Raw genomic sequence first — 142,258 nt, forward strand, 5'->3', positions numbered from 1 at the left:
CCCAAAGACCAAAGATAGAAAGAAGGAGAGGTTCCAGCAAAGGAAGATTGGCTTTTGAAAACAATGGAGTATGCAGAACTGGCAAGATTAACAGCAAATTCCTTGAGGACTGGAGACCTTTTATTGAGCATTTAAAGAACTATTATAGCAAGATGAAAACGCGAGCAGGACTTGAAATATGAGCGTCAGCGTTAATTATTGAGATAAATAGGTTAAAATGTATGCATTGAATAGTATATGCGAAATATGCCACATCTAAAGGTAAATATTGAAACCACGGAAGAGGAGGATGGGAAATCAATGGATATTTTATGGTCTTTTTTGTTTTGCTTTTTTCTTGCTTTTAGTGTGTGCAAAATCAATAAATAAGATTTACCAAAAAAAGAAAGTGAGTCAAGACCATTAAACTAAGCCACCAAGGATCTCAGTTCCCAATCTGTCCAATTAAAAGAAGAAGAAAAGCTATGAAGAAATAGAAAGGAAAGATCATAAGGTACTGTATTTTTCGCCCTATAGGGCGCACTGGCCCATAGGGCGCACCTCGTTGTTGTTGTTTTTTTGGGGGGGAATAAATAAATAAAAATTTATTTCCGACCCCAGCCCCCAGAACAGGCTGCTATCTGCAAGCCTTGCGAGCCTGGCGGCAACTCCCGCTGGACTCGCAAGGCTTGCGGACATCTGCGCGAAGCACGGGGTGCCCTCTGGAGCGCGCCCCGTGCTTCGGGTTGCAGGCTGCTGCCCGCAAGCCTTGCGAGCCCGCGGGAACTCTCGCAAGGCTTGCGGATAGCTTCCTGAAGCCTGGAGAGCGAGAGGGGTCCGTGCGCACCGACGCCTCTCGCTCTCCAGGCTTCAGCGAAAGCCTGCATTCGCCCCATAGGACGCACAAACATTTCCCCTTCATTTTTGGAGGGGGAAAAGTGTGTCCTATAGGGCGAAAAATACGGTACTTACAGGCTGGTGGCTCTCAACACTGACCAAGCACTTCTGCTTTAAGCTGCATGCAGAACTGCCATGGGCTTCCCGTGCTTTGGAGGGGGAGGAAATTGCAATTTCTGCGCATGTTCTGTTTACACCTAACACAACCATACAAAAAAGGGAGCAACAATTCACCCGAGAATAGCATCTTACAGCAATTGCCTCCAATTGATTCTTGAATCATTTTTGTAAAAGGTACGGGCTAAAGTGCTTTGTAAAAATTCAGCATCGTTGCACGATCACTTCAGTGTTATAAAGTAAGAAAAAAACTAAATTAAAAACAACACCAAAGAAATCAAACGGCACTGAATACGAAAAGGAGAATGGCAGTGTGTGGCATCTGGTTTTGTTTTTGTTTTTAAAAAACCAACAACACTAAAGTACCTTTTTCATTTAAGTGCTTTTGCGTAACTATTTTAATTTTTTAAAAAGAGCATAGGCAGAAGGAGCAAATTAGAAGATTGACAGCTGGCTAAAATGTCACAGACCAGAAAGGCCACAATGGCATCTTTATAGCAGGTGGAAAAATATTGCTTAAGGTGATCCGCAAGTGTAAAGACTGCCCTACAATCCTGTTTTAAATTTTTTTAAAAAAACTGTAGTCTGAAAGAAGACAGAAGGAAGTTGCATAGGTAAAAATTGCAGAAGGAAGACAATTTGATGATGCCATCATGTAGATTTGCCATGAAAAGCTCGTAAACAAAGGTCCATACTAAGGTCCTAATACGGAAGTACCCGTAGCGTAAACATTTATCCTTGGTTTGCTTGAATTGTCCATCAGCTTGACCTTTTCATGCTCGCTGTACATTAGTGTCAATTACAATGCATTGTGCTGCGGAAAAGCTGCCTCAGCCTATCTCAGGAGCTCTGAAAAGGGCAAACGAGAGAAGCCCCAACCTAATGTAAGGATAGTCAATAGTGTAGCCCAGGGAGTTTTCCAAAGGGAATCAACCTGGCAGCATTTCAGTATTAAGAAGAATTAATACTGGGTGGCCTTAGGAGAAATCCAACATTGCTCTGCAACAGGACAGCACAAGGACCTTCTCCTAAGCAACGAGATGAGGGGACTCCACCAAGCCAATTCCTTCCTGCGACCTTCAACACCTTGTTTCCAAACCTCCTGCTGTAACACCACATCCACCTAAGAGCTGGGAAGAGGGTGCCCAGGAGTCCAGTCTGCCCACCCTCCCTCGTTTCAACACCCCAGACCTCGGCCCTATCAGGAAAAAAACAGAAACCCTGACACAAAGTATGACGACACCAGGGTGGTTATCTTTGTAATCTTTGGTCTGGTAGCCAGGTCCAAATTAGGTCCAAATTAGGTCCAAGTTAGGTCCAGGGACCCCTGACCATTAGGTCCAGTCGTGGCCGACTCTGGGATTGCGGCGCTCATCTCGCTTTATTGGCCGAGGGAGCCAGCGTACAGCTTCCGGGTCATGTGGCCAGCATGACTAAGCCGCTTCTGGCGAACCAGAGCAGCGCACGGAAACGCCGTTTACCTTCCCGCCGGAGCGGTACCTATTTATCTACTTGCACTTGACGTGCTTTCGAACTGCTAGGATGGCAGGAGCAGGGACCGAACAACGGGAGCTCACCCCGTCGCGGGGATTCGAACCGCCAACCTTCTGATCGGCAAGTCCTAGGCTCTGTGGTTTAACCCACAGCGCCACCCGCATCCCTAGGTCCAAATTAAATATGAGCAAATAAATTAGATTGTCCACTAGGGGCACCGTTGGCTTTTGGCACTCCAACGTGGGGCCACAACCCCCAGGCACAGCGGGCATAGTTGGTACCAGGCAGAGGAACAGAGAAGTGAGGTGGAGGCTCTGCCCCCATGGCAGCAAAAAGAGCAGGAGCCCGTTTGCATGCTTGGCAACAAAACAGAGGAGACAGCCGGGCACCACTGCTGCAACGACAAAAGAGGGACGCCCAGAGTATCCTCCCGTAATGGCAACGATGACGAAATGCTGAGACAGACAGAGAGCGTGCGAGACAGCGCTATTATCCTGGACCCACCCCCGTCCCCCACAAAAAAGTGTAAACCCAAAACTCCACGCAGTTTTGTTGTGTCAAGCAATGGCTGGCCACGGCCTGACTGCCAAAGAGGAAAAGAAGGCCAGGAGCTCTGTGCTCCTACCATAGGAGCTGAAAGCTTGTAACGGTCACTTGTGTTGTCATAGCACCAAAACCAACCAACGAGGAGAGCTTATGCTAGCTCCGTGGCAACGGGCAGCCTCTTTCTGATCACCTGTTTCGTGGCCCCAGAGCCCAGAAGGGCCAAAGAGAAGCTCCCCGCCCATGCCGTTCCAGGTTACTTTGTCATGACCACGAAGGGTTCTTTCTGTCACTTCCCCACAGCGATGGACAGGTGGTGTCGTTCCAGGATGAGCGAGGGTGAACAGGAGGGGGCGATGGCACGTCTCTGTCAGTAAATGGTCCTCCCTGGTAAGAACCACTGTGTCTTTGGGGGGACGGAGGGGGTTAGTGCCCCACTCCGCTGCTCTTCCCTGTCGTTACCCAGTCGACAATGATGAAACTCAGGCTCATCACCATGAAAACGAAGCCAAGGGCAGCAAAGCAGGCAGCCTGTGAAGGACAAAGAGGAAGGCATGATACCCACCGTCCAGTTCCAATTACTGTATTTTGACCATAAGACGCACCTAGTTTTTGGAGGAGGAAAACAAGAAAAAAAAATATTCTGAATCCCAGAAGCCAGAACAGCAAGAGGGACCGCTGCGCAGCGATCCCTCTTGCTGTTCTGGCTTCTGGGATAGCTGCGCAGCCTGCATTCGCTCCATAAGACGCACACACATTTCCCCTTACTGTTTAGGAGGGGGAAAGTGTGTCTTATAGAGCAAAAAATACAGTACCTTGCAAGCTTCAGTGGGGAGAGATGGAGGGGTTGCATGGTCTAATGGGGAGGGAAAGAGGGGGCTGTCCCCCTACTTGGAAATGAGTATCCCACTTGCCATGTTAGTTCTTGGATTCAGCCTCATTCTACCTTTTATATGGTACATTCTACCTTTTATATATACCTTTTACATGCCTTACTACGGTGTCTAAGGAGTCTCAGAGAGACCTGAAAATCAGCTGTGATTTTGTTGACAAGTGCTGAAATGATTTTTTATGGGCAGCTAGAAGGTGTGACGGACCAATTGCATGTCTTCAACAAACTAGGCTTGGAAGTTTCATGGGTGAACAGGTGTCTCCCACAGCCTAGAACACCCAAACCCTTCTCTTGCCACCTCAGCTCAATCTTAGCTTGAATCCCCTCCCTCTCTACCTATCATAGCTATCAACGTTTCCCTTTTTTAAAGGGAAATTCCCTTATTCCGAATAGGATTCCTCGCAAGAAAAGGGGAAAGTTGACAGCTATGCTACCTATTCCCTTCCCTTGTATATCTTTGCAAACTCATCGACAGGGCTTCTCTCTCTCTCTCTTTTAATGGAGGTGAACTGTCTGAAAAGCAGGATACAAATAAATGCATTTTCAGCCAAGAAAAGCTTGGAACAGCTACACTTTCACCTGGCCTCCCATGGGCTCATCTCATCCTTGACTGAGCTCCCGCCCCCATTTCCTTTGGCCGACTGTGTTGAACCACTTTCCCTTCCCTCTCACATTCCCACCCACCGGCCAGCATCTGGTACCTGTATTTTGGATCTGGATCTCAGGGGCTCTTTCTCGTTGGGGATAATGCGGATGTAGAAGATGCTTGGGAGGATGAAGATGAGGCTGGGGGCCGACGTGGCTCCTGAGGGGGGAAGAATCAGAAAAGGGAACATATTCTTGGGTATGTTAGGTTAACACCTATGCCATACATTCAAAGCAGCATCACATCCGGACTCTGAGTCTGATGCTGGTGATCAAAGGACCCCTGAATCAGAGTCTGGCAGACAGCAGCCCCTGAAACCAGGTTCTGCAGCACCAGGGCTTTCAAAGGCACATTCCCCCCCATACCAAGGAACCAAAGGCTTCCCATGTCACCTTGCCAGTCCAACAGCTCAGGGAGCAGACCACACCAAGGAGCAAAGAATGAGTTCCAGTCTCTAGGTCAGAGGGTCGATCCTTTAAGAGACTCTCCAGAACAGGACACTTCCCTCCCTGGCACGATCTCACGAAAATCGCCCACCCCACCTGCTCCAACAATCCACACACACTTATTGGCACAAAAATGGAAGCAAGAAGAATTACCGACGAAAGAAGAACGGCGGGTGAAATTAATGGACTATGCAGAATTAGATAAATTAACAGGAAGGATTTGATAAACCTGCAGGACCAGAGATTCTTAGAAGACTGGAGTAAATATATGAACTACTTTAAAAGCAATTGTAATGAACTGATTCTGCTAGTAGGACTGCAAGAAGTTCTGTAAGGAGGACTATTTGAAATATTGCAAGAAAGATTATGAGGAGAATTATTAGTTAATGATAATTAAGAGTAACAGAGAAATTAAGAAATGCAGAATAAGTGATAAAGAACGGAAAATCATCAGAGGTTGTTGACAAAAGTCTAAAATGTTGTATAAGAAGTTATGCTAAATGATTGTTGGAAATGATATGTTTATACACACACACACACACACACACACACACAATCCACACACACCACAGCGGTTATCATTAGACACAAATGCGAGGTTCCCCATCCACAAACTCTAAAACTCACTGCCGCATGCTAAACCCTGCTCACCTCCAGGCACCCAATATCCAGTTTTAAAAAAACTGCTTGTGAGGTTGCTGATCATGTCATGAATGTTAAGGTCAAGCCCAGCCCTGAGCCCCTCTGCTACGCCTTCCTAACACAGGTCATACATACCAATGACTCCAAAAATGTCCTTGATGTTTGGCACAAAGATGACAAGAAGGTTGACAATAACGAGGAGGCAGCAGGCAATGATGACATGGCGGACCCAACTGAAATCCTTTTTGTGAAACAGCAACTGCTGGATGGCCCTGCGGATCTGTGGTGGGTGGTGGGAATGAGAGTGTGAGCTATACTGGGCAAAGAGGCACTAAGGGATACGCAAGAGATCTCTGTCACTCGCTGTTCAAATGCAAGTCTCCAGGTTTTTAGCTTTATCTCTCTGCCGTGGCAAAAACAACCAATAGCCTGTTACGGCGCCTTATCCCAGGATCAATGTTAGCCTTTACAGGGCACTGGGTTGTCTTTGCTCAAAGGCAGGGGCTTTAATAGCTGCTCACATTTATTTTTATGTATTTGCAAAGAAATCCCTATACTTTCAATGCCTAGATACACATCATGGTAGCAAACAACAACAATTAAATTACATTGATAAAACAAATACAGAATGCATCAATCAAGCAACAGATCAGATCAGCAGATCGACATAGCTGGATCACCTCTCAGGGAAAGCCAGTGACTAAATCAGATGTTTGAAATCCTCTGGCTCCCCGGATGTTGCTGAACGACAAGTCCCATCAGTGCTGACCAGCTGGAGTTGGTGGGACTTGTAGTTCAGCAACATCTGGAGCGCCAAAAGTTGCCTCATTCCTGACCTCAGAATGTGGGTCCTGATTCTGACGCTGAATTAGGATGGCAGAGAGAGAGGAAGGGAGGCAGATTGGAGAAACTAACTGCAGGTGCTTTGGGGAGGAAAGTCATTTGACGCTGCAACAGGGGATGAAAAAGGCAATCTCTTACCGGGAACAGAACCACAGGCACCGTGAGTGTCACAGCCATCAGCACAGCCAACCGCACAGAGAGAATGAGCTTGTCCATGGCGTCAACTTTGATATAAGTGTGCAGCATCTCTGCTTCAACACTCTCTGCCAGAAAGGAGAAGACATATACTCATCAGTCCGAGAGGTGGAGGACGTGAAACGACAGGGTCTGGGGCCAGATGGGAGGGCTTTTGACTGGGACTTCAGAAAGGTCCTTAAAAGGGTATTTTAGGACGCCACAACGACATTAGTTCTTAAGCTGGCAAAAGATCTTGAGCTGGAGGCAGGAGTGACATCGGGATGTGGATTCAGGCTTTGTGTCAGCATCACTCTTTGGCCAGGAAAGGAAGAGATGTAGTGCGAGAGAGAGGGCATGTGCTTTTTATGCACAAAGTCCCAGGTTCAATCCACGTCAACTTTAGGTAGGGCTGGGAAAGACTTGTCTGAAACCCTGTCAAACTGTTGCCAATAAGGGGAGACCAGAGATTTCCAACATGGTGCCCACAGTTGCCAATGTCCCACCAGCATCTCCCATGGAACCCACAACAGGTCTCCATAAATATCCCCTCAAAAATCCGCTGTGAATGATAGTTCACTATTCCTGCTCAGCCTCTCCAACTCTGAAGCCTTTATGTCACACCTGTGGCAGCCATTTTGTGTCATGCACACCCCACAACAGCCATTTTGTGATATATATACTATGTCCTCATTGCAGCCATTTTGTGACTGATGCTCATGACACTTTCTTGAAATTCCAAGTCTGTTCCCTGGCATAAAACGGTTGGCTGCCCTTGATGTAAACGATGCTGAACCAGATAGACCAATGGTCAGACTCAGTATGAGCCAGTCCAGCCAGGAAGCATCTTGTTCTGAGACAATAAAAGACTCTACTTTTTGTGCTACCTAAAGATCGCTTCCCATCTGCCTTGCACCCAGCATGACAGGAGCTGAACCAAACAGGATATGCACACATTCCCTTAGGATTTTTTTTTTTAAGACAGTTGCCTGCATGCTCAAAAAAAGAACGTGTACACCTTTTCTTTCAACTTGGTTTGCACACAAAAACATGCAAATGCAGGAAGACCAACCAATTCTGCAACTCATTTTTTATTTTGTATCCAATATAACATTCTAGAACTGCATCCTATCATGACTGTACCATTGAGTGGGGAAGTTATTCTGTATAAACTATACAGCAATAGTAAATTACATACAGGCCCCACCCCCATTCCATACCCTTTCAGGTCCAAAAGGACCCATGCATCAGCGACTGCACATCAATTGAACATGCCTGAAATGATCGCCACATGCAACTAACAAAGTGTTGCTGTTTCATGACACTTGAGGTCTGATGCTACTGCATCATTCTACCTCATAGGAGGGACGGCTCTGTTCGCCTCTCTGTTCCTGTGCATGAAAGATAATTAAATGGTTTGTCCCCCATTATTACCTACTGAGGGAGGTTGTTCCTTACCGTAGAAAGTGAGGTAGCCAAAAATGGCGGTCAGCAGGTACATGACAAACATGGCGAGGATGGAGACATTTGCTACATTCTGCATCCGACGTTTGGAGGCCCTAGGCAAGGCACAGAAAGTTCACGTCTACTGTTTATAACCTATACTTAGCCCCAATCCCTTTTCAGAGCAGTGTGGGGTAACAGAACCTAGGATTTCTGGCTCCCAAGCCCTTGCCAGACCATGGAGGTTTGAGGTCTATCCCATTCAAGATGGAAACCCTCAGTCAGTTCTGGTCCCCAAGCACCAATCAAAACGCAGCACGCAAACACGGCAGGTTCCCCCTCCAAGGCCTGAGAGGGTATCCCAGAAGCCTCTGGGGCAACCCCTCATTTCCCAAAGAGAAGGGTGCATACCACTCATGTGACCTGGGGACGATGACTGGCTGGATTCCAAATGGGTGTGGTGATGTTTTATGATGGCTGGGTGGTCAAGAAGGCTGTCTTTGCTCCCCTGTGATGTGCTCCTCCTATTCTAGCCCCCCGCTTTCCCCCAGTTAGAAAAGACCCCTGTAGTTTGGGGAAACTTATTGCAGGAAACAAGGGGGGAGAGTGCTGTTGAGCTCATGCCCTGTTTGTGGGCTTGTCCACAGTATTTGGCTGGCCACAGGATACGGCAGCCAGATTCTTCTTACATTTGGAGAGTTTCTGTCCAATGTTCCCTTTTCCTTGGGGGGAAAAAGGAATCTTTTGCACTTTCTCCTACCCTCCCTCCTTCCTCACCCCCTTTTAAAGCGCTGAAAAAGAACAGGCTTCCCCTCTTTTAACCGTCTATCATGCCTGCAGTTTACGTACCTGCGCAGCTCAGTGTAAATGGGCAAAACCTCTGGATGGCAGACAAAGGCAAATGCCAGGATGGGGATGGCGTAGGCCGTCTGTGAAAGGAGAGGGAGTATAAATCAATTCTCTGCTCCACTTGCCACATCTGAAACCCAGGACTTCCAGCATAACCTTTCTGCTTTTTTTTTTAAAGGAAGGGCAGAATGCGTCTTGCTCCAATAGCAGTTTCAATGCACAATGCTTGGTGCTACCAGAGCTGCAAAGACTCTTGCACTGCAGTTTCCAAGCACCCAACAACTAGCTGGCTCTCAAGCACTTTGGTTAAGCTCTGTGCATTGGACTTTGGCTCACGAATTCACACTCACCCATTTATCTTCATACAGTGCAGTGCAAATGGGGCTCACTTTCTCACATGCAGCGTGGAAATGGCAGCTGATTGGGCTGATGGAACAGCAACACAAACCTCTACTTTGCCTGCCCAACTGGCTGTCAGGTAAGCAACACAAACCCTATCCTTGCTTTGCCATTCTGACTGACTTCTATACAGCGGTACCTTGGGTTACAAACACCTCGGGTTACAAACACTTCGGGTTACAGACTCCGCTAACCCAGAAGTAGTACCTCAGGTTAAGAATTTACCTCAGGATGAGAACAGAAATTGTGTGGCAGTAGCAGGAGGCCCCATTAGCTAAAGTGGTATCTCAGGTTAAGAACGGACCTCTGGAACGAATTAAGTTCGTAACCAGAGGTACCACTGTACTGGCAAGGATGTGACATGTGTAAGCCAATTGGACTGGAATCAGAGGCCTGATGAGCCGTATTTGGTCTGGGGAGGGGAGGTTTCTACGCCTGCTATTAAACAACGCTAAAATGAATTGAATTATTTTTGGGATCTATTACTTCTTACTATTATTATTATTATTAAACATACTGGGGCAATGAAAACGAGAGCTACAAATTCAGAAGTCAGCTACTGGCAAAACTGAAAAGGAATGGCAAACATTGATGTCAATGCCATGTTTAAATTTCCAAAATGGAAGGTGTATATTTACACATTTTTCTGTCCTCTTTCCCTTCCTGTGCCTTACCATTATAGTAAGGTTTTGACACTGGGGCATCATACTAGAGTCTGGCCATCCTTTGCTTCACAACTGGTATATGAGAATTCATGGCAATCTCTGCAGATTGAATCTTTCTAAAAGTGAGTAGATAAATTACCATTCTAGCGCATCAAATGCATTCATCTGCATCCATGAACTTCACAGTGGCTTCTTCACTATTATAGCATTACGGGAATTAATTATAGCAAAGGCTGTTCTGATACTACCTGAGAAGTTCGTCCCTAAATATGAAACCTGTTCCTGAAGTTTATATTTACAGAGTGACTTTTTTTAAACTGCTCAGTCAATTATGCAGGGAAAATTCAGCAGGTCCCAGTTCAGTAGGTCCATACCAGGAATTGGCAGCCTGTGACCTTAGGGTCACATAACGAAGAGTGGGCAAAATGAGTGCCAGAGGAGTGGCAGAAAAGGAGGCTCTCCACCCATTTTTTGCACCAATCCTGCCCACCACTAGTATGCCACCCCTGAGGAGAAGTGGCCCTTCATGGAAAAGGTTGCTCATTCCTGGTTTAAAGTACCTTGATATGTTTTATGAGTAAAAGTAATCCTAGCTTCATTCCAGAATTACAGTATCTGATGTTTACATAAACATTTTGGAAATAGAATTGTCAGGGGTTGGCTTCGCAATTTCTCAAACTTTTTGGAGTCCTCTGTCCATAGGAAGCCCAAGTCAGCCAGTAGTTTTTACTCAAGTTTGCTTGGCATTCTTCTTCCTCACTTACTGGAAAGTTAAATGTTTTCCTTGTATTTCTGAAGTAAAAGGTAAAAGGGTAAAGGACCCCTGGACAGTTAAATCCAGTCAATGGCGACTATGGGGTTGCGGCGCTCAACTCGCTTTCAGGCTGAGGGAGCCGGCGTTTGCCCACAGACAGCTTTTCCAGGTCATGAAGCCAGCATGACTAAACCGCTTCTGGCGCAATGGGACACCGTAACAGAAACCAGAGCACACAGAAACACTGTTTACCTTCCTGGCGCAGTGGTACCCATTCATCTGCTTGCACTGGCATGCTTTCGAACTGCTAGGTTGGCAGGAGCCAAGACAGGGCAACGGGAGCTCACCCCGTCGCAGGGATTCGAACTGCCACATTCTGATCAGCAAGCCCAAGAGCAGAGGTAGGCAATCTAAGGGCTGCGGGCCAGTTCCGGCCCCAATGGGTTCTGGATCTGGCCCGCAGATGGTCCAGAAATCATCACATGGTTCTGATTCATATCGTTCGGAAATCGCTTCTGCACATCCCAGACACCGAAAATTACTTCTGCGCAGGCGCGGTTTTCGGCATCTGGGCATGCGCAGAAGCAATTTCCAGCGCCGTGGACATGTGCAGATGTGATTTCTGGCTTCATGCTGCGCCAGCCCGGCCCACGGACGATCTCCATGGGAGTGATCCGGCCCATGCCCGGTATGCCTTGCCGACCTCTGCCCAAGAGGCTCAGTTGTTTAGACCACAGCACCATCCGCGTCCCTGCTTGACCCACGTCTGAAGTATGTGCACACACACACGGGTTATCAGATCTCCCATAAAAACCTACAAGTTCACTTCTAAGCTCCTCATTTGATGCAGTTTCTCTATGCCTTGCAGCCACGTTTTTAAAATAACTTTTTTACTCAAAATTAAAACAAATCATATTATCCAGAAACGTATCATCCTTATTCACCCCCATTTTTACACCCTCCCCCCACAGAACTCACCCACCCCCACCTCCCGACTTCCCTCAGTTCCAGTCTTTGATTTCTCTAAAAATGCTGTTTTCTGCATGTTACACAGTTGTACAGATCCTCAAACTATTTAGCTGATTATTATCAAAAAAAAGTTTGTGAATCTTTATTCAAAACCAGCCAAGGAGTCCAGTTCGCTTTGTTGCGTCTTCAAATACTTTGTAAAGGGTTCCCATTCATCTTTAAAGTCACAGTTATCCTTGTCCCGTAGCTTGTATGTCAACCTTGCAGCCACTTTTTAAGCCCTTACATGTCCCCCAGAATCCTTTTCAGGATCCTTCTGACTAACCTGGGAGTTGACAGTGAAGACTTCAGGAGCACAGACATCATCATCAGACCCCAAAGTGCCATTGTTCCCATTATAGTAGACGGGGGGCTTTTCAGAGTGCGTCCCATTGAGGGGGCAGGGAATCTCAAATTTCTTGTAGATCACCTTTAAGGCGGGAATGAAAACGGATGTTGAATACCAAGCTTGGAAAAGGAGCAGGGAGTGGGGGGAGAAGCTGCCCCAAAATTCATTTCCCCGTTAAGTACTAGGAGCCCTGGACACCTGGCAGCTTATAAAGGAAACACAATTCTCCAGGTGGGAGAAGCCGGCGCTTCTGAAAATTCCCATCAACTCACCGAGATGAGGAAGAAACACATACAGGTGAGGGAGAGCCCACTGGTGTAACCAAGATAACCTGTGAGGAGAAGGAGGGAGAGAGAGAGAGAAAGAGAGAGAGAGAGAGCACATCAAGCTTCCACATAGAGTAAATGATAACAAGGATTAGAACAGGTCCCCTGTTCAGTTCTCTTCAACCGGCTTGTAAACAACGCCATTTCTTGCTCACCATGTTATCTCCATACCTAAGGCCCGGGGGCTGGATGCGGCCCATTCTCCTTCTCAATCCGGCTCACGGACAGTCCGGGAATCAGCGTGTTTTTACATGAGTAGAATGTGTCCTTTGATTTAAAATGCATCTCTGGATTATTTGTGGGGCCTGCCTGGTGTTTTTACATGAGCAGAATGTGTGCTTTTATTTAAAATGCATCTCTGGGTTATTTGTGGGGCATAGGAATTCATTCATATTTTTTTTCAAAATACAGTCTGGCCCACCACATGGTCTGAGGGACGGTGGACCGGCTCACAGCTGAAAAAGGTTGCTGACTCCTGCTCCATGCCAACAAAAACAGCACCTGTTGGACCTCTCTGCCTATTATTCTGCTAAAAGGCACAAGAGCCCTGATCACAAACAAACAAACAAACAAACAAACAAACAAACAGGGTTAGGGCTGGGGGGAATACTTGAAATTAAAATTTCTGCAGTTTTGCTGGACTAGGAAGCACATTTAGGCCGCCCTATAGAGGGGAAGTTGGGGGGATAGGGTGAACATATTGACTGGGTGCTTCCAAAACACCACTATTTTGTGACGGGGTTCAATTGTGTACCAACAAATTCAGGTTGCACAACTGAAGGTCAATAGGCACTGTTACAAAGCAAACCCGCTTCCCCTAAAAGAATCAATACTTTTTTGCAATAAGGAAAAGTGACAGGAAAATGCACTGGATAGCGTGAGATAACGCTTGCCCGACTTCCACGTAAACAAATCAGAACCAAGTGTTACATGAAAAGCTATTGCTGTCTAACCTCTCTGCAAACTTTGCGCCAACAAACCAGAATGAATACTCCATAAATAGACTGACTGGAGGGGACTGCTGTGATTCACATGGGCAGAAGGCTGCTTGCAGTGGAGACAGTGGCTTCCTTAAAAAATATTTATTACTTGATCAAGAAAGGGTGTGTGTGTTGTTTTACTGCTGTCTGTGAAAGGACCCTCTTAATGGTGGCCACGGACCACCCTATCTTCATTCCAGGAACATTCTGGGAGCACAGAGGTAAGTGGCAACCTACTCTAGAAGTAAACTTTGACACCTATTTATTTACTTCAAATAAATTTCTTAAGACTGGCCCAACCCCCTGCAACAGGACATACAGATTCTTCTTCACCCGCAACATTTCCCATGGGCATGCAAGAATACAGGGAGAAGTCATTCCCCAGAGGAAGTAGCAGGTTTGACCGTACAGTGTGAGAACAGGATGCTACTCATATGACGCCAAAGCTGATTCCCTCCAGCAGAGGGCGGGAGAGACACAAACAACACACAACATTGCCTTCAACTCTCAGGGAAGAAGGAAGGAAATGTTCACTGCAGTGACACACACAGGGCCGTCTTTAGCATACGCGCCGCTGGGGTGCAAAGATCTGCCCAGCACCCCCAAATTTAGTTTAGCCCCCAAATTAAACATTATTTTGACTCACCCGCCGGAGCGCCACTTGCAATCATGCACGCTGCCATTGCCGCCTATCGTCTGCCCAATCAGCGGAAGCAGCCACCTGTCACTCACAATTGCCGCAGCGGCAGCCAATACACAGCAGACATTGCCGCAGTCACCAATCGCCCACCAGGTAGATAGTTAAGAGCTTAGGCGGCTTCAGTGGCAGGTGCCTGGCGCCCCCCAGAATTCGGCGCCCAGGTGCCCCGCACCCCTGGGTAAAGACGGCTCTGCACACACACACACACACACACACACACACACACACACACACCGTGGCTGGGCCATTGCTTATCCAAGTGTACCCAAGCAAACAGCACGGACAGATGCTCTTCATCACTTACCCAAATGTTTCATCATAGCCAGGGGCAGGATGACACCAACGCTGACAACGATGATCAAGACATTCCCGTTCATGTACCACTCGCTGAAAACAAACAATATCAAGGTCACAACAGCCAATGGATGCTATGTTTCCCCCCTCAGGTGAACAGAGCCAGAAGTAAACAGGACTCCTGTCCTTCAATTCCAAGAGGGAATTCAGGCAGCTTTTCTCGCCTTTGTGCAATGAGCTTGAATTCCCCCTTCTGCACAGTGGCTGGAAAGCACAGGGTCTGGGTTCTCCTTGGCATTTGCTCACTCAATCCTGTCCCCTCCATTAAGTCTATATGGATATTAATGAGCAAGAACAACCAGCAGAATACTTCCGAGACAGGAAGCCATGTTATGTGTGCTGTAACAAAAAGCAACAAACACACCTGGAACCCTCAAGGTCTAGCAGCTTTTAAAAACTGTTGGAAAGCTGGTGTCCATGTCATCAGAAAGCTTGTGCCCATGGCAAATGCCTTTTAAAGTTACTTCTGCTGAAACAGACTCAGGTTTGCCATTCCCTGCTACTGCAATGTGCTCTGCGTGGGGCTTCCCTTGGGATGGATCTAGTAGCCGCAGATAATGCAGAATTTTGCAGCTGGGCGGCTGAGAGGAGCCACTGGGCATGCACACCTTACACCAGCACTGAGGATGTGCACTGGTTGTCAGTCAGCTACCGGGTCACGTTGAAGGTCTTGTTGACACACAAAGCTCTGAACAACTCAGGTCCCTGAAAGATCACCTGTCTAGTAAGCCTTTGCGGCATCACACCCTACAAAATATCATAGGGCGATGGCCCAAAACAGGCACTTTGTTATTGCCCCTGCACTGTGGAATGTGCTTCCCTCTGCCATACAGGGGGCTTCATATGTCTTGGGAATAATTATCTTCTGCCCAGGCTTTCTCTGACCCATGAGATCAGACCCTGTTTTCCATCCTCTGGATTTCTGTTTCATTGATTTTTTTGCATGTTTTTATGTGTATCTATATTGTGGTTTTAACCGTTTTAAGATGTATTTCTATTTTATTTTTTAATGGTATATAGATTGTTTTTAGACTGCACTTCTTAACTAGGCAGTTTATAAGTTATCTTGGGTACCAAATGCTAGGAAAGGCCCTCTGCCAGAAACTGGGAGATCCAGCAGCTCTCAAGACGAGATGGAACAGCGCTGGATGAACCAGGCTGTATAAGGGAGCCTCAACAGAATATTGATAGCTTTAATTTTTAGTTTTCAAAAACAAACTTTCCTAACCCCAGTGACTCTAAGTGGAGGCATGAGAATAAAAAACCACAAAACGTCTTCTAGACCAGGGGACTACCCTGAGACAGCATTTTGCGGGAAGTGAATTTAACTGTACACAGTGACCACCCCCATCCCCTTTTAGTCACTCCACATAATCAGCCAAAATACAGTCATACCTCGGGTTGAAGTAGCTTCAAGTTAAGTATTTTCGGATTGCACTCCACGGCGACCCGGAAGTAATGGAGCTTGTTATTTCCGGGTTTCACCGCTCGCGCATGCGCAGATGCTCAAAATGACATCACGCGCATGCACAGAAGTAGCGAAATATGACCCATGCACGCACAGACACGCAGATGCGTCTTACGTTTACTTCAGGATGCGAACGGGGCTCCGGAACAGATCCCATTCGTATCCGGAGGTACCACTATACAGTGGTACCTCGGGTTACAGACGCTTCAGTTTACAGACGCTTCAGGTTACAGACTCCGCTAACCCAGAAATAGTACCTTTGGTTAAGAACTTTGCTTCAGGATGAGAACAGAAATTGTGCTCTGGCGGCGCAGTGGCAGCAGGAGGCCCCATTAGCAAAACTGGTGCTTCAGGTTAAGAATAGTTTCAGGTTAAGAACGGACCTCCGGAACGAATTAAGTTCTTAACCCGAGATACCACTGTATAGGTGTAGCTTTTCTTTTCCTTATGAGTGAAATGGAAGGCAAGTTTTCTTCTGCCATGCTCCGTGAAGCCCACCAAGGACCCTCCTAGCTTCCAGGGCTACATTCAGCCGGCACAATGGACACCAGAACTCTGTAACTTGGCACCATCTTTTCTATATCTATCTTTTCAATAGCCAGTGTGGCAAAATGGTTAAAGTGTTGGACTAGGAGCTGGGGGAGACCAGGGTTCGAATCCCCACTCAGCCATGAAGTTCAATGGGTCACAATCTCGCAGCCTAACCTACCTCACAGGGTTTTTGTTAGGATAAAATTGGGGGTGGGGGGGAGAAGAACCATGTACACCACCTTGAGACTGTTAGAAGAAAAGGGTGGTCTATAAAATATAGTAAGTAAATAATATTTATTCAACTAATGGGCCCACTTTCTCCAACAGTAGCAGCCCTGGGCCTCAAGACTGACTGAGCAAGATTCTCCCTCACAGAAACATAGCATTTTGATTTACTGTTTTTAACAGCTGGGAGTGAGAGGTTCAAACAACATGTTACACAACACAGCTATGTGAAACATTAGCCAGAGGTTCCTTTGCTACGAGGCAGCCTTGGGGACGGGACGGGGGGCTGATTTTTGGTGCAGTAGCGGCAGGGAACGGAGGGGCGCTTAACCTTCTTTCTGGTCACTTTCGTCCGCAAACACTCCTTTTCCAGCCACTTTTTCTCCTTCCCTTTATCTAACTCTGGACTGGATAATGTTACAAGGCAGCTGTGTTTCGATGTGGCAGTTTGGCCCCAGGTTCAAAGCGAACATCAAGTGCAGGTGTCAGGGGGCAGGTTGTAATTCACTGGGGGGGGATGTGCCCTATGCATTTCTGCTTGAGGGGGGTTGGGTCCTCCAATTCAGGACACTGCTGAGGAACGGCTGGGGGCAGCAAGGCCCCAGAAACTGCTCAGGGAAGGCATGTGAAGAGGGCAGCAAGCCCCACGCTGGGAGCCATTTATAGAAGGAAAATGGAGCCAATAAAGGCCAGCTGCTTCCCTCCATAAAACAGCTCCGAAGGCCTCACAGCAGAACTAGCTTGAAGGGAAGGGCCAAGATTGGGGGGGGGGAGAGAGAGAGAGAAGGGGAAGAATCCTGATCCACTTTCATCGAGGGTCACAGTGGTCCTACGATGGCTCCAGAGGGAAGGTCAATGCGGGTTCACATCCTTAAAATAACCATGGATGTGATTGGGTGCTGCCCCCAAGTTGACTCTGAGGTGAAACTACTGGGTGTTCTCACTGGCTCAAAAACGGATTTTAATTTAAAAATCTGTTGGCCATCGTTAAATAAAATAAAAACAACTGTTAGTAAGTTGAAATCACACAAAAAACCTCCTGTAGAATAAGTCGAGGAATGCGTCCAGGCAGGGCCAGGGAACCCTGGGGTGACCTTCCAGGACTCCAACTCCCAACAGCCCCCACCAGCAGAGCCAGTGGCTAGGGATGCTGGGAATTCTAGTCCAACTATATCTATAGGGCTGCATGTTCCCTATGTCCACACTAGGGGTTGTGGAAAAGGGTGCTAATTGCTATAGTAGTACTTAGGGGTCAAGTCTGGTTGTCCTCAACATGGTGCCTATAGCAGTAATGATGCCCAGGAAGGGAGGGAGGGAGGAAGAGAAGGAAAGAAGGAAGGAACTGAAGACCGTGTGTGTGTGTGTGTGTGTGTGTGTGTGTGTGTGTGTGTGTTTCCTCTTCCTCTGGGAGTTTGAGCTATTGTTGTTGTTTATTCCCCTCTCTTCCTTGACAACAGCGGGGTGGGGGGAGTGTTGGTGTTTGGTCCCCCTCCTAGCAAGGGTTCTTCTGTATATACCTGAAGAAGTGAGAAGTGAAGTTACAGGGAACCAGGCAGAGGGCCTTCTCAGTGGTGGCACCCGCCCTGTGGAATGCCCTCCCATCAGATGTCAAAGAAATAAACAACTATCTGACTTTTAGAAGACATCTGAAGGCAGCCCTGCTGAGGGAAGTTTTTAATGTTTGAAGTTTTATTCTGTTTTTAATGCTCTGTTGAAAGCAGCCCGGATGGGTGGGGTATAATAAATCATCACCATCATTTGTTGTTGTTTTCCCCTCCACTCTGGAAGTTTGTGCAGGGGTGGACTTTGGCAACATTTTGCAAAATGGCGCCCTGAGCAAGACCAAAATTTGGCACCCTCAAATGGATCTAGCCTCAATTTGGTGTCCCTCAGCTTGGCACCCCATGTGGGGCAACCACCCACACCACCCTAAACCCGGAACTGGTTTGTGTTTGTTGTTGCCCTTCCTCAGCCCTGGGGCTCTGATCCTTCCCACCCAAACACCCACGTTCTGTTTCTTGGTTTGCCATCCCATTTCCCCCTGCCAGCCATACTTCGTTCTGGGGTCTGTTTGCTTGCTTTCCAACCTCCTTCTCTCTGGGTGACAGATGTTTTTGTCGCATTCACACCCCTCTCCACACACACACACCCTGCCTTGGAAAGATATGGACTCTGTGCATTTTCCCTTTTTCCTGCTCCCAGCCAGGCTGCCTCCCTCTCAGCATCTACAAAACAACCCCCCACACATTGTGAGCAAGCAGGGGAGGGGGCAGCAAATCGTAGCAGAACACACTTCCACAGCCCACCACAGGCATTTTGTGGCCTGCCGTGGCAACCATTTTGTTGCCGTGCTCACAGTTCTTTTTGAAAATGCCAAAAGCGCTCAGAAAGGTTGCAGATGATCTGGGTTAAGCAAGATCAAGTGAGGCCCTACTAAGTCACCTTCTATTTCTTTTTGGATTAAATTTGTACACTGAGTGTGGTCAGTGACCCTTCCTAATTTTTATTTAAAAAGAAAACAGAAACAACAGAGGGGGAAAGGTCAGTACAGGACTGAGAATTGAAGTGGAGGTTGTTTTGCTTACCCGTTGTCCCCTGACAGCCCTAAGAAAGTTTGGATCACGAGTGGCAGCTCAGATTTAACGATAAACAGGTAGCTCGACATTGCTGTGAAAAGAAAAAGCTGTCAGGAGGATTTCCCTTCTTGAGCAATCAGCCGGGACGCAGGACAGAATTTTCCCACCATTTCGCATACGAGCCAAATCAGGTAGCAGGCATGATGCGGAATTCATGAGAAAACCGCCAGAGTTTCGGCACCCTATACTGTTCTTTGCACACACATCCTCTCCTGCTAGCAGTAATACAGGATAAATTTGGCACAGACAAATGGACTAAACGTTCAGGGCAGTATCCAGGTAACATGCCCTGTAAGCGCAAGGATTTCCACTTGCGCAAGGAGACCTTCTCCTCCTCTAATCACCCTGTGCAAGCCCCACACCCTCCCAAATCTTCTCCGAAGGGTTGGGGGAACCCCTGGAGCAGTTTGGGGGGCTGCATGGAGGGGGAGAGCAGGAGGAAGTTCTACTGCACTAACAGAAATGAATGGATGGGATGCTTCTTGCCATTATGTTGGGAGACAATCAATAATGCCTACAGGTTGTGGAGCACCAGACTTGGGGGGGGTGTCGGGTGGGCTTTGTGTTACCGTGACAGATTGTTTCTTAGCCTCACAGAACATCTATGGGTCAGAGCAAGCCCTTACCTCCTATGTTGTGTATTGAGATTATCACAGCTGCAACCACTTTGCCCCCGTGGCCAAAAGCCCGGAGTCCCAGCTGTTCGTAGGCTCTAATTCCTAGATGAAAAAGAGAGATGCAGATTGTTGTTGTTATTGGTTTTTTTTACAAATGGCTAGGAAATCACCTTACTTGTAACCCATGGCTCCCGGTTTGTGTCACCGCTCCTCCAGTTCAGCCACCTCCCCTCTATTTACCAGTGAAGCTTCTCCCATCATGAACATCGCCACTCCCCACTCGAGCTCTCACGGGACATTCCCTATCCTGCCTAGTCAGGAAAGTGTGCGATTCTACGTTAAGGCAGTGAAAGGAGGCCCAAACATGCTCTTCAGGCATAGCTTGCCTGGTCACAGCTGACACAAAACACTACAGAGATCCAACTCAATTGCAAATGCCAACTCACCTCATGCCTCAATCATTTTAAAAACCAGGAATCTGGGCACTTTGGAAGCTGCAGGTGGCAGAAGTTGTGCAAGAGAGGCTGAGGAGAACGTTTCAAGCATGGGTTTATCTGCCATGGCTTGTCAGATTTGGCAAGTGTTGGTCCTGTTCCAAAAGCCTTCAAAGCCTCTTCAGCCAGAGGCAGAACTGAGCCTTGGTGAAGACTTGACGTTTTTATCCCCAAAAAAGTTTTTGATTGAGTTTTCACTGAAATGAGGTTGCATTTTAATGTTTTAATGTTGTATTTTAATCTTGTTTTTATGCTCTATTTCAATCAATTGTTTTTATTTGGTGTTAGCAGCCCTGAGCCCGGTCTTGGCTGGGGAGGGCGGGGTATAAATAAAAATTAGTAGTAGTAGTAGTATTAAAAATAAAGATCTGTGCACTCACACATACAGCGTGTCATTGAAACCCTTCTTGAACCAATTCCAATTCTCTAAAGGCACTGTCTGACTCCAGACAGAGGAATGAAGTTTCCTGCTCCCCACGGCCAGAACACCTTTGATTTGTGCCTCTTGGGACAAGTACAGACGGCATCCGAGGAGCAGCGAAGGGCGTCTACCGCTGCCCACAACTTACCCACAACGCCAGCGCATTTCAGCAGCAGGTGGATGGAGTAGGAGGACAGCAAAGCAATGCAGATCAGAAGCACCCTAGTGAAGAGATGGACAAAAGCAAGCATCAGCCACACCACTCTTGTCCCAGGGGCAGGGCCTGCCAACCCCCAAGCTTCAAATCCAAACCTAACTCCCTCCCTTCCCACAGCCAGGCACAGAATCCCAGAGGCCACAGAGTCCTATCAAACCTCAGACAAGGGCAGTCCAACTTTTCATACCAAGTGGGCTACAAGTGTAGTTTGATGTGGAACTTGTGAGCTGCACACTTGTCTGGTTGGGAAGACAGGGAGCAAGGCCGACATTTGTCCTAGAGCCCCCCACCTTTTCCCCAAAGCTGTGAGAGCGCTAAGTAGGCTAGAGGTTCTAGGACCCTGGCAAAGCTTCATGTCTCCTTCCCAACGCCTCACTGACCCAGATGTGGGAAGCCAGGGCAAGGACTGGGGAAGCGGGGAAATCAAATGTTGGCGAGGGCAGCCAAAAAAGACATTGAGGGCCGGATGCGGACCGAGGGCCATGTGGTGGACCGCCCTGCTCTAGGCAGGACATCTCCTTCGCATGCCGAAGGTCCTGGGTTCCATCGCTGGCATCTCAGGTGCCTGAAAGCGTGGACAGCCGCTGCCAGTTCCTGCAAATGCTACCAAGCTAGATGATCTGGCTCTGTGTTGGGTAGTTTCCTCTGCTCCTACGAGCCCCCGTTTGGGAATTTGCTGCTCTGCTGCTGCTCAGCTATGCTCCCCAGCTCTGTGCGTGCTGCCCTGCCAATGGCCTCTGCCCTTGGGTCGGATGAGTGGGGCGCGTTCCCACCCGCTTCCTTCTCCCCAGGGCTTTGAAACCTCCCTGGCCGGTGTGCCAGGCAGGGGCACTCACACAAAAAGGACAATCCCTGTGTTCCTCATGGCGTAGGCCAGGCCCAGGATGCCGCTGCCCATGATGGCGTTGCTCAGGTTGAAGACCGACATCCCAAAGGACGTCTTTCCCTCAAACTGCAAGTCAGAGGGGGAAGGAAGAGTCAAAAATCAGGTCAGGGAAAAATGGTGGGGCACACGCAACACAAGCAAAGGGTTTCGCTTCTGTGGAGGGGGAGAGACCGTGTTGTGGATAATGCATTGTTAACAACAACAACAAAGCACAGCAGGGAAAGGTAGCCATACAACTTGCTGGACTACAGCTCCCATCATCCTTGACTGTTGGTTATGGTGGCTGGGGCTGATGGGAGTTGGGAGTCTAGCAATATCTGCAGGGCCACAGGTTCCCCACTCCTGACGTAAAGGGACTGGCGCCTATGACAGAGTCTAGGAGCCAGGAAGAAAAAGGAACTTGGAGAACATGATGTTCTTGCTGGTGGTTGGGTCAGGGGTGGGAGTCTTGGCTAGTAGGAGCAATGTGGGAGGCAAGAAGAAGAAAAAGAAGAGTTTGGATTTGATATCCCGCTTTATCACTACCCGAAGGAGTCTCAAAGCGGCTAACATTCTCCTTTCCCTTCCTCCCCCACAACAAACAAACAGTGGGGTGAATGGGGCTGAGAGACTTCAGAGAAGTGTGACTAGCCCAAGGTCACCCAGAAGCTGCATGTGGAGGAGCGGAGACGCGAACCCGGTTCACCAAATTACGAGTCTACCGCTCTTAACTACTATACCGCACAGGTGTAGTGCAAACATTTAGACCAGCCTTCCTCAACCTGATGCCTTTCCGCTGTTGAAGGACTACAGAGCCCATCATCCATAATCGCTGGCCAGAATAACGGGCAGTTGGGGGTTGGAGACTAGGGGAAAACCTGGAGGGTTGCTGACTGGGAAGCTCCTCAATTCAGACTATGGAGCTGGGAGATGCAGGGGCTCCTCTGCTCAGGCCTCGGAGCATCTGGAGCAGATTGGGCTAGTAAAAGTTTCTTGAAAGGCAGAATAAGGAAGGGGGGCAGGAGGGGGCTTTAAACTGGCAGGACGGTTTTGAAGCGCAAAGTATGAGAAGGAGAGACAACAGTAGGACTGGCAGTCAGCTTCTAGGAGAAGAATGGCCAGAGTTCAGAAAAGACAGGTCTAACTCTTTGACATGGAAACTCAACTTTAGCATCCAACAGATACTGAACCAACCACTGTAGTCAGATTCAGTGGGACTGGCATCCTCCAGTGAAAAATTATGGCTGTAGGGTCTGGTTATCTGCTGGGTGCGTAGTTTGGCCCTCTGGGTTTGATGCCTCTTTTCTTAAAGATATTATAATTATAATAATACTCTAAAGAGACTTTTTAAAAGGGGACAAAATGGCACAGACATCACCGGGGCCTGCCCACCCATGAGGCAAGCTGAGGGGACTGCCTCAGGCAGCAGCATCCATAGGAGCAGCATTTCCGACCTCCAAGAAAGGCATGGTGGCATCAATGGCTGAAGTAAACATGTTGGAGAGCGGATCCGCTGCCTCCTTGGCAGCCCTCCCCCCAATGTGGGCTCTTGGCAAATAGGAGGCACCGATGGTCTCCTCCCATTCCTAGGGAGGAATGGGGGGGCTGCCCTCTGGAGTCTCCTGGGTTCTGTACCCACCCAGTGTGATTCAGAGCAGTGTGATTCAGAGCCCTTGCCACACACACCACTGCCTTTGATTCCCACTTCAACCACCAGGGAAGGTTGGTTTGACCCCCCCCCTTTTGTGTCCAATGTAAATCTTCACTCCCCCTTTGCTCCCAGGTTGGGGGTGCACCATTTTGTGGCCTCAGGTGTCAAACCGTCTTGGGCCGGCCCTGCGCATTACAGCAGGGACCAGTGTGCTGCCATTTACACCACAGATGAAATTCAACAGGAGCCCCCCAACACTGCTGCCTGCCCCCACCTACTATGCCTACAATAGATGCACTGTGCTACTGGAGGGGGGGGCACAGAGGCAGAATGCCATTTCCCCATGTGCAAAATAAAGTAGACTCTGCATGGGAAATTGCACAATCCTGCTCCAGATGCACAAGCTGCATGGTATTTGTCTGCTGCTTGAAAGTTTATTTTTTGGGGTGGAAAAAAAATTATGATATTGAGATGTACAGGACTTGATGAACTGTTTGAGGGAAAAGCTCTGTTCCGATAAGCGAGACTGGATGCCAAGCTAAGACCAAGCAGCCCCTATGGAAGGAAAAGCTTTGGCCAAAGAAGATCAAGAAGAAGATTGGCAAAATAAATTACTGAACTATGCAGGGCTATTTATTACAAAAAATGGCAATTGTTCAATGCATATTTTTTAAGCTTTGTGTACAGATTTTTACATTAGTATAACTTTTAAAAGTCACTTGTAATAAGATGAAGAAGGTTTTAAAATTGGATTGTTAAGTATATAAGCTTCTATGGACGTGCATAAACAAGTACCGTACATTATAATGGAACCAAGAGGGGGAGTGGAGGGAAGTCGACTAAAGATTTATGGTTTAATTTGGTTATGAATTTTTTCTTTTCTGTTTTTTTGTTTTGCTACTTTTGGAAAACCAATAAATTGTTATAAAAAAATAAAAATAAATTATTTTTGAATAGGTTCCTGTTGGTCGTGAGCCTGGAGCCTGGAATCCAATGTAATGGATATAAATATGCTTATGTGCCCACAGTAAGCATCATTAATAGGAAATGGGCCACACAGAATCAGCAGAAATTAAAAAGGAAGCAAGAGAATGAAGGGAGAAACTGTGGACAATGATAAAGACGGAATCTCAAAGGAGGAACTGGCTGCCTTGTCTGGGTGCAGCTCTTCCTACTGGGATGTGCCACTGGAGACTGACTGGAGGGGTGCAATCACAATGCTTGAATGCTTCCCTAATATAATAAAATCCTTCCACATATAACGCTAGCATGTTGGGGAGAACAGCTCTTGTGGCTAGCCTCCTCTAGGCCATGCTGGTTTTCTGTTGGCATGAACTGGTTCAAATGGGAGATCCTTCAATGCAGCCTCCCCACCTGCCGTCTGAACGGAATGGCACCATCCAGGAAAAGCGATGGCATGCGATTCTCCTGGTGGCTGCTTCAGCTCTGAAGTGGCCAAAAGGTGCATCTGGCAGAAATGAGGGCAGGAGGAAAGATGAGGAAAGCAAAGGTTGCAACATCGGTTGGCCATGCACAGAGCCCCTTGCCAACCCCATAAATTCTGAGTACGGAGGATCGTCCTATATATGGTTAGGGAGAGGGCATGTGGACTGTTAGACACTGGAGTTCAAAGAAAGCAGATATCCTGTACATTGGGACCTCTTAAGAATGGATGTCAATAGTCTCAGTTTCTACCCAGGGTGAGATGAGAATATCTGGGCTCTACGGCCACCTACGTCAGTGAATTGGTTCAGTTTCTTGCTGGCAATATGGGGCAGGAACTCCTCTTCCTCAGTCAAAGCACGCTCTTCTTCCTCATAGCTGGAAGGGAAAGAAACACAGAATCAGGGCAATGGACGCAGCCCCAGAATTGGGCATCAGCAAGAACCCCAGGTGCTAAGCCTGCAAAATGGCTCTGTCCAAAACAAATGCACTCACATTTTGTGTGTATGCGCCCCACCCCCGGGTGCTCTGTTCTGACAGCTCAGCAAGCCAGTCAATTCCCCCCATCAAATACTGTCACCAGTTGATTTCCTGATGTTTGGCTGCAGTGAAGGAGAATCTAACATCCCAGCGAGGAAGGGTCATAGCTCAGAAGGGCCCGGGTTCAATCCCAGGCACCGCCAGGTAGGGCTGAGAAAGAGACCCCTTCCTCAACCTCTGCCAGTCAGTGTAGACCATACTGGGCTATATCAGGCAATCTCACTCGCTGGATCATCACCTTGCTGTGGTGAGTGGGCTTGCATGTTCCTAAAACCCTTGTGAGCGAAGCCATCGGGAGTCTCGTACTCCCAGCAGGGTCACCCAAGGCGGTAAGGTCAAAAGGAAGGAGCTAGACAAAGAATGATCCAAGAAGTCCTCAATGGCAGAACAGGCGGATGATAACAAGCGGTATGTTACAATGGCTGTGAAGGCGGTTGAAGGCTGCAGCAGATAAGAATCTACCGGTCATCGTGATACTCATGCCATCGGAATAGAGCATGGGTAGGCAAACTAAGGCCCAGGGGCTGGATCCGGCCCAATCACCTTCTCAATCTGGCCTGCGGACGGTCCAGGAATCAGCGCGTTTTTACATGAGTAGAATGTTGTCTTTTTTATTTCAAATGCATCTCTGGGTTATTTGTGGAGCCTGCTTGGTGTTTCTACATGAACAGAATGTGTGCTTTTATTTAAAATGCAACTCTGGGTTATTTGTGGGGCATAGGAATTTGTTCATTCCGCCCCCCCAAAAAAATATAGTCCGTCCCCCCACAATGTCTGAGGGACAGTGGACCGGCCCCCTGCTGAAAAAGTTTGCTGACCGTTGGAATAGAGCCTTACTGCAAAGACTTTGTATTGGTCAGCATGCACTGATCTACACACATAAAACAAATTCACACACAGGTGTCTTCCTAAAACCCATTTTATGGAAGACAATCTTACTCAGCTACGAGTGGTTACCAAAGAAGAAGATATGAGGCAATGGTCTGGCTCAGAGTAAGATTGCTTCCTGTGTTCCTATTCTGCTTGAAGAACCAATCTGCTGCCTACGGAGCACACCTTGCCTTTAAAAACTGGCCTTTGTTTCTTAATAGTCTCCGTTTCTTTGCTTCGTTTTGTTTCTTTTCTTTAATTGTGTAACTGCAGACCAGCCCTGGTGCTCCAGGATAAAAGCTGAAGAGAAAAATTGTTGAGTGAATCATCCACGTTCACACAAACCTCACCTGGCGTAATTAAAATGTGTCCGTTTTTCTTTTATGTGATTAATTACTACAAAAGCTATTTTCATTCTTTCACAACAACAGTTAATTAACTGCACAGTGTCAACTCAGAAGCAAGAACCAACAATTTCAGTGGTGCTTACTCTCAGGTTAAGCAAAGGATGGCAGCTTAATTTATTGCTGTCATCAGCCTAATTATCAAACCTGTTAATGATTAGGCTATCTTGCTTGTTATTGTTGCTCCAGCAGTGAAGGCTTTAAAAATGTGTGACCATCATTTGACAGCCTTGACACACCTGCAGAATTTTGACACATCAGTATGGAGGCTCTGAAAGAACGCATTAAAGGTAAAGGTAAAGGTACCCCTGCCCGTTCGGGCCAGTCTTGCCAGACTCTAGGGTTGTGCGCTCATCTCACTCTATAGGCCGGGAGCCAGCGCTGTCCGCAGACACTTTCGGGTCACGTGGCCAGCGTGACAAAGCTGCATCTGGCGAGCCAGCGCAGCACACGGAACGCCGTTTACCTTCCCGCTAGTAAGCGGTCCCTATTTATCTACTTGCACCCGGGGGTGCTTTCGAACTGCTAGGTTGGCAGGTGCTGGGACCGAACGACGGGAGCGCACCCCGCCGCAGGGATTCGAACCGCCGACCATGCGATCGGCAAGTCCTAGGCGCTGAGGTTTTACCCACAGCGCCACCCGCGTCCCTTAAAGAACGCATTAGTGACTAATAAATTATTTGCACAGCCCAAGTTTACATGAAGGGCAAATAATAGCTGGGATCTGAAGCTGCTCATGAAAGAGGGGGAAATCTGTCACTTCCCAATCGGCAGTGCCCCCCTCTTGGTGTTTTGTTGCTTAAATTAAAGGATAAGATGTGTTTCCACCCTCATTCCATGCAGAGAAGTCCAGGAGTTATATCTTACTTCAGAGGTGGTGATGGGACAGCATTTTCCACCACACCAGAGGGCTAGCTGAGCTCAGGGGACACAGGCCTTAAGGGACTCTCCAGAATCTGCTGCCTGAGGCAGACCCCTTCACTCGGTCTAGTGTAGGGCTGGCCTTGCCCCCTGCCCCATCACCCACACAAAGGGCACTCCAACCCCCAGAACCACTTTTTTCAGGAAGCAGGAGGAACAAAAGCCCCATTCTGTGCAACACTGTTCCATCCACAGAGGGAAGCCAAGAGCCAAGTCTTGGAAACTGCCACAATCCACACAAAATCAGGATATGATCCCAGTGCATTGATGGGACTTCAAACCTAATGCTTCCCATTATCCAACCTAAGAGTGTAAGAACAGCAATCACATGAAAGGTATGGACAATCCAGTCCCCTACCAGTGCTCTCCAGGTATTTTGGACAGTATTGGGTGGGGCTGCTGGGACTTGTAGTCCAAAACATCTGGAGGGCACCAGATTAGGGATGGCTGTGGTGCTCTTTCTCCAACCAGCCAGATGCTTTTGGAAAGCTTAAGCAGGACAAGAAAGCAACCGCCCTCCCTTATCATTCATCCCCAACATCTTGTCTTGAGACGCATAACACCTCTCGATACAGCTGCTCTCCCTACCCACTCAAATCCCCCCCTCTGATTTACTCTGATGTATTACAGTACAGAGGACTGCATCCAGCACTGCTGTCCTGCTCACCCAACACATTTCTTCTTGTGCAACAGGTTTTCCCCCTCCACTCCTTGGCGCTGCAGCCAGAGTTCAAAATTTGCCCCGGACATCTCCACCACCTGGAGGTGCATGCCTGGGCATCCTTGGATCTGGACTGTTTTCATGCACAATACCCCATCCAGTAGAATTTCATCCGTTCTATTTTATCTGCACAATCGGAACGAACTTCAGGAACCAAAAAGTTGTCTTGAAAAATGTGACGTTCCAGCTGCCCGGCCCCAAAATGGCAAATAGACATTCTGTTTTGGCAATTGTAACCCTGGTTTAAGGAGGCATTTGGCTCCTAGCTTATATATCTGAGTTAGAAACACTGCCTGAAGCCCCTTCACAGGCACCCGCCCCCAAATCTGTTCTCCAAACAGTTGGAGGACCCTCTGGAGCCAATCTGAGGAGGGGAAGTGCATAACACCCCCCTCAAGACTCACCCATCTTCCAGGACAGCAGCCTTGTCACTATCAGGCAAGGTCCCATTGAGCTTTTCGGTGCTTGCATCCTCTCCCATATTCTGTAGCTCCATCCTGGTGATCCTCTGTCAGGTGTGTGTGTGTGTGTGAAACTATCTGGGGTAAATCGCCAAGTAGGGCAGCAGCAGTAGCACCACCAGCAGCAGAGCACACCTTGATCAGCAGCACACCTGGGGACATGGAGAAGTAAAGAATTCAGCAAGCAATGCACTGTAAGGTTTACAAAGGGCCGCAGGGGTTGGAAGAGGGTGGCTCCTGGAATCAAGATACCTAAATTCTCTTCTTCCCAGCTGCAAAGTAGGTGTGGAGGGAAGAGTTGTGAGGCGCTGCCAGGAAAGGCATTGCCACTGCCTTTTCATGGGGTTTACTGAATGCCAGAGAACAGGCAGTGATTCCAACCCCTTGCCTAGAGGGGAGTCTGTCCCGACAGGAGGTGGGTGAGGAGGAAGGATGTTACCCAGTTCCCTCCCTCCCTCCCCTTCAGGCGCAAGCTGGCAGGCTGCCCTGTCTGGCATTTCCACACATCCTCTTGCCACCCTGGGAAGGACAGCATTCCCCAGGCATAAACCCCACAGAAGCTCCCCTCTTCTAATACCACGCCAAGGGGAGGCAAGTACTGCACTCAGAAGACACTGTGCAAAAATAAATCACGCTCGCTTTTCATACTCCATTCTGTTTCCGAAAAGCTATGGCCTTTTTTTCAGCCGGAACTCATGGAAACCCTGTTCTGGCACCTCTCAGGTGGGCGCCATTGCTATTATAAGAGGACAAGGAAGGCATTCAGGGTGAGTTAAAGCACCTCTAAACTGACACGGGGACAAACAGAAGAAGACGCCTTCACCCCGGTATGGCTCCCCTTTATCACATACACAACCCAACAGGACAATGACAATAATCCACCAACAGCATACAAATTAATATGGCTAACCTGATCCAAAACACACACATACCTCACTCACACACGAAAACAAAGATCACCACAGCCAATCACAAGCAAACAATCACACCCTAGGCCAACCCCAACCTCTCTCACCACCAAAGGAACACAAGTGAACAACACAAGCAACGCTGACACCAAACTCTACATACATTAAACATAATAGAAACACCGCCACCCGACCCCACCCCCATCCATCTTCCCTCCCTCCACCCCCCCTTTCTTTTTTCTTTCTTTTTTCTTCTCCCCCTAATGCCTCAACAAATGAAACGGATTTGTAAAAATGTTACATGGAAGAAGAAGAAGAAAAAATACGAGGCACTACACTTCTGTAAAACAAGAAAATCCTTAATAAAAAATATTTTAAAAAAAACCAGCACGGGCTGTCACAAAATTTTTTGTTCTCATTTACTCTTATTATTTCAATGCATCAGATATTAAATGTGTAACAACATTCTAGCTGCCTGTGAAATACATACAATAAATCTGTATTCCACTGGCTTTAAGAGGATAGGTTTTATAGCTGCTGCTTTGTGCAAGGCCCTGGATGACACAAGGGGCAAAAAGGGATGGGATGGAAAAGAAGGGCAGAGATTTCCCTAATAGTGCAACGCCAGATGTGTGCCTGTGTTGTGAACAAGCCAGATGTCATGCCTGGGAAAAGCAAGGGGCCTTTTTTATGGCACGGAAAGTGATGAGTCCTAGGATTTGAGGGAGCCGCCGCCATCCTGCAGGCGCTTCCATCCTGAGTGCTGCTATTTTGGGGTGGGATTCGGTTCCATATTGGCAAATTCAGACGCCATGGTTAAAATTTATTGGGAGGTCTTGTGCAACAAACCCACACGCCCCACACACAAAAAAGAGATGGGCCTTTTTGTGATAAGGAAAGTAAGGGGGAAACTGCAGTGTGCTCATTAAATAGCTAATGCCCTTTAATCTTCTTTCATGAAGGGTGGCAAACAAATTTAGTTAACAACAACCATCAGGATGAACGCTGAATATTAACAGGTCATTTGGAAGCGCCCTCAGTCAGAAGTAATGCAGGAAACAAAACAAAGACCCCCGACCCCGGTAAGACCCATTTAGTTTCAGTGAAGTAATACAGTTTCCCATTTAAGGAGCCCCCACCCATTAAGTCCAGACTCTAAAGTTACAATACTGCACCACTGAGTCTCATGTCCAGCTTTGGGGGAAAAGTTAACCCACAGCACAACGTGGACCGTCATGTCTACTCAGAAGTCTTAGTGAATTTGGTGTGGTCAGGACTTCAGCCACAATCTGTTAGGGCAAAAAAAGAGGAAAAGGGAACTAGGAATCCTGTCCAGGGATGGCAGCATTAGTTAGCTGGGAGAAGGGAGCTGCCTGGATCTCTTTAAGCCTGGATCTCCTTGGCCTCTTCTGATTTATGGCGTTGCTTGCTTCTCTGATACGCTTCGGACCCAAGTGCAAAAAAGGCCTGGACTTGGCAGCGTCAGCGGCAAGGAGTGGCATGCTGTTTCACTCCTGGAATGAGATCTGCAGGCCCTGTCCAGGCTAGCAAACTTTCTAGACTCGGTATGACCTCATTCCTGGGGAGCTCAAAACATTTAACTCTGGTGGTGGGGATTGTGAACTGACATGGGGTAAGAGAGGACAGGCTGCGTATGTACATCAGATTTTGCTGAAGGGCCCTGCCAGACTAGGGTTTTTGTTTGTTTGTTTGTTTGTTTGTTTTGATCTGCAACAGGCATTGATGCAGCAATAGTGCATAAATGGTGAATTTATCCTGGGCTGTCCACACACCATTCTGCTTATTTATTTCCCAACCTTCATCCCCAAAGCAGCCTAGGACTTCTGTGATGCTCGAAGCAATGATTCTTCAACATCAACTTCGTTGGACTGGTCATGTTGTGCGGATGCCTGATGATCGTCTTCCAAAGCAACTACGGTACAGTGGTACCTCGGGTTACATACGCTTCAGGTTACAGACTCCGCTAACCCAGAAATATTACCTCGGGTTAAAAACTTTGCTTCAGGATGAGAACAGAAATCGTGCTCTGGCGGCGCGGCGGCAGCAGGAGGCCCCATTAGCTAAAGTGATGCTTCAGGTTAAGAACGGACCTCCGGAACAAATTAAGTACTTAACCCAAGGTACCACTGTACTCTATTCCGAACTTAAAAATGGAAAGCATAATGCTGGTGGTCAACAAGAGAGGTTTAAAGACTGTCTCAAGGCAAATCTAAAAAAATGTAGTATAAACACTGACAACTGTAGTGCAGTTCCCAAACAAACAAACAAACACACACTGCACACAAGAATAAATGTATTAGGGAAAAGTGCATGCAAAAATGCATATGGTAGTGGAAATAACATACAAAAATGTGTTATATTAGGGGATACAGCTTTCCAATAAGTACATGTACGGTGGGCAAAACTGCACACAAAACCTTTTAAGGAAAATGTGAATTAATTAATGTGAAGGCTTAAAAAAATAAATCACCGACATACTGCGGAAACAGGGCCAAACTAAACTTAACAGTAGAAAAATGTGAAACTGAGGGAAGTAGAAAAGGACAGGTTCATCCATCCCCAGCTGCCGGCCTGAAGCTGTGTCTTTGACAGCCTTTCCCAGGAAACAACCATCACGGCCACACAATAACGGCTGCCATCCTAAACACTCTGCACCTGGGAGTAAGGCCCACTGGACTTGGCAGGACTTGCTTTTGAGTAGACACAGTGGAAAATGTTTTCCATTCGTTAATTCCTTTCAGCGGTTCTCAACCTGTGGGTCCTCAGATGTTGTTGGGCTACAACTCCCATCATCCCTGAGCTCTGGCCTTGCTAGCTAGGGGTGATGGGAGTTGTAGTCCAACAACATCTGGGGACCCACAGGTTGAGAAAGGCTGATTTAGATCAAGCCGCTATGAAAGGCACCATAGCAGGTGGGGGTGGGTTGGTCTTTACCCTGGTCAGCTGGCAAAGCCGTATCTGAGGCCCTCTGTAACTGAGGCCACTGTCTCAGGCAGCGCAAAAGGGCAGGCGAGGCCAGACTTGCTTCCCCCCATTTCCTCCAAACCAACCACACCCTACAGAATATTGCATTAATGCTGACAAGTCACACCACTCCCTCATATTGGCACCGGTTCCCCGATGCTGGTGGTACGGGGGCGAGACACAAAATGGATGCATGTTTTGGCAGAACAGATGGGGATCAAAGGCAGTGTCATCCCAAAGCGAAGCCGTTAGGGCCTTGGCGCCACCTCCCACCTTCGCAATTTCACCTTGAGGCCACCCTCACCCCGCTGGTGGGAATGTTGCCCTGGTGGGAATGTGGCACCCCAGGCTGGAAAAAGCTCCTTGCCCCTGCGAGAAAATACAATCACCTTTCTGCACAGCCAGAGTCTCCGGAACCAAGAAACGGAAGGGTTAACGCTGTTGCCCGCACCTGGGAAAGTGCTCTGGAGGCTGGGTGGGGCAGAAGCGGCAATGGAGATGTCTGGCTGCTGCCTTGATCTCCAACCGCATCCTTAGCTCAATGCTACGTTCCCACAGAAAGATGCAGAACACCTGGATTTTTACCCTGGCTCAGGTAAGGGAATGGGGCTCACTAGGATAGAGGAAGGTAGCCGGAAGCCAAGTTAGGTGCTGAGTACCCACAGGCCTTTAAATGCAGGGAAATTAGAAAGCCATAATTTCTAGAGTCCTGGGGGAGAAAATTGATTCAGTCCACATTAAAAGGTGAATCTTATCAAATCTGCACTTTCTGAAACCGTTCGAGGACCGGAACACAGCTATCTACGGAAACGACCTGAATTTTGCAATGCAGCTCTCTGGCCAAGTAATGCGCACAGAAATATATTGGTTTAAAACAGCTCATAAAAATAAATGTATTAGTGGAAATAACACACAAAAGGCATTGCATGAGGAGAAATTGCTTGTAAAAATGTGCTTATTAGTCAAACTGTGCACAAACATGTTTAGTAGGAAAAATCTGCACTCAAATACTGAAGGATTTAGAAATGTGGAGAACTGGATTTATGACTGGAAATAGTGTATGAGAAGCTGGGAGAACCCTAAGGCACAGATCCTTCCATCCCCAGTCCTGGGTTATTTCCCCTCCAAAAGGGGCTGCTGCCCCTTTTTCCTGGCATGTCAATTATTATTATTATTATTATTATTATTATTATTATTATTATTATTGTGGTACCTCGGGTTAAGAACTTAATTTGTTCCGGAGGTCCTTTCTTAACGTGAAACTGTTCCTAACCTGAAGCACCACTTTAGCTACTGGGGCCTCCCGCTGCTGCTGCGCCACTGGAGCACAATTTCTGTTCTCATCCTGAAGCAAAGTTCTTAACCCAAGGTACTATTTCTGGGTTAGCGGAGTCTGTAACCTGAAGCGTCAATAACCTGAAGTGTCTGTAACCCGAGGTACCACTGTATTATTATTATTACCATTAGCATGCTCTTCCATTTTGGCTGCTCTTCCAGAAACACACCTGGATGGGCGTTATCCTCCCCAGGGTGTGTAACCAGAAGCCACAGTCTGGGGAAAAGGTGAGCTGGCCTGCTGCTGAGCTTGGCCTGGGAAGCAGCACCCAGCCCACAGGAAGCCTGTTCCCAGGGCACTCCTCAAGTACGATGGCTGGGAAGAAGGTTAAATTGCTAGCTCCCCTCACTTCCCCAGCAGTTATGCAGTCATGGCCCTGCAATAGCACCTCCTTCCCCAAAGAGAGGGTGTCGCAGGATCACACAGGCCTGGGAACATTTGCAGTTGTCACATTCCCAATGCCATAACCCCACGGCATGGGATCCCCATGCAAAGTCCTGAAGGTCTGTGCTGGAACGCACGGCCACGTCACACTGCCGTGCCTGAATATTTGCTTTGCGTGTTTGCACAACCTTGCCGGGCAGGTCTACTAACTTCACGCCTCTCCAGTCCAAGCAACCTGCACAGGAGATGGCGATCAAAGCCAGGAAGGGGTGGGAAAGGAACATTTCCTGCGTTTGAGGCCCTTAGCCAGGCGCCACCGGTGTCCCCCGGAACCAGAAGTCACAAGGGCACAGCCAACAGGCTCAGTGACGTGGCCAAGTTGTCTTGGTTTTCTCCACCTCCTCCTCCCTTGCAATGATGCTGTGGACATTGCAGTTATACAAAGGCTTTAAAAAAAAGGTAAAAGACACCTGACAGTTAAGTCCAGTCGCAAATGACTCTGGGGTTGCAGCGCTCATCTCGTTTTACTGGCTGAGGGAGCCGACATTTGTCCACAGACAGTTTTTCCAGGTCATGCAGCCAGCATGACTAAGCCGCTTCTGGCAAAACCGGAGCAGTGCACAGAAACGCCGTTTAGCTTCCCGCCAGAGCAGTACCTATTTATCTACTTGCACTTTTTGGCGTGCTTTCAAAATGCTAGGTTGGCAGGAGCAGGGACCGAGCAATGGGAGCTCACCCCGTCGCGGGGATTCGAACCGCCGACCTTCCAATTGGCAAGCCCTAGGCTCTGTGGTTTAGACCACAGCACCACCCCCGTCCCTACAAAGGCTTAGCACCTCACTAAACTCAAAAGTGCCTCACCTTTGCTCACCTGGGGTTTTGCTGTCACAACTGCTTCTCTACCTGTCCCAGGTCTCTCCCTATGCTCCTTCCTTTGCAAAGAAACAGTGGATACCAAAACCCTGAAACTTTATTAATACGGTACTCAGCACTTAAGTGTCTTGTCTTAGTTCAGTAGGGGGTCTCTGCTGTCACCATTTCTAGTGTGGCTTCACGTCACAGCATGGAATAAAATGAAGAAATATAAAGTAGACTAAGGCCTGGGAGACCAGGGTTAAAATCACTACTCAGCCATGAAGCTCACCGCGTGACTGTGGGCCTGTTACTATCCCTCAACCCAGGGCTCATGAATGCCGCCTTGAGTTCCTTGGAGGCAAAAGGGCAGGAGTGGAAGCATCATCCTGAAAAAATAAATACACTGGTACTTAATTCGTTCTTGAGGTCCGTTCTTAACCTGAAACTGTTCTTAACCTGAAGTACCACTTTAGCTAATGGGGCCTCCCACTGCCGCCGCTGCGCGATTTCTGTTCTCATCCTGAAGCAAAGTTCTTAACCTGAGGTACTATTTCTGGGTTAGCGGAATTTGTAAGCTGAAGCGTCTGTAACCTGAAGCGTATGTAACCCGAGGTACCACTGTAATAGCAAAATAAAAAAGTCTCTCTCCAGTATGCCTGTCCCATATTTTGAATTAGGGAAAAGGGGCAGATTTTTAAAAAAAACCTACCTAAAAATGAAAGGGGAAAAAAGAATCTTGAACACAACCAGGATATTTAGGCATACCAAGACTGGACTTTTGCATGAGGGTCCTGGTCAAATCCAGTGTGGGCTGTCTGCTGAGACAAGCTTGCCTGGGTGGGGCTGTGGAGGCAGTGTGCAATCCATGCTCCCAGAGTACATATAGTCTACACACACCGAGTTTTGCGTGCGTGCGTGCGTGCACACACACACACACAATCCTACACCTCAGCTGATTTGTGCAGTTCAGCTCAGGAGGGGAGGTTATTCCCCCCCCCAACTCAATAAATGATTGATTTGATAACTGGAATAGGGGGGATCTGCACCCCCTTCAAGGCACCCCACCCCATCATGTATCTACTTTTAAAGAAATGGTTTTTATCACCGCTGCCAAAATCGGCAGTGAGGTGGGGAGTGAGAAAAAGTCTGCCAACTGTGGGGTTAGCCACCTCGAGGCAAGATGTAGTTTGTTGCTGCTGATAGCATTGCAAGACACCGCTGCACTCCTATAAACTATCTCCTACGTGTTTTGAATTGTCTCCTTCCCCACCAAAAAGCAAACATGAGAACTAGAAACTTGCATTGTTTTAAAGTGGAAGACAACACTCAAAATCCAGCTCCCTGTTTCAAAAGCCAGATTTGAATTGACATGCTGCATTCTTGTGAATTGCGAAGCCATTCTGCATCCAGGCATAGTACTGTATAGGTGAACTGTCAGGTGTGCTGGATGTGAGTCCACAGCATCAGGAGGAGAAACAGAGCAGCTGTGCAGAAATGCATCCCGATTCCCAGGAACAGAGACTGAATTGCGTTGAACGTGCAGTCAATGGAAGAATCAAGGCACTTAAGCTTTTGGCATATAGATGGAAAAATAACACACTTCATTTTTTAAGCATGTTAGGTAAAGGTACCCCTGCCCGACAGGGCCAGTCGTGACCGACTCTAGGGTTGTGCGCTCATCTCGCTCAAGAGGCCGGGAGCCGGCGCTGTCCGAAGACACTTCCGGGTCACGTGGCCAGCGTGACGAAGCTGCATCTGGCGAGCCAGCACCAGCGCCGCACACGGAAACACCGTCTACCTTCCCACTATAAAGCGGTCCCTATTTATCTACTTGCACTTAGGGGTGCTTTCGAACTGCCAGGTTGGCAGGAGCTGGGACCAAACGACAGGAGCTCACCCCACCGTGGGGATTCGAACCGCCGACCTTACGATCAGAAAGTCCTAGGCACTGAGGTTTTACCCACAGCGGCACCCGCGTCCCTTTTAAGCATGTTACAGAACACTTAATTGATGCCTGGTTTATCTAAGGTAAACAAAACCAGAAAAGTCCTACTCTTTCCAATGCCAAAAATAGGGTAATTTGGTGTGTGTGCTGCACAAAAACTAATGCACAAAAACAAAAAAGGTGAGCCCTGTGTTTAAGCTACTCAACCTGACCCCCCCCCTTTCACTACGAGGAATGGTCCAGGCCTTTCAAAACAGGACAGGAAAGTGCTTCCTAATATCTTTCCATTTGGAGTCACTAACCAACATTTGCATTTTGCTAGAGACTACATACGGTAGGTTCTTTTGGGGTGACATTTAGAGAAGCATTTAAATCACTTGCAGCTTAATGAGGAAAAGTTATTGACAGTCTTTGTCAGAAGGCGCCGAGGGACCACCTTTGAAATAAAAAAGTATTGCTCAACTCACACCAGAAGCTAAAGGGGGGAAAAAGAAAAAAGGAACACACAGCTTAAGTTATGCAATCTTATGAACACTTGCTTCCTAGTAAGCCCCACTGTGTTTGAGGGGGCTTACTTCCAGGAAAAGCGTGCACAGATTTGCAGTCTTAAAACTTTCATTTAGTAGGTTAATCTACCTAGGAATGTGTGCAGCCCAACTCCAAAACTGTGCCATATTGAAATCAACAACACAAACCAAAAACCCCGGCTAGAGAGGCAGGTGAGCATCAGCTGCTCCTTTGCTGGAGCAAGGTGCCCTCCCATCCCCCGTCCAATAGCATGAAGTGATTTTCATTTAAATTGCTGCTAAAAAGGAAGGAATTATGGTGAATTTGAATTATGGTGCTGGAGGAGACTCTTGAGAGTCCCATGGACTGCAAGAAGATCAAGCCTCTCCATTCTGAAGGAAATCAGCCCTGAGTGCTCACTGGAAGGACAGATCCTGAAGCTGAGGCTCCAATACTTTGGCCACCTCATGAGAAGAGAAGACTCCCTGGAAAAGACCCTGATGTTGGGAAAGATGGAGGGCAAAAGGAGAAGGGGACGACAGAGGACGAGATGGTTGGACAGTGTTCTTGAAGCTACCAGCATGAGTCTGAACAAACTGTGGGAGGCAGTGGAGGACAGGAGTGTCTGGCGTGCTCTGGTCCATGGGGTCACAAAGAGTCGGACACGACTAAACGACTAAACAACAACAACAACAACAAAAAGGAAGGAAGGAAGCTCTGTTTCAAGAGCAGTTTCAATTAAAGTTCTGGCAGGTGGCTGGGACAACCCACCTGTCAATCACCTGACATCATGATGGCATCAGTTACCTTAATTGATATGAGGCTGTCCTGTCCTCCCTTATCAAAGTTGGCCCAGATAACGATCCAGCCCCTGGGCCAAAAAGTTCCCTCACCCCTGGAGTAACAAAACAAAACAGATTCCCAGAAACCTGCAGTCTGCCTGCCAGCAGATACAATGACCGTCACTAGAATTAAGTTGTTCGCTCCTCAGATATGGTTGTTTTACTGGGTTTGCGTACTGTTATTTGATTGTATTCAATGCTTTTTTAAAAAAAAATTTAAAAATCCCAGTACTCACCATGAAGTTGATACTGTAAGTGCCAGACTTTTAACATTGGGGGTGCCGGTACAGTGGTACCTCGGGTTAAGAACTTAATTTGTTCTGGAGGTCTGTTCTTAACCTGAAACTGTTCTTAACCTGAAGCACCACTTTAGCTAATGGGGCCTCCCACTGCCGCTGCGCAATTTCTGTTCTCATCCTGAAGCAAAGTTCTTAACCCGAGGTAATATTTCTGGGTTAGAGGAGTCTGTAACCTGAAGCGTATGTAACCTGAAGCGTATGTAAACTGAGGTACCATTGTACTGCGAACCCTTGAGTACCCCCAGGAAAAAACCTGATGGTCTTGTATTGTTTTGAAACTGTATTAACTGTTGGTTACCTCGGTAACTTAGACCAGCCTGCCCCCAACCTGCTGCCCTTGAAGGGCTGATGGGCAGTGCAGTCAAAACACCTAGAGGCAACTAATGAATATAATGAGCGAACAGGCAAGCAAAAAAAAATTTTGATTTTTTTTTTTTTAAATGCAGGTTTGCACAACACAGTTCTGCATCCGGAACATGGATTTCCTTGGTGTGGAACTTAGGGTATGTTATTAGCATTATTATTGGTTAAAGTTGTATACAGCCCTTAATCCAAAGATCACAAGGGGGTTCACAACACAAAAATACAAAAGTACATAATAGTAACTAGAACAAGAGCAAAAACAAACCCCCAACCACCACCCCCAACACATTTAAAAGGCCATAGAATGTTTCATCAGCCAAAGGCCTGGCTGAAGAGGAACTTTTTTTGCAGGGCATAAAGATATGTGAGGAAGGTGCCAGGCAAGCCTCCCTGGGGAGGGCATGCCATAAGTGGGGAGCCACCACAGAAAAGACCCGTTCTCGTGTTGCCGCCCTATGGACATCTCATAGAGCAGGCAAGTTTTGTGTACAGTCATACAGTGGGTTACAGATGCTTCAGGTGCCGTTTTTTCAGGTTACGGACCCGCCGAAACCCAGAAGTACCAGAACGGGTTACTTCCGGGTTTCGGGAGACGTGCATGCGCAGAAGTGCTAAATCGCACTTTGCGCATGCGCAGAAGCGCCAAATCACAACCCGCACGTGCACAGATGCGCCGCTATGGGTTGTGAACGTGCATCCCGCACGGATCATATTTGCAACCCGAGCATCCACTGTATTAATGTGCATAGTCCAATTAATAGAGACACACACCGACATGACACATACAGCCATCCTCTCCCCTCCTCACCCCAGATCAACACATGGCAAAGCACCATGGGGTGGGAGCGAGGGGTAATGGAGGAGGAAGAGGAAGCCAAGAGCTGTCTGTGGCAGCAGCAAAGTGAAGTTCAAGAGGGGAGGACATGTTTAAAAAGCACCACTGCCAAACCAAGCACAAGCCCTGAAACATGTGCAAATTTCACACCCTCCCACATCCATATGCTATCTTATGCACAGAGCACTCAACAATGGGCAGCAGCTGTCTGGGGCCCAATACCAGCATCTATGCCAGCCCTGCTGCTGCCTGAACCAGTTCCCACATGCCTTGTTTCCCAGCCAAGCCCTTCACAAAGGAAGCCACAGCTATTCTGGTCGCCATCCGGGTGGGGGTGTTGGGAAACGACGAAATTGCTTCCAGCTGCCTCTGGCCCCCTTCTTCCTTCCGTTTCCCCCATGCAATTGTGGGCACATGCGCTCGGCCAGAAGGACTTGCGCCACTCAGGGCCGAACCCGGGATAAGACGACATGCGCTCTCCTTCTCTGAAGCAGCGGGAAACAGGAGACATTAAGACCAGCTGTGTGGAAAAGCTCCCCTTCCATTGCCACTCTCCCTAGCAGTGACTCCGTCCCAGGAGAAGACACGCAAAGCCTTCGTGCCTAGAGATAAAAACAGGGTGATCTGCGTGGGCTCCAAGCCTGGGGAAAGTTTGCAAATTCAAAAAGGGCACGGACACGTGGGCACTGATATATGAGCAATCCTGCAAGGATTCAGGGTTGGGAGAGATGGGACTGACTGAGACACACAGAGTTTGGTCCCTTTCCAGGTGGTTCCAAAATGATCCTGGCTGGCTTAGGAGGCAGGGAATGGTATCCATGGCCTCTAGGGACCAATGGCCCTAATCCACAGGCAGACTGACAACCTCGCAACCACTGAGCCCAGGCTGTAACTTGCAGGAATCGGGAAAGAATGCTACTCTGAGGCACGTCACAGCTGTTCTACCCATTGCGTGCTTCTCGTTTGACAACAACACCAGCGCTGTGTAGGCGAAAAAGGGCTGCCAAAGATCTGACACCAGAGTTACAATGCCCACATCACCTCACGCCCAACACTTTTCAGTGGAGTCTGCTCTGTCAAAGCACTCAGGTGCCAGCCAAGGGGTGGTTCACACATGCACACTCAGGGCTGCAGGATCCAGGGTTGTCTTTCACCGAGCGCCATCACACTGGAAAGCACAGGCAGAACTCTTAGCTTCCCCACACATCCTTTCAGACACAAGGACGTCTCCGATGGGAGTCAGTTCACACGTTCAGTAGCCAGTCACCAAGGGTGGAGATGTGTGCAGATATATTACAGGTGCATGTGTGAACCAGCAGTTCCTCCGGGCAGTACTGGTTGATAAGCATCCAGGTTTAAAAATAAATATCATCCTAAATCAGGATGATCACATGGAAGCAGGGAAAGAGAAGGAAGTCTGCGGCAGCCCAAAATATTTGGTACTTGCTGCAGAAAATATGAAATATAATTAATTTAAAAAACCGACATTTTGCTGCCTTTTCATCCTACCCAGAAGTCTGCCATTTTAGCCTGCCTAAGAGACTGGGTAAATGTCACCCTCTACCCATAATTATGCTCTGAAAAGCTGCAGAAACAACCCCTTTTACTGATCATATGACAAAATGCTTGAAGGATATTAAGGGTTAATTAATCCATGCCAAGTACAGCAATCCTAATGTTTAAGAGGCCGAACACCTGCCCTCTCAATCTTCACTCAACTTGGTAGCTTAGAGCTAGCAAAAAAAGGAGGAGTGGACTGGGTGGATCCAAGGAATGTTTCATTGGAGTAATGGGAGCCGTCACCCACTGGCAAATATCCTCTTTTGGGGGCAAGGTATTCAAAGCGGTAAGGGACGCGGGTGGCGCTGTGGGTTAAACCACAGAGCCTAAGGCTTGCCAATCAGAAGGTAGGCGGTTCGAATCCCCACGATGGGCTGGGCTCCCGTTGCTCTGTCCCTGTTCCTGCCAACCTAGCAGTTCAAAAGCACATCAAAGTGCAAGTAGATAAATAGGTACCGCTCCAGCAGGAAGGTAAACAGTGTTTCCGTGCGCTGCTCTGTTTTCACCAGAAGTGGCTTAGTCATGCTGGCCACATGACCCGGAAGCTGTACGCCGGCTCCCCCGGCCAATAAAGCGACATGAGCCCCGGAACCCCAGAGTCATCTGCAACTGGACCTAATGGTCAGGGGTCCCTTTACCATTACCTTATTCAAAGCAGTGGTTGCAGCCCAGCTTCAGGTAGGCTCAGACCCATTTCAGGCTGGTTTCGCTGAAAATACCTTGTTCATTCTGCTTGATGGCATTTGCAGAGAGAGATGGGGAAGTGTGACCACAAGATCCTTCTAGAAAGTGGGTGTTGTGGGTGCTACACTGCGGTTCCACTCCTACCTTCAAAGCCCTTTTCAGAAAACAATTATGGGGGCGGAGAGGAGGCAAGGTGTTCTGCACCTTGGAAATCGCCCTATGGCACCCCAAAGGCTCCATCTCGTCCCCCATGCTATTTAACATCTGCCCGAAGCCACTGGGACCTGACATCAGATTTGGGATGAGGTGCCATCAGGAGGCAGTTGGCACCCAGCTCCATCCCTCTGTTCCATCTGAATGGGAAGTGGTTCAGTGCTTGGAGGAGGTGACCAGATGGATTTGGGCCATGTGCTGCAAGTTCCTGTGTCCAAGAATTAAGGAGATGGCACCCCCACCTGGAAATAGCAGGTCTAGACTACAGAGCCTAGGGCTTGCCAATCGGAAGGTCGGCGGTTTGAATCCCCGCGACGGGGTGAGCTCCCGTTGTTCGGTCCCAGCTCCTGCCCACCTAGCAGTTCGAAAGCACGTCAAAGTGCAAGTAGATAAATAGGTACCACTCCGGCGGGAAGGTAAACGGCGTTTCCGTGAGCTGCTCTGGTTTGCCAGAAGCGGCTTAGTCATGCTGGCCACATGACCCGGAAGCTGTACGCCGGCTCCCTCGGCCAGTAAAGCGAGATGAGTGCCGCAACCCCAGAGTCGTCCGCGACTGGACCTAAGGGTCAGAGGTACCTTTACCTTTACCTAGCTTGGAGGTACTCCTGGATCCAATGTTGTCCCTGGAGACATGGGTGCCCTCAGGTGTGCATATTACTAGCTCCAGTGCGTTTACCTGATGCAACCCCTTTTGGACAGAGATGACTTGGCCACGGTGCTCCATGCTTTGCTACCTTCCAGGTTGGATTACTGCAATGCGCTCTACGTGGGACTGCCCTTGGAGATGCCTTGAAAGTGTCAAGAGGTCTAGAATGCAGCAGCCTGATGAGAGCCTGGGGTCCGGTTTACTCGCATAACCTGTTGTGAAACAGCTGCATGCAGCTTGCCAGTACATTCCCAAGCCCAACTCAAAGTGCTGGACATTAGTGTCTTAAGCCCTGAACAACACAGACCCCAAAACCCCTCTCATCCACCACCCTCCGCTTTGGATAGGTAAAGGTAAAGGGACCCCTGACCATTAGGTCCAGTCGTGGCCGACTCTGGGGTTGCGGCGATCATCTCACTTTATTGGCCGAGGGAGCCGGCGTACAGCTTCCGGGTCATGTGGCCAGCATGACTAAGCCGCTTCTGGCGAACCAGGGCAGCGCACGGAAACGCTGTTTACCTTCCCGCCGGAGTGGTACCTATTTATCTACTTGCACTTTGACGTGCTTTTGAACTGCTAGGTTGGCAGGAGCTGGGACCGAGTAGCGCCCCCTAAACTGTGAGATTCACTTCTCACAGAGATGCATGTGTCACCTTCATGGTATAGCAGGCATGTTCAAAGTCTGTTTTGGAGGCCTAATCCGGCCCGCTGGTCGATTTAATCCAGCCCCTGTGGCAGTATATGTCCTGGGGTAAAATTGTAAAAAAAAAAAAGCTCAACATGCATGTTCACTTCATCAAACATGGCCCTCTTTGAAAAAAGTTTGGGCACCCCTGTGGTATGGTATTCGACATTTATTGAAGATGCATTTCTTTGCCTTGGCCTTTCACAGATGAGTTTTATTTTTTAGGCCCCACCCTATTCTTCAGATGCAAATTGTTTCAACTGTTTACTAATCTGTTGCAAATTGATTTTAATATTGTATTATTATACAGTGGTACCTCAGGTTAAGTATTTAATTCGTTCCGGAGGTCTGTTCTTAACCTGAAACTGTTCTTAACCTGAAGCACCACTTTAGCTAATGGGGCCTCCTGCTGCTGCCTCGCTGCCAGAGCACGATTTCTGTTCTTATCCTGAAGCAAAGTTCTTAACCTGAAGCACTATATCTGGATTAGCAGAGTGTATAACCTGAAGCATATGTAACCTGAGGTACCACTGCATTGTCGCAACTCATTTCTGAGACCTCATAGTGGAGGGTGGATAAGAAATCTGATCTGTAAATAAATAAGACACCCCTTGAACAGGTGAAAGGCTTCCCCAGATCCTTTGGAATTGCTCTTCTCAGCTTCCACAACAAGATCCCCCCCTCCACTGAGGGAGATCCCAAACAGCTCAGGGCCACTTCATGAGGACTAGCTACCCTTACAGCAAAATCCTAACAAAGAAGGCTACTCAGAAGCAAAAACAGCTCAAACGCCCTAAAAAGAGGGTTGGATTGCAGTTTAGGATCTTTAAACATGGGGCCACACTGTAAGAAAGTAATGATTTCGGGGCATGATCCAGCAAAAAAATTAGCCACTTTTGCATTGCAACGGGACTTTATTAATGTTGGTTGATTGCACCCCAATTTTTTAGCCTTTCAGATCCATACATAAAGCGGGAATTCTAATCCATTTTGCAGGAGGATGTACAACCAGGAGTTTGCAACTGAGGACAATAAGCACGATGCTGTGGTTTTAAAACCGCATTGACGTTTGGTTTTTTTACACTCAAGAGAAGTGAATAATAAACAGATATATGTGCTGCTGCCCAGGAACAGTCGTTCTTGCCCGCTGACCCACACTCTACTCCTAGTCCCCTCGATGCCCCTTTCCTCAAACTGAGCAGGATTTGAATCCAGGACACCTGGCTTTTTAACACACACAAATGGGTACTCCGCGTTGCTTTTTTCTGCTGCTGCCGTCGCCTCGTTTCTGCATGGATTATTATTATTTCCACCACCACCCCTTTTAAACTCTGATGAGATCCGATCGCAGGCCCGGAGACACCTCCCGGGGCCCCGTCCGCCTGCATCGCCTTTGGGAGCCCACGTGGCAACGGCAGCGCCTCTGGGCACCACAACAAGCCCCTTTCACACGGGTCTGGAGCGACACGCGAGCAGAGCCTGACGAGCTGGTCTCCCCTCCTCCTTGCAAGCCGCCGCTTCCCAGCAGAGGCCTCCAAAGGGGGGGGGGGTCCTCTCGGTTTAACCCCTGCGCTGCCAGCCAAGCCCACCGACGAGGACCCGGCCTGCCCACGATGCGCGCCGCCACCCACCACGATCCGCCTCCTCTCAACTAACCCCCTTCTGGCCACATCTTGATCCTCGCCCGCCGACCCACCCCAAACTTGGGAGTTTTGTTCCGAGGACGATTTCCTTCCCTCCCGTCGCAACTCCGGCAATGCCCGACGGCTCGGGCTCTTGCGCCCATCGGGGCCTCTCCAAGGAGGCGCCACGGGATCGGGGGATCGGAGGGAGGGAACGGGGCGAGGGTCTCGGCCTGGCCCGCTTTCCTCGCAGCATGCTGGCGTCCCGCTCGGCGCGTCTGATGCAACAGTCTGCTGGAGTTGCAGGAGGGCGAGACGCGCGCCGGGCTCCCCGGCGGCCCTTTCCCGCTCTCCAGGCCCACGACTTCCCCGCCAAGGCGCTGTTTCCGCACTCACCGCCGGTGGATCTCGAACACGAGCCTAAGTTGCGCGGGTTCCGCAGCCCCAGCGGCGCAACGTCGGCAGCAGAAGCGCGCAGTTCGGCAGCGGGGCTCTTCTCGCGGCGCGCTGGACGCCCAGGGAGGCGCACTCGCGCGCACTCGCACACAAGCGCACACCCGGGGGCGCGCCGCTCAGCCAATCACACCGCGCGCAAGTTCAGGCTCGCGGGGTGGGGGGAAAGTTTGCAAAAGTTTGCAGAGAAGACGGGTCAACCTTCCCAAGCCCGCGCGCACCGGGCTGGGAGCAGGTGGATCCCAGAACCAGGTTGCTGGGGTTTTCCCCTTCTTCTCCTTCCAGTCCGCAGTGGCTTTGCGTTGCTCGCTCCCCAGCGACGCCAGCTCGGAAAATCCACGTGTGCGGTTCAGTCCCTTGTTTTCTTTTTGCAAAGCGTCGTTCACACGTGGGCTCTGCAGCTGGACCGGGTTGGCACCCGAATGGGGAAGCAGAAGGATGGCGCTTGAGAACGGCTCAGACGCGCGTGGCTGGTGGTGATGTGGAGGACTTAGCTGCGAAGTTTGAGATGGGCAAGTCGCCACCTGACGTTGCACAGGTGGTGGGCATGCACGTGTGAACCAGCATGTGGTGGTTTCTCTTTCATCGCGTGCGAAGTTCATGGGAGAAAGCTGCGCTCGGTGTGGTTTCAAATGGAAGGGAATCCACGTGTTAAGATTCCTGCATTGCTAGATGATCCTCAGAGATCCCTTCCAGCACTCTGGTTCTGTGGTTTTATGAGTCTGTTTGCTGCATACATGCAACATGCGTTCGGAAGAGGTCGTTGGCAAAAGGTTTCACAGGCACATGGAGTAGCAGGCATGGTCAAATAATGTGTGCACACAACAGCATACTGACAAGTGATTAAAAAGACAAAATAGGAAGTTGTTGCTCAAAGGACTGAAACCACATAAGACAAAAAATAAAAACCTACAAAGGGGCTGGTGGGATTTAAGTATTCAAATAAGATACAAAAATATCTAAAATATGTATAAAACAGTATACAAGGACCTAATGCGCAGGCTTGTTATGAATAGCAAGTGGGAACTGCAACAAAATGCTGCAGTTCAGAACTCAAGGCAACCACTCCATTCTGTTCACTCTTCCTAATTTTCCTCTTGTGCAACACTCCGCCAGCACTCCATGGCCACTAAGCATGCTCAGTGTTCATGTGGCTGTTTCAAGGATCTCCTACCAGTTAGGGCCCATCTCACAGCATTTGCCTCCTCTTAATTTCTGCAATAAGGGACATGGGTGGCGCTGTGGGTTAAACCACAGAGCCTAGGACTTGCTGATCAGAAGGTCGGCGGTTCAAATCCCTGCGACGGGGTGAGTTCCCGTTGCTCGGTCCCTGCTCCTGCCAACCTAGCAGTTCGAAAGCTTGTCAAAGTGCAAGTAGATAAATAGGTACCGCTCCAGCGGGAAGGTAAACGGCATTTCCGTGCCCTGCTCTGGTTTTGCCAGAAGCGGCTTAGTCATGCTGGCCATATGACCCGGAAGCTGTACGCCGGCTCCCTCAGCCAATAAAGTGAGATGAGTGCCACAACCCCAGAGTTGGCCGCGACTGGACCTAATGGTCAAGGGTCCCTTTACCTTTACCCTAATTTCTGCAAGCTTTGAGTTTTCCCCAGCCTGCTGTTGGTTCTTTCTTCTGACACATAGGTGGCGGCATTTTGGCGGCATCAACAGCACTTGCCGCCTGAACATCAGATATAGAGGAAATGATTGTATCACAAAGTCACAAGATGTCTATATGGGGGGGGGGGGAACCTTGTTACTTTGATCCCTGCCAAATAACTGATCTGGAATTTATCTGCTGAATTCAGTGAAGCTGAATGATGGCTGGTGGGTAGCCCGTCGCCGAACCCATTTCCAGCTTTCCACAAAATCTCAGCCAAGTTATGAGTGAACCTCCACATTTTATGTTAGTCCACCATATATTGCTTCATGATTTTCAATAAAAGCTCAAATTCATTAACAGTTGTGCTAACAAGCCTCGTTTCTCAGTGCAGATAATGGTATTGAGCTTCCATTTCAAGGTAGCCAATATATAACATTCAACTCCTATAAACAGCAGCCCAAAATGTAAGGCTTCTGCGTGAAGTGTTTGTTGTGGGAAAGTTTCTCACACAGCTGTGAATGCCAACAGACAAAGTTCTTCGAGATAGTGAGGTTTTTTGTGTGTTACTGAAGGGACGGTACGGTGATCTTCAGTTTGTGAGAAGTTTTTATACTATGGACTGTGGGTTCTTCTGAACTATTTGTGTCTTCTGATTTTATTTATTGAAATGGTTTTTCAATCCTACTCCTCAGCAAAACAGCAACAACTCGCTACAGAGCAGCTTACAAATCAGTAAAGAGAGAGAAAACAGACCCTGCCCTCAGATTTACAATCACAACGACATTACACAAAAGGAAAATGGATTGGCAAGGAGGAGGAAATAAGCAAACTCGGGTTCAAACTTTTAGTTATGTGTTGTTCTAATGGCCAGCTGGGTGGAGATAAAGTTGCTGGTCTCCTTGTTGCGTCTGTTAAGTTGCCCTTCTCTTCCCTCCTCCTCTGATGGAGCCTGATATGGTGGCTGTTGCCGGGTGACAGCTGATGGAGGGGGCATCCTATATATTTGCATATCTTAGTCAATAAAACCTATAAATGGAACACAACAGGAATCTTATCTAGGAACATGCTTATGTTCCACCTCCCCCATACAACCCTGCCTAGCAACTGTACTCCTCAAATGGGACACGGCTGAGCATACCGTGCTCCAGAGGTACACGGTTTGTACCAGAAAAACTGGGCTTTTAGTGTTGCAGCTGCAGCCCTTTGGAATAGAGCATCAGAAGGTATCCACTGCCATGATGCCTCCTGATGACATTTTTGTTTAATAAGGCTTCCCGTGAGGCATCACCTAGGTAAGGTAAAGGTACCCCTGCCCGACAGGGCCAGTCGTGACCGACTCTAGGGTTGCGCGCTCATCTCGCTCAAGAGGCCGGGAGCCGGCGCTGTCCAAAGACACTTCCGGGTCACGTGGCCAGCGTGACGAAGCTGCATCTGGCGAGCCAGCACCAGCGCCGCACACGGAAACGCCGTTTACCTTCCGGCTATAAAGCGGTCCCTATTTATTGACTTGCACTTAGGGGTGCTTTCGAACTGCTAGGTTGGCAGGAGCTGGGACCGAACAATGGGAGCTCACCCTGCCATGGGGATTCGAACTGCCGACCTTATGATCAGCAAGTCCTAGGCACAGGTTTTACCCACAGCGCCACCCGCGTCCCTGAGGCATCACCTAGTCATTTGTTAAATATTAATCGTACATTTGTTGGAACAGTTTTAGTGCTTTTAGAGATTGTAGAAATGGTTTCGGTTTCTTTCAGAATTTGCATTCTTTGCATTTTATTTTTATTGTGTTGTACACCACTTGGGAGGCCCCAGGCTACGGAGCAGTTTATAAATTTGTAAAATAAATACAAGTAAAAATGGCTCTGTCTCAGGAGAGGACCAGCTTCCCCATATATTCTCTCACTGGGCCCTAATATAAGCAAACGTTGCAAATGACCCAGTCCAAAAATATTGCATCAAACTTGGATGAGTTCCCAAAGGCATTCTCAATAGATAACTTTTCTGGAGCTAAATCTGGAAACAGGACCTCTCTCTCTCCCTATAAACATTTCTGGAGAATCTCCACAGTCGTCCGGATTTGTGGGAGGCACAGATATAGAGAACAGCTGTGTGATTGGAAGCATTCATATCAACTGCCACGGTGCATTAATCACTCCTTACATATTAGGCATAGTGTGTCCATGTTGGTGACTCCAGCCTGCTAGAACAAAAGCCCTCTAAGCAGTATACATGTCTAAAATGTCCATTCAAAATACTGATTAAAAACAAATGTTAAAAACAAGTTACATAAAAATGTGTTTGGATACACGTACAGTGGTACCTCGGGTTACATATGCTTCAGGTTACATACGCTTCAGGTTACAGACTCCGCTAACCCAGAAATAGTACCTTGGGTTAAGAACTTTGCTTCAGGATGAGAACAGAAATTGCGCGACGGCAGCAGTAGGCCCCATTAGCTAAAGTGGTGCTTCAGGTTAAGAACAGTTTCAGGTTAAGAACGGACCTCCGGAACGAATTAAGTACTTAACCCGAGGTACCACTGTACACACCAGTCATATTTATGTGATCTCTATCTAGCTAACTAAATTGGCAGCAGTGACACTTTTTGGAAAAACAGGGTTGCTGTTTTTGCCCTATGGATTTCAGTGCCAACTAAACTCTTCTTTGTTCCAGCAAGGCTATCCAGCCATGAAATTTTGTTAAGCGAGTTCAGCAGGCATAAGTGTTTTACCTACTAAAATCATGTGTCAAAATAAAATGCCTGGGTAGGCTTGTTGGAACAAAAAAAGGGGGTTAAATGGGCACTGAAAATAATATGGCAAAGGAGTCTGCTTGATATCAATGGGCAGGGAGTTCCAGTGTGTAAATGCTGCCAGTTTAGAGAGAGAGAGTAAATGCATGGCAATTTACAGAGCATAAGGAAAGGATCGGGCCCTGTCCTGAGTTTACAGTCTAACTTTAGACTGAAGTAGCAATGTGAGGCAAGAGTGGGGGGGGAGGAAGACCCAGTAGGAAGGAAAACGACAGTCAAAACTAGGATAATAAACATGAGCAAAGACAGTTACATATCTGATTTTGTTTCATCAAGACACTAAGGGGTTAAACTAAATGGAGGAGGATATTTTTGCGCTGAGCTTTTAGGGGAGGGAGGAGCAGGGAGAGAGAAAGAGAGGTAGCTCCTTATGGGGATTCTGGGAGCGGTTTATTTACTTACTATATTTATATAAAGCTGTCCAATGGCATTGTTCTCCAGAGTTATAGCATAAAGTGATCAATTGCAATTAAAAACACAACAAACTGAAATAACAAACAGATGAATAAAAACAGGTAGAAAAGATATAGCCCATGAACAACAATTACTAAATGAAAAGGTATATTTACGTCATAGGTTTGAAGTTTTATTTATTGCTGTTCAGTTCCAAAAATCACCGACAAGGCTATATCAGTTCAGAATTCGGGGTGTGTTTGTGCACACACGTGCGCCTGTACACAGACAAAACGGCCCTGCCTGCTTGCTCCTGGCCAGTGTGCCCTCAGCCTCATCATCCATATAAGGAGGCAGTGTTGTGGAGTGGTTAGACAGTGTTGGAGTAATAATAATAATAATAATAATTTATTTATACCCCGCCCACCTGGCTGGGATTCTCCAGCCACTCTGGGCAGCTTCCAACAAAATATTAAAATACCGTAATGCATCAAACATTAAAAGCTTCCCTAAACAGGGCTGCCTTCAGATGTCTTCTAAAAGTCTGGTAGTTCTTCTCTTTGACATCTGGTGGGAGGGCGTTCCACAGGGCGGGTGCCACCACCAAGAAGTCCTTCTGCCTGGTTCCCTGTAACTTGGCTTCTTACAGAGAGGGAACTGCCAGAAGGCCCTCGGAGCTGGGCCCCAGTGTCCGGGCAGAAAGATGGGGGTGGAGACGCTCCTTCAGGACCTGGGAGACCACGGTTCAAGTCCTCACTCAGGCATGAAGTTCATTGGTCAATCCTGAGCCGGTCTCTCAGCCCAGACAACCTCGTAGGGCTGTTGTGAGGATGAAATGGAGAGGGGGAGAACCTAGCGTGCCACCTTGAGCTCCTTGGACAGAAGAGGGGACGACAACGACAATGAAAGCAACACATGGAGGAAACCCATACCATGGAGCCTCACAGAAGCAGTGGCTGGTTTTCTAAGTTCTTTTCTAAGTTCCTGAACGGTCCAGATTTGAAAAAGAGGCAGGGCTGGACTTAGGTTTGACGAGGCCCTAAACTACAGTAGGGAATGGGGCCCTTTATATAATAATAATAATAATAATAATAATAATAATAATAATAATTTTTTATTTATACCCCACCCTTCCCGGTTCAGGAAACCGGGCTCAGGGTGGCTAACAACCAATTTAAAACACTTAATTGATGCTACAAAAAAAAAAGCATAAAATATGGTATAAAGCGTAAATAACAATAAAATCAAAAATCAATTTAGGGGGGAAATCCATCCAATAAATATTAGATGATCACCAGGTCTAGCTGGCTAAATTAGTCCCCCTTGGGCATATGTCCAGCTGTCCTTTGTCAACAACAAATTGTGGCTGGTTTTTGTGTTGAATATATGCTATATGGTAATTTATGGACCTAATAGGTATCTAAAGCCATTTGCATATGTTGCCATGCAACCAGTCCATGCAGAATGAAGGCACTCTATATTATAGAAATGAGCAAACCAGTGATATTTTAGGGAGCAGGCTAGCAGGCGGGGCCCATTACTTACATCATAGGAGCCTACACAACACAAAACACTGTTGCTGTATGTAGGTTTTATTTTATTTGTTTTTTATCTTATGTTTTTGAAATGTACATCCAGGTTGTTTTTTTCCTTTAATTTTTTTGGGGGCCCCAAGAGAGTGGGGCCCTAAGCTATAGCTTGTTTAGCTTATACTTAAATACGGCCTCAGTCCTGTATACCTGAAGGAGCGTCTCCACCCCCATCATTCAGCCCAGACACTGAGATTCAGCGCCGAGGGCCTTCTGGCAGTTCCCTCACTGCGAGAAGCCAAGTTACAGGGAACCAGGCAGAGGGCCTTCTCGGTAGTGGCACCCGCCCTGTGGAACACCCTCTCTTCAGATGTGAAGGAAATAAGCAGCTATCCTATCTTTAAAAGACATCTGAAGGCAGCCCTGTTCAGGGAAGTTTTTAATATTTAACGCTGTACTGTTTTTAACACTTGATTGGGAGCCGCCCAGAGTGGCTGGGGAAACTCAGCCAGATGGGCGGGGTATAAATAATAAATTATTATTATTATTATTATTATTATTACTACTACTACTACTACTACTACTACTACTACTACTACTACTACTATTCGGCAATGAAAAGAGGCTAGCTATGAGGGAACACTGCTACCTAAGTGCTCAGGAGGGTTGCTTGCTGGGGAACTTCAGTTCAGCTGTTTTCTGTCCTGTTTACTATATCTGTGTGTGTATCCAGAACTTCTGGGTCTATATAAGGGCCTGTTTCCCAGCTCAGCTGCAGCCAAGTCTCCAAGCAGTCCTTCCCTTCCATTACCATATTCCTCCCAGCACTTGCCTTTAAACAGGCTTGTGCCTGACAATGGCTATAATTATGCCCCCTTGCTAATTAGGTGTAATTATAAACTGTTCCTCTAAAGCAGCTTGGGATTCCAAAGGCCTGGGGATTGTTAGCGTAACGCGTGGAGCAAGCCAACGGTAACTGGGGGATGCCAGGAGCTCCCAGGAAATCCGTGGGGCCAGCTCTGACCATTGGACACTGCTGCCTCTCTGGGCCACAAAGTTTAATGTGAGGCAGCTCTGGCATATTCCTTCAAGTGCTAGGAGCTCGGGGAAGGGGAGGTGTGATAATGGCAGGCTTTTTCAGCTACCATTCCGTCTAGTTATAGCCAAAACTGTGCAAAGAGTGACCTTCCAAAGACAAAATCCTGTTCCGCCTGGCCTTTGGTTTGGACTCAGTCTGACCCTTATGTTTTCCTTTCCCTTCTGGTTTTGATCTATGGGCTACTTTTAAAATGGGGCTGCATTTTAAATTGCATTTTAACCTGTATTTTAAGTTGGTTTTTTCCCCATTATGATTTTACTGTAATTTTACTGGTGTTAGCCACCCTGAGCCTGGCTCTAGCTGGGGAGGGCAGGGTATAAATAAAATATTATTATTATTGTTATTATTATTATTAAGTCACTCAGAGCTGCGTGCAAAATTTCTGCCCTCGGGTGTGATGGAGGATGCTATCCCATTAGTGGCATGGAAATCAGATTAAATTGCCCGTCTAGTTGGAATGGCAGAGCAGGCAAGGGGCATCTTGTCCTTTGCCTCAAGCAGCAAAATTAGGCTTACCATACATCAGGAAAGTTCTACGTCCTGGTTTTTGGGCATAAAAATGGCATCAGGGGGATTTTGCCGGAAAACCCGGATGCATGGCAACGTGATGAAAAAAGCAGCGGGAACAGCATAAAATCACTATTTTGGGGACAGGTTTCCCCAAAAGCTCAACAACTTTACCGGTGTCGGGAATTTTTGAAACATGGTAACCCTAAGCAAAATGTATTTTACTTTTGACTCATGCAAAGAATGGAAATTTCTGCTCAAAGCTGTTAGCAAGGAGTTGTCCCTGCACCTCCCACCTCATCTCTCAAGCTTCTATCATTGCCTGGCAAGGGATGGCTACCTAGGACAGGGTTTTTGCAGGACCAGTTGCTACAGGCTGCTGGCAGTGAAAAGACAGCACCCTGGTCCTCTGCACAATGGAAAAGGGAGCACACAAAAGCCAAAGCCCCATGCAGCCATCACAAGAATATCAAAACATGCTCCAGCTCAACTCCCACTCCAGCTTTGCAGAACCACTTTACAACCAACTGCCCCGGGGGAAAGTTCCTGGTGTTTATTGCATGTATGCATTTTTTAAAACACATACAGTGGTACCTTGGTTCTCAAACGCCTTGGTACTTGAACTACTTGGAACCCAAACACTGCAAACCCGGAAGTAAGTGTTCTGGTTTGCGAACTTTTTTCAGAAGCCAAACATGCTCCGTTTTGAGTGTTACACTTCTGTTTTGAGTGTTACACTGAGGTCTGTCTGTTTTTGCTATTTATTTTGCATTTTTGTGGCTCGATTGTGTTTTGTGTTTGTGACTGTGTGGAACCCAGTTCAGCTACTGATTGATTGACTGTGTGACTGCAGTACATTGTTTATTGCTTTCATTTTATGGATCAATGGTCCCGTTAGATAGTAAAATTCATGTTAAATTTAACCATTCATGTTAAATTGTTTTAGGGGTTGTTTTTAAAAGTCTGGAATGGATTAATCCATTTTGCATTACTTTCTATGGGAAAGCCCACCTTGGTTTTGGAACGCTTTGGTTTTGGAATGGACTTCTGGAATGGATTAAGTTTGAGAACCAAGGTACCACCGTACTGTAGTTTAATGTTTCTTGTGAGCTGCCTTGCAAGGATCTGTATCCTGAAATCATTGTAAGAAACAAGCAACAGCAATACCATGCAATTCATTTGGGTGAGGTCCTTTCCCAAATTCTATCTGTAGGAAAGTTGTATCGTGCACTGAGAAAGACAGGACCTTCTCGATGCTGGTGGCCCATCTTTGGAAGGCTTTCCCAATGGAGGTAAGACTGGTGCTGCTATTGTACACCTTTTTGGAGGCAGGTTAAGACGGGTTTCTTTTTGCCCAGGCTCTTAAAATGTTGTATTGTTTCATCTGACTGAATCATTTTTGGTTTATTACTTTTCAGGTTTTTATTAGGTTGCTTTGATTTTTATACAAGGTGTGACCGGAAAGTAGGGTGAATAATGAGAAATGCTGGATTCATGAAGACACATGGGAGGCGTTTGTCCGTATATCAGCTAATATATGAGCACATGTCTCGACATTTGTTGACAGGCCTACGTTCATGCGGTAGCGTTTAGTAGCTGTTAACAGTGCAGTGGTTTTCCCAGTCATGATGTATGGAAGTGAGAGCTGGACCATAAAGAAGGCTGATCGCCGAAGAATTGATGCTTTTGAATTATGGTGCTGGAGGAGACTCTTGAGAGTCCCATGGACTGCAAGAAGATCAAACCTCTCCATTCTGAAGGAAATCAGCCCTGAGTGCTCACTGGAAGGACAGATCATGAAGCTGAGACTCCAAGACTTTGGCCACCTCATGAGAAGAGAAGACTCCCTGGAAAAGACCCTGATGTTGGGAAAGATGGAGGGCACAAAGAGAAGGGGATGGCAGAGGACGTGATGGTTGGACAGTGTTCTTGAAACTGCTAAAATGTCTTTAACCAAACTACGGGAGGCGGTGGAAGACAGGAGTGCCTGGCGTGCTCTGGTCCATGGGGTCACGAAGAGTTGGACAAGACTAATCAACTAAACAACAACAACAAATAGTGCAGTGCGACGTGACTGAAAATGGAGCAGAGTATCAGTATGAAATTCTGTTTCAAATTGGGTACCGGTAAATAGGCACCAGAAATCCATGAAATGCTCACAATTGTGTACGGAGATGAAGCTGTAACTCGAAAGACAGTGTATGAGTGGTTTAAGCTCAGCAAACCATCAAAGATGACCCTCAGTCTGGTAGACCATCGACAAGCAGAACAGCGGCAAATGTTGACAGAGTTCGTGAGTTATTGATGCGGGATCGGCGTTTGTCCGTCCGAATGATGGCCGAAGAATTGCGTGAAATCGTTACTGAGATTACTGAGTTGTCCTGCTCTCCGTATTCTCCCGATCTGGCCTCACCGAATTTCTTTCTTTTTCCAAACCTGAAATCTGCACTGAAAGGGCACAGATTTTCCAACATTTCACACATCCAAGGTGCTGTGTTGAGGGAATTGAAAGCAGTACAAAAAGGACTTCTCCAGAAGTTTCCAACAGTTCTACAAATATTGTAAATGGTGCATCTTATCAGAGGCGGCCTACTTTGAAGGCCTGTAAGGTATGTATGTTCAAATATTTCTCGCTGTCCGATTTCTGTGGCCATTCACCAAACTTTCCAGTCACACCTTGTAGTTTGTTTTAAGATTGCATTGCCATATGGATTTTTAGGTACACTGCCCTGGAATCCATGTTGGGATGAAGACATGGTTTGTAAAATGTCAAAATAAATGAAATTCATTGACTATTGAGAGCCCTGAGTCCTTGTGTTACCTTTTAACCAGCACTGGAACACATCCATCCAGTGTCCGTTTGTCTGTGCTTTAAAAAGCACAATTTCTCCATTTGTTCCAACAGAAAACTCAAATGAGTTGCCTCCCTCTTTTTTTGTTTTCTAACAGGCCAATCCAGTATATCTGCACTCAGAAGTGAGGCCCACTAAATTCAATGGGGCTTACTCTCCGAAACATAGGGACACTCTTGCAGCCTGAAAATTGTTTTGCATGCCTGAAAATGTTCTTCCTGCTGCCCCTATCCCACTCACAAACCCCTCTTTTCTTCTGGAAACCCCAAAGAAACCAGCTCCTCCCACTTTTACCCTGGAATTTACCCTGGAATTCTATCCTGGATTAACCCTGAAATTGTGAACTCTCCTCCTCTGACGTGCTTCTTACAGAGCAGAAAGGAAGGATAGGTAGGTTGCCATAGGTCCTCTTTTTCCAGGACACGCCCTCTTTTTCATGAGTAGAGTCATCAAAGTGATCCATAGTGTTAAAAGCTGGCAAATGTGTCCTCTTTTTTGCTCTTCAAAATATGGCAACCCTACATTTGGACAAGCAGAGACCTGCATCAGTTCCCAGCAGGTCTCTAGTTTTGCATTTCATTCTGTCCATTCCGTCTTTCTTTTCTCACACACACCCCCTACACAGTGGTTATAATCCTTTTGATATGATAGGTAAAGGTAAAGGGACCCCTGACAGTTAGGTCCAGTCACGGATGACCCTGGGGTTGCGGCACTCATCTCACTTTATTGGCCGAGGGAGCCGGTGTACAGCTTCTGGGTCATGTGGCCAGCATGACTAAGCCGCTTCTGGCGAACCAGAGCAGCGCATGGAAACGCTGTTTACCTTCCCACCGGAAGTACCTATTTATCTACTTGCACTTTGACGTGCTTTCGAACTGCTAGGTTGGCACTATATTCTGTCTGACGCTGATATGTCGTTTTAGGTTATACAGCAAATTTGGTCCCATCTTGTTCTCTTCCACGCTAATATATGCCCACAACCTCATCTTATCTTTCTGACCCTCCATGCTTAGGGCGGCGTACGTTTTTGTCTTTACAGTAACTCCTTGGGAGTGGTTAAGCTTCAAGGCTAAAGTAGGACTGAATCTAGATCTCCCAAAGTCCAACACCAGATCGACTGCACCTCCAGGGCTCTTATACCTTTTGAACACAGGGGAGGCAATGCCTTTTTGCTCATAAGCAGATCTCACTGAGTATTTGTCTTATTTCCAAGTGTGCGAGAGACGAGGGTTGACAGCTGGCCAGCACTTGGTTACCTGCTCCCATCTCGGCCACACCTCTTCCAAGCAACAGCACAAAGCCCCATCTGTCCCTGGTGCAGCTGACATTTCCTTCAAAACCTTCTGAGCCATTGGAATATTTATAAATATTCCATTGCACCTCAGCAGCCGAGCCAATGGCTAGGAAGGCCTCCTTCCAAATGACAAAATCCAGCAGAGCTCTCGCCGTCAATCACTGCAGACACGGAACAGCACCCCATATTGCAAAAGGGGCCAGTGGCGTAGCGTGGGGGGTGCCAGGGGTGCCGGCTGCACCGGGCGCAACATCTGGGGGGGGCGCGAGTCCAGAGGGCCCAGCCGCGCCGTGCCCTCGGCCCGCCCCTATTGTCAGAGCGGCCGGCCAGCCTCCGCCTGCTCCTACCTTGCCCACCCGAGGACTGCGGCAGCGCCCGCCCCCGTGGCCACCTACCCTCGCCTCGCCCATTGGCTTGCCTCCCTCGGCCCCGCCTCTCTCCGATGGCCGCGGGGGTGTGCTGCTCGGCGCCGGCGCCTTTTTTCAGGAGGTAGGGAGGCTGGACGGGGAGGTGGGGTCGGAAGCGGGCAGAGAAGGAGGGGAGCTCGTAGCCAAAAGGGCTGCGCCGGCCGGCAAAGGGCCGGGGAAAGTTTGGAGAGGAGAAACACACCGTCATGATTTCCCGGTGGAAGCGGCAGGATTAGGGATGGCGAAGCGTAATTACGCACGAATTTCGCTGGGTGAGAGCTTCGGGGATTGATCGGCGGAAATGGGAATCAATTGGAATATGAGAGAGAGAGAGGGACCATCATTCATAGGCATAGATTTGTAGGGTTAGGGGGCGCAAATCCACGGGTTAGGGAGCGCAAATTACTTGCCTTGCCCCAGGTGCTGACAACCCACGCTACGCCGCTGAAAGGGGCCGCTGTGCAAATGGTTGTCAGAGCCTCCCACTTTCCGCTTCCAACCCACTCAAGTATGGGAGAAAAGGAGGTGAATCTTACCTGGTGCTTAAATTTATCTTTCTGCTCCACAACATTACCCAACCCTGCATGAAGGATACTTAAAAGGTAAAGGGACCACTGACCATTAGGTCCAGTCGTGGCCGACTCTGGGGTTGCAGCGCTCATCTCGCTTTATTGGCCGAGGGAGCCGGCGTACAGCTTCCGGGTCATGTGGCCAGCATGACTAAGCCGCTTCTGGCGAACCAGAGCAGCGCACGGAAATGCCGTTTACCTTCCCGCCTGAGTGGTACCTATTTATCTACTTGCACTTTGATGTGCTTTCGAATTGCACAAGTCGGCAAGTCCTAGGCTCTGTGGTTTAACCCACAGCACCACCCGCGTCCCTGAAAGATACATAGGGGGTGGGAAAATGTCATTATATCTAGCCTCAGGTGCATGGTGGGTGAGCATGGCAGGGCTGTGGCAAGAGGGTAAGAAGATTGGTGGTCTTGTGAGGTGGTAAAAGCTTTCTGGGAAATGATATATAATGAGTTGAAGAAAATGCTCAAGAAAACTTTTGTTAAAAAACCAGAGGCTTTTGTTTTGTTTTGTTAGGTATGATAGGTGAGGAACTACCAAAATCAAACAAAAGACTGTTTATGTATGCAACGACGGCAGCAAGAATGCTTCTGGCCCAGAGATGGAAAGAAGGAGAAATACCGACCAGAGGAGAATGTCAGACCAAGCTGATGGAGTACGCAGAAATGGCAAGACTGACGGGAAAGATCAGAAACCAGGAAGACCAAGTATTTTTAAAAGACTGGAATAACCTTTTAATATATCTGAAAGACCACTGTAGACAGTTGAAAGCATTGGCAGGAAAACAATGACACTACAAGTTGAAAGAACTTTGGTTACTATGATTACAGTGGTGCCTCGCAAGACGAATGCCTCGCAAAACGAAAAACTCGCAAGAAGAAAGAGTTTTCCGTTTTTGAGTCGTTCCGCAAGACCACGGGTGTCAAGCACAAGGCCCGCGGGCCAAATCCGGCCCGCCAGACCTCGTCATGTGGCCCGTGTAGCCAGCAATTCCTGGTGTCCGTAAGGGCCGCCCCCGCTTCCCCCGCAAGCCCTTTTATCAATGACAAAGGCAGGAACGCTCCTTCCGCGCCTATCCGGCTCTGCAAAAGGCAACCCTTTCACGCGCTTGATTTGCAACCCAACCCAGGCGCGGTGCCCTTTCGGGTTTCTCCCTCTCCTCCTCGCCAAGCCCCGAATTGAGCCCGCCCTCCGCTGTCAAGGCCTGTCTGGCTCGCAGTACCCATTGCGGCGCTTGCTTCTGTGAAATGCGGACTGCTTCCCGGCTCTCCGCCCTTGCTTTGCCCGCTTGGACAGAGCAAAGCACACGACACCGGCTGCGCCATCGCGGGGTCCGCGCGCGTAAGAGCCGCCGCTGCACACGAAGCTAGGGATCCTTCTCTCTCTTCCTCCCTCGGTTCACCTTTGGCCCTGATCGGAGAGGCCTGATCCCGGGCCATCGCTCGCTCTTCCCTCTTGCACGGGTGACTCGCCCGCCCCCGCCCCTGCCTCCTTCTCCTCTCTTCCCAGAAAGGCAGGCTGGATGCGGGAGGGTCGCTGCACCTTTAAAGTCCTGCACATTTTCTGCAGTGCGTACAAACACCGAGGTCTAGCCGCAACGTTAGCAAGCCTAGGCCCTTGTTAAGGTGGGCTTGAGGAGGGTTGGCTCGGAAAGCCGCTCGGGTCGCTGCTGCAAAAAATAAAGAGAGCACGAAAGCAAAACCCGCGCACCAGGGGAAGCTTGGCTGGAGGAAGCCGAGCAGCGTCGGCGTCGGCGCCTTGCTCTGCTGGAGAGATGGCAGCCGAAGTTGGGTCACCTGCTGCTGCTGCTGGCCCGTGCCACCTTAAGGGCCGGTTGTTGGTGCTGTGGAGTGGGAGGTTGTCAGCAAGCACATGGGGATATTAAAGCAGCCTGTGCTTTTCCTTTGCAGGCTTGGGGTCCCTGGGGTGCAGGGCCATAAGAGATGGAGGCAGGCTGGGCCCTCTCCCTCCTGGGTGAAGCACCTGCCGGAAGCCTCGTGGCACACGCAACAGACACTGGGGCCAACGGAGCGTGGTGGGTTAGGGTGGCAAACGCCTCTCTGAGCTCCGCAGAAAAGCTGAACTTGCACCAGAGCCGCCTCTGACCCACATAATGGGCTATTGCCAGCTTGTATTTTAGGGAGCTGGTTTCTTGTTTTCAGCCTTGCAGCAGCAGTACCCGACTGCACACACTTAATGTGATCTCACAACGATCTTAGGAGGTAGGCCATGGTTATTCCCATTGTAGAAGAGAGGAGAAACGGAGTGATATAATGCCAGCAGTAGTATAAATATGTCCCCATACATGCACCATACAAATAAAGAGTGGACACATAGTCCTACAGATACAACCGGCCCTTTGAGGGTGACCAAACTGCTGATGCGGCCCCCCGATGAATTTGAGTTTGACACCCCTGCGCAAGACGAATTTCCCTATGGGCTTGCTTCGCAAGAAGAAAGCCCATAGGGAAATCTCCGCCGGCCTGGACCTCTTCTGAAGGCCGGCGGGGGGCAAAAGTCTTGCTCCCCCCCGCCTGCCTTCCCGGGATAGCGGAGAAGCGCAGCGCGTTTCTCCGCTATCCCGACGGCTTTTGAAGGCAGGCGGGGGGGAGCAAAGACTTTGGTCCAGGACCTCTTCTGAAGGCCGGCGGGGGGCAAAAGTCTTTGCTCCCCCCGCCTGCTTTCCCGGGACAGCAGAGACTTCTCCGCTGTCCCGGGGCGATCTGAAAATGCTGGCGGGCGGCAGCGAAGGCTTTTAAAATGCTGGCAGTCGGGAGGAAAGCCCTCCTGTCCCCGGAGCTTGCGGGGTGGGAGGTGGGGAGAAGGGCTTTTCTTCCTACCGCCAGCCTTCAGAACAGCCTTCTGAAGGCTGGCGGTGGGAAGAAAAGCCCTTGTTCCCCCCCCCCAGCCTTCAGAAGAGGTCGGGGGACAGACTGTCCCCGGACCTGGTCTGAAGGCGGTTTCCATAGGAACGCATTGATTGATTTTCAATGCATTCCTCTGGGAAACCGTGCTTCGCAAGACGAAAAACTCGCAAGAAGAAAAAACTTGCGGAACGAATTAATTTCGTCTCGCGAGGCACCACTGTATATAATAGATGGATTACAGAAAAAAATGTGGGGGGGGGGGATTCAGAATTGGAACCCATGGAGGGAGGGAAGGAGGCCTGAAGGTTCAAAAGAACCTCTTTTTATTAAATTTTTTGGAATAGTTATGTTTATTGTGTACAACCTAATAAAACTAATAAAATAAACTAATAAAAAATTATTTTTTTATTAAAAAACAAGGGTCAGAAGAACGCCGTACACACTCTGGGACGCTCCCGTCTCTCCTGTTCACACATTTCAAGGCCGAGGCCTCATTATAAGTCACATTCTGGTGCTGAACCCTGGTAAACCCAAACTCCAATTAAGCCCTGCCTGTAAGGCAGTTAATATTTGGCAAGCCAAGGCTCCCTTCCCTTTGCAGCTGCTGCCCACGGGGCCTTTCCCAAGAAGCAGAGCAAGGAGATAACAAAATCAGCCAACCACAGGCATGTCCCAACCCTGCGGGGAGCCGCACTCCCACTTCCTCTGCTGCTGCACACAGAACAATCTCCTCATTCAAAATTGCAGGTTCCCTCCAAATTGTCAAGCCCAGGGCAGCCGCTTCCTCATTGATTAGTTTGCAATGAACAGCGGGGCGTCTGAAGGTGCAATGCTACTGACTCCACCTCTGCAATGGCCTGGTGTGACCTTGCACAGACCCGAAAGAAACATTACTGGAAACCCTAGCTCTGTCAGACACGGGGGTAGATAGTCGCTCAGGGCAATTATCCCCACAAACAGATCTGAGTGCTCTCGCCCCAAAGCAGTATACAGTGGTACCTCGGGTTACAGACGCTTCAGGTTACAGACTCCGCTAACCCAGAAATACAGTGGTACCTCGGGTTAAGTACTTAATTCGTTCTGGAGGTCCGTTCTTAACCTGAAACTTCTCTTAACCTGAAGCACCACTTTAGCTAAGGGGGCCTCCTGCTGCCGCTGCATGATTTCTGTTCTCATCCTGAAGCAACGTTCTTAACCCGAGATACTATTTCTGGGTTAGCAGAGTCTGTAACCTGAAGCGTATCTAACCTAAAGCATATGTAACCCGATGTACCACTGTAGTACTTCGGGTTAAGAACTTTGCTTCAGGATGAGAACAGAAATCATGCTCCAGCGGCGTGGTGGCAGCGGGAGGCGCCATTAGCTAAAGTGGTGCTTCAGGTTAAGAACAGTTTCAGGTTAAGAACGGACCTCCAGAACGAATTAAGTACTTAACCCGAGGTACTACTGTATACGGAATCAAGGACAATGTGAGCCTGGACTTACAGGGACTGAGCTCTGGAATACACTGAGAAAGGGACTGTCTCTGAGCATGTAAAGAGTGCTTTTTATTCTACTGAGTAACTACAGACCACTGTTGCATGTAGAATCAAAGCTCCCGGGCTTTGCACTTTTGCATTGCCTGATTAACCCCTGGGGGGAGTCGATGCAACAGATCTGGCTTCTGTGGTTCCAGAGGGGTGGGCTGAAATCAACCTGTTCAAGTTACAAGGAAGGGGATTTCGAGCAGACCTTACTAAGAACTTTCTGCCTGTCTGAGCTGTTTGGCAGTGGAGCAGACGGGGTGGGAAGGGCTCTGCTTCAGTGGAAGTTTTCAAGCAGAGGCTAGATGTCCCATCAGGGATGTCATAGCAGCAGACTTACTGCATGAGCAGGAAACAAGATCGGATGAGGTCCTTTCCAACGCGATGATTTAGTAATGAGCATTGCATGGAGAGGGACGCGGGTGGCGCTGTGGGTTAAACCACAGAGCCTAGGACTTGCCAATCAGAAGGTCGGCAGTTCAGATCCCCACGACGGGGTGAGCTCTTGTTGCTCGGTCCCTGCTCCTGCCAACCTAGCAGTTCGAAAGCACGTCAAAGTGCAAGTAGATAAATAGGTACCGCTCCGGCGGGAAGGTAAACAGCGTTTCCGTGCGCTGCTCTGGTTCGCCAGAAGCGGCTTAGTCATGCTGGCCACATGACCCGGAAGCTGTCTGCGGACAAATGCCGGCTCCCTCGGCCTATACAGCGAGATGAGTGCCGCAACCCCAGAGTCGGCCACGACTGGACCTAATGGTCAGGGGTCCCTTTACCTTTATTGTATGGAGAAAGGGGAGAGAGATGTGTTGTTCGCCCTGTCTCCTAACACCAGAACTTACGGACTTTCAACAAAGGTTGTTCAAAGATTCAGGACAGAGAAAAGAAATCACTGCACATCACACAGCACATAGCTGAACTAGGGAATTCCATAAGAGACTATGATGGCTACCATCATGGATGGCTTTAAAAGAGAATTTGACAGATTAATGGAAGATAAGGCCACCAATGGCTACTAACCCCCATGGATGTTTTCTGCCTCCACCATTGGAAGCAGGATAGTTCTGATTACCAGCTGCTGGGAATTGCAGATGAGGAAGATACTGCTGCGCTCAGGTCTTGCTTGTGGGCTTCCTATAGGAATCTGTGAGAACAGCATGCTGGACTAGATGGTGCACTGGCTGATCTGGCTGTTTGTTATTACGTTCCTATTAATATAGTGCCTTTTTTACTCTGGTTTAATGGGTACTTCCAAGAAAAGATGCGCAGGACCAAGTTTTCTGGGTCTCTAGCATTAAATGGTCAAGCAGAGACATCACCTTGCCAACAAAGGTCCGTATAGTTAAAGCTATGGTTTTCCCAGTAGTGATACATGGAAGTGAGAGCTGGACCATAAAGAAGGCTGATCGCCGAAGAATGGATGCTTTTGAATTCTGGTGCTGGAGGAGACTCTTGAGAGTCCCATGGATTGCAAGAAGATCAAACCTCTCCATTCTGAAGGAAATCAGCCCTGAGTGCTCACTGGAAGGACAGATCCTGAAGCGGAGGCTCCAAGACTTTGGCCACCTCATGAGAAGAGAAGACTCCCTGGAAAAGACCCTGGTGCTGGGAAAGATGGAGGGCACAAGGAGAAGACAGAGGACGAGATGGTTGGACAGTGTTCTTGAAGCTACGAACATGAGTTTGACCAAACTGTGGGAGGCAGTGGAAGACAGGAGTGCCTGGCGTGCTCTGGTCCAGGGGGTCACGAAGAGGTGGACACGACTTAACGACTAAACAACAACAACAACAACAATTTGGAGAGTAAGATGCTTCTCTCTCTGAATAGAAACATAAAAAATATTTGGGTTGGTGTTGGTTAAATGTTTAGTTGGTGTTGGTGGTTATTTTAATTTGGGTATAACTGTAAACTGTCTGTTGTTGATTTCTACTGATTTATTAGTTTGTTTGTTGCTTGTATAGGATTTTTTAAAAAATGTTTGATGTTTTGTTGTGTTTTTATATATATTGTCAGCTGCCCAGAGTGGCTGGGAGGGATTATTATTATTATTATTATTATTATTATTATTATTATTATTATTATTATTTCCTTACAATATCCGTGTCATAAACAGCATGTTCCAGTTACAGATAGGTAGCCGTGTTGGTCTGCCATAGTCAAAACAAAAAAAAAAAATTTCCTTCCAGTAGCACCTTAAAGACCAACTAAGTTAGTTCTTGGTATGAGCTTTCGTGTGTATCTGAAGAAGTGTGCATGCACACGAAAGCTCATACCAAGAACTAACTTAGTTGGTCTTTAAGGTGCTACTGGAAGGAAAAAAATTTTTTTGTATAAACAGCATGTTATGACTGTCTGGGCATCACCACTATGAACATTCCTAAAGTTACAACCACTGATCCCTAGGAAAGAATTGCTCCATACAAGACATTTCTACAATTCATGCTTATGAAAGAGGCGCTTATACTGGAGATGAGGAGACCTCACAACCACATGCCAAGAGTAGAAATATAATTGAAATGGGGGTTGGGGGAATTCACATACATTCCTCAAATTGCCATATTGAGAACGTTCTCTCCCAGCATTCATTTCAGCACAAGTATAAGTGACATTCCCAGAGCATAGATTGTTGCAAGTCATCCCAAACCTCTAGGCCTTTTTGTTGTTGTTAGAGCAGAGTTTAAAAAACTACAGGCTGTGTGAGTGCACACTCTGAAAGGCATGCCTTCCTCTGACAGTCATCACAACACAAATATATTAATGCATCTGACAAAGTGGAACTCTGGTCCACAAAACCTTATGCCACCATAACTTTTCCCCCCTTTAAAGTGCTGCAAGGCTCTCTGGGTATCACAAAGGCTGGAATCCAAAAGAGGTTTGTGGATTGTGCCCAATAGAGCTCTTTTACTTAAGCTGCCTTTTTTTTCGTAAAAATATCCATATTTGCATCTAATCAAATGGTGCATCCAAAGATGGCTATATTAGGGGAAACTGCTTGCAAAAGTCTGTTAGGCCATAATTGCATTAAAAAATATATTTTATGAGAAATTTCCACAAAATTGCTGGCAAATTCTCATAACCAGCAGGGGATTTTGTGTGGAAGGAGTTCCAGTCCAGCTCTTTGTTTTTTTACATTAACTCCTTTTCTTGTTATAAAAGAATAAAAATCGTATTAGAAAACAACTATATTGTGGGGTTTTAGAAAAATTTCCAATGAATATTAAACATTAAAAAAGAAACAATTATTTAATTCTAAGTGTATGTTTCTTGCATGTGGCTCCAGTTGGTGGGTGTTGGCTTCTAGTAAAAAACAAAGATTCTACCTGCCTAAAGTTTGCACATTCCTGTACTTTAATTCAAGGAATAATCAGTAAGTTGTGTGGTGGCACCTTAAAAAACTAATAAATGTATTATGGTAGTGGTTCTCAGCTGGTCATCTGCCGACCTCAGGAGGTCTGTGGCACCATTCAGATAAGAAAAAATACCATAGAGATTTCAAAATGTTCAAGTCCATGGCTTGGCTTTTGAAAAACAGGGGCTCTGCAGTACTTAGTTAATTGGGAACCACTGAATTATGGCATAAGCATCTTGTCAGTCTTTCAAATGCCACAAGACTTTTTTCCTGAAATAAACTGAAAATGTCTACCCCTCTAGAAATTGGAAAGCAAGAACTGTGCCTGGGAAACAGGGATCATTTAGAACATACAGCCCCCTTAAGACCACCGCAAGCCACTTAGGGACCCAGTGCTGGTCTTCATTCGCCCAAATGGTGGATCATGTTGTGAGATGCTGGCCCAACTGTTCTCTCTGCTTTTCCATTCCTTGCCACGAACACGGAAAACTTTCCCACCAAGAGTCAGCAGCATCATTGCTACTCGCAGTTCCTCTGGCAGGAGCGGCAGTTCTGCTATTCCTCTGCTGGAAAGTCACCCGTCAAGCTTCGCTGTGAATTGGAAAATCCCAAGGGAAAGTATTTTGACAGCTTGCACACATCTGATCGTAAGCATCTGTGCAAGCTTTTGAAGCCAGAAAAGGAAGGGGCAGGGGGATTCCTGAGCTGCTCTGTCCTCAGATCTGAGCAGGGTGTAGGTTCAGATCTCAGCAGACAGAGAGAGTCAAGGGGACAATTTCCCCGAGATTCTCTCTTGGAACAGGTGTGCTATTAGGAGGGAGGGGAAGTTGAAAGGGGCGAATGTGGACTCTGTTTGCATCTCCAGCAAAGCATTTAAAACAGCAGCCAATTTCCAGAAAGTGAAATCCTAAAGTCTGCTCAGAAGCTGATCTCTGGGCCTGGGAGAACAGGGTTCAAATCCTCACTCAGCTGTGAAGGTAACTGGGTGACTGTGATGCCCAGTTATGAACTCTCAGACCAACCTACCTTACAGGGTTGTTATGAAACGAGAAGGGGTAGAGCTCTTGGTTTGGAGCTCTCGGACAGGAGGAGGAGTGTTGTAGATGGGGCTGGAGACATTGTGGGGAGTGCATGCCTTGGAAAATTCAAGGGAGGAGCCTAGAATATTACTGTATCCCAGTTCTTGGGAGGCAAATAGGATCTCGTCAGGGCTTGTTCTCTGTCGTGAGAAGAGACAGGGATTCAGGCAGAAAGTAAACTGGCCTTCCTAGATTCCTTCTCTCAGAGTCAGGCCTCTTGTTCCAGAACAAATAAGCCTCAGGAGCAAACTGAGATTCCATGCTTCTCGCCCACCAATCCTGTGTGAAATTCTTTCGTAGAGATTCGCAACTGGGATGAATACAGCTCCGTCACAAGTACAGACTGGCTCCACAGGTGTGAGTTCAGAGGTTTGCAGAGGGAGCTGTTGCTGTAACCTTGGCTTTCTCAGAGACTCTGGGGCAGCTAGGGGGCTGGCTGGCCCACCTCCTTCCATTTCTGCCTCCCCAAGAAGAATTCCCCCCACCAGAAAAAGCTGCCAGTCATTTTGTATTCCATGTAGCTGGGCAAACACATGTAAGCAAAAATGGCCTCCTTCATCAACAAAAATGGCTCCATTTAAGCAAGGGTTCTAGTTTGCTCCAAAACGAAAGCAGTGGAACTTTCCACTGCACAGATGTGCATGGCAGGGTATACGGTAATTCGGACATTTAATCCCTTTTGCACTGATGGAGAGAGAAGTGGAAGAGCTAAAGGGGGGGAAGTGTGTATGACCATTACCCTGATCCCATTAATAGAATCAATTCCACTCACCTTGCTGGGTCTAGAACCCACGAGTCCTGGTTCCCAGAGATTCCCCAGAGTTATGGTTTGACAGCAGAGCTGAGCGCACCAGTAAATGGAAGCAATAGGCAGCCTTGTCTCATGCATGTCATGAGGTCTGACCCAGCTGGGAAAAGAAACATCACACCCATGCCATTAGAACTAATTCCCTGCCTACTGACAGTCATGTCGTTCCACTTAGAACTGCTGCCCAGACCCTTGACATGAAGACAGTAAATATTATCATCAGTGCCAGCTCCAGGATTGTGGTAGTCTTGAGGCAAGGCACCTCCCATAGGACTTAATATTTTGGATGACATATAGAGTATGCACCAAGATATCTCTCTCTCTCTCTCTCTCTCTCTCTCTCTCTCTCTCCCTGCCTCTGAGCTTCTGTGCCAAGTGAGGAGGGCAGTGGGTCTCTTGCCAGTCTTGGCAAACACCCATCCCTCCAGTTCTCAGGGACCCCCCCTCCTCCCCCAGTAATGGAAGTGTGTCATAAAAGGAAAAGAGAAACACGAGAAACGACTCTGAGGAACTCATAGATGGTAAATAATGGAGGAAAACTTGTCCTGTTGCATTTCTGCATGTTTTCCTCTCTGGGGATCTGAGTAGGGGTGCTTGTTTGCTTTCACTGTTCCGCCTGCATAGCTGTAAACAAAGCCCTATACAGCCTAGGACCCTCGTACCTACGGGACCGCCTCTCCTGGTATGTCCCATGGAGGACCTTATGGTCTTCAAATAAAAATATATTGGAGATCCCGGGCCACAGGGAGGTTAGGCTGGCCTCAACCAGAGCCAGAGCTTTGTCGGCTGTGGCCCCGATCTGGTGAAATGCTCTGTCACAGGAGACTAGGGCCCTGCAGGATTTGACATCTTTCCGCAGGGCCCGCAAGACAGAGCTGTTCCACTAGCCCTTTGGCTGAGGCACAGTCTGACCCCCTGCTTTGATAATCCTCACAGAACTCATGGTTGCCATTAATTTGACTCTGAATTGGTTTTAGAATGAATTGGTTTTAGAATGTATTACAATTAATTGATTGTGATTTTATGTAAACTGTGCTATTTTTACTGTGGTTAGCCACTCTGAGCCCGGCTTCGGCTGGGGAGGGCAGGATAGAAATAAATTACTATTACTGTTGTTGTTGCAAATTGCCAATGCTTTCCAACCCAAAGGAACTCCAGTAAGTGCCACCCTTGGCGGCTTCTCAACACTGGGGTAAAAGGGGAGCATGTAGCAAAACCAGATCTTGAGCAGTCCAAGGTGGACACAGGATCCTACCCCAGACACGTGGGCTGAAATGGTAACTTATGATATGCATGAGAGCCTTGCCTTCCTGGGTACAATTTTGTGACATCCTAGAGACCCATTTACTCTGGCATGAAATTTTATGCAGGTTCCAGCATTTGGTGGAATCCCTTCACTTCACGCAGGTTACTCAGAAATGAGAAGAGGCCCAGGCTGGCTCCAAAGTTATGTGGTGGGTGCCTCATGCAAACCTAAATTGTGGCACTCTCAGTTCAATTGCCCTTACAGCCATTGAGGCTTTGGCAAGTGCCCCTGCCCCACATTTACTAGCACTATTCACAGTGGCAACACAGGCCTGGCCCTAAATTAGGCCAAAATAAGGCAGTCACCTCAGGTGGCCAAAGAGAGGGAAGCAGTAACTGTTTCTGCTCTGGCGTTTCCTTCTCAGCCCTCCCCTCAGCTGCTTCCCAGCCTGCCATACCTTCCCTAAACTAGCCTGCTCTCAGGTCCAATGGAGGACAAGGTCCCATTGCCTGGGCTGACGTAATATTTTACTGCCAGAATTAGAGACGGGGGTGTTTTTGGCGGCAAAAAGCCGCATCCAGCTCCGCCTTCAAGGTGTGGGTATGCATAGAGACAGGCAAGTTGACAGGGCGACACCTAAAAATAGAAGGAAGCATGGGGCATCCTGATAGCTGATATGATATACATGTACGCAATATGTAATTAATCCCACATGCGCACCACGCATTGAAAGAACACCTCCTCAAAAAAAAAAGTAATGCTGGGATCTCTAGTTTGTTAAGGGTACAGTGGTACCTCAGGTTACAGACGCTTCAGGTTACAGACTCTGCTAACCCAGAAATAGTACCTTGGGTTAAGAACTTTGCTTCAGGATGAGAACAGAAATCGGGCTCCGGCGGCGCAGCAGCAGCAGGAGGCCCTATTAGCTAAAGTGGTACCTCAGGTTAAGAACAGTTTCAGGTTAAGAACGGACCTCCGGAACGAATTCTTAACCTGAGGTGCCACTGTACTGGGAAGTGTAGCTCTGTGTGGTGTAAACTACAATCCCAGCATTCCTTGCAGGGGTGGATGTGCTTTAAATGTATGTTGTATATATGGAATTATTTACATATTGCATACATGTATATCACCTGGGCTGTTCTTTTAAATAAGGTGTGCACATGGCCCTGAGGGGCAGATGGGGCTTGTCAGCCTGGGAAGGGGGAAAGAAAACTCTGAGCCTAACCCTCTGCTGCCTTGCAGGATATCTTCAGAAGAAAAACCCTACACAAATCCAGAGAGTTCCTAACACGCCTTGTGTGCCTCCTTCCTGCAACTCCTGCAGCCAAGCTGGTGCCAGACATATTGCTCTGCTTTCTTCTGGACCACATCAGCGAGGCTGAGGGAGGGGTCCTGTCGTCTGGGCAGCCCAGGACCTCCATGAACGCTGCCCAGGCTTGTGCCCCAGGGACGTCACTTAGGTACTACTCATGCAGTGGCTGGACTTCACCCCCGGAGGAGCACTCCATTGTCTCGAGACAGACGGGTGCCAACAATATAGTCCTAATCATTTGCTGCTGCAGCAAATGACAAATCCTGGACAATTCCTACTCCGTTTAGTTGTTTGTGATTAAAGACCTACCACAAGTCCTTACGCAAACCCTGAGAAACTGTCATTGGGATTGTGCTGTGCCAACTACTCTGTGAAGTGTTTTGTGTGTTATTGTGTACAATGCTATGATAAATACAAAAGAGTAAGACAACAAAAAGAGAGAGCTGTCATCCAATTTGATGACGGAAATTTCAGTTCCGCAGCTTCTCCTAACAACCGATCATTGAAGGCTTTGTTTGCTTTAGTATATCACCAACCTTAAGCTCCGATGGTTCATGCCCTTTACTATTTGCCAACTCTCATGTTGCTTCTTCCTATTATCAACAACCAGTTACAGAGAGGGATGTGCCAGGCCAGGGCTGAAATCTTCCTGGAAGTGACACTCTCTTTGGCTGCCAAAGCTCTGCCTGGAGCTTCAGTTTGTAGCCAATTACCTGTTTCTCAGGAGTAGCAGAAAGGCAACTTTTCACAGACACTGCTTCGCATGGTGTTCTAGGACTGACCCTGTAGTTCATAAAAGGGGTGAACCCCAGTTCACAATACAGCTTGCTCTTTACATTTGAGGTTTTATTATTTATTATTGTTTTCTATACTGCCTTTCATCCAAGGATCACAGGGCAGTTTTACAATATAAAAACACAAAAATACGTAACATAGTAAGAGACAAAAACTATCACCCCACCCCACGTTTAAAAGCCACAGATTGTTTAATTAGCCAAAGGCCTGGTAAAAGAGAACCGTTTCTGCCTGGTGCCTAAAGATGTATAATGAAGGCACCAGCCGAACCTCCCTGGGGAGGGCATTCCACAAATGTGCACAAATGAGCCACTGCAGAAAAGGCCCGTTCTCATGTTGCCACCCTCCTGACCTCTCATGGAATAGGCACACAAAGAAGGGTCTCAGATGATGAACTGTTTATGTGGGGATGGGTGGTCCATGAGATATTGTGGTCCAGAACAGTTCAGGGCTTTATAAGTCAAAACCAGCACTTTGAATTGGGCCCAGAAACTACTTGGCAGCCAGTGCAGTTGAGCCAGGATGGGTGTAATATGCTCAAACCATCTTACTCCAGTGAGCAACCTGGCTGCCAAATTCTGCATCAGCTGAACTTTCTTCAGAGGCAATCCCACATATAACGTGTTGTAGTCTGACCTAGAGAGGTTAGTGAATTGGGACAAATGCTGGAGCTGGAAATTGGGTGTCCAGACTTAATAATAATAATAATAATAATAATAATAATTTTTATTTATACCCCGCCCTCCCCAGCCAAGGCCGGGCTCAGGGCGGCTTACAAGCAATAATAAAAACAAGTTGAATGATTACAACTTAAAAACAAAATTAAAATACATTAAAATAATGAAACATTAAAATATTAAAATGTAGCCTCATCGCAGCAGGAGAAGGAAAAGAAAAAAGAAAGAGAGGGAGGGAATCAAATTGGCTCCAAGCCAAAGGCCAGGTGGAACTCTGTCTTACAGGCCCTGCGGAAAGAAATCAGATCCTGCAGGGCCCTGGTCTCATGAGGCAGAGCGTTCCACCAGGCCGGGGCCAGTGCTGAAAAGGCCCTGGCTCTGGTTGAAGCCAATCTAACTTCCTTAGGGCCCGGGACCACTAGGGTGTTGCTATTTATGGACCTTGAGGCTCTCCGTGGGGCAGACCGGGAGAGGCCGTCCCATAGGTACGAGGGTCCTAGGCCGTGAAGGGCTTTAAAGGCCAAAAGCAGCACCTTAAATCTGACCCTGTACTCCACCGGGAGCCAGTGCAGCTTGAAAAGCACTGGGTGAATATGCTCCCATGGCAGAGACCCCGTGAGGAGCCTCGCTGCAGCATTCTGCACCCGCTGGAGTTTCTGGGACAGCTTCAAGGGCAGCCCCGCATAGAGCGAATTACAGTAGTCAAGCCTGGAGGTGACCGTCGCATGGATCACTGTGGCCAGGACCACTGTCAGAGGAGCCAATATCACCATGATGGCAGCAACTCTGCGACTTGCAACCTGTCTTATCCTTGCAATTTTACATAATGCCTACCTTCCGCCTGACTGGCTCCATCTTGCAGTCAGCATGAAAGTAACTACAGTCAAACCTTGGCTGTCAAACATGAATCCATTCCAGAAGACCGTTCGACTTCCAAAATGTTTGACAACTGAGGCGTGGCTTTTAATTGGTTGCAAGAACTTCTTGCACTCAAGCAGAAGCCGCGTCAGATGTTCGGGTTCCAAAAAATATTCGAAAACCAGAGCATTTACTTCCAGTTTTTTGGCGTTTGGGAGCCAAAACATTAGAAAACGGAGCCGTTCGAGAACCGAGATTTGATTGTATTGGAAAATTCGGTTCCATCAAACAGCCGTGGCCCAGGCGAAGTGAGCCAAGGTCCCCTAGAAGCACAATCTTCTGAACTCAAGGGAAGTGACCCTAGAGATCATCTACCCCAACCCCCTGCAATACAGAAAGTTGTAGCTGTCCTATACGGAGATTGAACGTGTAACCTTGGCATTATCAGCACCGTGCTGTAACCAACTGTCCTGTTTACTCTTTCCATAAGTAAATCAAAGATGCAGCTATGTATATGATGGGTTGGAGTTTAGATGTGACACGTTTTGGAATCACAGCTCCATAGAGAAACAGTGTGACCTGGGAATGACTCAAGATTTGAGGCAATATTCTAGCTATGCATTATATGCACTACATCGTGTTGGCATATAAGTACACAAGGCATTCCTTGTTGCCAAGTTCTATCCTAATCCCATTCTGAGAACTAGAAGCATTTGCACCAAGGGTAGGAAACCTGTGCTCCTTTCAGTTATTGTTAAGACTCCAACTCCCAAGAACACCAGACAACATGGCCAGGAAGGATGGGAGTTGTAGTTCAACACCAGGAGGGTACCACACTGGCCACCCCTGGGTTACATGCTCCCCACCCTTGATTTACACCGTCACTGCTTTGGAATGAAGTCATCCTGAATCAGATTCGACACAGTTCTTGGTGGCTCACAACCAGAAGTTCATTTAAGAATTGCACAATGACCTTTTTGATGTTAAGTGTCCAAGTAAAGCCCATGTCCTTTGCAGATACATAGCCTGTGTTTCCCAGTGCCTAACATTTCCTCCTAAAACTGTCTCATCGCTACAGCAATCTCCATTTAGCTACCTCTTTGCTGTTGGCACTCTAAGCAGGTTTTTCCTAGTAATGCACGGAGTACTATTGTTTCCCTAAGCAAATTCACCAATAAACTGTAGGTGTTCAGTTAACTATGATAGATTCTATGCAAGTTTAACAACACTGGCCTTTTGTTCCTTATGGTTACAATCCAGTCCAGTATCAACCAGTCAAATTATTCTCCCGCAACCCACAGAATCTAGCAAAGTATTTGACATCTACAAAATATAGTTTCGCTGCTGGCAGCTCAACTCTCCAGTTACCAAGCTTGGTATGGATATACATCAAATATTGAATCCTTCCTGGATAGGGTTGCCATGTTTGTCACTGCTGAAAGATCTGCAGCTTCAGTGTTGCCTATGGCATTTCTGCTGCCTGAAGCAGGGGGTCAAATGGTGCCCTCCGACACACCATGGCCAATATTGTAAAGTCTGGCTGCACCATTCAGACATCAATTCCTGTCTTGATCCATCCGACAGATAGATTCTTTCCACTTCCTGTACCACCTCAGGCAGGTCACTTCACCCTGTTGGAAGGAAAAGCTGGCTCTGGTACTTTTAAACAACTGCGCGACAGGAAAAAATCCAACAAGTAACCTAAAGTGCAATTATATAAATTACTTGGAAGAAGTTTATTCCATGTAAACAGATTCAGCTTTTCTTGGTACAGATTCTTATTTTAAAAAAGAATTTCCCCGTTTTGACTTTTAACACAGGTCCACATTTTCTATCTGTGCTGTTTTAGTGTGTATCAACTTATAATATGTTGTCTACCAACTGTTCACTCCTTTGTCTCATCGCATCTCTGCCTGTGAGCTCTAGGGCTGGAAACCTGCTGTTTTCTGTCCAACACCATTATTTCTGTCTGGGCAGACCAGGCACACCAAAGCAGCTCTGAATGAAATCAGGAAGCAGCACTGCTTTATTTAGATTTCCATTCCTTTATCACATCAGCTTTAAAACAAGGAGAGACAAAAGTGCCTGAGGCCTTGAAGAAAAAGGGCCTTTTGAGTTGAATGATTACACATTAAGAGGGGATCAAAAGTGGAAAGAAGTTGCATACATATATGAGACAGAAATGTTTTAAATAAGACGAACCCCTTCAAGCACATAGCACTATGAATGCCACATTTCATGAGAGGGAGGGAGATTGTGGGATGGGGGGAGAGACTGAACTCCAAAGGCGACGGCCTCGCTTCTTGCCACCCAATCTACTTGCTGTTCCTTTTCAGCTCATTTGTAAATTGGGTTGGCTGGAGGTGACTCCCTGACCCCACTGGACCCCATTTGGAGTCAGCAAAGCTATGTCCCAGAGGCATGTCCCAAGCAAACTTGTCCCAGAGGCATAAACATAGGCTGGACTCTGAACATAGGCTGGACATTGTTAAAGGCTTCAAGATCTACAAAAGAGGGGCTGGATTAACATGAAAGCAGCTCGTATGCTTCCATTCTCTCAGCAGGTGAACACAAATTTAAGCTTCCAAATCTTTGAAAATATACAGGATAAACAACACATTTTGGTGTTGCTGGGAGAAAATCAAAATGGCACTCTACCTCCCATTTGTTGAAAGGGGAACACAATCCACTGAGATTTTTTCTCATGAAAGCCACATAGAAGTCCAATTCAATACCCCATCTCTTGTAATCCCAAATCTTCTGCCTATGAACATTATCGGACACCCTTATATTTTGAATTTTCACTCAAATAATTTTGAACAAGGTGTTTCTTCGGCTTTAGCTCTTTGAACAACTTTGTTCAGGGCTGGTGGGAAGCCTATATAAATTACCCCCAAAAAAATAAAAACCAGGCCAAACATGTGTAGTGGGATTCTGGCACAAACAGTCCTCAAAGCCAGACAGCCCTCCCTCAACACCTTTGCGTTTGTGCACACATCCCAGCCCAAAACTAAAATAACCCCCGCCAAAAAGCTTGCAAAATAAATAAGCAGCACACAACTAATACGAAGGCAGAGTAAAAGCACACACTTATAAATATAACACAGAGCAACAAGTTTGGATAAGGTAGAAGTCTTGTTCCAATGGAACCTGACCATCAGCACCAAGTGCAGCAAGAAGGCTCCAAAGGTGGAATAACGGAAAACGGAGTTTACGTCACAGCCTGTGAAACTTCTGCTTGGCTTCCAATGCCAGGAAGTGGCAAGGTACAATGAAAGCAGAAATTAGGGGAGTGAGAGATGGAGCTTAGTAATGTACCGCACTCCTGTGATAAGCAAGGCTGCCCCTAGTGGATTCTCAGAAGCAGAGATACAGCCATACATGCTGAATATCATCACTACCCTTTATTAATGAACATCCAGCAGGAACTTCTCCTGTGCAGACTTCATGGATGCTAACAGGAGCTGCACAAAAAAAAGATCCTGGTTATTTTAGTAAGGAAAGCTTCCCAGTGGACTACAAGCCATGGGTCAGGTCTTTCTTCCATGGGGCAGCTGCCTCATGGCAAGATTCCTTTGCTAGAGGCACACAGAGGGAACAGGAGGGGTGCGTGATGGTGGCAGAAGTAGGGGAGGAGGGAGAGAAGAGCGAGGAGGAACAGGGGCTCAGACAAGTGTGGCAAGGGATCATCTCCCAATTCCCAAAGCAAGTAATATCCAAGCACACCTTAACGCTACAAGTAATGCCAATTAAGCAACTCTTCTTTCCCCACCAACCCCCTTGTTAATAAACCAATCACGTTTCCAATGTCAGATAAAACCGTTATATTATTCAGGTAGTCGATTCAGTTCCTCATGGTACAGTATTGGGGGGGGGGGAGGAGTGAGGCAGGCAGAGGAAGACAATCATCCTAAAACCACCAGACTTTGAGGACTACAATCCTGAAAGGAAGTTTTCTGAGCATGGCTAAAAGGTTGGGAGCTGATGTGCATCCTGTCCTCAATGTAAAGGGGAACTATGCATCTTGATTATAATGTAGGGACATCCTGGAAGTTAAATAACCAAGGAGACCTGGTTTAGACACAGTGACTCCAACAGCACCCTGTAGGAAGCAAGCCACTATATTTGTATTTGTGTGTGTGTGTGTGTGTGTGTCTATGAACCACCTTTTGCAAGCCAAGCTAAAAGCTCTGCATTCATCCAGAATCACCTTCTTTTTTAAAAAATAGGACAATATGGGACCTATGTAATGGATGTAGCTCCAAAACTGGTTATTCTACATTTCCTTGACCTCTGTTCTCAAAAGGACTTATGCCTTCTGATTGTTCTTCACCTCTACTGCCGTCTGCCATCAGTGTCAATGTGGAAGGAGTTGGTGAAAGGGTGTAGAGAGCTGTACAGACCTCCGCCAATGTAGCTTCATTGTTTTAAACTAAGCTACAGCTCCTTCTAGTGGACATTTCATTAAAAGAATGAGCTCGTGCCTTTTAAAAAATACAGATAGATAGGACTTGCAGTTCTGTATCCCGCCCCCCAAATGAAGTACAGGTGCCTCTGTGGCACTAAGCTATCTGAAGTCCCTTTTAATTAGCCATGCTTTGATTTTCTCTTATTGACTTTGATGGTTCTCAGGTTGTTAAAATTCACCTAACTCCAACCAATCAAGAAAGGAAGCTGCTTAAGACCTCACTGCTGATGGCAAGCCTCATTTGTGGCCCCTGCTGATTTCTGCTCTTGGCCGGCAGAGGTTTAAAAGCCCATGTTAGTACAAAGGCTACTCTGGCTAGAAAAAATGTGATGGCCTGAGACACTTCACCTCATTCCCACCTTCCTGTATATCCTTTTTCTAAGCTTCTCCCCAAAAATTTCTAGTCTGGAGCAGGAATTGAATGTAGTGTTATGGCAATAATTCAGTTTGTTGGACTGAATGACCCCTCTCTTCTACCCTCCCGCATGCTGTTCTGGGGATTCTCCTGACCCCTCAGAGCAAATTTCAGGGGGTGTGGAGGAGGGAATGGGAAGCCCTGTTGTGCAGGCAGATGTCCTTATGCAGGTTTCCACAGCAGAACTAGTTAGTTGAAACCCACCCTGGGGATTTAAGCCACAGCTAGCTGTGAATTAAGGCAGGCAAATGAACACATGGGGGGGGCAGAACAGGGCACACTGTGGCACCCCCAACATTAAGAGAGAGGGGGTAAGGGGGAGTCTCAAAATAATTTGCCACTGAATCTAGGAATTGCACATCTAAAATGGAAACCGAACCCTAACACTGGAGTTAAAATGTTTCCAGTGGCACAGCCTATTCAGGTATCAACTCTCAATAATCAAACAGTTTTAAGACAGGGTCACAAGTGATTTGGTTTCCAGTTTAACCTAGAAACAGAAAGAATGGAGATTCAAGAATCAAAACACTTTTTCTCTATCAAGAGGCAAACACTACTACCATTTGCTAATATTTGACTTCAGATTAATGCATTAAGACTAGAAGCAGCTTGAGTTCTCTCTGTCTAATGATACAGAATCTGTTGCTACATGTTCCAGTGCAATCCTGCCCTGCAAGCTAAAGATGCATAGAGAAACCATTGTTAAGAATTTGGCAACCTGCGTTTAAATAAGAAAGCCAGTTAGAGAGACTGGAAACAAAACCCACCTGACCAGGCAATGGCTGTTTTTACAGCAAGCAAATCTTGGATGATACATCAGCTGAGGAGATCGCTAGTTAAGAGAAAGTGTGTGAGCCGGACACAAGGTATTACTTACCCAAGAGCAAGATCTATAAGGGCACTGTGGCATCAAGACTCCATTCAACTCTCCCAATCCACTCTTTTACTAGACTCTTGATTCCCCGCGAGTATTTAATTCACAAAAGACCACTGAGATGGCCCAATTTAAAAAAGGACAACCTGTTCGGATTAAAAATCGGCCAGTAAGGGCAATGGGGTGTTACAAGTCCACTGTTAAACACACCAAGCATATTTTTTCAAGGCTGCGAGTTCAGTTCTTAAAAAGCGCTTTCAAGCTAAAACAGAAAGGCAATATTAGAGGAATGAACAAAATTATAGAGAAAATAAAGTGCTTTTAAAAAACCCAAATGGGCAAAAACATTTGAATAACTCAGCTTAAAAGGCAAGTTTTTGCAGAGAGGCGTATGTGCAGGGAAATTAAGGTCACATCAAGATTCAGCATTTAAAAATGCCTTTGGCAAACCTGCCCAGAACGGAAGAGACCAGGTTACAGAAGGGTCAGAAATCAATCTTGATTGCTTAGTGACCAACATTCTAAGGAGGACATTACTAAGTGGGTAGATAAGAGGGGGAAATGCATGTCAAGTATTGACTAGGAGGAGGGAAAGGGGCTAACAGAGTGTAAAACCTGGCTGCTCCAGGGTAGATCTTCCTAGGAAGATAATTAGCACTTGGAAGGGTAGGAGGCACAGGAGATAGATGGAACATCTCTGCCAAGATATTTGCACAAAGAGATAGATAAAAACAGAGTACATTTGACACAGAAGGTGTATTGAGTGGGACAATCCAACTTAGCCGCTCCAGGCCACCTCCCATGAAGATTACTGTAGAGCTGAGACCAAGCCGGATTACTCATTGTTCACCCTTCCACATCAGTGCTTGCACCATAATGGCAGCAGGGAACCAGTCCCCACATGTCAAGAGAAGAAAAGGGGTGGGGTGTGGGGTCACAACGCGGCAGGAGATTCAGCCGCTGCCTCATCACCCTCTTCAGAGTCCCAGACTTCAGACTGCAGGTAGTTGGCAAAGAGGGCCTTGGCGCGATGAAGGATCTTGTTCAGGTTGTGACGACGGACCAAGCGGTCAAAATGCATGGCCAGCTCATTGTAGTCCATGTTGTTCTTGATGATATGGTCTCGGTGCTCCAGGAGGATGGCGAGGCACAGGAAGAGCACAAAGGGGTTGCCTCTGCCAAACTCCTGCGGGGGTGGCAGGCTGACTGCAGCAACAGGAGAAGGGGCAGCAGTTCCACGGGAGGGAGAGGAAGGGGTGTGAACCACAGAGTCCCCCTTCTCCTCATCCGACTGGCTTTCCTCATTGCCGTTGGTTGAGGAGGAGGCTGAGTCTCGCGAGGGTGGAGTCAAGGCCCGAAGGGATGGAGCAGAAAAGGACTTGGCCACGTTAGTTGTCTGGATCAATGGATCCTGCTCATTGCTACAGTCCTCGTCCTCTTCTACTGAGCGCTGAAATCTGGGCGATGGGTCATCCTCTGAGCTGTCCTCATTATGAGTGCTGTAATACTTGAACTCCCCAAAGCTAGACTGTTTCACTAGTGTCTTCTCATCAGAAACTGCCCCTTGGCAGGGTTGGTCCCCAGCTGCCTCAAAACTGCAAGCTGGACGCAACATGTGTCTCCTTCGAACAGGCTGGCTGCTGTCTCCGGGCCTGGCCGGCGGGCCCACCAACTCCACTTCCTTCTCAGGAGGGTCGGGAGGAAAGGAGCTCCAGGTGACCTCCAGCATGCGCAAGGCATCCTCAAAGGCAAACTCACGCTTGAGTTCCAGCAGCAGCCAGCGATAGCAGAAGAAGAGGTCATCGGCGCCCCGGGAAAGGAGGTAGGAGTAGAACTCTGGGTCTGAATGGCGGAGGAGAAGCTTGAGGTGGGAGAACTTCACCGACATGACTTCACCATCCACCTGGAAATTGCCCTCCAGGCGTTTCATGATGCCACAGAAGCAGATGAAGGCGTGAGCTTCGTTGTCCATGACAGCCAGAATGGGGGAGGCGATGTCACTCATGCCCTGGCAATAGGAGATTTGTGGGTGGGTGACGGCATAGGTGGTCAAGAGGTCGTGCAGGGCTGTCAGGTGGGGGTTGTCATCTGAGCCTGCGTAGTAGGGATGGGTGCGATCTGTTCGCAGAACGTCCTTCAGCACGTTGCTGCGAATGAAGTCCAGGTCCTCGGGGCTGGCGCGAGCTTCCCACTCCCCCTTCAGCTGCTCGTACTCCCGAGTCTTCCGCTTCATGTAATCCATGCGCTCCTGACCCGTCAACCCATCAGGATAGACATTTAGCAAGTATCGCCAAACCACCTGTGGGAAACAGGGAGGATGACTCAACACCAGAACAGCTTTTCCCATCAATGGCAACAAGCTGAAGGATCAGTTACAGGAAGACACCCGCCCTCAGAGCAGCAGACATGCATCCATGCCAAGGTCAAGACAAATGGCCTCAGAGTGGGAGCAAAGGGAAAGAAGCCTTGCCCTGGCCCCCTTAACCACATGCCTGTCTCTCGAGGCAGAAAACTGACCTCCAGAACCCCCATCCCCACCTTGCGTAGAGAGGGCTCAACTCCACCGTGGAAAATTCGGAGACGCAGCTCTGCAGGTCTTGTCAGCTGCCCTTCATGGTTCAGGTACGTGTGGAATTCGGAGTCGCTCAGCGGGGGCTTGAAAGGTTTGACGTCCTCGCCATAGGACCAGCTGAGTGCTTGTTGAACCTTAGACAGGGTCCTGCCCACCTGCCAGTTGACAAAAGTAAAGCTGAGGTCAGAAAGTAACCTGTACGCAACCATGCTCAAAAGAAAGAACTTGTAACTTCTACAGCAGGAGCTCAGTAACTTAAAACACAAAGGTAAGAGAACAGGCAAGCCGCCTCAGACATTGTATATACGTCTGTAGTTATATCTTGGCTTTAGGGTCACCTCTGTAGCTTAGGAGAGGGAGTTAATCTTCTGAGCCAAAAAAGCTGGTATGGAGACAAACTGGATCTTTTGTGGTTCATGAATAGAGCTAGGCTGGAAGATAATGGAAGTTAGAACTAGTTTCTTTCCTCTGCCTCTTTCCATCCAAGGATGGAAATATCCTGGATATTTGTTTGTGGAACATCACATCATGAAAGTCAAAAGAATCACCCTCTTAGGGCTTACCTGGGAGATGATGGACTGAGTGAAGGGCAGGGCTGCTGCTGCCAGAGACCGCTTCTCCACCAGCAGCAGGTCGGTACTGATCACATCCTTGGGGCTGATGATGTCCCAGTCTTCTAGCAGGGGGCCTAAGAGAATATGGCAATGACATGAGCCAACTCCTCAAGCCCTGTGCCTGCCATTCCCACCACCCAGCATAATTTCACAGGGTCAAATCTCACTGCGTGTTGAGAAGTGCTACAGAAAGGACACAAACAAAATAATCATGCTGTGTATACCTCACTTTAAAAAGAAAAAAAGAGCATAAAGCAAAGTTCCATGATCTGTATAAATGATGAAAACAAAGTATTAACATTTACACATTCTTGCTTATTTTACATAATTCTGCTTCTGCCGTGAAGGGTCAATTCTGCTTCTGCTGGATAATAATCCAGCATAATCACATGCTTGAAAACAATAATATGTATCAAAAAGCCCTAGAAATTTGCTTTGAAAAGAAGGATGAGTTACAGGGAACTGGATTCTACAGTCAGTACCAAATTCTGCACTCGCGTGTTGCAAACACAGAATCCACAAACTCTGAAAAACGGTTTGGGCTGCTTTGCATGCCACCCATAAACGGGAGTGATCAAAGTGCACTCTATAAAAAGGCAACAGGGAGTTCTAAAGTAAACTGAGAAATATACAATAGCCAGAGTTGGAAAGGTATATGGGAGGGTGGGGAAACATAGTCAATCCCCCCTCTTCAGCCCTAAGATTTTTTTCCCTCAGAGTCTCCAGTAAATTGATGCTTCATTCTGTACCTAAATCAACATCAAGTGATTCAAATCACTCCTTTCTTTACAGCAGCAATCAGGTAACATTTCTACAAGAGAAAACAACACTGGCAGAGAAGACAAAAGAACTGAATTCCTTGGACACGTCCATAACATAAGGAGCCAAGTGAGGACTTGAGATGGGGCCAAGCGGTGCAAGGACTGGAACCAGGACTCCCAGCTCTCTTGTTCAGTGTGTGTGTGTGTGTGTGTGTGTGTGTGTGTGTGTGTGTGTGTTACTTACTATCCTCTGAGGGCTTGATGTCTATCTTGAGCTGCAAGTAAGGCTTGGAGGCTCCAGCAAAGGCCATGCCCAGATCCCAATCTGACATCAGTGACAAATATGATTCTTGGCCTTGCTTATCTCGGCCCAGATAGCTGATGGCAAAATTCTTCTTCCTAAAGTGAGTAAAGACAGACATGTTCATATTCTTTCCCCGCATTTAAAACAGGACACCTCTTTTGTTTAATGGAACCTACACGGCTGTTCTTCTGATGTTGTTTAGAAAACAACAATATGCAGTCACAGTTGCTGAATATGTTTAATTCACTGCAGGCACACATGGTACATACATGCAGTGGAGCAAATATATGTGCCTTCATCATTCACAACTGTACAAGAAGCATGCATGCTGCGTCCCACACCAAAACAAGATATATTACATGTAAAGTGGCTCTCAGGACAAAGTTTCCTACTGTCTGTGTAGCAGACAGGCTGTCCAGCTTTATATACATGTGATGAAATCAGGTCTGGCTTACCCAGAACGTAACAGCTAAATCCCATCCAGACTTAGCACCTTGTTGTGCTAATATCTGGGGGTTTTCTGCAAGGGAACCTATCTCACTCTCTGCATGAGGTAACTGTTTAGTTCTCACAAGCAAAGAGGAGGTAGTAAAATGATTTGTTGGATATTACCATGTGCTTTTTTAATTATGTTTTTACTGTAACTCTAATTCACTTCTGAAAACAGAAGCTGTTAATAATAATGAAGGTAAAGATTGTTCATGTTTATTTGAAATGAAAGAAGACTGGTGATCCAAAGTTTAACCACTCTCCCTCTCCTTACTTATGAGGACATCCCTTGGTATGAGAGGCTCTCCTTTGAACATGGGATCAAATCCATAGCTCTCAGAAGATCTGATGTCAGAACCGGGAAAGGAATGCAAGGCTTCCTGTTCTCATGTCACTTTTACTCATGTCCCTTCAAACATCATTCCCCTCCTAGATATGAAAACAGAAGCTCTATCTCTCAGCTCCACCTTCACTGACCTCCTTTTTTCATTTAGTGGAAAAGTAGCATGGGAGCTAAAAGTTGGGACCACCCAGTTCCATATTTTCTATCCTCTTCCCAGACTCACCCATTGAGGTCAAATGCCCTGATGAGGATGTGCTGCAATACATCCAGTGAGGTGATCTGTGGATCCACAGCAAAGGTACGGAACTCAGGTTGCAAGAAGCCTTCACATTTCTGAAAGGATTACAAAAAGTAAGCAGGACCAAAGAACCAACCCTATAACTTGGAGCCAGCAGAGATCCAGTGATTTAGAGGTCGGGGGAAACAAGTTCAGAATGCCATCCAACTATAATCTCTTAATTTCCCTATTGACAGAAATAAAAAGTTTGTCTCCAAATCTCCACACCACCAGCAACACACACTGCTTTTCTACCACAATGATACTAAGTTCTAAGGGGTCGTTCTACTCACAGTGAAAGCAGCCCTTTAAATGCTATCTATATATACCAAACACATAAGCCTGATACTTTACAGACCAAAGAACAGATCCTTCCCCTAGGATAACCCTAATGAGAGAGGAACAACGAATGGTTCTATTGTTAGTGTATTAATACACAAAGGGGATAGTTCACTGACCATGAACTGATGCAATTCCATTTACATCAATGGAGTTACAGCAAGCTTGACAATCTCTCTCACAAAAGTAGGCCTTCTGAAGTATATTGGTCAGTGCATCTTGCTTCTTATCAACCTAGACTTCATCAAGGGGCAAATTCAGCTCTTTTACATCAGATTTGCCACTGGAAAGATTACTAGTGGGAAAGGTAGATCTCATACACAGGTGTGTTTCTCAATATTTTGTAACCAGGGATACTGGGGGCCAAACATGTGAGCTGAAACTTACAAAATATTTGAGCTATCGCTCAGCTATTGCAGTATCTACATAGCTACAAGGTTGGCAATAATCCTTCAACATCGCACAAAAGCAAAAGGGTCCAAAATGGCTTTTGGCTACTTCCATATACAATGTCATCTCTTCCCGCTAACAGAAACAATGGAGTGAGCAGATCTTAACGCAGTCTGGAGTATGGTCCAGATTATATCATTTACAGAAGGTTTACAGCCACAGAGACATAGTCCTACCTATGTCTGATGGGTGGTGTACAAATAATAAATTTATTATTATTAGCAAAGCAGTGGCTTCCAATTAAAAAACTAACTGCACAACCCTAAGCATATTACTTCGATAATCCCACTGAATCAATCAACATACTTCCAACGTGAGTAAACAAGCTTTACCAGGAAACAAGCCAGTGAACTCAGTTGAACCTATCCCCAACCATGCTTACATCAGTCTGCCAAAATAACACTTTTGACTAGTATAAAACCAAATACAGAAATACTTCAGTTCTCAAATGAAATCCGTTCCAAAAGCCCATTCGTCTTAAGAGAGGCACGGCTTCCCATTGGTTGCAAGAGTTTCTTGCACTCAGCAGAAGCCGTGTCACACGTTCAGGTTCTGAAAAACGTTCAAAAACGGAAACATTTATTTCCGGGTTTTTGGCATTTGAGAACCAAAACATATGATGATGGAGGCGTTCGGGAACCGAGGTTCCACTGCACTAATTACATTACTAACAGAAAAATTTAAGAGGAGAAATATTTGCCCAAAATGTAATCTAAATATCTATATACTGTCAAAGTAACAGGTGCTAGAAACCTAACAAGAGAAGCAGGTGCAGCTACTGCAAACTGGACAATCTGAGTATAAAATATGTGTTTTATAGATCAGTGTGTTATAGATTATCTGTATCTGAAGAAGAGTGCATCACACGAAACTCATACCTAAAACTACTCAGTTGGTCTCTAAGGTGCTACATTATAATTTTAAAACCCTTTTGGAAGGATTCTTTTAAAGACTTTCTTAGATCATATAACTTTTTTGAAGACTTGATTCTTTTAAGGGAGTTTTTAGGTTTTTAAGAAGAGTCTTTATAACTAGCTTCTAAAAGAACTGTTTTAATTTATTTCGACTATGGCAGACCAACACAGCTACCTACTTGAATATAGATTAGTACAACCATTAGGGACAAAGTCATAGAATTGTAGAGTCGGGAGAAACCCAAGAGTTATCAAGTTGTCCTTATTTTGGAAAGTGTGTAACTGAAGGCATTCTTCTTGTGAAGAAGAAATCATCTCCAAATCTGTAAGCGGTTGTGTATAGTGAATCAACAATTGTGAACTCATTCTCTTTGTTCTTCTACGAAATGAAATACAGTTCCTTTACATTATTTTACACTCATAGATTGTCTGCAGCTACTATTAAATTTAGTAAAGTTTCTTAGAGTAATAAAGCACTAGGAAGTGTGAATTCCCACTGCACGCTGAGAGCAAGTTAATCTCTTTCTCCACATCTAAGTTCCTAAAATGTCACTAATAACTGTGTAAAAGAGTCAACACACTACTTGTTATTTGTATCCACCAAGGAGGCCACTCACAATTTGACAGCAATGAGCGGTACATCAAGTTGAAAGAAAGCGGCTCCAACTCTTTGAGAACTAGAAGTATGGCTACTGTAAACAACTGTTTGGTGTGATGTCTGCATTGAGGCAATGACTTGTGCAAGACAGTAAGTTCAAAGGCTGAGCAGGAATTTGCCCCTGCTCAGCTTTAGCCCAGGAGTGGGAAACGTGTGGCCCTTTAGCAATGCCATGGTCCAGCATGGCCAGTGGCCATGGGTGATGGGGGTCGTAGTTCAGCAGCATACCTGAAAGACCGCTTTCTTCCCTTACAGATCCTCCCAGGCGTCAAGATCGGCAGAGGGGAGTCTTTGGGTAGTGCCACTGCATAGCTGTCAACCTTCCCTTTTCTTGCGGGAAATTCCCTTAGTCCAGTGCTGTTTCCCACTGCTTCCCACTGCTATCCCGGATTGTTAGATATCCCGTAGACTGTCCCCGGGACAGGTGAGGCTGCTGATCCTTTATTTTCAAATCTGAAAGTTGACAGCTATGTTCCACTGCCCTCATAGGTTCAGCAGGTAGGTGGCCCAGGAGAGTTTTCTCTGCAGCAGCCCCGAAGTGGTGCAATTCCCTCCCCGCAGAGGTGCACCTGGCACCTTCATTTTGCAGTTTTCGTGAAACGCTGAAGGCGCACACCTATGTTTAGGAACTTCACTATGCTGTCCTACACTCTGCTTTTGCCATTCCATCTTTAAATCTCCGCAGCCCACCCTAGGACCAGGTGGCTGAAAGGGAAAGCGAGGAACCTAATTGTAAACCAAAACCCAGCCGTCGGAGGGCCGTAGGTTTCCCACGCTGCTGTAACCGCTACGTGGCACTGCCTGCCGTATCCCTCCTGAAACAAAGGGTCTCCGTCCCACAACCCGCTCCAATACGAAACACGGTTCCCTCCGCCGGCCCCTGTGACATCAGCCGCCCTTCCCCCCGCCCCCGAGTCCCCTCAGGCCGCTCACCTTGACCCGCACGCGGACCACCTCGTGCTCCTCCTCCTCTGGCGCCCCCGCCCCGCCCCCTCCCGGCGCCCCCGCCGCCGCCGCCGCCATCCCGGCGGCCCCTCCACCTTCTGGCGTGTGAGGGCGGGGGGAGGAGGCGCCTCGCGCCGGGGCCGTTGCAGCCCCCTCCCCCTCCACGTCACGCGCCCGGCGGGGGGGGGGAGGAGGGGGAAGAGGGCCCCGCGCCGTCAGCCGCCTCGCTCCGCCGGGACTCCCGCGTCAGGCGGGCGGGGGGCAGGCGGACGGAGAGGCGCCGCTTCCATCACGTGACCTCCTCCCCGCGCCGGCTACTTCCGCCCCGTCCGGCGCTGACGTCACCTCTCCGGCCTTAAAGGCGCAGAGCGCGAAGCTTGCTCAGGTGTTTTATTTAAGCGCGTGTCCGCGAGGAAGGAGGAGGCGGCGGCTGAACTCCTTCGCCTCTGCGGGGCTTTTGCGCGGGTGTCCCGCTCTTTCTGTGCTTTAACCGCCTGAGGAACTGAAATGCGCAAGGGTGGCAAGGGAAGGGTTAAGAGGAAGCGGCTCTCGCGGACGGAACAAAAGGGGGGGAAATGAGACCAACCAATCAGGAAAGGGGCCGTGAGGAGCAACATCCGGGTCAAATGGAAACTAGTGCACGGCAATATCCTTGTGTGAAGGGTAACAACATCCGGGGCACCCCGGAGTCCACGTTCCATTGGATGCACCAGTTGCATCCGGGTCGAATAGGGACGCGCGTCCGAGCCATAGATACAAAAAAAGGAGAGAGCTGCCTACGTAGGGCCCCTCCCTCCGGCTTCTGTATGCTGAAGCATCTTGCGCCACGAGGCTGGCCAAACACGTAGGGGGGGGGCGTGCCGTTTTGTTCATTGAAGCCAATGGGAAAGGGGGCCGTGCCGGTGACGTCACAAAAGCGCGCATGGGATACCGGACGGACCTTTATTGCGCCAGGATTGGTCTGTGATCATAGAATCTGAAAGAGTTGGAAGGGACCCCGAGGGTCATTTAGTCCAACCCCCTTTAAGGAATCTCAGCTAAAGCATCCATGACAGGTAGCCATCCAATCTCTGCTTAAAAACCTCCGAGGAAGAAGATGTAGCAACACAATTGTTGATATATTTATTTAGGAAAATATGTATATACTACCGTATCCTAAAGATACATCGCAACAATTTACAACAACGTAAAAACAAGCAGCGAATGAATAAAAAATTAGGATATATTAAAAGCAAGCCAGTAGGGTTGTGTGGGATGTAATCTTAATTGCCTACAGAGGCCTGGCAGAACAGAAAGGCTTTTAGCAGGCGTTTAAAAGGTGGCACAGAAAAATGTTTTTTACCCCACCTTTGGTGAGGGACGCAAGGCAGCTTACAAATAAAATAAGAGCATTAATAGAATTAAATCTCTCTCTATTCTAATCTGTTATGCAAGATAACATCATGACAAGCAGAGACCATGATTGCATCTGCTTTCCTTTGGGAGGCTTTCAGCAGCTGGGACTCGGATATGGCTCTTATCCGGTGGCGTAGCATGGGTTGTCAGCACCTGGGGCAAGGCAAGTAATTTGCGCCCCCTAACCCGTGGATTTGCGCCCCCTAACCCGTGGATTTGCCCTAACCCCAGATGTTGCGCCCGGTGCGGCCGGCCCCCCCTGCACCCCCCACGCTACGCCACTGCTCTTATCATGAGCTACTGGGGCAGCTGCAGGTCACGTGCCAACACTCCTGAGCCTTGCAAAGGGAGTAGGTAGACAAATGATAAATGCTCTTGGCAAGCATAGCTACTATGTCACTTGAAAACAAGTGATACTTCACTCTATATTTTTAAAACTCCTACCAGGGTTCAAAATGTAGATGGAACATAGGTGGTAAAATGCAGCTCTAAGATATGCAGGTAACTGCCTCTCTGCCAAAACTATTTCACAAAGTTACTGTGAGGATAATATAATTTAACCTGCACTCATAACTCTTCCTCTGCCTTTAAAGTAAGTGGAGAAAAGTTACAAGTTAACCCTCAGATTGATCAAAGCAAGAATTTAAGTAACAGAACTAGAAAAAGAGGTTCATTACATTTTCAGTTGGTTTCACCACCTAACCATTTAAGGCAGTGATGGCGAACCTTTTAAAGACCGAGTGCCCAAACTGCAACCCAAAAGCCACTTATTTATCGTAAAGTGCCAACACGACAATTTAACATGTATATCTCATTTTTTCTGTGTTTCACGTTTCCTCTTTATGACTGCTGTTGTAATAAATAATCCTTCATAAAAGTTATTGCATTACATTCTTCATTAAATTATCTTTCCATTGATATATAATTTTATGGTATAACTCAGTGCTTTTCTTCTTAAAAAAAATGTTTATGGGTACTCTCATTGTGACACAAGAAAATCACCACTGGGGGAAAAAGAAATACAGTTCAAATTGGGAAAAATAAATACAGTGGTACCTCAGTTTTCAAACAGCTTAGTTCTCGAACTACTTGGAACTGAACACTTCAAACCTGGAAATGAGTGTTCCACTTTTGGAACTTTTTTCGGAAGCTGACGAGCGCCTGGCTGCCTTCAGGTGGTGCAGGGTCTCTCAGATGCAGCTTCCGGGCTGCTTCCACCTTCCCCAACCCCAGCAACTATTCAGCCTGGCTGCCTTCACAGGTTTGGAGGGGATCTGATGTGGAGGTGGGGGCTCCTTTAAACCTCTTCCTTGAGGAGAGTGCAGCCACGAACCCCTCAACGGAAAGTGTGACGGGGCCTGCGCCTCCCTAGCTGAGTAGCCCTGATCCAGCTCCTGTTCCCGTGCAAGCAGCAATGCTGCCTAGCGGAGCAGCCCGATTCCACTCCTACTTGCCTGACCCTAACCCTTACCCTTGCCCTAATCCTTACACTAACCCTAACCCAGCCCTCCTCTGCTCCACACTCCTCCACTCCCCCCAGCACAGAAGCTACAGCCCTGCTGGGGCGACAGCATGTGTGCCCGCAGAGAGGGCTCTGAGTGTCCTCTCTGACATGTGTGCCATAGGTCTGCCACCACTGGCCTAGACTGTAAGTCCAAGCACATTCTGGAAATGTCGGTAAACACAACTTCATTTTTTATATATGTATTTGCATTTCCCACAAGAAATGCAGGCCTGTATATGTGCATTTCTCAGGAGAGTTCTTAAAAAGGAGGTACAGCAGCTAACATCTTGCAAACAGGCCATGTTTCACATTCATTGCAACAGGACGGCTACTGAAGTGAAGGCCCAAGACAGGTGTTGATCATCATGTGAGCTGCGCACAGGTGGTCTGAAGCGAGCTACCACCATTCCTGTGGGGCCTCCTTTTATTGAGACAAATATGCAAGCCAGGCAAATACATTTTGGGCTGTGACCTTTACACATCTTCCATCCCGTCATGGAACTTTGAAGTGTCAGGCATAGCTCTAATGGCTTTAGCCCAAACGTAGCAGAGTTTTCCTGCACAGCGAAGAAGCTAGCTGAGGTGGAAATGACTAGCCAGCTAGACTCAGAATAACTATTTACAGGATTTATTAAAAGGAAAAATAAAACCAGCAGAGTTTCTGCATACAAAACAGAGCAAAATAAATCCTTTCTTTCTCTCTCTCTTTTAACCATACACAGCACTCCTACTCCTAACACACCCCTAACACACCCTGTGCTAGCAATCCCTAGATAACAGAGTTGAGTGCTGGTCGTTAACCAATCAGAGTAAGTAGTTTCTAGGTCAAGCTGACCTTGGCTTTCTGCCAAGAGTAAATTGACACTGCCTTGAGTTAATTGTGTGAAGCCAGAATCTGTAAGTTTCCCATGAGAACCAATTAACAGAAACTGAACACCCCCTCACAGATTCTGCTGGACAATTAACATCAAATACACCTATGTAGGAGATTATTTTTCCAGCAAACCTAAACCCTTGCACATTCGCTTGTTCTTTACCTTTGCCAATGGTTTAGTTAACACATCTGCTACATTTTCTTCACTTGATACATAAGTACAGGTGATTACATTGTCTTGTACACAGCAACGCACATTGTGGTATTTTACAGAGATATGTTTGGAACGCGATTTGAAACCCTGTTTTACTTAAGGTTATACAAGCTTGATTATCAATGTAAACTTGTACTGGTTCTCCACAATTTACATTTAAATCTGTTAACAAATGCTTGAAATAAATCACCTCGTTGCACAATTCACTCAACGCGGCGTACTCTGATTCCGTTGATGACACACTTACAACGTCTTGCTTGCGTGACCGCCAGCTGATTAAAGCTCCACCGACCATTATGACCAGTCCTGTGACAGATTTTCTATCTGGCAAATTTCCCCAGTCACTATCACAGTAGCAACTCAACATTTCATCCTCTGAAGAATTTAATTGTAACATATAACCAATTGTCTGTTTGAGGTATCTCAGAACTTGTTTTACCCCTTTCCAGGCATTTAGTGTGGGTTTTGAGACCAATCTACTTAATATGCCTACTGCATAGCTAATATCAGGTCTGGACCACTGTGCTAGATACAATAAACTTCCAATTACAGAATGATATACATCAGGATGTTCAAATTCAGGACTCTCATCTATATGAAGTGTTTTTATGAAACCTGGATCCATAGGCACCACTGCCCCTTTGCAATCCTGCATCCTGTATGTAGTCAGTAGTTGTTTAACTTTGTTCTGCTGACTAATTAGGCAGCTGCCATCTTGGGCCCAGCACACTTCCAACCCTAGATATGTCCTAACCGGGCCTAAGTCTTTCACTTTGAACTTACTGGACAATTGCTTGGCAAACCTTTTAGTTTGTTTATCTGTTTTGCAAGCATACAATACATCATCTACATAAATCAGACAAAACTCTTGATCACTGCCTGTACCACGTACATAAACACAATTGTCAGCTGTACTCTGCTTGAAACCAAATGACACTAAGGCCTCATGGAAACATTTGTTCCAAGATCTTGCAGCCTGTTTAAGACCATATAGAGCTTTGTTTAATTTCAACACTCTATTGGAACCTGTCTCATAACCAGGCGGTTCGGCTAGATACAGGTCTTCTGATATTGATGCATGTAAATATGCAGTCTGGATATCAAAATGGTTTAACAGGAGTTTTCTCTTTGCTCCAAGCGTTAAAATCAGCCTTACACTGTCCCCCTTAGCAGTAGGGGAAAAAGTCTCGTCATAATCTTTTCCAGGCCTCTGAGAGTATCCTTGAGCCACTAAACGAGCTTTGTATTTGTACTTTCCTGTCACCAGAGGTTTAAGTTTGTACACCCACCTGCAGCCTACAATCTTTGCCCCCTCAGGCGCTGCTACTGGTGTAAAAACCTTGTGCTCATTCAGAGAGGACATCTCTTCCTCCATTGCCTGCTTCCAGAGCTCTGCCTCCTCTTTTGGTAACTTTAACACATCCTGAAAACTCTTGGGTTCTGCAATCACACTAAACACATTTGCAGTATCTGGAGAAAAACGCACTGGAGGCACTCCTTTGTTTTGTCTTTTAGATCTTCTGGGAGAAAAGTTTTCTTCTGACCCACTTTCCTCCTCAGAACTATGACCTCTCTTTTGTTGCTTAACAACTGGTCTTTGGGCAACTCCACTTTCTTGAGAGCTCTTATCTGAACTTTCCTCCCCCTCAGACTCTGATTCTCTATGTTTACCTTCAGAGTCATGAAGCTCCTGGGAAGGTTCAAACCAAACCTCAGTATTGGCATGTAGTCTCTCCCAGCCACTATGTTCACAAAAACTGGCATTCCTGGAGATCACAATGCCATTTGTCCCTTCAGCAAAGCGGAAACCTTTTCCCAGCTCCTGGTAACCCACAAACACTAACTGTTTGGTCTTAGGATCTCCCTTCTTCCTCATTTGTTTTGGAATTAACACCCAGGCTTTTGATCCAAACACATGCAAATGGTCAATTTTGGGTTTTTTCTGAAACAATTTAAAGTACGGGGTTGTACCTATTGTTTGATGAAAGAGCCTATTTTGGAGATAACACGCGGTGAGCATGCTCTCCCCCCAATAAGACATGGGCAAATCAGCATCATCAAGCATGGCAAACATCATGTCTTGTAAAGATCTGTTTTTTCGCTCTGCAACGCCATTCTCCTCTGGGGAAAAAGTGTTCGTTTTTCTATGCCCAATGCCACGCTTTTGTAACCAATCTCTAAAAGCATTTGACATAAATTCGCCACCTCTGTCCGTCTGAATCCTTTTGAGTTTAATGGACAGAAATCTTTCCACAGATGCCACCCAGCCTTTAAACTTAGTGAACACGTCACCCTTATTCTTCATGGGAAAAACCCAAGAATAACGCGTGGCGTCATCCACAATTGTTAATGAAAAACGCGATCCACCCCTGCTTACAGCAAATGGACCAATTACGTCCATGTGAACCAGCTGTAGCGGTGACTCACTAACTCTGTCACTTCTGGGGTAAGAGACTCTGTGGGTTTTAACCTTTTTACAAACATTACAATCAAGGTACTTGTTACAACTCTTTAAATTACCCCCATCAGCCAATTCAGACATTTTTAGTACACTTTTCCAGCAAGCATGCCCCATTTTCCTATGCAATAAGTGCACACAGTTGTCATGTATAGCTTTGTTATTCACTCCAGGCTGAGATTTACTGACTACTGCTGCAACTTGAGATCCTGCTTTAAGCCAAAACAAGCCTCCCTCTGACTTAGCAGTGCCTAAAATCTCACCAGCCTTCTTAATAATGCAACTGTCTCCTTCAAAATACACTTTAAACCCAGCTTTTAGCAAACAATCTACAGACATCAGATTGCTCCTTAATGAAGGCACACAAAGTACATTTTGCAGGCATTCACGAAGACAAGGAACAAAAACTGCACCCCCCGAAATCACTTCGGAAGTACTTCCGTCTGCTAGAGCCACCTGGCTGCGCTGTGCTGAGTTCTTGGAAACAAACAATTCATCTGAATTTACGATGTGGCGAGATGCTCCTGAATCGACCACCCAGACAGCTTGTTTCTCATCAGCAATCTTCACCTCCACGGTCACCAGCTGAGCTGACTGTTTTTGTTTGAAGAATTTCTTTTTACGCTGCTGCTGTTGCTGATCTCGTCTCTGCTCCTGCACCGGCCACTGAGACTTGACCAACTCCGGACATTGTCGTTTTAGATGCGCTGAAGACCCACATCGGAAACAACGCCTAACAGCAAACGCAGACTCCTCACCGGTACGCTGCTTTTGCTTCACCTCTGGCACGGCATGAGAACTCCTTCCAAACTGCCCGCCTGTAGAAGCCTCTGCAGCAAACGACCTTTCTTGCCTCTTCTGCCATTCTTCAATCAAACGCCCAGTAACGTAACTGACTGATAAATCACGCTCCTGTATGCCTTCTAGAGACAAAACTAAATTATCCCAGCTTTCTGGGAGAGAACTCAAAATAATAGCCACCTTCTCCTGCTGGTCTAACGCACAGTCTCTTTCCTGTAGCGCAGCAAACTTTATCTGTAAACTGTGTAGGTGTTCCTGCATTGTAACCCCAGGCTGTAACATTGCCTTGTACAATGCCTTGCGAATGAACAGCTTGGAAACCGCTGTCTCACGCACATGGAGTTCTTTAAGTGCTTGCCACACACCTCTAGCTGTCTTGATTCCCCTCACATACGGCAACTGGGAATCTTCCAGCCCCAAGACAATTGTGGCCCTTGCTCTTTGGTCTTTATCGAGGTCTTCATCATCAGGCTTCACAGGAAACTTACTCACCACTTGCCAGAGACGATCCCTCTGCAGCACTGCCTGCATGCGTTCCGACCACAGCAAGTAATTGGAGTCATTCAGACGCTCAAAAGCCATCTGAACTGGTTGTGAGGCCATCTTGAGAGCGATGTCCCTGGAACCCGGAACCAGCTACTCACGACCACCGAGAGAGAAAACAGGAACCACAGCACCCAGCACTCACACGCTGCAGCTGTTGTCCTTGTGTCCACTGCGTCACCAGCTCACAGCAGTCAGGAACCAGCCAGTGTCCATCTGCTGCACCAACAGGAACAACAATTTCGGGAACTACTGGAACCAACACCGTTGATGCTGATACCACCACAACTCAGGCTGGCAGCACAATGCCCATAACCTCATGGAACTTTGAAGTGTCAGGCATAGCTCTAATGGCTTTAGCCCAAACGTAGCAGAGTTTTCCTGCACAGCGAAGAAGCTAGCTGAGGTGGAAATGACTAGCCAGCTAGACTCAGAATAACTATTTACAGGATTTATTAAAAGGAAAAATAAAACCAGCAGAGTTTCTGCATACAAAACAAAGCAAAATAAATCCTTTCTTTCTCTCTCTCTCTCAACCATACACAGCACTCCTACACCTAACACACCCCTAACACACCCTGTGCTAGCAATCCCTAGATAACAGAGTTGAGTGCTGGTCGTTAACCAATCAGAGTAAGTAGTTTCTAGGTCAAGCTGACCTTGGCTTTCTGCCAAGAGTAAATTGACACTGCCTTGAGTTAATTGTGTGAAGCCAGAATCTGTAAGTTTCCCATGAGAACCAATTAACAGAAACTGAACATGTGGGGTGGTACAAAGCTATTTTGGCACCTGTTCCACAGTGTCATTTTCCCCTTGCACAGTGTATGACGAATGGAGACAAATAGTCCCAGGGACAAAAGGTTACAGACAGGACACTGCTCACTGCTGAGACCGCAAAAGGTCAGACACGGGACGATGTTCCGACAGCCGTGGCTTATCTGAGGGGGGGGGTTTTCCTTGCACCCCAGGGTCACGCGTGCAGGCAGACTGTGGCTGCCTGCTGGTGGAAAGTGTGCTCCCTCCGGACCCCACTGTCCACTTAGCGATATCCCTACAGGCTACTGAAGAAAAAGTGTCCACAGTGCACCGTTCTCATAGCCTGGAGGGCTGAAATTCTTCTTCAAAGACCTCCTCTCCTGTCGCATTCTCATAAGCAGGAGGGGGTGTGACGCATTCCAGGTGTTCTGCCCGCTCTTCAACACCTTTGACTTCATGGGTACCCGACACAAATCGCTGCAGTTTTGGCTGTATGAGCAACCTGAGGCGGAACCTGGACTGTAGATCTGCCTCCGAGGAAGCCGTGTGCCTGGTGCCACCGAAACACTGAACGCCTCGCCCACAGTCTCTCCATGGGCAGGAGGCTCAGTGACCACACTGCACAGAGGGGGCTCCACTGGGGTTGTTGCTGGACTGGATGTGATGGTCCAGATGGTGGGTCCCAATAAGTAGCCATTAGTCACCACCTCCTCATATGCTGGTGCCTCATAGGCCTCATTGTCTATGCTGGTAAAAGAGAGGGGAAGTAGTTAAAAACAATAATCCTCATTATAGCTCCATATTTCCACAAAGGAGGATTATCTGTGCTATCAACAAACAAGGCATAATAACTACCATATTCAAGCAATGGGATCATCAGGTGCATTCTGATATCTGGCCCCCACAATCGCAGGCCTCATCTGCACCATGCATTTAAAATACTATAATACCAGATGTGTGTGGTGTAAATAATAAAATTAGTATGATTATTAAACAGCGAGGGCTTCCCCCAAAATAATTCTGGGAACTGTAACTTTCCAAAAAAGCTCTTATGGGACTTCTACTCCTTTCACCAGAGCTACAGTTCCCAAAGTTCTCTGTGGAGAAGAAGAGAAGAAGAGGAGTTTGGATTTGATATCCCGCTTTATCACTACCCGAAGGAGTCTCAAAGCGGCTAACATTCTCCTTTCCCTTCCTTCCTCAAAACAAACACTCTTTGAGGTGAGTGGGGCTGAGAGACTTCAGTCACCCAGCAGCTGCATGTGGGGGAGCGGGGAATCGAACCCGGTTCACCAGATTATGAGTTCACTGCTCTTAACCACTACACCACACTGGAATGACTATTAAAACTACTGTAGAATCTGAGAGACTTTTAGGGTACTTCCAGATAGAATCCCACCCCAAAATAGCAACGGACACCTATTGGAAAATTCAAGCTGCACAACTGTAGTTGATTGGTAAGTCTTGTGCTACAAACTTCTTCTCCAATAGATTGGACTTTTGGCGATAAGTGAAGGAATAGGATAATGCAGTGTTTTTTTTCTTAAAAAATGTTTACGGGTACTCTCATTTTGACTCAAGAAAATCTCCATTTCATAGTTCAAATTGGGGAAAATAAATACAATTAATGAACAAAAGTACAATGATTCACAAAAGGTTAAGAGGTATGAATACCCCTGCGTCCCCCCAGAAAAAAAGCACTGGGATAATGCATTGGAAGTGGGGTACAAATGCCATCTAATCTCTCTGCAAATATATTTTAACTCAGTTGATGGGGATCCCTTCGCTCTTCCCCCTGGCTTTCTTGAAGTTGGTTCAGATGCAATGTCAACCCATGGTTTACATTGCTTTTAGCAACCAGCCACAAGCAGTTTTGTTAATATGATCCTGCAGTCCTCCACGGGGAATATTTCACATAATGCATGATTTGATTCACTGACCCAGGAGGAGGTGGTAACTAAGTCAACGGAGAACGGATCAATTACAAGCTATTTGCCACTACAGTTAAACAGAATCTCCAGACATTGTAGCTAAACAGCTAAGAGGTAACATGATGTATACATATAAATAATAAAATTATCATTATTATTATTATTATTATTATTATTATTATTATTATTGAATAGGATGTCCCTATTTTCATCAGAGAAATCTTGGATGGTATATTCTTATGACAGTGTACACGATAAGAAGTGATCCTCTTTCAAACTCCTTCCAGCTCTCCAAAAAAAAGACTTGTTATTTCTCTCAGATATTATGTCAGTGGTTAGTTACACTTTTTGGAAATTCTTCAAGAACCACAAGACTGAAAGTGGGCAAATGTTGGAGCAATACTACTCAAACTATTGACCAGGAATGCTGTGAACATTTTTGGATATTGATTCAGAAGATTAAGAAGGCAAAAGGAATTAATATTATTTTTTTAAATCTGTGTATGGGAATCAATCTAATACAAATATGTTTCCCTGTACCTGGCACATCAACACCTCTTTATATTGTGTTAAATAATATTTCCAATTGTAGAATTGAAAAGTCTTTGTGGTGTTGTTGTTTTTAAAAACTAAAAGCTAGAAAGACCATTTTCTACCTGTGATCCCTTAGGAGATGTTCATTCATGCTGCCACTTTCAATGACAACTGGGTAGAAATTATTGGAGGAACAAGAACATCTTATTATAGGGAAAGGAAAGAGTATAGATCCCCACAAGCCCCCCAAAACTGGTTATGGGAGGATCAGGGGAACCTACAGAAAAGCACACTGTGGAGGAGAGTTTCATGGCTCCCACTCAATGAAGACTGCAGTGTCCAGCAAGATCTTTAATGCTGAGATCAGTGTGATACATGGGCAAAATGCCGTTCAAAGGCACAGCAGGTGCTACACATAGCCAAGCAAGAAAAGACATTGATCCAGGAATGACACATACCCCAGCTTAGGAGCTAACTCCTCTTAAGCCCCCCCCCAAAATATTTGAGGGGGCCAGGCCCCCCCCAAGTTGATGGGCATTGCCATTTAAATGGTGTGTGCCGTGTCATGTGACTATGTGGGGCAGGGCTTACTGCCCCCTATATTTTATTCAAGTTGGCACCCCAGCAACCCTATTATTAGGGAGTGGGGCCGGTACTAATTTCTCACCCATGCACAATGACCCTATGTTGAAAAAAAAAACACATTTGTATCAACTGTATTACTGCGCCGAGGGACTTTTTTCTGTGTCCTTATGACTGACAGGTGGTGGAAGGAGCGAGCCAGAGTCTAGTGAGTGAGACTGTCCCTGGCTATAATACTGGTTTTGCCCTCTCACTGGTCAGAGCTGAAGTTGTTATTTACAACTTTAAAAAGAGATACAACAAATGTTCACGTGATCTCCCTAGTTGGCAAGTTTAAATATTGCTGATTAGATAGATAGATAGATAGATAGATAGATAGATAGATAGATAGATAGATATAGAAAATAGATAGATGGAAGATAAATAGCTGGATAGATAGATGATAGATAGATAGATAGATATCTTAATTCAGTAACTCCCTAAAAAGTGTTAGGAGGGGCAATACACTTTAAATTAAAAGGAAACTGAAAGTAAATAGAAAACTAACAAAGAATTGATCCTAATAAAACAGGGAGAGTAAATTGTGGACAGATGCTGGACTTTGAGAAAGCCCCCAAAAGAAAGCTTAGCCAAGCAAAATTTAAACTGAAAACTCAGAAAAATACCAAGATGAAGATTTTAAAGAGAATCAAGAAAAGCAGATACACCTGATGACTAGAAAAGCCAAGGGAAAACAAAGACACATGAAGGAACGTGAGGGGTGAAATCAACTTTATTTAACCTTCGACCAACTAGTCTTTGGATGTAAAAAGGAACAGAGGAAAGGGTGGGTGGGTGGAGATGAAGTCTGCTTCAAGCAAAGTGAAGAATAATTGCAGAAAATAGAAGGCTTTTCTTTTAAAAGGCAACTGGAGAAGCCATTTCATTATAAGAAGGCTGGCGTTTCTCTTGCCAAAGTTATTATCATCATCATCATCATCATCATTATTTATTTAATTTAAATACCGCCCTATACCCGAAGGTCTGAGGGCGGTTCCCATAAAATACCCAATACACAAAATCAAAACAAAATCAACAACCCAATAAGGGGTTACCAGAGCATAGACAACAGTAGTTAGGTATCCCTGTCCAGGTAGGGGCCTAGCCAGATAGGGGCACCAGCCCAAGCTGATGGAAGGCACTCCGGGTCACTGAGCAAGGCCTTCCCTTGTCTCTCGCCAGAGGTGCAGGGCGACCAAGGCAGTTTCAGTGCCAAAAGCAGGCCTAAACCCTGATTGAAAAGAATCTACAAAACCAGCTTCTTCCAAGAGCACCTGGATCTGGTCTGCGACCACTCGCTCCAGCCTCACTCCAGAAGTAAGAAAAACCAAGATTGGGAAGATTTTAACACAGGTAAGACTTAGAAGTGAGAAGGGTAGGGGCATCCAGGGGGAAAGAGAGCTGTGCATATGTGATAAAGAGCAAAGCAGAAGGGGAGAAGACAACATAGTCTTCTGGGGACTGTGTGAGATGGAATCGAAATAAACCCAGTCTTTAAAGAGGAGTCATGGCAGGTTCTTCACTCGTGTTTGAAATGCAGATTCCTACTGGCTTTGCAATTCATCAGATAGAAGTACCTTCTTTTGGCACCTTGAATGCTGTATCCTCCTTTTTAAAATACAGATCTATATTAATTTAAACATTCATGCCTTGCCTTTAAAATAAATAAATAATGGAAGTGTTTAGAATAGAAGCAAAAGTGTCCTGGGGATGGAATAAGGTGCCCTCATCCACAGCAGGTTTGGGGTGCAAACTAGCAGAACTGCCTCTCCCTGACCCAGAGAACAACCCCAGAGCAATAATTGAGATGCCCCTATTTCCCCTTTGAAGGAGTCTTAATAAATTTTGTTAAACCTTCCTATTAGCACCTGGAAGATGAGGCGGATCTTAAGAGGTTTAATCTCTAGGGTGGAACAGAAGCTTCTTGGCTACATTGTGGATCTATGTAGATCAAATCACACAAACCGTCTGGGGTTCATTCTGAACTGTCAAGTATGATAACCTAGTAATGGGCTGTAATAAACAAAAATCTGCCCTTATTCCCTTATGGAGGACACAAGAGCCCTTATAGAGGGCTCTTTGTAGGAGAAAATAACAGAGGCCAACCAGAGAATAATGAGAAGCAAAGCAGCTAGTAAGCCTGCTCTTTATTGAACTGTTGCAACAGGGTGCTCCCCAACATACAGAAAGATGGAGGAGGACCCAGAACCCAGGTGTGCCCGCCCTTATATAGACATTTTAAATTCCCTGCCCTGGAGCTCAAAACCACCCCTCCATACATCATACATACATCACAGAAGGGGTGTAACCCAAGACCACCCCCCACAAACATCATACCTACATCACAGAAAAGGTGGTCTACAACAGAAATTTGAATGTTGTTGCTTTTCCTGTCTGCCAGGTTATCTGATAATGCCTTATCTGATTGCCTTTCCTGGTAGTCTGGCCATTCCTTTGAGATGAGTATCCCTGTTCGGTATCCCTGTCCAGATAGGGGCATAGCTGGGGCACCAGCCAAAGCTGATGGAAGGCACTTGGGGTCACTAAGTGCCATCCCTTGTCTCTCAACAGAAGTACAGGGCGACCAAGGCAGTTTCAGTGCCAAAAGCAGGCCTAAACCCTGATGGAAGTGGACCCAGAAAATCAGCTTATTCCAAGAGCACCTGGATCTGGTCTGTGACCACTTGCTACAGAACCTCGCTCCAGAAGTTAGAAAACCCAAGATTGGTAGGATTTTAACACAGGTAAGACTTAGAAGTGAGAAGGGTAGGGGGATCGAAGGGGAAAGAAAGCTGTGCATGTGAGAAAGAGCAAAGCAGAGGCGCAGAAGACAACACAGTTCCATTTAATTTCAGGTTAGCTCAGGTTGCCTTGTTGACAAAAATGCATTGCATTGCATTTGTGATAGCTTCCTGGGGGCTATAGAAAAGCTCCTTCACTAATGGGCAGAACTTCATTTATTTATAATGTGGCTTCCAATTATCAGCTGCTTAAAAGTGGTGGCATTTGACATATAAAGCTAGGAAGAGGAATTATTATGAATATGATTATGATTGTGATTATGATTGTATTTTAATAATACCCCACCCTTCCTGACTGGAATCAAGGCAACAGAAAAGCATTCAGGGAGCCACTTCAGAGTGGTGAATTTTAAAAATAATGAAAGCGAAATAACTATTGATCAAGGAAAGGTATGGAAGCCACTAGGATCAAGAATTGTTTCTGGGAGGAGAAAAAGGGGGGGAAATAACTGAGAAAGCCACAAGGAGAAGCATAGCTGTCAACTTTTCCCTTTTATTGCAAGGAATCCTATTCAGAATAAGGGAATTTCCCTTTAAAAAAGGGAAACGTTGACAGCTATGAGGCGAAGCAGTGAAAAGCAAGCAACCAAGGGTGAGAGTATTATACCTAATTGTAGTTACTGGGCAACTGCAGAAGAGGGTCACCAAAATATTGTTCAGTTTTTGTTCCTTCAGATGTGTATAAATCCATAAATCCATACTACTGTTCCTAATGTAGAATACCCATTTAGAACACCCATTTTAAGACCTGATGCATCAAACATCTTCCTTTGTCTCTAACAGTTGCCTTGCTGTTTTAAGTGTGAAAAAGCAAATAAGGCATTTTGAGGGTGAATCTACCGGTGGCAATGGTAGAGGCGCCTTGGTAGAGGCGTTGGAGTGAGTAGAGGTTTTCACCAATTGGTCGGCCATTTCTAAGCAAAAAAAGTCCAGCAAATGTTTAAGCATATACATATTATTGATTAGGAAGTGTGAGCCTTGACCATTTTTTCCTGTACATAAAGGGCAGAAGATTTTGTCTGCTAACGGTAAGGCTGAAAGCACTGAGAAAATATTTGAAATCTTATGAATCCTGACTCTCTGGCCATTTTGACTTGTAGATAAGGGGGTGGCTGATTGTTCCACTAATGACTAGAGAGGGGCCACACAAAATCATAATAACAACCCACATTTGTCAACCATTTTGGAAGAGAGGTCTGTACCCTTCAATCCTGTAGATAAAGGAGGCATGTAGCTCCCCATTTTCTTTGCCTGGGGTACAGGTATAGCTCTTGAATGCAGGAAAGATGATCTATAAATGCTGAGACTTGATTCGAAATTTAATTTGACCCAAATTCTATGACTGGCTTTTTGGTGAAAACTTGCATGAGAGGGTTGATAGTTGCTGGGTTTCCGACAAATACTAAAATTTGGATCCTCATCAGTACTTCTGTTCCTAAGGTAATTTATTTAAAAACCTGGTGTAGGAAACTGCTTCCTTTGCCTGTAACCTTCAACTACAATTCTACCTTCTAGTAAAAAAAACTTTTGAATTATCAGAGGTAGCAATAGGCGCTAATAACTAACAATTAATCTCTAAATGCTCTATCATAATTGTAGCAGCAGTGCAGTTGTGTGCCTTCTGGCTGAAAGTCAAGTAGGTGAGTATCTTGTGCTTGGCTGAGGAGAAAATCCGTTGTGTTCTGCCTGCAACTCTTTGTACAAAGATTCTTTCAGGTCGCAGTGAGGGGGACCATTCAAGGACCCTGAGCCTGTTGGAGAAAAGGTAGGCTCTAAATGGAATAATACCCAAATATGCAAACTAAATATTCCAAAAAGCTTGTATTGAGCAATGTTGGTTATTCAATCAGTTTTTCAGAAGAGTTGCCAATTTGAAAGCCGAATGTGGTCGCTCTGCATGCTTCTACCTGGAGGGACTTCTCTTGTCGGGACACCACTGCAGGGGAGGCCCTTTCCTGTGCCATCACCACACAATAAGGTACATCTTTTGGTGGGACAGCCAGCCTTGTTTTGTTCCAGCTCTTATTTTTACCAACCTCACAGAGCTACCTGTGCCAGAAGCAGATCTGCTCCATTGACAAAAGGCAATGTCAGAGTTCTTGATACATCAAGTGAACATCTGCAGTGTAGGATTGAGAGACACCTGCGTCTTGACTGTGCTGCTTTAGGTAACCTGCTGTTTTTGCTCCTGTGTCTGGAGGGGAGGGCTGCTGAAGACCCTAGTCTCTTCCAGGTGCATCTCAGTGACACAAGAAATAGAATTTTGCAAGCCTTCAGGAAACTTAACGGCAAGTGAACTTAACATTCCACAATTCAGTGATCTTTTTCAGTCCAATCCTTTTGTGCTGGCTTCTCCATTTCCCCCTGCTTGATCTCGTCACAGTTCTGTCCAAGAGCCCACCACACTCAGGAGAAGCCAGCTCTTCCTGCAGAAGTCAGGTCAGTCAGAACAGCTGTGTTCCAAAACCATTTGTCTGGAATTGGCGGGAAGGGCCGGGGGCAAAGTAATGAGTTCAGATTGCTTTTCACAGACCAGCAGAAGGAACTTCCAGGCCCATGAATTCACACTTCGGAGGAACAGACAAAACGGTGAGCATAAAGGCAGAGTTTGAAGACTGGAACCAGTCTCTCTGTTCTGCCCTGCAAATTAATGGCAGTCAACATGGCACTCTGTGACTTAAACACATCTAGGTGAATATCCCTTGCTAATGGCAAGGGATAAAACCTCGATTGTGTTCTGTCTGCAACTTCATAATTCTTAAGGGTTTTCTTTTTTCCTGAGAGAACATTCTGTATTCAGAGTGTTCTCTCAGGTTTTGCTTTTCACCTTGTTGCATTGGCCAAAAAAAAGCAAAAGACGCTGGTGGTTGGTGCTCCTGGTTCCCAGGACGGGGTTCAAGCCCCTGCGGTGTCCCTGCTTACTTCCAATGCAACCTCTCTCTCTCTCTCTCTCTCTCTCTCTCTCTCTCTCTCTCTCTTTTTCTCTTTTTCTCTTTCTCTTTCTCTTTCTCTTTCTCTATCTCTCCCCCTTAAGAACTAAATGAAGCAAGAGCTGCTGGGATGTCAAGGTGATGGGTTGCTAGGGTTTCACCTGCAAAGTATTATGGGCACTTTGTAGCTTTGTGAGGGGTAAGCTACAGTGCCCAGGATTCTTTGTGAGGAGAGAAATGGGGATAAGTTGCCCTTTAATGCTTTTTGACCACTAACAACTGCAAATACGACAGAATGGTGACTGAGTGGGGTGAAGGGAAAGAGGTAGGAAGGCCTTGAATGAAATCCACGTGCCCTGAGCCCCCTCCTGTTCTAGTTATAACATATCTTCCCCTGCTTCCCTGATGCAAAACCCCTCTAAAAATAGAAGGAAAAGAGATCAGCACAAAAATGGCCCCCTCTGCCCTCCACCCTGCAATTGGAACATTGGTCTTGAGTTTCTCCATCCACAGTCATGGATAAGCAGAGATTCTAATCCATGTCAGAGCCCCTCAGTCAAAAACCAGGGACTAGAAGCTCTCCCAGAAATATTAAACACAGAATACAATGGTGACCTTGAATAGAGAGAGTGTCTCTTGTTGGAAAGGTAGGCAGTGTGCGCTTGTGTGTGTAATTTTCTTGTACGTTTTATGCTCCTTATCGCTACCCCCAACATCTGTGAGCTAAGGATCCCTTTCCCATCATCCACATTGGCCCAGATTGCGCTGGGCTCCCTGGACCCGGATCCTGAGCCCCGCAAAGAAGGAATCAGCAAGGAACTGGACGTGACAGAGGACATCTTGCATGTGGGAGTATTGGCCAGGCGCCCCCTTCTGCAAGGGGCCAGGTGTGGCGACAGTCGGGGCAGATGGTGGGCTCTGAGTCCTGGGTGCAGCCTGCAGGAAGGTCTCCTGCACAAGCTGCAGGAGGATGAGCGACAAGGTGGCGCCGTAATGGATGGGATGCTGGACTTGAACCAAGGTTTAAACAACAGCAATAATTTTATTATTTGTACCTCCTCAACCTCTAGACATCTTCTGTTCCCCGAAACATCTCTGCCTTTTCCTCCCTGGTGCCCCATATGCCCGGTACCACCTATCAGAACCCCTCTGTGCATCCTCCTCGCTTATTTCCTTCAAGACTTCCCACTCACCTTCCCCTGAAGCCCTTGGAGCAGGGACACCACAGCAGCCAGGCCTCTAACTAAACCAGAGCACTTGTCAGTCAAATCATCGCCTCCTTTGCTGCCCCCACATCCCTCTCCTTCCTCTGTTGTGCCAAATTCTAACTGTAAGCCTGCCAGGGCAGAGATCTATCCACTCGTATTTTCTGTAAAGTGTTATACAAGTTGATGATACTATATAGAGGAGAATAATAATTCCTCCCTTCCTGTCTGTTGAGTCCTTTGCATTCAGGTGCTGCCATGATAAGAATAAATTGGAATAGAATGAGGGACTGGAATAGAATGAGGATATTGGACTGTTAAGTGTAGTGCAAGTGTTGACGTTTTATGTTTCGGTCTATACAAAATATATATATATTATTTCTTTGCAGTTGATGGAGAGCAGATGAAGCCCGGATTTTGTGTGTGTCCATCAGCTCCTTCCTGGAGCATCTCTGCTTGGTGGTGGAAACTATGGACCTGTTTGGGCCTCCTGTGGCTTGATAGATGGTTGCAACAGGAAGCTTCCCCATAGTCCTGGCTGGACTCTGGACTTGCCCATGGGCTACTGATGTCAGAGGAGGCCCTGAACATGTCATCCTTAGAGCCAAGATGTTGCTTTGTGTTTTGGAGCCAGCGGAGAACTCTGTGCTCTTGGATACTCTTGGACATTGATAGATTTTGGGTTCTGAGAAGCAGGCAAGCCTGGGACTGCCTTGATATAACACAAAGTACATAGAATCTGGTGCTCTAATAAATTATCCAGTGTACTTTACTTTATAGTCTGCATGTGTTAACTGATTAAATATATTTGAGCCGGCTCACCATATAGATTAATCAATTATACAGTTATACAGTATTAATCAATTATACAGTGCATGGCCGAGGGTCAGGGATAATGGGAGTTGTAGTTCCTGCCTGGAGAGACGCAGGTTCCCCATCCCCATTGCTGCAGCTCTCTGTCTCTCTTGCCACCAGGGAGAAAGCAGCTAATAGCTGGCAGTGAGGAAGAGGAGGGGGGGCAAGCGACAGAGGAGCCAAAACAGATGGTGTGGCCTTGAAGTCCTATTTATATAGGAAGATTTGTCTTTTTTCTTTCTTTCTGGCAGGGCTCCTACTTTTAAACAGCAAGCAAAACTTCCCCACCTCTGTTGCCACTTTGGCATTCTAGTGAAAGCTTTACCTGTTGAATTTCTGTTTGTCGTTAGTTATACTTGCAGCTCCCTCTTGAAGGCATGCATGCTGAAACCTGGGTTTGTGCTTGGGTAAAAAGACCCAAGAGCGCTTCTCGCCAGCCATTGCTGATCCTGAACTAGGATAGTCTTGCCCAGTTATCCATGCTCTGGTAACCCCCAGAGTGGGATTACTGCCATGCACTGTAAGGAGGGCGATGTTTGAATAAATTACTAGTGCAGAAACAAGTATTTAGTTTTGTAGTTTGCTTTCAGGGCTGGTAGAGACCGAGTGCCCAAACTGCAACCCAAAACCCACTTATTTATCATAAAGTGTCAACACGGCAATTTAACCTGTATATCTCATTTTCTCTGTGTTTCACGTTTCTTCTTTATGACTGCTGTTGTAATAAATAATCCTTCATAAAGGTTTTTGCATTGATATATAATTTTATGGTGTAATTCAGTGCTTTTTTTCCAAAAAAATGTTTAGGGGTACTCTCATTTTGACTCAAGAAAATCACCACCGGGGAAAAAATAAATACAGTTCAAATTGGGGGAAGTAAATACAGTGGTACCTCAGTTTTCGAACAGCTTTGTTCTCAAACTACTTGGAACTGAACACTTCAAACCTGGAAATGAGTGCTCCAGTTTTGGAAATTTTTGTGGAAGCTGAGAAGCGCCTAGCTGCCTTCAGGTGGTGCAGGGTCTCTCAGATGCAGCGTCCGGGCTGCTTCCCCCTTCCCCAGCCCTAGTAACTATTCAGCCTGACTGCCTTCACAGGGTTTGAGGGGATCTGATGTGGAGGTGGGGGCTCCTTTAAACTTCTTCCTTCAGGGGAGTGCAGCCGCGAACCCCTCAACAGAAAGTGTGAAGGAGCCTGCACCTCCCCAGCTGAGCAGCCCCGATCCAGCTCCTGTTCCCGTGCAAGCAGCAACGCTGCCTAGCGGAGCAGCCCGATCCTACTCCTGCTTGCTTACAAGCAAGCTTGCTTACAAGCAGGAGTGGAGGCGGGGATCTCTCAGAAGTGGAGCCCTGGCCCAGTTTTCCCTCACTTAGCGCCAGGGCTGCATTCAAAGTAAAAACTGAAACTTTCCAGAAAACCACAAAGCTAACAAACTTGCAACCCGTGAGAAAGCAGCAACACAACAAATTGAAAAAGGCAAACCAACCACAAATCAATCAAAATCACAAGAAAACATAAAACAACACTAACACTGACCCTGACCCTAACCCTATCCCCTAATTCTAATCCTTTAAGGTAAAGGTAAAAGTAAAGGTACCCCTGACCATTAGGTCCAGTCGTGAACGACTCTGGGGTTTAATACTCATCTTGCACTATAGGCTGAGGGAGCCGGTGTTTGTCCGCAGACAAATTCTGGGTCATGTGGCCAGCATGACTAAACCGCTTCTGGCGAACCAGAGCAGCGCATGGAAACGCCGTTTACCTTCCCTCCAGAGCGGTACCTATTTATCTACTTGCACTTGACGTGCTTTCGAACTGCTAGGTGGGCAGGAGCTGGAACCGAAAAAAGGGAGCTCACCCCGTTGTGGGGATTCGAACTGCCGACCTTCCGATCGGCAAGCCCTAGGCTCTGTAGTTTAGACCATAGCGCCACCCGCGTCCCAATTCTAATCCTTACCCTAACCCAGCCGCCACTGATTTAAGGCAACTGTTAAAACATAAGTAGAAGCATAATTCTAATCTTAACCCAGCCCTCCTCTCCTCCTCACTCCTTCCCTACCCCCAGCATGGAAGCTACGGTACCAGGGCTGCAGGCATTGGACGCTCGAGCGCCTAGCATGGAAGCTGGGGCGACGGTGTGCATGGCCACAGAGAAGGATGTGAGTGCCCTCTGGCACGCGTGCCATAGGTTCGCCACCACTGATTTAAGGCAACTCTTAAACATAAGTAGAAGCACATCGCATAGAATTTTGCATGAAGATTTCCACCAAGCAGAGCTTCTTCTTGGCCTCCTTACACACTTCCCCACCTGCCATGCACACAGTTTCAACAGACAAGGAAGCAGGTGGATCATCATTTATTTAAAAAACAATTGTATCTCATTTTACAAAACCAGTGAGTTCAGCAGCATAGTTTACAGAAAAGAAACTTGTTTCAAAAGCAGGAGAAAGGTCCCCTCTTAAGAAGAGATCTAGATGTGAAATCAGCATAATATTATTAATGGTGGATTTTGTGCTACCTTCACAACTAGATACACAAGCATCCCAAACAGAAATTAAAACAACTGGATGCTTCTACTCTGCAGCCTCATTTAGCTTGAGATATAACCCTAACCCCAGGGTCTAGCAGTCACACAGAGCCCTATATTAAGTCTTCATAGCACTGCTCTGCTTAGTCTAATACAGAATTGCATGATGGAGGCTATCCGTAATGGGACCTGCAACCCATTTGCTCAGAAGTAAAACCTACCAAATGCAATAGGGCTTCCCCTCAAGACACTCTCCCTGCCTTGCTCCAGCTCTCAGTTCCAGGGGTCTTTGATAGAAGTCTCTTCTGGAAGGAGCTGCAGGACAGAGCATATTCCAGCAGCTGTAAAATAGATACAGAAGGCCATTCCACTTAATCCCAAGGAGGGGTAATTGGTGGATACTTGGAGAATGTCCCTAGTTGATGGGGGCGGTGGACGAAATAAACCTAGACAAGGCACCAGAAAGTAGCCAACCAATCCCTGAATTATTCCAGTGCTTCTCCAATGGCATATGTGTTCATGATGATCCACTATGCAAGAGGTCAGTGCTTCTTGAATTTGCCAGCATCCGTTATCTTCTGGCAAGCGCTGAGGTGCTTCCAAGCATCCAGGATGAGGATGGAAGGAATGATGATCCACAAAGCGTTCATGAAAACAAAATAAAACCAGAAGTATATCGGGTGCCCTATCTCACTGTGACTGAAGCCCTCGAAATACTCGGTAGAAAAGTACAGAACATCTCCATAGAGTTGGCCTGCAGTGAATGGTAGAGACAAGACAACCAATTAGAGCAGGGGGTAAGGAACCCTTTTCAGCCCAAGGGGCCACATCCCTTCATGGGCAACCATCTGGGGGCCACTTACCAGCAATGGGTGTGGCTAGAGTGGCGGAACAACTTTGACTCCTGCTTTTTTTCCATAGCCTACATTCAAGTCATGAACACTTCAGAAGTTTTCACACACATCTCTCCAGCCAGGTAAGTGAAAAGCAGGACCACAGTTCCAGAGACACAAAAGCACACCAGGAAGTGAGTTGAGCAGGGCCAGTGGAGGGTCTGGCACAGGAGTGGGCAGGGCCTGGGAGAGAACCCTGAGGGCCAGAGGCAAGAGATCTGGACAGCCACATTTGGCCGCTGGGCCCAAGGTTCCCCACGTCTGGATTAGAACCAGACAAAAAAGATACACAGCCCAAATTTCCTAGTTCCATGAGTTTCCTAGGTTTTCCAGTGGTTGTAATTGAGTGTGAGAGAGATAACTTGGATTTTTTTTAATTGTTTGGGGTGGGGAGACAAGGGTGAGGGGTTATGGATGCCAGGAACACAAGGAGCATGCAGCAACCTTTTCAGGCATTCTTCCAGTGCAGAACATGTGGTGAAAAGGAACAGGGGACTGGGATGCAGTTGAGCTCGGCCGTCATTATATTTAGAAATCTGTCCTTGTGTGTGCCTCATATACCTACCCAGCGACACAATCAGCTGCAGCACAAACCGATGGGGCTGGTCTGAAAGAAAAGCTATCACAGTCCAGATGGAGAGGGGGCCCCAGGCGAAGGCTGTGATGGTCTCCACACAAACTGTGAAACTGTCTGATCTGTAGGGACAAAAGTGAAATAGAAATCACTTGGGGATCGACAACCATCCAAACTGTTTTTTGCACTGCATTTCTCTCTGGTCTCACTCTTCACATTTCCACCTCCCCAGCTCCAATATCAGATGCATTGAAGCATTATTAAGAGACAAACTTGAGTCCACAAATGCTTATGCTGGGGGGGGGGAGCTTTTTCGGCCCAAGGGTTGCACTACCCTGTAGAATGCTTTCTGGGGCCACATTCCACTGGTGGGTGGGGACAGAAAGAAAAGCAAGCAGAGCTTTACTGGATGTGACTTTGTACAACAGGCTGCATTGCAACTGCACAGAAGTCAGAGATTCCCCTTCATCTAGGCACGCAAGAGTCCAGGGACACATTCCAGCCAGAACAGCTCAAGAGGTGTGTTTTGGGGAGCAGAGGGGTTGCCTGGGGAAGAGTCCTGAGAACCAGGCAGAGAGGCTTCGAGGGCTGCATTTGATACCCCAGCCCCAAGTTTCTCCAAGCCTAGCTTAGGCTACAACAAATGTCTTCTTCTTTAAGGCACAAGGAGGCAAATTTTCTTGTTTTTTGCTGCAACGGATTAACATGGCTACCCCAGAAGCTTTTAGCACACACCCAACAGTTGCTAACTAACAACTAGCCTTCACCCTGCAGGCGGTAAGCAAAATGTTAAGCATCTAATGCCAACAACAGTGGCTTCTCAGCTAAAGTATTATTCGCCCCAAAATGCAAGCTCTGTGAGGAAACGCAAGAGAAATGACTCGGGGTAATCCCATGCAAGCCTGTCCCACTTTACCTCCTTATGGGCCGCCATGTTATAAGATGTAGCTTAAAATATGCATCTATAGCCTTTTAAAGCTGTTAGTGCTCCCCCACACCAATCTTTCTGTTTCTAATGATTCAGCGCTGGATCTTTGCACGACTGAATCCTTTTCCTCCATTACGATATAGACAAACAGCTATCCCACCGCCTCAAAGCAGACACTCACATGACGTATCTGCTGTCACCTTTGGCGTATTCCTTCCCTATAGCATAGTGAGGAGAGAAAATAAGGCACAACATTGGTTATAATAAGCTGAGAAGCACAACATTTCACATGAATTGAAAAGCTTGTGTATTTCACTAACTAGCAATTAGGTAAAGAGAACTGTTCAGACTTTCGAATTCAGCACCAATTTCCAAGTGGAAACAAAGCCAATTTAAGCATATTACATCTCTACAAAAAATAATAATAATGCTACTTTGTTCTATTTGCTGGTTTTGGGAGAAAGGGTGGGATAGATACTGAATAAATAAAATAAAATGTTAATGATAGAGTCTATATAATGCTCCCCTTATTTAACTGATACTTTCCCCAGAACTGGGAGAAGAACTCTGGTGTTTTGCATACATGCCCTTCATCCCCCCACCATCAAGTCAGTCTTACAGAGCTGTGAAAGAAAAGACTGGTCCCCTGCGATTTCCTTGTGGTACAGGCTGAACCAGCCTTCAATGACACCATGAATAAAGCCACAGACAGCAAACCAGCAGATAGCCAAGGAGCGCCAGGTTCCAAACGGTGCAGCTGTCCTGTTCTGCCATCTTGCTATGAGCCAAGTTACTATCAGCAGGAGCCCAGAGACAGAGAAGAGGAAAGTCAATATCTGCCACATGGGGCGGTCATTGGGGATGTAGTGCTGGAGCTCCAAGTTTCGAGGCCAGTAAGGGTGGGGAACAGCAAGGTGCTTCGCTTCTAACCCCATGGCGCTCGAGGAGAACTAAACCAAGTTGCTGAAACTGGTGAATGCTCTTTCGCTCTGCAATAAAGAAACAGAGTTGGTAATGAGAAGAGTGTTAATTCACTAGAAAGCACATGTGAAATGAATACGGATTCTGGGCTAATGAGTTACCATTGTCACAACTATGGGAAATGTTTGAACTATTACTTAGAAGTACACAGAACAATGTAATTTGATGTCATGGGGTGTCCAGAAAACTAGAACTGTAGCCCATATCAAAAGGGGTGAAAACTCCATTAGATAAGGTGACTCCAGAAGTAGTAGATCACTTAGAGGAAGCAGGAAACCACCTCCAGATGAAGATTTCTCTATGCTGCCTTCCTAACACGCAGCAGCCTGGTCATCACAATATTTTTACACCTTCCACATAAAACTATGTAGAGCATGGATGGGGAACCTCTGGTCAAACTGGGCCCACCAGAGGCCCCAGTTGGGCCCATGAGACTGTTTTCCCCAAACCACACTGCACCTGCTGTGCAGCAGGTACTTCTTTCTTCTTTGGCGATCACTTGTAGTCAAGTTAGATTGTCTTCCATGAATATGGTCTTAACAGTGTGTCCATAAGTGACTGTGGAGGCCAACTCTGGATCCGTGCATCCTTCCACAGTGGGTACATAGGTTTCTGGGCGGAAGTTGATCACAGTGAAGATCTTCCAAAACATACCTTTCTCTTAGCTTATTTCTCCTTTTCTCCCTGAGTTTGAGCTTTTTCTTCTTCTTTTTTTATAAAATATTTATTGAGATTTTACAAAAAACAAAGGTTTACAGAATAAAAAGAAAACATATAAAAAGAAAAAAATAATTAATTGTTGCATACATGAAGAAAGTTCTATCCTTCTTTGGCACCAATTGGCCGACTATGCCCAAAAGAAAGGCCTCTGGTTTCTTCAGAAAAGTATATTTAAATACCTTTTTCATTTCATTATAGATCATCTCCCAGAAAGCCTTAATCTTTGGGCACGTCCACCAAAGGTGAAAGAATGTACCTTCGTTTTCTTTACATTTCCAACATTTGTTATCAGGCAGATGATATATTTTGCAAGCTTGACTGGTGTCATGTACCACCTGTATATCATTTTTATAATATTCTCTCAAGGCATTACATGCCGTAAATTTCATACCGGTGGTCCACAACTGTTCCCAGTCAGCAAACATAATGTTATGTCCAACATCTTGTGCCCATTTAATCATAGCAGATTTAACCGTTTCATCCTGCATATTCCATTTTAACAGCAAGTTATACATTCTTGAAAGTATCTTAGTTTTGGGATCTAACAGTTCTGTTTCCAATTTTGATTTTTCCACCTGGCCGACACTGATGTCGAAATCCAGCATATCACCTGCTTGTGAAACTACTCTATTCCAAACTTAAAAATGGAAAGCGTAATGCTGGTGGTCAACAAAAGAAGTTCAAAAACTTTCTCAAGGCAAATCTAAAAAAATGTAGTATAAACACCAACAACTGGGAATCTGGTCTGCGAGCGCTCCAGGTGGAGAACAGCCTTTACCAAAGGCGTCATGGGCTTTGAAGACGCTCGAACTCAGGTGCGCAAGGGAGAAATGTGCTAAGAGGAAGGCATGCTTGGCAAACCCTCATTGTGATCAACACCCTCCCAGAAACCTATGTCCCCCTCTGTAGAAGGACGTGTGGATCCAGAATTGGCCTCCACAGTCACTTACGGACTCATTGATAAAACCGTGTTTATGGAAGACAATCTTACTCCGCTAAGAGTGATCGCCAAAAAAGAAAAAAAAAATTCCTTCCAGTAGCACCTTAAAGACCAACTAAGTTAGTTCTTGGTATGAGCTTTCGTGTGCATGCACACTTCTTCAGGTATCTGAAGAATATACACTTATTCAGGTGTATCTGAAGAAGTGTGCATGCACACGAAAGCTCATACCAAGAACTTAGTTGGTCTTTAAGGTGCTACTGGAAGGAAAAAAATTTTTTGTTTTGACTATGGCAGACCAACACGGCTACCTATCTGTAACTCGCCAAAAAAGAATACAGTTCTCCCGATTCGCATTCATCAGAGACGAACTCGCATTGCCCCTGGGCATGCACAGAGTGCTTTCCCCACCACCACCCACAACCCGAGGTTTGGGAGAGAGATGAGAATGCATTGCACCGCTGCACGCCTTCCCCACCATCAGCAATATAGGCACTTCCGAGCCCTTCCTTACCAGCACTGCCTCCGTCCACAAAGGCGCCTGCAGAATAAATGAACCTTCAGCTCAGCAGCTGCTGCCCTCGCCGATATCGCCCTATTACCTCCACAGCCAATAGGGTTTCCCTTCGGTGTTGATTGGCGAGCACTTCACCCAATCATCCTGCAGCGAGTCGGAGGCGGGCGACCACCTAGGCTTCCAACGGGGGGCGTAAATATTGACGTCACGGGCAGCTCAGCATAATGATTGGTTGCAGAGCGGCTGAGGCGATGTGAGTTCATGTTCTAGATCTGCAGGTTGTTTCTTCCGTCGACCTAGTTTGCCTACCTGAGACCCAAGTCTTTTGCCTGGCCCTCAGCTCTGGCGCCACTTTCGCCCTTTCACTTCCAGGGTGGCTGGGAATGCTGAAAAGTAGAGTGCTGAAAAGTAGACACCTGTCCTCTGCCCCCTTAATTTGCCCAGAGGCACTCTGGCAAATTAAGAGTGCAGGTGGATAAACTTCCAGCACTTCATCTTTTATAATTTTTTATTAGATTTTCCACAACGATAACAAAAACCACAAAGCAGAATGATACACAGAAACAGAAAAAAGGAAGAATAAACAGATGAACAATAACAACAAACTTAATTCTTCACAAATCCAACCTTTTAAACATCTTGGTTGACTTCCTCAAGTCCCTCCCTTCTGAGTTTCCTTGTAGTTAAAAGTAGCAGCTTTCCAATAGCGTTATTAAACTAAAACAATTTCCAATTATAGTCCATCTTATTCACTTTTCTTAACATTCTAAATCCCATTTATTTAATTATAACTTAGTTTAATCCTAGGCCTATTTGTTTATTTCAAGTAATTTCTAATTTTTTATATTACTTCAGCACTATAGTATTGTTTTGAGGAGGATAAAATGGGCACAGGAGGACGTATAAATGCTGCCCTGAACTCCTTGAGCAGGGGTGGGCAACGTAAGGCCCGGGGGCCAGATCTGGCCCAATCGCCTTCTCAGTCCAGCCTGCAGACGGTCCGGGAATCAGCGTGTTTTTACATGAGTAGAATGTGTGCTTTGATTTAAAATCCATCTCTGGGTTATTGGTGGGGCATAGGAATTTGTTCATTTATTTATTTTTCCAAAATATAGTCTAGCCCACCACAAGGTCTGAGGGACGGTGGACCGGCCCATGGCTGAAAAAGGTTGCTGACCCCCGTCCTTGAGGAATGGGCAAGATGAAAATGGCAGTGTGCACACATTTAAGTTTAAGGGTGCTTGGAATTGTAGGGTTTTTTTAGAGGTAAACTACAGTTCTCAAGATTCTTGGTGTGTGTATGTGCTTAAAATGTGTTTTAAATATATGATATGCAGGTATAGGGGAAGTATACAAGCATTTTCCTGTTACAGTGGTACCTCGGGTTAAGTACTTAATTCGTTCCGGAGATCTATTTTTAACCTGAAACTGTTCTTAACCTGAAGCACCACTTTAGCTAATGGGGCCTCCTGCTGCCACTGTGCCGCCGCTGCACGATTTCTGTTCTCATCCTGAAGCAAAGTTCTTAACCTGAGGTACTATTTCTGAGGTAGCAGAGTCTGTAACCTGAAGTGTCTGTAACCTGAAGCATCTGTAACCCGAGATACCACTGTATTGGTATTGACTACACAGAGAAGTCTGTGTTACATCCTGTGTACACGCTACGGGCTTAAAATACAGCAAGGTCATTCTTTTTCTCAATTCAGATTGAAGCTGTTTGGTGGGGCAGCTCATCAAAATACAGTATTTAATAAGAAACAACAGGATAGAGATGGGCTGTAGCTGATGCTGTGTGTTTTTGACTAAACCTCTGCATCCTTGGGAGAGCACATCATGCACAGTAAACAGGTCTGAAAACAGCCATAATCTAACAGGTGGGGGGCAGAGGAATTACACCTCTCAAATGTAGTGCTATGTTTCCATCTCTAAAACTGGCAGATGTTTCCTGGGAAGTCTAATTTCTTGATGCTATAATGTATATCATGTGCTTGGAGATTTCTTGGAATATACAGTTTACAAATAGAATAGAATAGAATAGAATAGAGTAGAATAGAATAGAATAAAATAAATCAATAAACTGTGCTTGGTTTAAGTGCCTTGGGTTATCTGCACTGCACACAGCACATTTTCCTGCTTTCCAGTTGTGGCACAGATTATGCTGTTCTGATGTGGCTGGATACTATGGGTGGGATTCACCTAATGAACTCTGTCAGCAAAAGCCCTGCCGTAAGTGTTTTGTCTACAGTAGAAATTGCTAGGTCATACCTGCAAGGAGCATGATTGACAAAAGATTACGAGAGGATTATATAAAACTCACTCCCTTAGGAAACGCAGAGTTGAAGATAAATTGCAAAAGGAACACTGATGGTTTGTAAAATTAATAGTTGTACTAATTAGCCCAAATAGCCTCAGGTTTCTCTTGTCCTTTTATTGTTCTTGTTGGAGGAGTTAAATTTCCATACATTGTGTGCTTAATATCCAGGTCCTGTGAAATATTTTCCATGTCGTAAGTACTTGGAAACGGTTGAAGCAGTTGGCTACATTTAGCCTGGTAAAGAGGAGACCAAGGAGATATGATAGCCATCTTCCAATATTAAAAGGGCTGTTGCATGGAAGAGGGAGTAAGCTTGTTTTATCTTACTCCAGAGGCTAGGACTGGAACCAATGGCTTCAAGTTACAAGAATGGAGAGTCTGACTAAATATCAGGAATAACTTTCTGACAAAGCAGTTCGTCAATGTAAAGGTCCCCCTCAAAAGGTGATGGCCTGGAAATTTTTAAGCAGGCGTTGGGTGGCCATCTGGCATGGATGCTTGAGTTGAGATTCCTGCATTGCAAGGGGTTGGACTAGATGACCCCGTGGGGTCCCTTCCAACTCTACAATTCTATGATTCTATCATTCTCCTCCAAATGTTACCATCTAGTTCCCCCCAGGCTCCTCCTATTCACTCCTGTCCATATTTGCACCGCAAACTTCCATTAATTCTATGGTGGTTGTAACTGCCAAGGCTTCCCTAAAATATTCACGGGTGTGTAGCTTGGTGAGAATGCTGCCGGGCAGTTTTGCCCCCTGTCCCACCGCGTGCGTGTGGACGCGGATGCGCGCTCGCACCGCGGATTCCTCCCCAGTTGTTTGAAGGACTTGCCAGAGCGCAAACACAAGTCGAACCCGGGAATACCAAGCTATTTTATTGTATTTTTATTGCAAGGTTATGCTTAAAATTCTACAAGGAAGGCTCAAGCAGTATGTGGACCGAGAACTCCCAGAAGTGCAAGCTGGATTTAGAAGAGGCAGAGGAACCAGAGACCAAATTGCAAACATGCGCTGGATTATGGAGAAAGCTAGAGAGTTCCAGAAAGACATCTACTTCTGCTTCATTGACTATGCAAAAGCCTTTGACTGTGTCGACCACAGCAAACTAAGGCAAGTTCTTAAAGAAATGGGAGTGCCTGATCACCTCATCTGTCTCCTGAGAAATCTCTATGTGGGACAAGAAGCTACAGTTAGAACTGGATATGGAACAACTGATTGGTTCAAAATTGGGAAAGGAGTACGGCAAGGCTGTATATTGTCTCCCTGCTTATTTAACTTATATGCAGAATTCATCATGCGAAAGGCTGGGCTGGATGAATCCGAAGCCGGAATTAAGATTGCCGGAAGAAATATCAACAACCTCAGATATGCAGATGACACAACCTTGATGGCAGAAAGTGAGGAGGAATTAAAGAACCTTTTATTGAGGGTGGAAGAGGAGAGTGCAAAATATGGTCTGAAGCTCAACATCAAAAAAACGAAGATCATGGCCACTGGTCCGATCACCTCCTGGCAAATAGAAGGGGAAGAAATGGAGGCAGTAAGAGATTTCACTTTCTTGGGCTCCATGATCACTGCAGATGGTGACAGCAGTCACGAAATTAAAAGACGCCTGCTTCTTGGGAGAAAAGCAATGCCAAACCTAGACAGCATCTTAAAAAGCAGAGACATCATCTTGCCAACAAAGGTCTGTATAATTAAAGCCATGGTTTTCCCAGTAGTGATGTATGGAAGTGAGAGCTGGACCATAAAGAAGGCTGATCACCGAAGAATTGATGCCTTTGAATTATGGTGCTGGAGGAGACTCTTGAGAGTCCCATGGACTGCAAGAAGATCAAATGTATCCATTCTGAAGGAAATCAGCCCTGAGTGCTCACTGGAAGGACAGATCGTGAAGCTGAGGCTCCAATACTTTGGCCACCTCACGAGAAGAGAAGACTCCCTGGAAAAGACCCTGATGTTGGGAAAGATGGAGGGCACAAGGAGAAGGGGACGACAGAGGACGAGATGGTTGGATGGTGTTCTTGAAGCTACCAGCATGAATTTGATCAAACTGCGGGAGGCAGTGGAGGACAGAAGTGCCTGGCGTGCTCTGGTCCAGGTGGTCACGAAGAGTCGGACACGACTAAACGACTAAACAACAAAATTTTAGTTTCCCTGCACCTCTTCCGCATTGGCTGCCCACCTGCACCCTCCCCCATCCCTTCCCTCGGATTGGCCACTCCGGAGATCCAACTGTTCCTTTCCGGCATTCCCATTGGCCTCCCGGGTCGATCCGCCTCCAATTTTAAAAGGGATTATTGCTCCTCTTTCCCAGCGCCGACCTCCCCTTCCTTTCCCAGTTTCCAGCTGGGGGGGTGGGGGTGGGGGTAAGGGAGAAAACCCGACTCGCATCGTCCCCGGAGAGCTGGAAAAGGAGGGTGGTGGAAGGAGGCGCCTCGGTGAGTTCGCGGCGACCCAGGGGCTGCCTCTTTAAGAAGCGCAGCTGGAGCTGCAGGGAACATCTGGCCGGAAAGGAGAGAGAGGGCGCCCGCTGGGGGAGGGGGGCCAGGGCCTCTTCCCGGGTCTCCCGCATTGCAGCTAGGGAAAGGGCATCTGAATCCGCCTAGGATTTGCCCCCTCCTAGATGTGAATCCCTCGAGGGCGCGTCGAGATCCACGGAGTCAGGGCATCTTTTAAGGGGATCCCCCCCTTCCTAGATAGAATCTGTCTCCCCCAGGGAAACGGACCGGTGTGTCCTGGGGAGAGCGAGGAAGGGGAAAGGGCTTCCCCCAGAGTTGCATGCCGGAAGGGGGAAAGGAAAGCGATTTCCGCGCAGGAGGATCCCGATCTGATTTTCTCTCGAATCCCGACGACCAGTTTTCCTTTGTCTGTGGGCCATGCGTTTCCCCAGGCAGCGTTTCCTTCCTGCACCTAGGAAATCCCCGGCCTGCAAAACCGCTCCCTGGATCTTCCAGCCGGCGGGCTGCCGAATAGGCCGCAGCCTCCCTTTATGTACCCGTGATCACTCCGTATGCAACTTTTCAGCCGTTCAGCTCATTTATTCATCCATCACATATTTCACACCGGCCATCTCTCCTGCACCATAGATTCATCTGGCTATTCCCTCCCCCCCCCTTTCTTGTCCATCATCCGTGGTCACAGGAGCCCCCAATATTTTATTCAAATTGGCACCCCTGGCCTTGGTCCATATTTTGGTGGAGATGGAGATGCTGTTCAGTAAAAAGCTTCCTAGAATGTGGGTGGCACCGTGGTCTAAACCACAGAGCCTAGGACTTGCCGATCAGAAGGTCGGCGGTTCGAATCCCCGCAACGGGGTGAGCTCCCATTGCTCGGTCCCTGCTCCTGCCAACCTAGCAGTTCGAAAGCATGTCAAAGTGCAAGTAGATAAATAGGTACCACTCTGGCAGGAAGGTAAAACGGCATTTCCGTGCGTTGCTCTGGTTCGCCAGAAGCGGCTTAGTCATGCTGGCCACATGACCCGGAAGCTGTATGCTGGCTCCCTTGGCCAGTAAAGTGAGATGAGCGCCACAACCCCAGAGTTTGTCACAACTGGACCTATTGGTCAGGGGTCCCTTTACCTTAAAGAGCTTCCTGCCTCTCTTTCCCTGCCCTTAAAGGAAGCTTTTTGGAGCTTTGGGAATAACATATGCTGGTAGTCTTACTCTTATCTTTACCAGGCCTGCATACAACCACTCGGCTATCTGCCCTGTGACCCGTGAAGAATTGCTTCCAGGTGATCAAGCAGAGGAAGCTTAATCTTAAATCACAAGCAACCTTAGTAGCTTTTGTATTTGCTCTTTTCAAGCAAGTAACAGATTTTAGTGAAACTTACCACCATTGCAAGCATGTTAAGGGCTGCTACCAAGAGAATGCCTAAAGGGGGGGGTTTCCCCTGCTCCTTTAATGCTAATACAGAACAGAGGACTTGCAAAAAATGTAGGACAGTACGGCTTTGTGGGTGGGTTGTTCACCATTGCTACATGTGCAATGTGCCCATCACTGCTGTGCCTGTTGCTTGGCTTAAGAAGGATCACCATGATGAGATGATTCCAGGATCTAGGCAGATTCAGCACCCCTACCTGAGCTTTTGTGGAAGTAAGCATGTGCTAAAACTAATCCTTAGTTTGCTCTGTGTTCAGAGGGAGTGGTGGAGGCTTAAGGTAAAATACAGGTATGCATGTTCTGCAACTCTATACAACCTGAGTACCCAAATCAGCGCATGCTGGCATGGATCTCAGCAGCTTGGAAATCCCACCTGGCCTTGCCTCTGGAGACGGGCACATGTGCTAGAGCTTGCACACTAGCTATGGGGAGGGGATTTCTCAGCTACCTACCCGCCTTGACATCCCTTTGTCTCCTCCTTCTTCCAGGCTGCGGCCATGGCCACATTCACCCGGGAAGAGTTCTACCAGCAGCTTCTGAGCGGCTGCGTGTTGCCTACCGCTCAGCAAGGCTTTGAGCAGGTCTGGACTCTTCTGCTCTTGTGCCTCGTGTGCCGTCTCCTCTGGAGATTGGGTAAGTGCAGACAATCTTAGGCACACAGTCCTCCAGGGCATTCATCAGACCCATAAGGAACTCTGCGTTACAACCCCATATTGCTTTCACTCATGATCTGCACCTACCGTATTTTTCGCCCTATAGGACGCACTTTTCCCCCTCCAAAAATGAAATCTGTGTGCATCCTATGGGGCGAATGCAGGCTTTCGCTGAAGTGTGGAGAGCGAGAGGGGTCGGTGCACACCTACCCCTCTCGCTCTCCAGGCTTCAGGAAGCTATCAGCAAGCCTGGGGAGCCCCCGGGAGTTCCCACAAGGCTCCCTAGGCTGCGGATAGCAGCCTGCTGCACGGAGCGCAGGGCGTGCTGAAGCAGAGCGCCCCGCGCTTCGGGCAGACATCCGCGGCTGGGGGGGATAATTTCCCCCCCTTTATTTCCCCCCAAAAAAACTAGGTGCGTCCTATAGGGCAAAAAATACGGTAAATCCACCTTCCCACAGGTCTCTTGCTTTGCGCAATTGCATCACAGCTGCGGCCCAGTGGAAAGAAGACTGTTCAGAAGTAATGCCAAACCATGGTTTGATGTTATGAGAATGAGTCTTGGGATTCCATGCCCCCGCCCACTAGATTTGACAATAATTGGGGGACACGTGGCCCTGCAGATGCTGTTGGACTACAACTCCCATCATTCATGGCCATGCTAGCTGAGGCTGATGGGAGTTGGGGAGATCCTAGTTCCCTACTCCTGTTCGCAGCCAAAGCATTCTTACTCCAAAATGCTCAGGACAAAGTGCTCCATCATTTAAGATATTGTTATGATGAACTAAGAAATGCTGTTGTTACCGTTTAATTTTGGTTGAACCATACATGCCTAAACCAGGGATGACCAAGGTCATGCTTTCCAGACTTCAGTTCCCATCATTCCCAGTTGCCTAGGACCCTCGTACTTACGGGATTGCCTCTCCCGGTATGCCCCGCGGAGGACCTTAAGGTCCATAAATAGTAACACCCTAGAGGTCCCGGGCCCTAAGGAAGTCAGATTAGCCTCAACCAGAGCCAGGGCCGTTTCAACACTGGCCTGGTGGAACGCTCTGCCTCATGAGACCAGGGCCCTGCAGGATCTGATTTCTTTCCGCAGGGCCTATAAGGCAGAGTTGTTCCTCCTGGCCTTTGGCTTGGAGCCAATTTGATTCCTTCCCCCTCTTTCCTTTTTCCTTTCTCCTTCTGTGATGGAACTCCTATTTGGGGACTTCCCTGGCTCTTTTCTGGCCCATGTAGGACCAGTCTGGATAGTTGGCCTTGGTGAAGATTTGACGTTTTTATCCCCAAAAAGTTTTTGACTTGAGTTTCTACTGAAATGAGGCTGCATTTTAATGTTGTACTTAATCTTGTTTTTAAGTTGTATTAGCCACACTGAACCTGGTCTTGGCTGGGGAGGGCGGAGTATAAATTATTATTATTATTATTATTATTGGCAACAGGCGAGGTTGATAGGACCTGTAGCCCAAAACATCTGGAGGGCACCCCATTGGTCACCTGCTGGGGATTTAGGCACACACACACACGGTGCCTGATTTTCCTCCTGCTGCAACAACCACGGCTCTCTCTCAGTCTGAATGTCATGGCTGAGCTACATCCCTGGACAGAGAGCAACGCCAGAGATGAGATGGAGGGCAGAGTTCCAAGCAGACTGGAGCGATGCTCAGGGAGTGGAGGAGACGCAGCATCATTCCCTCCACTCAAAGCTCAAGCGTTTCCCTTTATTTGTAGTGGACCTGCTGTTTTCAGCGCCCCCCTTTCAAAGTGGCTTTTGCCTACCAGGTCCTAATGCAAGCCCCAGCTTTCTTTCACCCTCTAGTTACAGCTCCTACCCTTCTTACAACTGCTGTTTCATATGTAGCGTAAAATGACCCAGGAGGGGACTCTTGAGTGTCTTCTTTCTCTTCCAAGGTAAATACACAGCTGGGGAGTCTGGAGGAGGGATCCTGAGGGAGAGGACATAGCTCAGTGATGGGGCACCTGGTTTGCACACAGAAGGTTCCAAGTTCAAATCCCCACTTAAAAGGAGCAGGGATTGGTGATGTGGAAGGCCTGAGGCTGTGGAGAGCTGCTGTCCTTGTCAGTGGGCAATACTGGGCCAGATAGACAAAACAGTCCACGCCCCTTCCAAACCATCCATTTCAAACCACTTTAAACCGTCATGGCTTCCCTCAAAGCATCCTGAGAGCAGTAGTTTGTTAAGGGTGCTGGGTGCTGTTAGCTCCCCTCACGGAGCTACAATTCCCAGCGTTCCCAGGGAATAGGGATTGACTGTTGAGACCACTCTGGAATTCATTATATATCATTTCCCAATAGGCTTTTACCTTTTTATAATGAATTGAAGAAAACTTTGAAAATAACATTTGTAAAACAAACAAACCGGAAGCCTTCTTACTAGGTATTTTAGGCCAAGACATACCGAAAGAAAAGAGGACTTTATTTATGGATGCCACTACAGCAGCAAGAATGTTGATTGCACAAAATTGGAAGACTGGAGAAATACCAACTAAAGAACAATGCAAGAGAAGTTGGTGAACTGTGCAGAACTGGCAAAAATGACAGACAGACTAAGAGAAAAAGACAACAGTGACTTTGAAAAAGAATGGGAACCATTTATATTATACTTGCATAAATAAAGAAAGTCGATAGACTTAATGGCAGGATTTAAATAAACATTCACACTATTAGTATTAGAAAATGTCTAGAAGATAGAGAAATATTATGGTGCGTTTACTTTTATTTTTATGTTTTTAGGTTTGATGTTATGTTATTAATAACTTTTTCTTTTAGGAGGTAGCAAAGTGGGAGAAAAGAGAAACAAACCAGAAGTGGAAGTTGGGGGAAGCCTAGGAGGGGAGGGACGAAGGAATACATAGTAAATGTTAAGACTTTGAGATGTACCGGTATGTAATGAATGAAAAAGAAAAATGAATTTAAAAAAAAATTTTTTTTAAAAAAAGACCACTCTGGAAATTGTAGCTCTAGGAGGGTAATCAGGGTCTCCTGACAACATTCTGCACCTCATAACCAGCTTCATTTCCCACAATGCTTTGGGGGAAACCATGACTGTTGAAGTGCTATGATACTGTTTTAAATGTATAGTGCAAATGGGGCCGTGGGCAGCTTCTATGTCCCCTGACCCTCTCTCCACCGACCTCCATTTTCCTCTCTGGCCTTCTCCTCGCAGCTCTGCCATCCTACATCAAGCACCTGAGCACAGTCGCCAGCGGCTTCTATGCCCTCTACCACTTCTTCCAGCTGCAGATGGTCTGGGTCGTCCTCCTCAGCCTCCTGTGCTACCTGGTGCTGTTCCTGTGTCGCCACTCAACCCAGCGCGGCGTCCTCCTCTCCATCACCATCCTCATCTACTTGCTCATGGGGTGAGTGAGGGCGAGGAGCAGGGAGGGAGGGCTGCTCACAGGTTGCTATAGTCCTAAGTGGTTGGCTGGATGAAGAGAGTAGTTAATGGGAAGCGGAGTGCAGCAAATTTAAGAATATCTAGACAACTGTGGAGCAAAGCTTGCAGCTTGGCGATAGGAGGAACTATCACTTAATATATATATATTAAAAGAATTGGAAGGGACGCCTCAGGGTCATCTAGTCCATGGGTAGGCAAACTAAGGCCCGGGGGCCGGATCCGGCCCAATCGCCTTCTAAATCCGGCCTGCAGACGGTCCGGGAATCAGCGTGTTTTTACACAAGTAGAATCTGTCCTTTTATTTAAAATGCATCTCTGGGTTATTTGTGGGGCATAGGAATTGGTTCATTTCCCCCCCCCAAAAAATATAGTCCGGCCCCCTACAAGGTCTGAGGGACGGTGGACCGGCCCCCTGCTGAAAAAGTTTGCTGACCCCTGATCTACTCCAACCCCCTGCAATGCAGGAATCCAGCCCACAGCCGTCCCTGGGTGGGCTCGAACCACCAACCTTCTGGTTCACAGCCAGACATACTGACCCATTGTGCCACCTGAGGGATCATAACCATTTCCCATCTTTGACCTTCTTCCCTCGCCCTTCCTTTTTGCAGGGAGATGCACATGGTGGACACCGTGAGCTGGCATAAGATGAGAGGTGAGTGTTTTGTGGATCTTCTCTTTCTAGGCCCTGATCAAGCCTTGGGGGATCGTGGGATAAGACGTTGGAGCTTGCTGGGGCTAGTCAGTGTGTGTGTGTGTGTAATGTGCTTCCTTTCCAAAAACTTAAAGATTGCTCCAAGTGCAGCGTTCATATTTATCACTCTGCAAGGAACAGATAATAGGGAGCTCTGAGCAAGGAGGACACCCAGATTCTGTTCCTGGTTTTAGGAAGTGGGAATGGAACTGATGGGACTGTGAGGCAGCCAGAACTTCTGGGATTTGGCCCTGACTGGGTCTCAAAGGGAATAATAAAAACAAGTTGAATGATTACAACTTAAAAACAAAATTAAAATACAACATTAAAATATTGAAACATTAAAATATTAAAATGTAGCCTCATCGCAGCATGAGAAGGAAAAGAAAAAAGAAAGAGAGGGAGGGAATCAAATTGGCTCCAAGCCAAAGGCCCTGCGGAAAGAAATCAGATCCTGCAGGGCCCTGGTCTCATGAGACAGAGCGTTCCACCAGGCCGGAGCCAGAGTTGAAAAGGCCCTGGCTCTGGTTGAAGCTAATCTAACTTCCTTAAGGCCTGGGACTACAAGGGTGTTGCTATTTATGGACCTTGAGGCTCTCCGTGGGACTTGACATCTTTCCGCAGGGCCTGCAAGACAGAGCTGTTCTGCCTGGCCTTTGGTTTGGACTCAGTCTGACCCTTATGTTTCCCCCGCACACTTGTGGTTTTGATCTATGAGCTACTTTTAAATGAGGCTGCATTTTAAATTGCATTTTAACCTGTCTTTTAAATTGGTCCCCCCCCATTATGTTTTTACTGTAATTTTACTGGTGTTAGCTGCCCTGAGCCTTATTATTATTATTATTATTATTATTATTATTATTATTATTATTATCTCATCTCCCCATGTGTTCCATTTATCTTTTCTACCTGTCACTACATGCTGTGGCTAACACAACATGCTTGGTTCCCATTGGGTTCTTCTTCTTCTTCTTCTTCTTTTTGCAGAGAGGTGGGTTCTCTTTAGGGTTTTGAAATATATAGCACTGCTTCGACTCTTGAGTTTGGCTGCCAATAGCTCCTCCTTGTTTCTCTGTGGCTCTGTTTTGTCTACAATCCTATTGGCACTCAGCACTTGAGTTTTCCATTAAAAGGAATTACATTCCCCTCTATTTGGTGGCCCCATTCAGCCACCATGGACTTGGGAATATCTTCTCTCCATTTGCCTGATACTTTTTCAAAAGTCATGTCACATCTTGGGCAGTGAGGTCCATAGGTTACCAGCAGGCACTGAAGCACTGAATCTCTATTGCGTCTCTGTCTGCCCCCTCCCACCAGGTGCCCAGATGATTGTGGCAATGAAGGCCGTGTCGTTGGGCTTTGATCTGGACCGGGGCGAGGTGCCCGCCATCCCCTCCCCAGTAGAGTTCATGGGATACATCTACTTCATTGGGACTGTCATCTTTGGCCCCTGGTTCCGCTTCCGCACCTATCTGCAGGCCGTGGAAAGCAGGAGAATGGTGAGCTCCCTATTGTGTGTTTATTCCTGGCACAGCATGGGGAACAGGGCCTGGTTAGTTGGAGGTTCAGTAAAAGGGCACCATATTTGAATATTGGAAACCCATATCCATCCTACCCAAGTGTTCTATTCCATTATTATTCTATTATTATTATTATTATTATTATTATTATTATTATTATTATTATTCCCCACCCATCTGACTGGGTTGCCCCAGCCGCTCTAGGTGGCTTCCAACACAAATAAAGGGACCCCTGACCATTAGGTCCAGTCATGGCTGATGCTGGGGTTGCGGCGCTCATCTCACTTTACTGGCCGAGGGAGCAGGCATACAGCTTCCGGGTCATGTGGCCAGCATGACTAAGTTCTGGCGAACCAGAGCCGCGCATGGAAACGCCGTTTACCTTCCCGCCGGAGAGGTACCTATTGATTTACTTGCACTTTGACGTGCTTTCAAACTGCTAGGTTGGCAGGAGCAGGGGGCTGAGCAACGGGAGCTCACTCCGTCGCGGGGATTCGAACCACCAACCTTCTGATCGGCAAGCCCTAGCCTCTGTGGTTTAACCCACAGCGCCACCCATGTCCCTCCTCCAACATAAATAAAAACATTTTTTTTAAAATTAAACATTAAAAAGACTTCCCTATACAGGGCTGCCTTCAGATGGCTTGGGGGTTGGATAACTCCATACCCTCCAACATTTCTCTGGTGAAAATAAGGATGTACTAAGGAAAATCAGGACATTCTGGGATCAAATCAGAATCTGGGATGGCTTTTGTAAATCTGTGACTGTTCCTGGAAAACAGGAACACTTAGAGGGTCTGCATCACTTGATCAAACACATTTTGATTTTGTTCTGTGACCGCCTTGAGTTCTCTGGGTATAGGGCAGTATATCAACAACCCCCATAACAACAACACCAGCCTTATATCTGATGAGTTAACATGAAAAGGGTCTCTCATTTCTATTCATACTAAGATAATGACCTAAAAACAGCATGAAAGACACACGCCTGTGATGGTATTTTCTTTGTCTTTCTCTCTCTTTCCTCTCCTACAGAGCTTCTCCTGGCTCCAGAAGGTCTGCCTGAGCTTCTTCCTCTGCCTTGTGTGCCTCATCATGTCCACTTGTGTGGCCCCCTATCTCTTCTCTTACTTGATACCCCTCTACAGCTACAAGCTACTCAGGAAGTAAGTTGGTTGCTCCAAAGAGATGCTCTGACCTCAGCCCCAGGCTCCCTACAGCTGGCCCACTGGGTTTGTTAGGGAATCCAGCCAGTGAGCTAATGGAGATTTTGGTCCCCTGACAGGCCAGATTAACCCTGATGGGAAGTGTGCTGTAGAACAGGCCTCCCATGAAATGGCAGGCCCTAATATATTTTTTAATTACTGGGTGTTTTTAAAGGCACGTGCGCTTTATTGCCCGAGTTCCTCTCTTCCTCCATGCCTCTGAATCGGTCAGAGAGATGTATTGCACTTACTTTAAGCTCTTAAAAAAAAAGAAGCTCTCTTGCGAATACTGGAGGGGGGGGAGGAGGAAGGTGAAATAGGGTATATGGGATATGGTCCTTGACCATATATATCAGGTCATTTAATGCAGGTTAGCTGCCCCTTAACACTCTTTTGCCACCTTGTGACTGGAATCAGAGTGGTTAAACATAAGCAACAGGCTGACTGTTCTACCCCTTTCTGTGGGTGTTTGTGGGTGAAGCTATTCTGGATTCATTGACCCAGGGTTAGGTTAATTAACATGGGGACTAATTAGTATGTTTCCTGCTGTGGAGGCTTCTCAAAATACAATTCTGGGCAAAGTTCTCATGATGTAACAGTATTGCATCCCCTGTTCTAAAACTTCAGCTTCTAGCTCAGGCCTGCCCAACGTTATGATTTTTGGGCCTGGTGGGCCAAAAAATGGCATTTATCTTCCATCTGTGATGCTGTTTCGCACCTAGGGGACAGAGAGGGGTATGTTTTGTACAGGGTGAGCTACTCTAAACTCTGACCAATAGCCATTCTGCTGCTGGCTATACAGTTCAGAAGGGCTTCCAGCCTCCTCCTTTAAGGCCCTGAGAGAATTGCTTTCACATCCACAAGCCATTTGGCAACTAGGACAGAAGTAATGAACCTGTGGCCCTCTAGCTTAGAGCTTTCCAAACTGTGAGTCACGACACATTATTGTGTCTGCTGAAGTGTGTAAGTGTGTCACAGGAACACTCCGCACGCTCCTACCAGGGCTGGAAAAACATTAGTTTAACCTCCGGTTTGCTAGTAAAACCAAATTACTGTGTCGCAAAATGATGCATGTCTCAAAAATGTGTCACCAACATGAAAAGTTTGGAAAGCTCTGGTCTAGTTGTTGGATGGCATCAGCTCCCAGGAGGCCAGTGGTTGAGGATGATTGGAGTTGTGTTTCACAACCTCTGGAGAGCCACACAGATTCCCCATGCTGGGGCTCTGATAAGTGCCTGGTATCTTCACCTTGGGATAGTTATTGGGCCTTGGAATAACCGTAACAGATAAGGGTGCTGTGGCCCTTGGCTGTGGGTGTGAGGAACCTGTGGCCCTCCCGATGTTGCTGCAGGATCCCGTTTTAAGACTGACGCTGCAGAAACAGTACCGTACTTTTCCGTGTATAAGACTATGTTTTTTCTCTTTTAAAATCATGCTAAAAAGTGGGGGTCATCATAGGGTGGATGTTTGATTGGTTGCTGCTGCAGCTGTCAGCAGCTATTGTGCATGTTATTGGTTGCTGTGTCAATGGATGGTGTTGATTGGCTGATGCTCTGACAGTTGGGTGGGCGATTGGCAGCTTCTGCCAGTGATGGGACAGACAGGAGGCAGTTTTGGCGTCGTGTGCGGGTGAGCGACTTTCGGCAATCCCCGCTTAAAAAGCTCAACAACCCTCATTTTCTTAAATCTGAGTCCCTCAAAATAGGTGGCGTCTTATAACGGAAAAGTACGGTACTTCTTCACACAAGGCACAATCAACTATGGAGTTTCTCTGCCATGAAATGCGGTGGGCCAAAAGTGGTTTGAACAAATCTGTGAAGGAAGAGCCTATCAAAAGTGGCTGCCAGTTAGTTACTGTGCCATGTGGTTGGTTTTTGGTGTGCAGGGTTTTTGAAAGTGAAGCCCTGTTGTGGAGCCTCTCGTTCCAGTTGACCTTTCCAGTTCTTCTGTGTTAAAATTTTGCATTGGTACAGTGAACGAAGAGAGGATCCCAGGAATATTGAGGCATTTAACAACTGCACTTCCTTGAATTCAGTGGATGCTGGGCCAGGGAGAAGAATTTCAGCAGTTGTGGCCTTTTCCATCCATACTGGGAGAAGCAGCTCTTTATCAAACCTTTTCCTGCCACATAGTTAAACAGTGTAAGAGCATTCAAGGGCAGGTATTTTAAATATTATTTGGAATGTCCGAAAGCCTGATGAGCTCATTTTATTTCTCTTTCTCTTCTGCGGTTCTTTTGCTTCCTTTCCTCTACCCTCTCCCTCCCGGTCCTCTCTCTGTTGTGATCGTGGTACTTGCCACAGGAAGCGCAGAAGCAGGTAACACCCTCCCCCCAGCGCATCTCTCTGGCTGCCGGGCTGCATCATCTCACTCATTGCACAGCTGCATTCTTAACCTTCACGTGTCTTTTGCGGCTTCCATCAGTGGCAACCCATTTGTTCTGTCTCTTGACGGGAGGCACCGTGGGGTCATGGCTCCCTCAGTCTGTTCGCCATGTTCCAGACACGGTTTGTTTTTTCTCTGTGAGGCCCAGCAACCGACGTATCCTCATTGACTCGCTTTCATTGTGCTCACTGTGTCTTGGCCTGTGTCCGGTGTGTCTGCTGTCCTTGTCTAGTCAGTGCCACTTGTGGCTGCTTTGCTTGACATTTCAGTGGTCTTCACCAATTCGCCCTGCTTAGGTCTGTGTCAGCTGGTGGCTTTGAAGTAAGGCTTGGCTTTCTTTCCCCAAGTCTTGTGTAGTGTGACTTATTCCATGCCTTGAGCACTTCACTTCTTTCTGTGCAGTGAGGCCTAGTCTGCACTCGTGCCAGAACCTTAATCACAACCTACAAAGGCACTTAGCTCAATGGAAGACCCTCCGTCTGTAAAGGCAGTCTGCCTTTAAAGTACCAAATGCTGGCATCAAACAACAGCGTGTGGCCACCAGATTTATGCAGCAGCGTTGTGTGACTTCATGGTGCCCGGGGCAGGCATGAAGCCAGTGCCCCCCATGCCAGTGCCCCCAGTGAGGCCCAGCCCAGTGCTCCTCTCCCTGACGGTTGGTTCCTCTGCCGCCAAGAGAAGAGCGCCCCGCTGCACTGGGGGCACCTGCTTCCCGTGCCCTCAAAAATCCACGCCCAGGGCTATAGCCCCTCTGGCAGAACCCTGCCTTTACGCTGTCCTTTGTGAGCTCCTAAGAAGTGTCTAGGAGGCCACAATGAGAAATAGGAAGCTTATTCTGATCCAGTGAGGCAAGTACAGTGGTACCTCTGGTTATGTACTTAATTCGTTCCGGAGGTCCGTTCTTAACCTGAAGCACCACGTTAGCTAATGGGGCCTCCCGCTGCTGCCGCCACACCGCTGTGCGATTTCTGTTCTCATCCTGAAGCAAAGTTCTTAACCCAAGGTACTATTTCTGGGTTAACGGAGTCTGTAACCTGAAGCGTATGTAACCTGAGGTACCACTGTATTATGTTTTTAAGCCAGGGCTCCTGCCTTTTCCTGGCACAGAGGAAGAAAGCGCCTTCTGTTTGACAAGTTTGTCATGCAGATGTTAATGAAAGAGCTATTAATGAAATTTCTGCACTTGCACACTATCATATAATACAATACCCACAGGCCTGGCTTTGTTCAATGCAAACCAACGCTGTCCAAAATACAACTGAAGTCTTCAGCATATAGGCACTGCCAACCATGGCTCTCTGTGGCTTTTTTAATGGTTCTGTGGTTCAGTCTATATGGAACACCTCAATGCCCCAATATCTACTGATATCTTTATTCTCCCCTCTCTGTTTCTCGCTCCTGCCATGTTCTTTCCCTCCTTGCTTCTGCCAGGAGCACCATGGTGAGGTGAGTCTTCATGGGGGCATCTGTTTCTTCTCTGACCCATTGTGTGGGTTTTGCAGAGGTTCACTGGCTTCTAAGGCAGGCAAGCAAAATAATCAAGGGGTTGGAGCAGCTCCTGTAGGGAGGGGAGATTACAACATTTGGGAGGGGTTATTTTGTTTAGAGGAAAGGTGAGTAAGTCAGCAGGACAGGGTAGAAGTGTAGAACTTCAGGCACAGTGGGGAGAAAGTGGACCGGGAGAAGTTTTGCTTCCTCTCCCATAATATGGGAGCTCCGAGCCAGGGAAGCTGAATGTTGGAAGTTTCAGGATTGATGTGGTGTGTCTTCATACCAAGCAAGATGGTTGTCTAGCTCTTTTATGCCCTGCCCTTGAGAGCTCCTTTAACACATCAAGTTCTTCCAAACTAGTATTATTCCAGGATGGTTGGCTCATAGAGGGAATGCAATTGGCATTGAGCTGACAAAGGCTTCAAATCCCCATTTTGCAGAGTTAACCCCATCAGAGGGATCAGAACTGTGATGCTAAGAGTTATCTGCTGGCCTGCATGTAGCTCTTGTCTCTACTAACCAGAAATTCTCTGTGAATCAAGAATGATTGTTTGGGATTACTAAAACTGCTAGGGAGATTTTTGGCATGAACACCTGTCACCTAAGAAAAATGGAGAAACGAAAAATTGTGACTTGAGATTTGCAGTTACGTCTGGAGGAGCAGTAGTACATAGGGTACAGATCCCAGGATCAGATCCCAGAATCCCATCGGGGGCAGGGGTAGACCTGTGTCTTCGGCTCACTGACTTGAAATTACCAGTCGAAGTGACTTCTCTAGACATTGAACAGGTTTATCAGGCTGGGGGGCTCACAGGGCAGCCAAACACAGGACTTAGTGCCATGATTCTAAAGTTAAAGGAGCGGTACTTGAAGGTGTGCATAAATGTTCACATGATGAAATATGGGGAGAGCACAATTCTGATTTTTCAAGATTAAAGTTAAGGGGGTAATGGGGTTTAGACCCATTACTGCTGCAAAAGGGGGTGAGTATTAAGTGGGAGGGGGCTTCCCTTTCAAACTGGCTTCCCGGCATAAAGATAAGTTCTATACTGCACCAACTCTAAGAGATGCAGGTGTGCTACTATCCAAAGTACGCCTGGAAGTCCCAGAAGGGCTGCAAGAATCTGATCCCAGCTGACAACAGCTAGGATAAAGAACGCAATAAAACATTATGTTTGTGCATGTCTGTTTTCCTTGCCCTGGGAACAGCAGAAGGAGCGCTCTAAAAGCAAGAACCTTTGGACTGCAACAGCCGCCCCACAGGAGCTAAGAAAGAGAGCAGAGCCACCGAGTGATATCCATCAAGGCCCTCTCTTTATATTATTGTAATGTCCTGGTTTATGTTTACCCTGGCGGGGGTTTTCCGTTTGTGTTTCATATATAGTTTAACTGTCCCCATTTTTTACTGCCACCTCACACTGCATTACTGCCCTTTATTATGAAACATTTCTTATGATCTGGCCCTTTGGGGGGGCGAGGCATCTATACCGCCAATCTTATGTCGTCAACCCCCATTGCTCGCCCGCGATTATATAAGGAATGGATACACACCTGATCTTCAAAGGTGGCATAGCTGATCCCTCAGCTCCCTTTCTGAAGCTCACCCTGGAGAGGCTGCAATTGACAGAAAATCCATTTTACGGAACAACATTCAAAATCTGGAGGGGCTCCGTCAAAGTCTTGGCTCCAGCACCCTCTCTTCTTACTCCATTTGGAGAACACCCTCGTTTTCAACATATTTTGGAGAGTGGTCACTTTGGTCATTGGACAATCAAGAGTTTCTTCCATGTTTTGGATCTGTTAGAGGGCAACGAATGGGCAGCCATGCCTGAAGCTCATTGGCACTCCGGTGAGCGGTTTTCAAATGGTGCAAATTCAATCTTTTAGTGCACTTGTCCTTAGAACACAAGGCCCGCTCAGAATGCTCACCTTTTATGAGCACATTTGTATGGCCTTGTCTGGAAACTTGAAAGGGATGGTTTCTATTGGTAAAACCTATTGGTGTTTCGCAACTTTCAGACTAGTTACAGGACCTTAGTCAGACCTAGCAGAGTACACGCAGAATCCATGGAAGCAATTGGCAACTTGGCTGCAGACAGGATAGACGAAGCAGGAACCAGGAACTTGTAGTTAGGTGTTTATTATATACAGTTGACTATTTACAGGAACAGAACACGGATCTTTTGCTAGCTCTCTCTGAGACGACTCACAACTCCTACACTGACACAGAACTCTGAACACTGAGCTAACACATTCCAGTTGGTACGCCATTAATTATCACTCCCTTGAGAGAGCTTGACCAATCAGGGAGCTACCTCCATGTCTCTGTTATAACCAGGCAGACTTACTCCTTCACATGACCTTCTGGCTGTCTGCCAAACCTTAATTGACTCTGTGTGAGTAGCTGTACGTACACAGATTCCCAACAGTTTCTTTATTGTAAAGTACAAAGGATTTCTGTCGGAAGAGGGAGGGACAGCATCTAGTCTGAGAGAGGGAGGCGGATCTGGGCAGAAATATTGATGAAGGAGAGTTGAGAGTCCAGTGAGGCAAACTCCGCTCAGTTTCAGCCAGAGTTAAAGAACTGGTGCATCAGGTGGGGCTCTGATGATACAGTGCACCTGTTACAATGGGAAGAGTAAACCGAAATCTGCCCATGCAATGCTGGTGGGGTTGTTGCATTTTGGGCATGGACTACCACAGATGGTAGTTGTGCCTAGTAGTGGCAGCTTTTCGGACCTGCGTTTTTCAGGAAATCTTGGTGATTGTTTCTGCAGCTTATTCTCTCAGACCCAGCTCTGCCTCTGTTGCCTGCCTTTTCATCAAGTATGAAACAGGTGATCTATGAAGAACTTAGCCTTTTTTCTTTTTTTTAAAGTGGCTATTAAGCTAGAAACCCTTGGAGTTCTCATTCTCCCTTTGTTTTGGAGGGTTGCTGGGCAAAGTGTGTCAGATTTGCTGGTGTAAGGGTCTTGCTAAGGCTTCTTGAGTCAAAGGTACCTGGTGGCCTCTTCTGGTGTTTATTAGTTGTAAGGACAGCTAAGTCGGACCTCTTCTCTCAAAACCCAGCTTTGAGAGGCATTTTATTTGGGACTGTGACCATCTACAAAGACAAGTACAGTCAAACCTTGGTTGTTGAATGGAATCCGTTCCAGAAGCCTAGTCAGCTTCCGAAATGTTCGACAAGCGAGGCACGGCTTCCAGTTGGTTGCAAGAGCTTCCTGCACTCAGCGGAAGCCACATCAGACGTTCAGCTTCCAAAAAACTTTTGAAACCGGAGCATTTACTTCCACGTTTTCAGCATTTGGGAGCCAAAACGTTCCAAAACAGAGCCGTTTGGGAATCGAGGTTTGACTGTATACCCTATACATACCGTATTTTTCACTCCATAAAACACACTTTTTTCCTCCTAAAAAGTAAGGGGAAACGTCTGTGCATCTTATGAAGGGAATGTGTGGTTGATCGCTGGCTCACTTCCTGGCACCGCCCCCTTGCCCAGGCCTCCATTGTTGAATGTTCTGCAGACGGAGGCTGTTAGTTTCCCCAGTGACAAGTGACTGGCTGATAGTCAGATTATTTGTCTGGAAACTGTAGCAACGGCTCCCTTTCCTTTCCTAAAGAAGCTGCAGAACTGAGTTGAACTCCATAAAAACAGGATTTTCCCCCTTTGTGAAAGAAGCTGCACAACTTTGAGCTGATCCTCAAAAAACTGGGGCTTTCCCCCTTTCCTCCTCTAAGAACTAGGTGCGTCTTATGGAGCGAAAAATACGGCAACACGTTCTTTGCAGCCCTGCAGTGCTGTTCCATAGTATCCAGGATACTAATTGTAGTTCCATTGTGTTGTTTTTTCTATTACCTGGTTTTTACTTCTTGGTGTTTTAATTGTTCTGCCTATCTAAATAGAATAAAGAGAGCACTTCTTCATACAGCACCATGGAATTAGATGGCTTTAGAAAAGGATTAAACCAATTCATGGGGGAATAAGGCTGTGTTCCGCTGTCAGAGGCAGTATGCATGTGAACACCTGCTTGGAGGCTTCTCATAGGCATCTGGTTGGCCACTGTGAGGACAGAGAGGCCTTTGTCCTGATCCAGCGGGACTGTTCTTACATCCTTGTGTCTTGCTGTTGCAACATAGCTGGCTTCGGGCTTACGAGAGCGCTAGCTCCTTCCACTTCAGCAACTATTTTGTGGGCTTCCTGTCCGAAACAACGGCCACGTTGGCAGGGTCTGGCTTCACGGAGGAGAAAGACAACCTGAAATGGTGAGTGTTGTTGCAAGGGGGGGAGGGGGGGTGCCTAGGGTACTGTACCTAAAAATGTAACCTCCTTAAATCCCACAAACAGGTAAATCAGAAAACAGGTGTTAAAGTAACTTTTATGCATAGCCCAGTCTGCTGGAATAGTTTTTGCAAATGTGTTAAATGTGGGCAGGTTCCCCCCTCCCTGGTTTGTTTTTTGGTGGCTAGTTATTAATAATAATGGCTTCAATTCAAACTCAGTTGAATTTAGTTTGCAATCTGAACTGCACTTACCTGGGAGTTAAGCTCCGTTGAATTCAGTGGGACTTACTTCTGGCTAGACATGATTCGGATTATCACCTCCTGTTGCCAGGTCAGTGGAGACTTTCCATGAATCCAAAGATCCCCCCTTCCTGATTTCTTTTTTTAAATAAAATATATTTTATTTATTTATTTTTATTTTTATTGAACAGTTTCAACATAACAAATTATCAATCCTTTAATCAATTACATTATTCCCCCCCCCTTTTCCCCCCATCCCTCCCTCTTGCTCCCACAGAAAACTTCCCTCATCTCCCCTCTCTGATTTCTTTGCACATATTGCTCTCTGCATATTATAAAATTGTACATATCTTTATTTTGTCTGTCATATGTTCACCTAATAAATTTGCGGATGTTTATTCAAAACCTGCCAAGGAGTCCAGTTCATTTCGTTGTCTTTTTAGATAATTTGTGAAAAGCTCCCATTCTTTCTTAAAGTCAGTTGTCGTTGTCCCACAATTTGTATGTCAATTTAGCCAGCTCTGCATAGTTCATCACTTTTTCTTGCCATTGTTCTTTCGTTGGGATTTCCTCATTCTTCCATCCTTGTGCAATCAAGACTCTTGCCGCTGTTGTAGCATACATAAATAAATTCTTTGTTTTTCTTGGCAAATCCCTATCAAAAATGCTTCCTGATTTCTGGCCTTCATAATGATTTTGTTCCCTCCTCCTTCCAGGGATCTGACAGTGTCTCGCCCATTGAATGTGGAGCTGCCCCGTTCCATGGTGGAGGTTGTCACCAGCTGGAACCTGCCCATGTCCCGTTGGCTGAACTCCTGTAAGGATGTGTACACCTGCTGTGTTAGTTATGTGGAGCCTTAGAAACAGGCTGCATGAGGACCCTCAACCTTGGGCATCTGTGTCTGACTCGCCCCTGACAATGGCTCCCTGAGGAAGGGAGGTCAGTGACCCCTTACGGCAGGGATGGGGAACCTGTGCCCCCCCCCAGAAGATGTTTGCCAGCATAGTTAGGTTCCTGGGTCTCCCGTTGTGTTCACCCCCCTCTTACGACTGGGGAGGCGGGTGTAGAATACCCAGAACTCCTCTCTCTATTGCTCTAAGTATTTACAAATCCTGGGGGTAGACTTGAGATAATATAGTAGGGTTAATCCACACGTGCAGATTGGGGAGTGGGGGGCAGATTTCAGATCTGTGAGCCCTGAAATGGACTAAGTTATCTTCCTGTCCGATGCTGGGCATTTCACAGATCCAAATCTCTTTGCCTCTCACTAGTCAAGAGGTACAGGAGCCCCTTTTAAGTAGGTTCTGGGCTGACAAGAAAGGAAGTACTTATTCACACAGGGTGTGATTAACCTGTGGAGTTTCTCTACCATGAAATGTGATGGATTTAAAATAGTCTGAACGGATTTGTGGAGGATGAGCCCATCCAAAGCTGCTTGGCAGAATGGCTAAATGGAGCTTCCATGTTACGAGGCAGTCTACCTATGATTTCCATATGATATGGTTAAATGACAAAGGGAAGGCTACTGTAAGCTTCCCAGAAGTGTCCAGGTGGCCAGTATTGAGAACAGAAAGCTGAACAAGATACATAGCGAACATGTGACTCTCCACATATTGTTGGACTCCAAATCCCATCAGCCTCGGCCAGCATGACTAGTGGTCAGGGGTGATAGGAGTTGGAGTCCAGCAAGATCTGGAAGAGCCACATTTTCCTTTCCCCCAAAATTAATCTCGAACAGCAAGGCTGTTCAGATTCTTAAGTCTATGGAAGCGTCATGCCCTAGAACTGGCCAGGTATGAGAGATTACCACCAATCCAGTGCTATGTGGGAAGAAGAGGAGTGACAGCTTCCAGAAAATACTTTGAAACTCAGTGGCCAAGTGTCTGGAACAGATAAAAGTAGTAGCTTGAAGTACAGTGGACCCTCGGGTTGTGAACGTGATCCGTGCGCGAGGCACGTTCGCAACCCGCAGCGGCATGTCTGCACACAGACGGGTTGCAATTCAGCACTCATGCGCAAAGCGCGATTTGGCGCTTCTGCGCATGTGCGACCGCCAAAACCCAGAAGTAACCCTTTCCGGTACTTCTGGGTTTCGGCGGGTCTGTAACCCGAAAAAATGCAACCTGAAGCATCTGTAATCCAAGGTATGACTGTAAATGCCTTTTACTGCATCTCAGTTGAGGTGGGGAAAAGCTGGCCAGGGCATCCAGTAGGAAGCACAACGTTCTGTCCCATCACTAACTTTCTCCACCTGTTTCCAGATGTCTTCAAGAACTCCCTGAAACTGGGCACCTTCTCAGCAATCATTGTAACCTATGCAGCTAGTGCCCTCCTACATGTGAGTATCCCTTTACAGAAGCCGCTATCTCCTGTTCCTTGGTCATACCCTGTCATGATGAAACATGTACTGATTTGTTTATCTCAAACATTTGTGCCCCATCTTTCTACCTGTAAGAGGCGCCAAGGCAGCTCACAATCACATGGACTAGTCCCCAGGCATTTTGGCAGTGTTTCACCCCGCCTCTGGTTGCTTTGCCCTGCTGCAAGGCAGGGCTGGCCTGATGATCCCTCCCTTTCACTAATGGCTGCTCAGGACAAACCTATTGGCCTTCATCTGTTTCTTTCCCAATATGCACCAAATGGCTGCCAGGCAGAGGTGGAAATGGCAGCAGGTAACAGCTCCAGGGTGCTCTAAGGGCTATATATGGAAAAGAGGCACTGTGATCCCCTGCCAAGCCCTAAGGAAGACGCAGATGTCTATGAGACAGGCTGATCCACTCAGAGAGGAACCTTGAGGGCCTTCTGTGGCCTCCCATTGTAAGGACAGGGCCTGTTTACCTTCCTTGAGCTCAGAGGATGAATCCCCGGTCATCTCCAGCCCCATGTAGAAGCCAGCAGTTGTAGAAGCAGAAAAAGTCATTTTCTAGAGCTCAGACAACTCCTTCAAGAAGTCGAGGCTAACTGCAGTACAGTGGTACCTCGGGTTAAGAACTTGATTCGTTTCGGAGGTCCGTTCTTAACTTGAAACTGTTCTTAACCTGAAGCACCACTTTAGCTAATGGGATCTCCTGCTGCCACTGCGCAATTTCTGTTCTCATCCTGAAGCAAAGTTCTCAACCCGAGGTACTATTTCTGGGTTAGCGAAGTCTAACCTGAAGCGTCTGTAACCTGAAGCGTATGTAACCCAAGGTACCACTGTATAGGGCTTGCCAGCTGCCTTAAGGCCTCAGCTCTTTGCTGAAGCAACATCACTCTGTAGCTGCAACAGGAGGGAGAGCTGCAGATTGGAGGTCCACTGGCAGCTGCCCATGGTCCTGAATTCCCTGATCTCTGCTGAAAGAGACTCTGCATGACTTTGCCTGCCCAGAAGAGATTTGCTCTTCCCTTGTAAAGGTAAAGAAACACCTGACCATTAGGTCCAGTCATGGCCGACTCTGGGGTTGCGGCACTCATCTCGCTTTATTGGCCGAGGCAGCCGGCATACAGCTTCTGGGTCATGTGGCCAGCATGACTAACCCGCTTCTGGCGAACCAGAGCAGCGCACGGAAACGCCGTTTACCTTCCCGCTGGAGCGGTACCTATTTATCTACTTGCACTTTTGGAGTGCTTTCAAACTGCTAGGTGGGCAGGAGCAGGGACCGAACAATGGGCGTTCACCCCATTGCGGGGATTCGAACGGCCAACCTTCTGATCAGCAAGCCCTAGGCTCTGTGGTTTAACCCACAGCACCACCCGCGTCCCATCTTCCCTTCTGAGACCCCCCAAAAAGAGCTTCTTGCAATCAGCAAGACTTCAGGGGAGTGGGCACTATTGCATCGGGGTCCAGAACTGCCATTTGTCTTTGCTTCATTAAGCCTCTTCTTGGGAGGGGGAGACCCTTAAAAAGCAGTTAGTTTTCTTCAAGAATGCAAGCAGGATGCAACCCCTGTCCTGAGATTGCTATTCCATTAAAGAACTGTCTCTTTTCCTCTTCCTTCCCAGGGGCTGAGCTTCCACCTGGCGGCTGTGCTGCTCTCCCTGGGGTTTATCACTTACATTGAACACGGTGAGTTCCCTCTTTCCTTTGGTTGGGGACCAAATTTGGGTGGTTCTTTACCTCCATCTAGCCTTGGCCCAGAAATTGGCCCAATTCAGACATAAAGACAGTCATGGTTTGTTACATGCATGCCCCCTCCTCCCCTTGGTTCCTCCTTTGCACTCTCGGGGATGGCATTCAAAGCTTTCGTTTGTTGTATGTAACAAACCACAGTGACCGGTTTAATCCAAATACAGGAAACTGTGCTTTGAATAAACCACAATCAGTTAACAAGCCATGATCCTAAAACCAGTATTTAGGCTTTAAGCAGCAAATACAGCTCTTGAGCACAGCCTCTCACATGCAACCACTTCTTTCTTTCTTTCTTTCAATAATTTTTATTGGTTTTACAAATTAAATCACGATTAACATTTTTCAATAAAATCTAAAATAAAGCAAGATTCTTCCAAATCTTAGGACTTCCCTCCTCGCCTCCGTGGGCCCTTTAAGTATCTTAATCAACTGCATATTATAGTTCATCCGAATTACAGTTC

General features: G+C 46.9%; 4 protein-coding genes and 2 long non-coding RNA genes across 9 annotated transcripts in view; 2 read left to right on the forward strand and 4 right to left on the reverse strand.

Moving 5' to 3' along the window:
- Window positions 1-487: 487 nt before the first annotated feature.
- Window positions 488-68,860, reverse strand: SLC38A5 (solute carrier family 38 member 5). 2 transcript variants are annotated; one of them, XM_053371214.1, is made up of 16 exons: window positions 68,761-68,860; window positions 28,929-29,137; window positions 25,362-25,446; window positions 21,946-22,061; window positions 21,041-21,114; window positions 19,987-20,079; window positions 19,310-19,391; window positions 14,451-14,533; window positions 12,413-12,471; window positions 12,078-12,221; window positions 8,966-9,045; window positions 8,132-8,232; window positions 6,638-6,762; window positions 5,792-5,936; window positions 4,624-4,727; window positions 488-3,561 (listed from the first exon to the last, which is right to left on the reverse strand). In XM_053371214.1, exons 2-16 carry the CDS (start codon window positions 29,018-29,020, stop codon window positions 3,457-3,459), a joined length of 1,488 nt encoding a protein of 495 aa, XP_053227189.1. In that variant the 5' UTR covers window positions 29,021-29,137; window positions 68,761-68,860; the 3' UTR covers window positions 488-3,456. The 2 variants fall into 2 exon arrangements, with proteins under 2 accessions (XP_053227189.1, XP_053227188.1); XM_053371213.1 differs by lacking the exon at window positions 68,761-68,860 and adding an exon at window positions 46,051-46,154.
- Window positions 68,861-72,191: 3,331 nt separating this feature from the next.
- Window positions 72,192-74,189, reverse strand: LOC128405071 (uncharacterized). Its single transcript, XR_008328224.1, has 2 exons — window positions 73,561-74,189; window positions 72,192-72,840 (listed from the first exon to the last, which is right to left on the reverse strand). It is a non-coding gene; the product is annotated as an uncharacterized LOC128405071 (long non-coding RNA).
- A 5,989-nt stretch (window positions 74,190-80,178) lies between these two features.
- On the reverse strand, window positions 80,179-88,589 carry TBC1D25 (TBC1 domain family member 25). 2 transcript variants are annotated; one of them, XM_053371208.1, is made up of 6 exons: window positions 88,096-88,589; window positions 84,748-84,857; window positions 83,633-83,787; window positions 82,577-82,701; window positions 81,980-82,168; window positions 80,179-81,740 (listed from the first exon to the last, which is right to left on the reverse strand). In XM_053371208.1, the coding sequence occupies exons 1-6, from the start codon at window positions 88,183-88,185 to the stop codon at window positions 80,376-80,378; spliced, it is 2,034 nt and encodes a 677-aa protein (XP_053227183.1). In that variant the 5' UTR covers window positions 88,186-88,589; the 3' UTR covers window positions 80,179-80,375. The 2 variants fall into 2 exon arrangements, with proteins under 2 accessions (XP_053227183.1, XP_053227184.1); XM_053371209.1 differs by lacking the exon at window positions 88,096-88,589 and adding an exon at window positions 87,811-87,846.
- Window positions 88,590-104,401: 15,812 nt separating this feature from the next.
- Window positions 104,402-105,509, forward strand: LOC128405069 (uncharacterized). Its single transcript, XR_008328222.1, has 2 exons — window positions 104,402-104,978; window positions 105,071-105,509. It is a non-coding gene; the product is annotated as an uncharacterized LOC128405069 (long non-coding RNA).
- Window positions 105,510-109,937: 4,428 nt separating this feature from the next.
- EBP (EBP cholestenol delta-isomerase) lies at window positions 109,938-113,478 on the reverse strand. Its single transcript, XM_053371237.1, has 4 exons — window positions 113,071-113,478; window positions 112,633-112,669; window positions 111,515-111,645; window positions 109,938-110,810 (listed from the first exon to the last, which is right to left on the reverse strand). Exons 1-4 carry the CDS (start codon window positions 113,384-113,386, stop codon window positions 110,599-110,601), a joined length of 696 nt encoding a protein of 231 aa, XP_053227212.1. The 5' UTR covers window positions 113,387-113,478; the 3' UTR covers window positions 109,938-110,598.
- Window positions 113,479-120,239: 6,761 nt separating this feature from the next.
- Window positions 120,240-142,258, forward strand: part of PORCN (porcupine O-acyltransferase) — a 24,990-nt gene continuing 2,971 nt past the window's right edge. Inside the window, exons 1-10 of one of the 2 annotated variants that reach the window (XM_053371218.1) lie at window positions 120,240-120,363; window positions 122,296-122,440; window positions 125,645-125,837; window positions 126,484-126,527; window positions 127,884-128,065; window positions 129,122-129,252; window positions 137,305-137,430; window positions 138,405-138,505; window positions 139,951-140,027; window positions 141,671-141,734. In XM_053371218.1, the coding sequence (XP_053227193.1) occupies window positions 122,305-122,440; window positions 125,645-125,837; window positions 126,484-126,527; window positions 127,884-128,065; window positions 129,122-129,252; window positions 137,305-137,430; window positions 138,405-138,505; window positions 139,951-140,027; window positions 141,671-141,734 (1,054 nt within the window). In that variant the 5' untranslated portion in view covers window positions 120,240-120,363; window positions 122,296-122,304. Of the gene's footprint in view, window positions 120,364-122,295; window positions 122,441-125,644; window positions 125,838-126,483; window positions 126,528-127,883; window positions 128,066-129,121; window positions 129,253-137,304; window positions 137,431-138,404; window positions 138,506-139,950; window positions 140,028-141,670; window positions 141,735-142,258 lie in introns of those variants that run through there. The other variant, XM_053371219.1, reaches the window with a different exon arrangement.

Source organism: Podarcis raffonei, chromosome 17 (genome assembly GCF_027172205.1).
Source record: "Podarcis raffonei isolate rPodRaf1 chromosome 17, rPodRaf1.pri, whole genome shotgun sequence".
Classification (NCBI taxonomy): domain Eukaryota; kingdom Metazoa; phylum Chordata; class Lepidosauria; order Squamata; family Lacertidae; genus Podarcis; species Podarcis raffonei.

Coding starts and splice junctions, on each gene's coding strand:
- SLC38A5 (XM_053371214.1), bottom strand. CDS start 29,020: ATGGAGCTACAGAATATGGGAGAGGATGCAAGCACCGAAAAGCTCAAT. Junction 6,763..8,131: donor TGGCTACCTCACTTTCTACG/GTAAGGAACAAC, acceptor CCTTTCTGGCAG/AGAGTGTTGAAGCAGAGATG. Junction 4,728..5,791: donor GGACATTTTTGGAGTCATTG/GTATGTATGACC, acceptor TTCCCCCCTCAG/GAGCCACGTCGGCCCCCAGC.
- TBC1D25 (XM_053371208.1), bottom strand. CDS start 88,185: ATGGCGGCGGCGGCGGCGGGGGCGCCGGGAGGGGGCGGGGCGGGGGCG. Junction 84,858..88,095: donor TGGTCCGCGTGCGGGTCAAG/GTGAGCGGCCTG, acceptor TAATCCTTTCAG/AAATGTGAAGGCTTCTTGCA. Junction 83,788..84,747: donor AGGGCATTTGACCTCAATGG/GTGAGTCTGGGA, acceptor TACTCACTTTAG/GAAGAAGAATTTTGCCATCA.
- EBP (XM_053371237.1), bottom strand. CDS start 113,386: ATGGGGTTAGAAGCGAAGCACCTTGCTGTTCCCCACCCTTACTGGCCT. Junction 112,670..113,070: donor GTCTTTTCTTTCACAGCTCT/GTAAGACTGACT, acceptor ACTATGCTATAG/GGAAGGAATACGCCAAAGGT. Junction 111,646..112,632: donor GGTGACAGCAGATACGTCAT/GTGAGTGTCTGC, acceptor TTGTCCCTACAG/ATCAGACAGTTTCACAGTTT.